Source organism: Antennarius striatus, chromosome 21 (genome assembly GCF_040054535.1).
Source record: "Antennarius striatus isolate MH-2024 chromosome 21, ASM4005453v1, whole genome shotgun sequence".
Taxonomy (NCBI): Eukaryota; Metazoa; Chordata; class Actinopteri; order Lophiiformes; family Antennariidae; genus Antennarius; species Antennarius striatus.
Genome location: NC_090796.1, coordinates 12,122,691 through 12,240,545, shown reverse-complemented (window position 1 = coordinate 12,240,545; position 117,855 = coordinate 12,122,691). Strand labels below are relative to the sequence as shown.

At 40.1% G+C, this 117,855-nt stretch overlaps 15 protein-coding genes, 1 long non-coding RNA gene and 1 pseudogene across 34 annotated transcripts; 10 read left to right on the top strand and 7 right to left on the bottom strand.

Annotated features, from left to right (window-relative positions):
• Window positions 1-5,361: 5,361 nt before the first annotated feature.
• On the bottom strand, window positions 5,362-9,350 carry ccr10 (chemokine (C-C motif) receptor 10). Its single transcript, XM_068306172.1, has 2 exons — window positions 9,318-9,350; window positions 5,362-6,446 (listed from the first exon to the last, which is right to left on the bottom strand). The coding sequence occupies exons 1-2, from the start codon at window positions 9,343-9,345 to the stop codon at window positions 5,362-5,364; spliced, it is 1,113 nt and encodes a 370-aa protein (XP_068162273.1). The 5' UTR covers window positions 9,346-9,350.
• Window positions 9,351-13,647: 4,297 nt separating this feature from the next.
• Window positions 13,648-17,399, top strand: LOC137588687 (receptor activity-modifying protein 1). 2 transcript variants are annotated; one of them, XM_068305901.1, is made up of 5 exons: window positions 13,648-13,789; window positions 13,993-14,064; window positions 14,192-14,311; window positions 14,641-14,794; window positions 16,643-17,399. In XM_068305901.1, the coding sequence occupies exons 1-5, from the start codon at window positions 13,753-13,755 to the stop codon at window positions 16,692-16,694; spliced, it is 435 nt and encodes a 144-aa protein (XP_068162002.1). In that variant the 5' UTR covers window positions 13,648-13,752; the 3' UTR covers window positions 16,695-17,399. The 2 variants fall into 2 exon arrangements, with proteins under 2 accessions (XP_068162002.1, XP_068162001.1); XM_068305900.1 differs by having other exon boundaries at window positions 13,654-13,789; window positions 16,528-17,399.
• Window positions 17,400-20,061: 2,662 nt separating this feature from the next.
• Window positions 20,062-23,019, top strand: LOC137588664 (asialoglycoprotein receptor 1-like). Of its 3 annotated transcripts, none has more exons than XM_068305859.1 (6): window positions 20,062-20,180; window positions 20,371-20,481; window positions 21,175-21,942; window positions 22,053-22,204; window positions 22,278-22,405; window positions 22,686-23,019. In XM_068305859.1, exons 1-6 carry the CDS (start codon window positions 20,099-20,101, stop codon window positions 22,852-22,854), a joined length of 1,410 nt encoding a protein of 469 aa, XP_068161960.1. In that variant the 5' UTR covers window positions 20,062-20,098; the 3' UTR covers window positions 22,855-23,019. The 3 variants fall into 3 exon arrangements, with proteins under 3 accessions (XP_068161960.1, XP_068161959.1, XP_068161961.1); XM_068305858.1 differs by having other exon boundaries at window positions 20,082-20,180; window positions 20,365-20,481; XM_068305860.1 differs by lacking the exon at window positions 20,062-20,180 and having other exon boundaries at window positions 20,389-20,558.
• Window positions 23,020-23,071: 52 nt separating this feature from the next.
• On the bottom strand, window positions 23,072-29,827 carry LOC137588385 (UDP-glucuronosyltransferase 2B15 pseudogene; annotated as a pseudogene).
• LOC137588387 (endonuclease domain-containing 1 protein-like) lies at window positions 29,765-31,874 on the top strand. Its single transcript, XM_068305442.1, has 2 exons — window positions 29,765-30,046; window positions 30,582-31,874. Exons 1-2 carry the CDS (start codon window positions 29,765-29,767, stop codon window positions 31,200-31,202), a joined length of 903 nt encoding a protein of 300 aa, XP_068161543.1. The 3' UTR covers window positions 31,203-31,874.
• Window positions 31,875-32,020: 146 nt separating this feature from the next.
• Window positions 32,021-33,166, bottom strand: LOC137588388 (conoporin-Cn1-like). Its single transcript, XM_068305443.1, has 3 exons — window positions 33,007-33,166; window positions 32,730-32,851; window positions 32,021-32,566 (listed from the first exon to the last, which is right to left on the bottom strand). The coding sequence occupies exons 2-3, from the start codon at window positions 32,831-32,833 to the stop codon at window positions 32,140-32,142; spliced, it is 531 nt and encodes a 176-aa protein (XP_068161544.1). The 5' UTR covers window positions 32,834-32,851; window positions 33,007-33,166; the 3' UTR covers window positions 32,021-32,139.
• Window positions 33,167-33,564: 398 nt separating this feature from the next.
• On the bottom strand, window positions 33,565-34,732 carry LOC137588389 (uncharacterized). Its single transcript, XM_068305444.1, has 3 exons — window positions 34,670-34,732; window positions 34,327-34,481; window positions 33,565-34,125 (listed from the first exon to the last, which is right to left on the bottom strand). Exons 2-3 carry the CDS (start codon window positions 34,428-34,430, stop codon window positions 33,705-33,707), a joined length of 525 nt encoding a protein of 174 aa, XP_068161545.1. The 5' UTR covers window positions 34,431-34,481; window positions 34,670-34,732; the 3' UTR covers window positions 33,565-33,704.
• A 2,070-nt stretch (window positions 34,733-36,802) lies between these two features.
• Window positions 36,803-44,518, bottom strand: plaub (plasminogen activator, urokinase b). Its single transcript, XM_068306130.1, has 12 exons — window positions 44,424-44,518; window positions 41,055-41,273; window positions 40,886-40,976; window positions 40,707-40,811; window positions 40,476-40,629; window positions 39,270-39,367; window positions 39,120-39,191; window positions 38,828-39,026; window positions 38,596-38,747; window positions 38,374-38,514; window positions 37,556-37,704; window positions 36,803-37,469 (listed from the first exon to the last, which is right to left on the bottom strand). The coding sequence occupies exons 2-12, from the start codon at window positions 41,154-41,156 to the stop codon at window positions 37,275-37,277; spliced, it is 1,458 nt and encodes a 485-aa protein (XP_068162231.1). The 5' UTR covers window positions 41,157-41,273; window positions 44,424-44,518; the 3' UTR covers window positions 36,803-37,274.
• On the top strand, window positions 43,311-53,807 carry LOC137588832 (protein HID1-like). Its single transcript, XM_068306126.1, has 19 exons — window positions 43,311-43,443; window positions 44,462-44,611; window positions 45,596-45,766; window positions 46,899-47,021; window positions 48,772-48,878; window positions 49,146-49,262; window positions 49,368-49,599; window positions 49,694-49,750; window positions 49,829-49,969; window positions 50,135-50,225; window positions 50,338-50,489; window positions 50,642-50,720; window positions 50,845-51,009; window positions 51,091-51,312; window positions 51,391-51,539; window positions 51,620-51,703; window positions 51,804-51,895; window positions 52,252-52,410; window positions 52,932-53,807. Exons 1-19 carry the CDS (start codon window positions 43,378-43,380, stop codon window positions 52,993-52,995), a joined length of 2,421 nt encoding a protein of 806 aa, XP_068162227.1. The 5' UTR covers window positions 43,311-43,377; the 3' UTR covers window positions 52,996-53,807.
• A 50-nt stretch (window positions 53,808-53,857) lies between these two features.
• Window positions 53,858-59,092, bottom strand: LOC137588833 (proton channel OTOP3-like). Of its 2 annotated transcripts, none has more exons than XM_068306127.1 (8): window positions 58,954-59,092; window positions 56,535-57,117; window positions 56,312-56,448; window positions 55,477-55,535; window positions 55,173-55,327; window positions 54,378-55,060; window positions 54,136-54,300; window positions 53,858-54,038 (listed from the first exon to the last, which is right to left on the bottom strand). In XM_068306127.1, the coding sequence occupies exons 2-8, from the start codon at window positions 56,914-56,916 to the stop codon at window positions 53,868-53,870; spliced, it is 1,752 nt and encodes a 583-aa protein (XP_068162228.1). In that variant the 5' UTR covers window positions 56,917-57,117; window positions 58,954-59,092; the 3' UTR covers window positions 53,858-53,867. The 2 variants fall into 2 exon arrangements, with proteins under 2 accessions (XP_068162228.1, XP_068162229.1); XM_068306128.1 differs by having other exon boundaries at window positions 56,535-57,137; window positions 58,954-59,066.
• Window positions 59,093-59,301: 209 nt separating this feature from the next.
• On the top strand, window positions 59,302-64,536 carry LOC137588739 (pre-mRNA splicing regulator USH1G-like). Its single transcript, XM_068305985.1, has 4 exons — window positions 59,302-59,538; window positions 62,038-62,485; window positions 63,070-63,893; window positions 64,415-64,536. The coding sequence occupies exons 1-3, from the start codon at window positions 59,375-59,377 to the stop codon at window positions 63,889-63,891; spliced, it is 1,434 nt and encodes a 477-aa protein (XP_068162086.1). The 5' UTR covers window positions 59,302-59,374; the 3' UTR covers window positions 63,892-63,893; window positions 64,415-64,536.
• Window positions 64,537-65,571: 1,035 nt separating this feature from the next.
• LOC137588445 (fatty acid desaturase 6-like) lies at window positions 65,572-73,109 on the top strand. The gene is made up of 6 exons (XM_068305542.1): window positions 65,572-66,231; window positions 67,767-67,933; window positions 68,976-69,156; window positions 69,301-69,488; window positions 71,123-71,302; window positions 71,781-73,109. The coding sequence occupies exons 1-6, from the start codon at window positions 65,970-65,972 to the stop codon at window positions 71,928-71,930; spliced, it is 1,128 nt and encodes a 375-aa protein (XP_068161643.1). The 5' UTR covers window positions 65,572-65,969; the 3' UTR covers window positions 71,931-73,109.
• Window positions 73,110-74,953: 1,844 nt separating this feature from the next.
• On the top strand, window positions 74,954-80,801 carry fads6 (fatty acid desaturase 6). 2 transcript variants are annotated; one of them, XM_068305967.1, is made up of 7 exons: window positions 74,954-75,438; window positions 75,879-76,045; window positions 76,993-77,173; window positions 77,380-77,567; window positions 79,163-79,342; window positions 80,191-80,325; window positions 80,664-80,801. In XM_068305967.1, the coding sequence occupies exons 1-7, from the start codon at window positions 75,264-75,266 to the stop codon at window positions 80,664-80,666; spliced, it is 1,029 nt and encodes a 342-aa protein (XP_068162068.1). In that variant the 5' UTR covers window positions 74,954-75,263; the 3' UTR covers window positions 80,667-80,801. The 2 variants fall into 2 exon arrangements, with proteins under 2 accessions (XP_068162068.1, XP_068162066.1); XM_068305965.1 differs by lacking the exon at window positions 80,664-80,801 and having other exon boundaries at window positions 74,955-75,438; window positions 80,191-80,580.
• Window positions 80,802-80,921: 120 nt separating this feature from the next.
• On the top strand, window positions 80,922-89,116 carry trim16 (tripartite motif containing 16). The gene is made up of 8 exons (XM_068305964.1): window positions 80,922-81,022; window positions 82,786-82,961; window positions 83,076-83,588; window positions 86,314-86,409; window positions 86,774-87,007; window positions 87,092-87,263; window positions 87,605-87,700; window positions 88,213-89,116. Exons 2-8 carry the CDS (start codon window positions 82,914-82,916, stop codon window positions 88,809-88,811), a joined length of 1,758 nt encoding a protein of 585 aa, XP_068162065.1. The 5' UTR covers window positions 80,922-81,022; window positions 82,786-82,913; the 3' UTR covers window positions 88,812-89,116.
• Window positions 89,117-90,072: 956 nt separating this feature from the next.
• On the top strand, window positions 90,073-93,968 carry tvp23b (trans-golgi network vesicle protein 23 homolog B (S. cerevisiae)). Its single transcript, XM_068305017.1, has 7 exons — window positions 90,073-90,157; window positions 90,853-90,929; window positions 91,577-91,721; window positions 91,827-91,916; window positions 92,121-92,246; window positions 92,598-92,726; window positions 92,815-93,968. Exons 1-7 carry the CDS (start codon window positions 90,146-90,148, stop codon window positions 92,839-92,841), a joined length of 606 nt encoding a protein of 201 aa, XP_068161118.1. The 5' UTR covers window positions 90,073-90,145; the 3' UTR covers window positions 92,842-93,968.
• Window positions 93,969-94,765: 797 nt separating this feature from the next.
• On the top strand, window positions 94,766-103,440 carry exoc7 (exocyst complex component 7). 13 transcript variants are annotated; one of them, XM_068305003.1, is made up of 21 exons: window positions 94,766-94,974; window positions 95,146-95,211; window positions 95,444-95,628; window positions 95,703-95,808; window positions 96,086-96,308; window positions 96,558-96,725; window positions 97,082-97,093; window positions 97,896-97,988; window positions 98,774-98,842; window positions 99,083-99,228; window positions 99,361-99,513; window positions 99,605-99,703; window positions 99,782-99,844; window positions 100,019-100,085; window positions 101,175-101,243; window positions 101,328-101,448; window positions 101,850-101,945; window positions 102,020-102,083; window positions 102,781-102,822; window positions 102,935-103,068; window positions 103,183-103,440. In XM_068305003.1, the coding sequence occupies exons 1-21, from the start codon at window positions 94,915-94,917 to the stop codon at window positions 103,283-103,285; spliced, it is 2,139 nt and encodes a 712-aa protein (XP_068161104.1). In that variant the 5' UTR covers window positions 94,766-94,914; the 3' UTR covers window positions 103,286-103,440. The 13 variants fall into 13 exon arrangements, with proteins under 13 accessions (XP_068161104.1, XP_068161106.1, XP_068161105.1 ...); XM_068305004.1 differs by having other exon boundaries at window positions 94,767-94,974; window positions 101,178-101,243; XM_068305005.1 differs by lacking the exon at window positions 97,082-97,093.
• On the bottom strand, window positions 101,968-105,770 carry LOC137588149 (uncharacterized). 2 transcript variants are annotated; one of them, XR_011034026.1, is made up of 4 exons: window positions 105,672-105,770; window positions 105,349-105,470; window positions 102,895-103,083; window positions 101,968-102,105 (listed from the first exon to the last, which is right to left on the bottom strand). It is a non-coding gene; the product is annotated as an uncharacterized lncRNA (long non-coding RNA). The 2 variants fall into 2 exon arrangements; XR_011034025.1 differs by having other exon boundaries at window positions 105,349-105,473; window positions 105,672-105,722.
• Window positions 105,771-117,855: the final 12,085 nt, after the last annotated feature.

Genomic DNA, 117,855 nt, shown 5'->3' with positions numbered 1-117,855 from the left:
AGCGTTCCCACAAACACAGCAGTAACATGGCTGCTAAAGAGGATCACACTTATAATCACAATCACAAGTTGAGCAGCAGCGATGACATAACTTATTTCCCAGACAGGGCCAAGGACTTTGACTAAACAAGTAGTTGGATGCATAGTGAGTGGAGTGTTACTGAAAGGTGGAGGCAGCTGTTAATAAATCATGAGTGACACACTGATACCTGCATGTCTTAACACACCTGGTCAGAAGCACATGGGGCAAAATGAAGCGTGACACCTAGTTGTTGGTTCTGTGTTGTGAGGTTTCTATCAGATACGGGAACAACATGATCACTAATGTTTTTTTGAGAACCACAAAGAGGTGTATGATTTTAAACTGATTTTAGCGTAATTTTGGCTCTTTTTTTGAGTAACCCTGGTCATGCAACTTTTGGAATGTATCAGAGGAACTGAAACGATTAGTGGATCAACAGATCACTGTTTGGCAGCTTTTCCAATAATTTAATTAAGAAAAATGCTGAATTCTATTCTCTCTGCATTTTTATCTGCTATATGATTCCAACATTCTGCTTTGAGACATTTTCTACCTCCTTTTAAGGGAAACTAAGGTGTTTCCACCAAAGGAGTGTAGGGTCTCCTTCCTGTTGGATTTGCCACAAAAAGCAGACAACCAGGAGGACAAACCAGACATCCAAATCACCTCAACTGGCTCAATTCAACATCAAAGCGTTTCCAGTACATTCTTGTTCTATGGACAGACTGGTGCACAGCGTCTTGTCCACAGGCTGCCATCTAGCAGTCAAAATATCACATTACAACGGAAGTGCTTAGCACCCATTCTGCCACTGACACTCATTTTATACCTTGGTCTCTAATTCATGGGCTAAACTGAAATGGGCTAAATGAGAGAATTATTCATGATTCTTTGCCCACACAACACTTCAACCCTGTAAACCTTCTAAACTTGTCACCATGGCATGTGTTGTGAAACGATTTGCTTATACATGGTAAAGTAAATTACATATCAAGCTGATGTTTTATTTAACATAGGGGCGGCACGGTGGCACAGTGGGTAGCGCTGTCGCACAGAAAGGCAGTTCCGGGTTCGCGTCCCACTCTGTGCAGAGTTTGCATGTTCTCCCCGTGTCTGCGTGGGTTCTCTCCGGGTTCTCCGGTTTACTCCCACCACCAAAAACATGCGCTTCAGGTCGATTGGCCAGTCCCAAATTGACAGTAGGAGTGAGTGTGTGCGTGCGTGTTTGTCTGTGTCTCTGTGTGGCTCCGCACTGCACTGGCATCCCCCGCCTCACGCCCTAAGCCAGCTGGGATAGGCTCCAGCTCCCTGTGACCCGGTATAGCAGATGAAGCGGTAACATAAAATGGATACATAGATTTTTACGCAATACTTTAAAAAATGAGGTTATAATTGAGTCGAATGAACATCTAAATACTGTAGGTTGTATAACATTACATTACAAATAATACATAAAATCATTTCATCCATCCATCCGTCCATCCATCAATCTATCCATCCATTCACTTATGTTCAATCGACATCATCTTAACTACAGCCACTTTTCCAACTTGCAGGTTATGGGTCTGCTGGAGCCTATTTCAGCCTGCTACTATTATTTCAGGTGAAGCAGGTGAGAGTACCTGCCTGTTATTCCATTCATTCATTTTCATTAACCGCTTACGCTGTTGCGGGTCGTGGGGTTGCTGGAGCCTATCCCAGTCGACTTGGGACGCGAGGCAGGGTACACTCCAGGGGCGGTGTCGGTGCACCACGGAGTCACATGAAAGACACACAAACACCTTGGCACATACACCTATGGACAATTTTCCTGATGTCTATGTTTTTGGGGGTGGGATGAAGCTAGGGAACTTGGAGAGAACCCGTGAAGACACGGGGAGAACATACAGACTTCGCACAGAAGGGGAAACTTGGAACCATCTTGCTGTACAGAGAAGTCTTAGACTTGTGATTCCTCGTGTACTTTTAACATACTCTATTTGCATTCCTGGAGAGAACCCACACAGACATGGGAAAAACATAAAAACTAAATTTACTTCAATTTTGCTTTTATCCAATTGAATTCAATCACATGTTTATATTGTATGGTGCGAGATCAGTCCAAAACGTTACTTTGTCCTTGATGATGCGTAACGTTTTCCTTGACCGTCTCTTCCGTTTGTAATTAGATCATTAAAAAATCAAGGGAAAGAGCCAAGTGGTAGGGCCAAGAAGGGACTTGGATTGATAGTTTCACCCCTGCAACCATGAGATAAGTGGCCAAATCATGACAATTTCCCAAAAGACCAAAGTAGGTGTGAGCTGATGGTCTTCTTATCATCCAACTCTTCATGTCAGCAGGGGCTCATGGTCATTGTCTTCATCCAGTCCTGAAATGAATAGTAAAAGAGACATAGTTATATTTCTGTTGTACTAATGACAAAGCTAGCAACCACAGCTAGACATTGCCTTCCAACATTGATCCATCAGAATATCACCTCTTCCAAAGAGTCTGGAAATCCTCACACGCAGAGGAGACATTAACAGATTGCTGATAAAATTACGGACCCTGAACAAATCCAACTGATTTCGACTTTGGGGACTCTGGCTTGTCTCGTCCTCAGTGAGTGGGACATATTGTGCATCATTCGCTACAATGCGCCTTCTTGCATTATGTGGGATATTTGCCCGTTCAGGTGCCTCATCCGTTTCAGACACTTGGTTGTATCTGACAGTGCTACTGTAAGACCTGTTCTTAGTCACCATCAAATGGAGGAAATCTAATAGTTTACACATGTTTACTCAAACTAGACTTCCAGTTCCAGGAAAACAAATTATTAGTTGGGATATATCTACTGTATATTATAATTGTGCTTGTCCCTCCTTAAACAAGTTAATAAGTAGAGATGTCTGTAACAAGAACCATAGATCAAAGCACAAGAATAGTAAAAAAGGATACAAAGGTCAAAGGAGAATTGATCAAAGGTCAGTACGGGTCCTGATTTTTACTACGGGTCCCAGTGAATGTAAGTGCTGTATTTCTTCTTTGCCTTTCGGCTTTGCCCTTCAGGGGTCAACACAGCGAATCATTTAAGATGCAGATGTCTTCTGCATCCTCTTCTCTCGTGCCAACTACCTTCATGTCCTCTTTCACTACATCCATAAACCTCCTCTTTGGCTTATGGATGTACTGTAACCTTACTCTTCCACTTGGGTCCCTCTCATTCACTTACATGTACTCTGTCTTACTGCGGCTAACCTTCATTCCTCTATCAACATCCACAAAGCAAATCCTGCATCTATACTACTCTTTTTTGGTATGAAACCATACTGCTGATCACAAATGTTCACTTCTGCCCTTAGTCTAGCTTCAACTACTCTTTCTGATAACTTAATTGTATGGCTGTATAGATCAGTCTCCCCCTCCATACTGTCCAACCAAGAATACAAGTCATCACAAGCCCCTTGTTTGGCCTTTGCTACCTCTACCTTCACCTTACGCTGCATTTCCCTGTACTTCTGTCTGCTCTCCTCAGTCCTCTCAGTGTCCCACTTGTTCTTAGCTAACTTCTCTGTACATACTCTTGTCCCTCCTCATTCCACCACTAAGTTTCTACTTTCCTTCCAGATGACACACCGAGTACTCTCCTACCTAAGTTTCAAATACAAACTGAAAATACACAAACATGATTAATGACTCCCACACCTTTGATGAATTCGTCTTTACTTTTATTGAACTCATCCTCCTAAATGAATTTAGTGATTTGTGTTGTTTCAAGAATTTGTATGTTGTGACATTGTGGAAGATAGTGTCTCCAATACCTGACTTGAATGGGATCTCATACCTAGGTACAACATGAAGTTTTTATACAGACACATTACTAAATACCTGTAAAAAAAACAGAAACAAAAACGATCTATTATATCTATCTGTACATATTAACCTGTACAATTGTCAAGCAGATCACACAGATTGTCAAAGTAAACCATGTGAAAACTACTCTTTGACCTTGATGGTTTTTATTTATAACTTTGAATAGACCAACTGTGATTAAGGCTTTAATATGAGTGTACTATTCCTCCTGAACATTAAGCACAACTTGCCAACCATGAGACGGTACTGAATATATTTTCAGTTCCTTGAAATGAAATCAGTGTGCTGCTGTCTTCATCATTGTGGTTAAAGTTACAAAAGTCTGTCCATTTGCTTTTTGTCATCTGATGGCTGAAAAACAACTCTGTTCTGAACAAACGAAGTGTGACCAAATATCGTGCTGGTGACTATTTTTGGTTATAATGTGACCAATGATGACAACAGTTGGTTAGAAAAACTCAAGACATAATGAGTAGTAAATGAAATGTGCAAACAGTAATAGAAATTAACAACTCGTGACAGTTCCAACAAATTTATTCTTTTATTGTCCAACTTAAACAGTTATATGAATGTAAATTTTTGGTATCTCACTTAAATAAAGCAGTGGACAAAACAGCCAGTATATAGAGAATAAGGAAAACTACAAGTAACACCAAAGTTATTCATTAAATTAAAAAAAAACTTTACCCATCCCAAATCCTGAAATTATTTCTTTCTTAAAAATTTTTAAGAAAGAAATAATTTCTTAAACAATTTTATCGTAATTGTCAGAGTACATGCGGCAAAGAAAATGAGATGATGACCTTGACATTGAGAAAACTAGGTCAAGGTCAAATTTCAACTTTTGTACACTCAGGAACTGGATAAGATTGAAAGGCGAGGGAGAAGACCAATGTGAGTAAGACCATAGATCAAAGCTACTACTTTTGATCAATGACAGTAGGTCAGAGCACTAGCTTTGATCTTTGACCTATGCAAGTAGATCAGGGTAAAAATTTTAATTCATGGATGTGCGCGGGATGTTGAAGGCTGTGACTGCCTTGTTTCTAGTTTTAAAATGTATACAATCCAACAATAGAGCAGTTTGCTGACAACTTATCATAATCTTTGCAGCATATCTTTAAATCAACATTATCAAAACTCCTCTTTCAAGATGGTAGTCTAGAAGTTATAGTGGTGACAACTTAAATTGGGCCTGTGGTCATACACATTAATGATAAATGTCATCTTGACGGCCATGAGTTAAGAAATAGCTTTTTACATTATAAAGAAATAGATGGAAAAAAAAGAAAAAATGGATCTAAACTACATTTATTTTTTACATAAGTAAGCAGCCTTTAAGCCTATACCATATATAAATTTTAATATAATGGATACTGGACGTCACAAAATAATTCCTTCTTTACTTGTTCAGCTGAGCATATTTAGATTGTAAGGATATGCAAATTTTAGCAAGCTATATAGTGGTTATTATTTCCTGATGCAACTTATCTCATTACTGAGGCTGCTGCATTTGGGGATGTTGGACTTAAGAGCACTGAGATAGCAGGTGAAGAGGGAGACATGGAGCTGACTGTCTGTGGCACCAGCTGACGCCCACATGGGCAACTTGAGTCATGGATGAGCCTCAGCACATCGTTTCGGAAGCGTACACCTACCAGGGCATACAGGATGGGATTGATGCAACAGCGGGTATATGCCAAAGTACAGGTTATGTACTCCAGGAGAAGACCACAGAACTGCCCTGCCATTTTACGTAACAGCACCACAGTGTACGGCAGCTGGAATACCATGAAAACCAGCACCAAAGCCACAATCAGTTTCAAGGTACGCTGACGACGCCACTCTTTACCTTTACGATTTACTTGCCCTTCCTGCAGCATTCTAGCAATCATAGAGTAGCATGTCACCATAACAAACAGGGATAGGCAGAAAACAGCAATGATGGCTCCATTGGCAGCCATTTTGGCACTTCCACTACCCATCATGCCACAGTATGCATCACTTCCTGACCCCGACACATTAGAAAAGAGGATTTCAGGGAGGCTGAGGAGCACCGCGATGAGCCACACTCCTGCAGCAGCTACTGTCCCACCTAGAAATATCCGACTGCGCAGCCTGAGCATTTCTTGGGCTTGTGCCACAACCAGGTAGCGGTCAACGCTGATACAGGCCAGTAACAGAAGTCCACTGTACGTGTTGATAGCATAGCATGTGCGCATGACCTTACAGAGGGGAATGGGTAGGATCCAACCGAGGTGAGTGTCGACAACCTGCAATGGGAGCGTGAGGAGCAGGAGTAGGTCAGCCAGTGCCAGGTGGAACAGGAAGATGTCTGTCATGGAGCGAAGCTGGCAGCGGCGGTAAACGGCAAAGGTGGCAATCACCAGGCAGTTTCCGAACACACCCAGCAGGAAGATCAGGCCGAAAACACAAGTCTGGAAGGTTTTGATGGTGAACTCTTCCTCACCGGCCTCACACCAGTCAGAATCATAATCGGTGGGCTCTGTGCTGTTACTCAAATTCAAATGAGGGTAGTCTGAGTAGTCGTAGTAGCTGAAATCTTCCATTGCTAGTAGGAAAAATAAAAAAATTATTAAACCAGTAATAACTTGATTGATAACAGAATGTGGTACTATACCACTACATTTTCACAGATGAAAATCAGTGTAAAAAAAAAGAGAAGAGCAAAAATATAATCAACTGGACTTGCTGTAAGTTGGTTGAAGATTTTTCACCTCTCACCCAAGAGGCTTGTTCAGTTCTGACTGACTGATAGAGAGTCCAGATACTAATATACCTGTTGGAGCAGAAAACAAATCAAGGACAGTATCCACCATGACAATGACTTTCATTGAGAGTCATTACCATTCATGAGGGGAGAGGAAAATCCTGAAATCCCCCAGAAACCAGCTCAACCATTCACACTTTGATATGATGAGAGGTGAAACGTCTTCAATCAACCTAAAGCAAGTGCAGTTTTTTGCTCTTCTTGATTTACCTCATTCTGGATGACTGAGAACCTACACAGACAGTGTCAAAACAATACAGTACATTATGAAAGGAAAATTGCTTTTGTAAATATATGTAGGAACAGGGGAAAAAAGTGTGAAATACTGCCAAAAGAAAATCTGAAGGATATTTGGCGTTTTAGTTTGCTATTAGTATTTAGCATTAGTATTTATAATATTTATTTATCTTAAAACATTTAAACAACTTTTGCAAGGCCTTTGATGACCTGGCGACTCATTTAATGTAAACCCCACCTCTCGGCCATAGCCAATTGGGCTCGGCTCAAGCATAACCTGCTAACTCGTAAGTGGCTGACAATTTCTATTGTCTCGTCCTCGAGAAGATGAATGAATGAATGAATGAATGAATGAATGAATGAATGAATGAATGAATGAATGAATGAAAAAACACCTTTTGCAAATATCATTGCGAGTGGTTAAAATTGACACATTTAAATATCTGAATTCAGTTTCCATGCAAACATCTAAAGGCAATCCAGTACAGTACATCAAAAGTATGTGACTGAAAATTAAAACTCAAATGTAATGACATTTTAACGCATTTGCTGGCCACATTTAATGAAATAATTACTAACATCCTAAATCACATCTTCTTCCAAAACATTTATATCATTATGGATATCAGACTGATTTGATTCATTGCGATATCAGTAAACTCTTCCACTCAAATTGAGAGTGAGAGACTTGCAGCTACGTCTTTTGGTTTGAGTAAGCAGCTGTAACATTTTAGTCACTCTTCACTGTGTTGCGTGCCACTGGCATCAGGTCGTTGGCACAAAGGAAATCATGGGTAACTTTGAAGTCCATAAATCAGTCAAGGTCTCAAGTCAATAACCGTTATAAGCAGTCTCTGCAATCGTCATTGTATTGTTGCTGATGGTACTTAGAGAGAAAATCTTCTCTTTTTTATCTGCTCCAGTTGATGGTGAAGTGAGACATTAACAGGTTCCTCTAAAAGGTAAGAAAAAGGTGACTGTATTTTCTAACCTGCCAGTTTGACTTAAAAAATATCCAGTTTAGCTGAATCATAATCTGTCTGGTAAAACTATTAGTTCAACCGACGAATGTGGAAACATCCTATTTTGCTGTCTCCATTTAAAGTATTTAACTAAGTCCATAATTGTATCTCGTACAACTAATTCTATCAAGTTATGGATAATAATTGCCAAGAAACATAATACGGTATTTCGGAAATATGTCACATTTTATAAAGGTAAAGTTTTCTCATATACGATTTACAATCTCATCACATTTAAATATTGGACAAAATATTTTGACACACATATAAGAAAATAGTTTCTGGCTTTTTAATATATATATATATATTTAAAATCACCAATTTTGAAAATAAAATCTTACACTTGTTCTAATGGATTCCTTTTTTTTTTTTTTTTTTCAAATTTTGTTTATCTTGAGCTTTCTGTCTCTCATGCTGGTGTGTAAGTATACACTCAGTTTTAAATATTTTTTTAATTTTTTCTTTCATTAATATTTTGGTTATGACATACATTTTGAATAATTGGTCTACATGTCAATGGCATCTTGTCTATTTGTATATTAAATTAAAAATGGTAAATTTACATTTAAAGTAATGTGCCATTAGTTTGTTCTGTTACGGCTTGAGCACTATTATAAAGAAAGTGTTCTTTCCTTTTGCCTGCCAGTGTTTAATCATTCACGTACAGACTACAGCAAATGATCTTCATCATGTCTTTTACATTAAAATGAGTGATACATCATGTTTATGCTGTAAAGGTTGCTGGTGTCAGGTTGTGGGCATGTGGGAACCCATGAGCAGCCTAAAAATCACAAACGTCACATGCCATCACCGTCAGTTTCATTTCTCCTTTTGCCGTGGCCTAAATAATTTCTTTCATGTTAAAGACTCTGCTTTTTTTACTAGTGAAAACCAAAATCTATAAATCTTGTAAGTCAAACAACAGTCGGGTTTAAATTATACTTAAATTCATGGTTGAACAACTGGACATTATAACCTGACTGTGTATATTGGATTTTTTTGTTTAAAAAGTTTTGTAAGCACAGTTTTCAGGTTAGTAATATAAATAACAACATAAAAAAATCCCATGGATGCATGTATTTGGGCTCTGAATGACAACACTGGAAAATGGTGTAGTTTCTTAAATGGCAGCTTCAAAACCACAATTTAATGATAAAATATCAGTTATTAACATCAAAAAGATTATGTGAACACATGCAAATGCATAAATTGTCTATATAATTGTAGAAATTTTTGGACGTTTTTTATGTACACAGAGAATATCATTTTTATTCTTAACTCCTCTCTCTTCTATCATTTCACATTTCTTTTCTACCAACCTAGTCATGTTTTATCATTTTAAAAATCTTATTTTCTATTTTTTTTCTGCTCATTATCTCTCAGCTGACCTTACCTGCTGTGCAGTTTGAAGTGTTAAGCATGTTGTTCTCCCTTTCCTGTGCTAAACCATAAATTTCAGATACCCACATCCTTAAATACAAGTCAGAGGCTAGCCCACCTCCAGCCAATCAAACCAGCCCTTTGTCTTTGCTGACCCTGCTGTACTCTTGCACTGTTTGTGTGTATCAGAAGGAATCACTGAAGGATGCCTTGGTGATGTTGTCACATCTCAGAGGGTAAATCAGTAGGGTATTTATGGTTTGTCACATGCATTGAATTTGAAGGAGAAATGTGTCAACTGCACCCTCACCACTACCACACAGCGTGCATATGTGACCACAAATTCTTTTCTTTTCTTTTTTTAACTTAAACTCATTATTAAGCAATTTGTTTTTAAATTTCCAATCATGTTTGATCCACTGTATATATGATAGTATTTTTTTACATCAACAAATCCAAAATATATCCCAATAAGAGGAAAGTTTTAAAATGCACATGACAGCTGCAGGTTCAACACGTGGACAGAAGTAGAAAAAAGGACAAAAACATTTGGGTGCGGCTGCTTTTATCCACTTATACTTTACTCCACTTCTTCTGGAATCAAATGCTTATGTATCGATGTAACCTTGTTGTGAACGATCAACTGAAAACTGCCCAAACTTGCCTAGAATTGAGCATTAAAACTAATATCTGGAGGTTTCTTTAGATTGAGTTTTCTTTAAGTGGAAGGAAATGCGAGAGAAGGGATTGAATAGCTGTTTATTTTGGCTGAGTAACACTGTTGAAAACTTATTTTAACCAATTACTGCTGTCATAAATTTTGTTCTTGGAGAAAAACCAAATATAAACCAGAGAATATCCAGAACATTATTTTTTATGAGATGTCATTGTTGTTAGGAGTCTTCAATGGCTGAATAAAATTACAAAGGGTTGCCGATGTATAATATTCATCTCCCTTCTGTGCATTTGCATGGTAATGGTGACAATTTCAGTTTGGGTCCAATTGATAATTAACTATCACTGCAGACATGTAACTCGATTACCTCAGAGATGTTACCATTGGTGGAAATAAAGGCGTTACATTTTGCCTCGAGTGGTGGCACCTGACCACAAGAAAAATATGTTTTGGGTTGATGCGAACAGTTTAAAGTTGAGCTAAGTTGTTGACATTCCTTGAAACACAATGTGGTTTTCTCGGGCTGAGATTTCTACCCTCCTTGCCTGTTTTGCAAACGTAGCTCTTGTGAACTGTGTGAAACTGGTGACCTAAAAATCAACCTGTGGACACAATGTTCATGTTAAATCATGATACACTCCTTTAAATGACGGTTGTGTGCTTTTTAACCTCACAGGCTCACACCATCTCTTCTTTATTCTAATAAATGATTTAGACATATGTATTAATTGGAACATTCAGGTTAGTCTGTAGCTTGAAGTTTCAGACAACTTGTGTTGACTTTTATGGCCTTCAACCAACATTACAGACTCTAATCTACTCAAACACATCATCACATCACATTAGAGAATAATGCACAATCTAATGTGTATGCTGCTTGAATCCTTAATGTATATATGTGAATCATTTTTTGGGATTTCATGTGTTCATGTGTTTTGACATTATTGAAGTATAAATTAAGTTGGACCTTTTATGACTAAAATATGTTTCTAATATTATACCCCTCATGAAAACACAGGACCATGTTAAAAAAAATTAAGATACATAAAAAGAGTGTAGTTTCTTTTTTATATATACACTCCTACAATTTGGAACTCGCTGCAATTTCATAATAAAACAGAAAACTCTCCTGATATTTGTACATTAAAAACATGTCCTTTAAATTTGGAGCTTGGTTTTTAAGTTTTTATCATTTTGCATTTCAAACTAGATGTTTATTTCATAATCATATTATGATTCATATATTTTAAAGTTTGGCCAAGTAATTTTTACTTTTACATATTTTTGTCATATTGTTTGAGGGATTTGGACTTTTTAACATTTTTTTTTACAGGTTTTGTAGATTAAATTTCATTGGAACTGAATTTGGATAAAGTCTTAAAATTGTAAAAAAATTACTTAGCATTATATAATTTTTTCAACTTGTTGCATCAAATTTCATTATATAATGCATGACATTACATAACATTGCATTTTTATTTCTTCTTTATTTCCATATTTTATTTCTGCATCATATTCAAAATTGTATAATATACCATATGAATTAAATAATTGCCTTTCGTATGAATTAATCCATTACAAGGGTGTCTTGACAGTGGTCTGGAGGTGAGCTTACACCTCCCACTGTCAGCTCACACTCTGGGTGTTTTTTGTTGTCTTGGTGCATTGGATGATCTGTTGTACCTCCCAGGCTACCACTGAGCCACTGCCACCCCCTAATTTTGCCACTATAATGCACTGTAATATACAAAAAATCACAAGATATAATTTTTCCTTAAATAGTAATGTCTTCATATTACATAATAAACATAAAGTATTTGATACTTCATGACTGCTGATGGAATTTTGTAGACTCAAAAATTTTATAAATATAGTCATTTTGCATTACTCCATTTCTTTCAGGAGCAGATATTCTTCATGACACCTGCTTCCTTAGAAAGCAGCTTCACAGTGAGTTGGATCTTCTTGTCTGAATGTGTAAATATGAAACAGTAAAAACTGAAAACGTGAACACGTCAGGGATTTGGACCGAGATGGTGAGAAAAATAAGTTTCACTCTGACATAAGTGACAACAAAATAAAAAAGATGACTTGATTCTTACCACTGGAGGGCGAATTGGAACCAACTTCCATAATCAGTTTGAACACAGCTTGAAGGAACAAACATTACAATTCTGGCGTAAATACTCTTAAATATTAAATGTGTATTGTGCAGCAGCTTTATTGTTGCTTGTTTATTTACTGCTTGTGAGCAGAGAGTTCCACAATGACCCTGGGTAGGACACATTTTCAGTTAAATTGTTGAAGAAAATGTAATTGTATATTCATTGTACATTAACTAAATATGATAAAATTTAGTTTTCAAACAAGTATACAAAAATTTATGAGAACTCCCTAAATTGACACATAGACTGACACACAGTCATTATTACTCTTGTTTGTAAGTCTATTACATGGCTGCAGCACATCTTCGATTTGCTTTTCTGAATTAAAAATTGTCCCTAATCATCAACTTGCAGCAAAGAGCAGCTTCCTTCCTCTGGAGATACGGTTACTGAAAGCTGACATCCTGCACAATAAGATACACGAATCACAGGAAGTAGTTCCATCTGTGCTTATTTTCTAGCAAAAAAAATTCAAATGGATATATATATATATACATATATATACACACACACACATATATATATACATATATATACTGTATATATAAAGAGAGAGAGAGAGAGAGAGAGAGAGAGAGAGAGAGAGAGAGAGAGAGAGAGAGAGAGAGAGAGACAGAGAGAGAGTAAGAGATTTCAGGATAGTAGGTCATAGATAAGTGTTTGCAGGGTGCAGGAGAAATTATTTGATGCACTACTCCTACCATTGCAAGCAAGTCAGAGCTTTCCTTGATCAACTAATATGCTGCTCATGTGTTTTAATAATTTTGCTTATCTTGTGTGCTTCCTGATGCTAGACGTTATTCACATTCCCTGCTGCTAAGTAAAGGAGGAAATTCCTCAAGGGTTTTTCTTTGACTTTCCGTGGAAGAGCAGGAAACTGGGTGGTACCGCCACCCTTTGCCTACATTTTCGTAAACATCCTGTCAGTCCCACAACAATTAGGAGCTGGATGTCTGTGGCATTATGCATTGTGATGTGTTCACATCATCAGAGCTCTACGTGTTTGACCATTCAACTTAACTTCTGAACAGTCATGTTGGTCTGTTGCCTAGTCTGTCCATCTGGAGCTCTTCCTCCCAGACCCCCTGGAACCAGCTGATGATGTTAATCTTTTTAGGCAAAAGAGCATTCTGCCCCCACCCTCTGGAGCGCTCTCCCATAAATATCAGAGACCATACCAATCTGTCCATCTTAAAATTTCACCCAAACAAACACTTCATGAGAGTGTGAGTGCAAATGCATGTTGGGGTTCATATGCCACGTCTCTCATGTGTACTGCAAAGACTGCCTAATACATGCAAAGCTTTCTTACAAAGAACTCAACATCTAGGGAGGCTCGCTGCGCCTGCAAAAGATAAGATGGTAGGGCTGTTTGATGTCACGTTAAAATCATTGCTGTTTCATCTCACCTTCTTCTGTCATTCATTCTGTTTGTCTGGCATTTTACAGCATCACTGGAACACACATGTTCTCACACATTCATGCACATACACAACAGTCATCAGTGCTGAGAGAGAGGGCTGGGCTTGTCCTTGAACCCTCCCGCTCTCAGATCCTAAGCTTCACACGGTGTCTCAGGTCAGCCGACGGCCTCTTAGGTCTTCATCATGATCCTGTACCTGCTCTTCCCTGGTCTTATCCTCGGTATGTATCTGACTTCACACAGATTTTAGTGGAATCACATTTACTTCCTTAGTATTTCCTGTTTTTTTTTTTGTTTGTTTTTTTTTTCATTTTTTGGCAGGAGAAAACCACTGTCTTAATAAAAGAAAGACATGTAGGCTTTTAGTATCAGCAAAAATGAGAACATGTTACAGATTATATTAATTTGTGGATCTATGTTTCAGGCGTTGTGGAATCTTTGATAGCCAATGTGACACTGGAAGAGTTGAGCCAAGCTGAGAGGAACCGAACAATCAGTGAGTCCACCACTGAAGAAAATAAGTCGCTATTTTTTATCTATTAGATACAAGAAGCAAATGGTTTTCTATGTATGCAAATCATAAAGAATGTTGCTCCATTAAGATTAGCAATTTGCACCTGCAGGTACAACTAAACCAGAAAACTTGAGTATCAGCCTGTTCAAAGATGAGAACGAGGTGCTGATGAGTCAAATTGAGGAAGAATTACAAAACAAGACGTCTGCTGTTATCACTGAAGATGATGGTGAGATTTTCCTCTGATTATACATGAGGAATCCCCTGCGTCTTATTGGCGTGTGCACATTTCCTGTAATCATTGAGATGAAACACTCATTTTAAGGTATGAGCAGTTTCACTTTCAGGCAAAAGCCACAGCGAAGAAAAGGAACATGCTCTTAAGCTTGGGAATGTGTTCACCAAACTTGCAAATCACTAAAGAGACATTTTTTTCATACTTTGTGATATGCATTTTTTCACCAAGAAATTTGGAATAAAAATATTTATTAATGAAAATCTTGTATGTGTTTCATATTTCTTTATCTGTGTCTGTTTTTGTTTTTTTGGACTTTTCAGAACGTTTTCAGAACAAGGTAATACATTTCTCAGCCAGGCGCTGTCATCAGGACTTGCTGAAGGAGTTCAGTCACAGCATCTGTGGAGCAGCTTTCCACACAGAAATGCTTTCAATCAGCAGCGACAAATGGTGTGTCCTGGAAAATATAATCGGGTAAGGCAGAACAGAATATGGAGAATATTCAGTTTCATTCACCCTTTTCAAATGTTTAATTCCCTTTGAAATGGTGCCAGATTTGTAAGGAACATGCATTTGTGGGATGAGAAAAAAATCAGTGCAGCCAGCAGCAAAACGTTCTACACAACTCCACACATTAACCCTATGGTCTACGTGCCATAGGACAACTCTGGACTCATGTCTGAGCATAACCTTCCTTCATAGTTTGCAGATGGTATTTGAGCTCCCTCCAAAGAATGTAGAAACCTGGCATCAAAGTGAAAAAATGTTTGGCATTGGCAGAGAAGATTTGGTAAATTTTTCTTGGGCACATCCCACGTACTTGGCTCTGCTGCTCATCCCACCAATATTCCCATTTGATAGGGAATTAAGAAGTCTTTAATAATAAGAAATAATCACAAAGTTTTTTTTTGTGTGTAGCTTTATACTGTTATAGGCTTTCTATTCCTTGTTTTCGTTTTCTACAAGATACTGTACTTTGATGTCTCTTATGGAATTAGGAATTTAAATGCAATTTTTACAACTAGAACCAAGGCAGTCACAGACTGCAACATCCCGCGACACCCCTGAATCCAAAATTTTACCCTGACCCACTTGCATAGGTAAAAGATCAAAGCTAGTGCTTTTCATAGATCAAACCACTAGTTTTGCTCTATGGTCTTACACTGGCCTTCTTCCTTGTCTTTGTATCTTATCCAGTTTCTGAGTGTACGATAGTTGAAATTTGACCTTAACCTAGTTTTCCCAAGATCAAGGTCATCATCTCATTGTCATCCCCTTTGCTGCCCAAGTAATGTGCTTTTTGTTTCATCTTTCCATTTGCAACGGTTGTGAAGATTTGGCGGACTAACTAACAGACGACCGGACGAACACACGAACACACAAACACTGACAATCACAATATGTCACTGCTTTGAAGCGGGATATAAAGAGTTACCTGTGTAACACCCATGTTATGTTGTATGATTAGAATAACAATTATATAATAAGAAAAAAACTACCTGGTATTTTGTTTCCAATAAGTAGCTAAAACATGTAATCAATGAGTGTATGCGACGCTTTCCATTACGGTGATCAGAAATGTATGGTTAATTTAGAGTTTAATCCCACATACACCACCATCCTGCCCTAAACACTCCACGTGTTTCAGAAAAAATAATAAAAAAACTGTTCATTTGTAGAGAATTAATGCAAAGAATTATCAGTGACCTCTGGAGCTACTAAGAGGCACTGGGAAACGTCTGTCACCAAGACTGAGCAAAGAAAACACCTACACCCTCTCCCACTTCGTAGAACACAACCCATTTATATTCTCACAGAAAATAGTGTGACCACAACAACCTAGTAGATTTGGTTGCAGGAGGATTTTGAATTCTTTTTGGTTCAAATGAGGAACTTCATTCTCATGAAACTAAATCATTTGGATTTTTTTTTCTATTTTCAAGCTTCAGTCAAGATATGCTCTGTAATAACTGTAAATATTAATTTCTAAAATATATGAGTGACACATTGACTGTTTTGGAGCAATTAATAATTATTTTCATCATTGATTAATCTGATAATTATTGTCTTGATTCGTTATTTCCCTTATAAATGAAATTTATGATATAACAATGTGAAATCAAGAGGACCAAAAAAATTGGTAATCACCTTCACAAACTATTCAGGCATGCTCACTATTAATATATTGTTGTTTCTATCTATTACAGGCCGTACAACAACATGACGTTATGCTTGGAGGAGGTTACAAATTTACTTGGCTGTTATTACCCAAACACAGACACTCAAGACTTCTTCCTGTACATCCACTCTCTGTACTTCCAGGACTGTTCCCAGGAGGAGTTCCTGCTTGTGGACGCTCCTCAGGGACTGGTGATCGTACTCACTCTCATACCAGTCAGCATCATTCCTGTTCTGGTTTATCTGGTGGTTTGGAAAAGTAAAGTCCAAAAGTGAGTTGTGTTAGACTTGCGTCAAATGATGAGAATTGTCACGTGAAAACATTCTCCATGTTGTTGTGTTTTTTTCTATATTACAGTCTGGTGGTGAATTACAACATGATTGAGTCATTAAAATGAAGACAACCATAAATCTAAAACAGAGGGAAATATTTCGTAAAAAGAAAAATTCCCTGATTATGTTTAAGCAGTATAATTTTCAGAATTATGCTTATTCACTTCCTGTCGCAGTCATGTCTGTTGGCCCCTAAGTAAAAAAAACCAGTTCGGTTAGTTTAACGCAAAGCCTCAAAACATAAATCTTGGCTCTGTCAAATAGCTAGTTGGCTAATAGGCACCTCTGAAACCCACTAATTAACATTTTATGTAGCTATGGTGTTGACTGTGTGCTAATAGTATGTTCCATTTACCTAACCTCTGGGGGGGGGGGGGGATGAGGTTTAGATTTCCAGATTAGGTATTTCAGGGTAATCTAGCTGAAATATCCACCTGCTTGAAGAAAATGTTTTTTTTAAATGTGTTTTATCTGTGGCGCTAAATAAACCAAACGCGTTACACAATCTGTGCTTTTGAAATAACAAAACATGTAACATGTTATTGCTCTCTTTGTGAGGACCGATGGACAAAACATTAAAAATAATTTTTTTTAAAAGATCTCTACTGAGCTTCGTCTGATTTTGTTTAAGAGCTATTACTTGGTTTAATGTTAAAGTTGGGATGAGTTTTATTTCTTTAAATCAGAGATAGTCATCACAAGCCTGTAAGTAGTGGATAATCTACGGTGATAAAGGCCCTGTGATGTTGGGTCATGGTAGATTGTAAAGGATGTCTGAGATAACCAGAATCATTAGCACAGAGTTGAGCTCACGTTGTCTCTGTTTGTCCTCTGTATGCACTGGCATTAGTCAGGAACACATGCAGGTCACACTTCAGTTGAGCCACAACTTCCTTCTTCACACCCACTCCTCCTCACACCACACATTCAAAGAGCCCTTCAAATTCCACTCGAGCAATATTTACAGTTCAGTGAAACACAGCTGCGCATCAAAAGAAAGTTCCATTCAATGTTCATCATTTGTCTTGATTCAGTTGTCTCATTAGTCAGTTATTACCGAACGTCCTGTCATAGAACATTGAAGAACTGATCGCACCTAATATATGTGCTGTCAGCCTCTAACATTCAATCTGACGCTGCTGATGTAAGAATTCACACTTCAGTTAATTTATCTAAGAATGATCTGCATTTCCTCTCTCACACAGTAGTAACAGCGTGTTCATTTGAACATTCTTCTATTACTCCATTCGCTCTTGATGGTATCATATTTAAAAATCACATAAACCCAATGATGAGAAATCTTTCTTGTATCTGGCAGCAGCATTGGAGCAGTTCAAATGATTTAATAAAGCATATGTATGATCGCTGAGATTGTCATGGAGTTTAAAATAATGCAGTATAAAGGGCGCTTAGTACTCCACATAGACTATCTATCTATCTATCTATCTATCTATCTATCTATCTATCTATCTATCTATCTATCTATCTATCTATCTATCTATCTATCTATCTATCTATCTATCTATCTATCTATCTATCTATCTATCTATCTATATATCTATCTATCTATCTATCTATCTATCCATCCATCCATCCATCCATCCATCCATCCTTCCATCCATCCATCCATCCATCCATCCTTCCATCCATCCATCCATCCATCCATCCATCCATCCATCCATCTATCTATCTCCATGCATCCATCCATCCATCCATCCATCCAATCAACCAACCAAACAAACAAAATATTCCTTTGGTATTAATCTGCTGCCGTAGCAGCTGCTCTGCTTTCAGTTTTTGCACTAGATTTTGAAACCTCACTGCAGGGATTTCCCCCTTTCCCCCCACACACAAAAGCATAAATGAGCTTTAACATTGGTGATGGTGACAGTGACCTTTTTTTTTTTTTTGCAAGAGTACACCATCTTGTTCAAACAGAAAAGATCTGTGACTCTTGGAAGCAAAAAAAAATTTAGTCATCTGAAAACTGTTTTTAAAAGCATCATGTTATCATTCCAAAAGGTGAATTGTAAAATTAGACATTATTTTACACATGCAAAATATTTGCATAATAAAATATCAAGATTTAACCAAAAATATGTCAGTTTACAGTCACATTAATATGTCACCTGGAACTACAGGCCAAAAGCACGTAAAGTTAGGTGGAGAAATGTGTGTACAATGACAAACTGCATTGTAGGAGTGGACACATCGCCACCTACTGGTGTACATTATGTATAAGAAAGTGAGATCTGACTTCTAATAAAATATACTTGAACTGATGCAAGTACAGGATTCTTACATTTTAAGACCTTTAATTGCCCGTTTGTCATTGTCTGGATTTATCCAACAAGTAAACAACTCTGCTTAAAAGCAAACACTGACACACAGTCATATCCTCAATGACTATTGTTAAGTAAGAGAGATAAGGCAGCATCAAACACAACTGGTCAATAAAACGGTGTCTCCGCCTCCTGGTGCAGGGGGTCAGGGGTTCCTATAAACTAGCTCAGGGTTCTGTAAGATGAGTTTGCTGCTACATCTTTCAGGACAGGCTGCACTGACACTGTGGGACATCAACTGAGGTCAGTCATGAAGATTTAAAATGTTTTACCAAACTGAGTAGAAGATTGTAATGTTTATGTCTTAGCTGTAAATGCAATAATTAATGTGGTTCTTTATCTAATAATAATTAATGCAATTTGTTTAAAATAATATTTAATTTCTATAACTAAGGTAGACGTTTCTGACTTTTACAATTGGTGGTGAATAGGAATGGAGATCTTTAAATTTATTACCACAGCATGAATTATTACAAATACGAATGATGCGTTCACTGGAGTGGATGCACAAACGTCGATCAGCAAAAAGCACAAAACCATTTGTGTGTACTATACATATCCTGCATAACACTACATTGAAGCAAAGACATCTGGTGTCACCAAATTAATATGAAATCTGTTACTGATGACACACAGGAAAAATCAAATGACTTAGATTGTGACCTTAAGCATTCAATAGATAATTTTTGTTTGTTTTCTTTTTTGTATTTGACTGTGTTTGTGAATAATGTCTAGACAAAAGAAAAATACTGTCTGTCTAGATATTTGTGGGGTGACAAAGAACAAGTATGCCATTCATTGTCTCAAATGACCTCAGGGAGGAAAACCTCCACTCCTTGTAGTCAATCATAACTTTAACACCATCTTCTTCTTTTTTTAAACACTGACAGTGTGACTCATCGCTGACACCACAAGGGCTTTTAAAATGCGGGGCAGATGGTGGCGCTTTTGGACTGACAGTCCAACATCAGGCTCAGTGACTTCAGTCAAGCAGGAACAGGAAAAATGTGAGCGATGCACTTAACAGCATTTTAAAGTAGAACTGAAGTGTTTACTGCATGGCTCATAACACACAGTGGCCACTGTATAAATGCATAAAAGCCAATTGTCAGCAAGAGAACTACCCAGTCCATCTGTAACATTCATGAATAGTCAAATTAGTAATCCAATCCATCTGTCTGTCTGTCCAAGCTTCAGATTGCCTGGGTACCAGAAAAAGTGCGAGCCGTCTCCGGATCTGTCCAGTGATTTGCCTTTCTGCACTCTCCTTGTTGCTGCTTGTGACCTGTGTGGCACTTTCTGTGTTGTGTAAGTGATGGATAGCAATCTGAAAGTGTGGAGTGGAGCAAATGAGTGACCACAAAAAAAGTTGATGATTGATTCAAGTAAGAGTTTGAGAACATTTTATTAAAGATTTTTCTTTTCTTTATTGAAAATGAAATGAGAAGTTTGAAATACTTTAATTCCCAAGTCTGTTTGCTAACAATAGAGTCAGAGAAAGGGTATGGATATCCTAGCTTAGCATTAAGACATGTAGACAGGGAACACAGGTAACACATGAGCCTTTCTGTACATTGGCAATGGAATAACTTGGTTCTTTTAGCCATTTCAGGGTCAGAATGATTTGCCTTTTAAACTGTCAGCTATAATAATTCATCTGAAATTATGTGTTTAACTGTTTAATCTTCTCATTCTCTGTTTCAAATCCTGCAGCAAAACTTGGTTCAATGTCCCACAATGTCAAGATGAGCTCTTGCTGTAGCAAACGTGTTCTCCAAGACTTTATTCAATCAATTTGTTGTTGCTAAGCTAGGCCAACATAGACTTCACGTACACAATTGATTAATATTGATATCATCCTTTCACATTCAGAGAGGAATCAGAAAAGCATATTTCCTCAACTCATAAACTGTCACAAGTCTTTGTGAAGTCATCTGTTCTGTGGTTGCATTCAGATGTTCTCCATTGGTTCAACAAAGGTTATTTTTCTTTGTCTTTCAGATAACTATCAGACAAACCAGAAAAGGCCAGAATGGAAAAGCTTCTTGTTTGACTTTCAGAATATCAGTAACAGTTACCTCGTTCTTAGCGAAGCAAACAGTGAACTGAGAAGAGAAAATTACTTATTGAAGGAGCGTCACGCCTTGCTGGAGGAGCAGATTGAACTCCTTAACAGGACTTCAATCACACTGATATCTGTTAATCACACTTTGAGTTTGGAAAGGGTCATGTTAATGGAGCAAATTGGGAATCTAACCTCCACAAACTCACAACTCACACAAGAACACAGGCATCTGGTCCATTACACATCCAAGCAGGAGGAGGAGAAGCAGAACATGTCTAAAACTATTAAGGACATGGTCAACAATAATGCTCAGAGGGAGGAAGAGGAACAACGACTTATTGAGGTGAATGGTCTCCTAGGGGATGAGTTGTTTCAAGTGAAGGAACAAAGTCAAGAACTTTTACAAACCAACAACAGGTTTCAAGAAGAAATTAACAATTTGAACCAGCAAGTCAATGCTCTGTTGAGCAAGGAGTGTGAGGATGTGTCCAAACACAGCACGGAAATCCAGGAGAGAGTAATATCGCTTCAAGAGCAAAACCAGGACCTGAGAAAAATAATGATGAAAGAGAGGCAGGAAGCTGAAGAGCGAGAAGAAAAGAGGAGAAACGAGATCAACGACATGGTAGCAGACATGCATTCAGTGAAGGATGCCTACCGCTCATTAGACCTTTACTGCCCTGTAGTTGACCAGGAGACTAGAGGTGCTTCTGTCATGATTTCAAAGTGTTAAAAGTAACAGTCATTAATTCATTAAATTCACAGCTCTTACAAAACATTACTCACATTGTGCCTTTCTCAATCCTTTCCACAGAACGACACTGCAAAACCTGTCAGGACGGCTGGAGACTGTTTGAGAAAAAGTGTTACTACTTCTCGTCTGACATGCTCACTTGGAACTCCAGCAGGGCCTGGTGCCAGACGCAGGGCGGCGACCTGGTTGTGATCAACAGTGAACTAGAGCATGTGAGTGAACTACAGCACTTTTTTTCAAAAGCTAGTTAGCTGGCTGCCATAATTTCTCTTTTTTTTCCCCCAGAGCTTTCTTTTTAAAACCACTCACACTCTGGATGAGAGCAGCACCAGGCTATGGATCGGTATGACAGACGCAAAAGCGGAGGGTGAATGGCTCTGGGTGGATGGCAGCTCAGTTGCGTCCGATGTGCAGTGAGTCAACACATGGTGCTTTGATTGGTTTGGCTTTCTACATCCAAAGAGTTTTGTTTCCAACACTAAAGCATTGTTAGATCAAGGAAAGTTTGAAACCAACCAAATCTTAGAATATGAAAACAAAACATAGAAACATTTAAATTCAACAAGGGACTTCATGTAAAAAATATATGCCCATGTGAGATTATAAAGAAGTTGGGTATATATTATCAGTGTTTACAAATGAAAAGAATTATCAGATATCACAGATTATTTAACACAGCTCTTTGGACTCCAGGTTCTGGTTGACCAGACCAGGAGAAGAGGCTGAGCCTGATGACTGGAAGCTGAACAATTCCGTCGGAGAAGACTGTGGGCACATCGACACCAGTGAAGCATTACTCATGTCCTGGATGGATGGTGCCTGCACAATATCTTATAGGTGGATCTGTGAGAAGACGTTTTAAATCACTCAAGAACATTTTCTCATTTCATCGATAACATGGAGCAGTCATTTCAAAATTTCAAAGTGTAACTTTCAATATGTTGAATATTTTAAGAATATGTCTAAACAATAGCTGCTATGTGTTGTGTTATGACATGGTGTTGTACATTCCTTCTTTCAGAATAAAAGCGTCATCATTTCATTAGTCCATTGAGGAATAAAGACAAACTCTGTCAGGCTCTTTTTTAACTTTTTATTTGTACCACCTCATTTCACTTATTACATCCCGCGTAGTGGTGACGTATTGTAATCATCAGTGTTTGTATGTTCGTCCATCCATTCGTCCAGCAAACATCTTCACAACCGTTGCAGATAGAAAGACTAAACAAAAAGCACATCACTCAGGCGGCAAAGGGGATGAAAATGAGATGATGAACTTGACCTTGAGAAAACTAGGTCATGGTCAAATTTCAACTTTTGTATACTCAGGAACCAGATAAGATAGAAAGACGAGTGAGAAGGCCAGTGTGAATGAGACCATAGATCAAAGCACTGGCTTTTTAAAATTTTTTAATATATTTTGATAAAAAAAATAGATCAAAGCACTAGCTTCGATCTATGGTCTGAGATATTTTTTATCCTGACGTATTTTAGCACATATCTTAGGGTCTGGATACGATAGAAATACAAAACAAAAGGCGTTATATTCAAGGAGGCAAGGGGATGAAAATTAAATCACCTTGAAAAACTAGGTCAAGGTCACATTTTCGCTTTTATACCTTTTTAGGTATACATCTCTAAAACCTCATGACAAATAGAATGCACCAGTTATGTGTTGGATCATGGGTCTTTTATTAAATAACCCTGAAGTATGAAAGTGTAGGTAGGTCAGGGTAAAATTTTGAATTCAGGGGTGTCGTGGATGTTGCAGTCTCTGACTGCCTTGTGTGAAATATGAGTCGCAACAAAAGCACAGACATTCATTTTGAAATGTTGATCTGTTAAAAATATTTACACAAGGCATATACATGTATGTGTGCTTTTTACTGCATACAACGCAATTTCAAATACTTCAAACTAAGTGCAGGTAGAATATATTTATCGTCAACCTTTATGGTCTTACAATGAAAGGTGTCTAATGGCAGGAATATTATTTATCTTGCATCTTTTAATATATAGGGAGTGATAAATTACTCTTGCTTGGATTTTCGTTTTTGCTTCCTGCACAGATTAAAGCAAAGAAACCGTATTGATCCCGCAACAATGGCTGTCAAAATCAACAAGACTGCTATCAAAAAGCATACAACATCTACAGAATGATAAACATACCAAGGCATCTTATAAGACTCACTGCGTAAATGTGAAGCCCCTTTGTGCCTTATAACAAATTCAATCCAGTGAATGGCTGTCTCCAGAGGATGCATTGGTACATCCTGATGGAGCGCAGAGAGATGCTTCATGTTATTTCTGTAAGAAGGATTGTGAAGAACTTCTTGTATTGTTTGCAGAAAGTTCTGGCTAGTGAGAGTGGTTGCATCCACCATCTTGGCAGCTCCTCGCACCTCCAATTTATGAATATTCTCAAACTGGTCAAACAGAAGAGGTATTCCTATGACTGGCACACCATGGTAGATGGACTCATAGATGCTATTTGTGCCACCATGGGACACAAAACCTTTCATCTTTGGGTGACCCAAAAGGTCATTCTGGGGCAACCACTTCACCAGTAGGGTGTTATTGCCTAAGTTATTTGGCCGCTCACCAACATATCTCCATATGACCTTTTGGGGAATTTGAGCAAAGGCATCAGCAATTTCAGAAGTGATTTCTCTTGGAAGGCCTTTGACCAGAGTACCAAGACTCATCAGAATGAATCCATGCTCTCCTGAGCTTTGAACAAATTCCTCCAATTCTGTTGATAAAGGCGAAGGAGGTTTACACTGAAAACCACCAATGTAGACAATGTTCGGCATGGTGGGTCTGGGGAATTCAAAGACAAAGTCTACCCTCGCAAGCCAGATGTCAACTCCTCGTACAAGTTCATACAAGTTTACATCTGGACCAAAATACTTGTCTATAATTCTGTCATAGTGAGGTGAAACAAAATATCTCTCAATCCATTTATTGAAGAAATAGTAGAATGTGTTCTTCAGCCTTTCTCTAAAGTTCATTTTATCCGATACAACATGACCATCAACTGGAACATAGGATGGTGGAGATGGAGCTGCCACATCATGGATCGCCCCACTGGTGATCCATTTCACATTATATACAACTGGAAGCTGAAGCTCATGGGCCACCAGAACTCCTCCAAGTGTTCCAGGGTCCATAAGAACCATATCAAACTGAGACTCACGAAGAGTCTCCATTAAAATCTTATTCTCAAAAATTTCTACGACAAACATGCCAGCCTGTTCGTGTATTTGAGACAGTGATTTAAGCATTTCCCAATAGAACTTTACAAAAGTCACAGGAGATGACCCCTCTCTTTGAATCTTCAGCATCTTGTCAAGGAATGTTATGAAGAAGTCCTGCCGTTCCAGGATGGTGGACTCTTGAAGGGTCACAGTGATAGAGCGGTAATGTGGTGCACTCTCTTTGATATACCAGCTGGAAGCTGTGCGAACCACAGTCACTTCGTGGCCCCTGGAATGGATGCTTTCAATCATTATATCCATGTTGACCCAGTGGCTGCCATCTACGGGGAATACCAGAATCTTTCCACCATGGACACTGGGGCATGTCAGGAGAGACACAATCATCGCCACAAGCAGAACCGAAACTCTCTGGATGATATCCATCTATGAAGACTGAGAAAAAGAACATACATATGTAGAGTGAGTGACACATTTTCCTGCACAGACTGTCAAATTAGGGTTTTTTTTCTTAGACTTGGTGGCTTATCTCTGTTGCATTCCCTCCCACTCTTATTCTTATTTATTCACCCGGAAATTCCAAACAAACCAAACGACTGAAATGGTCCCAGACCTGTAGATCCCACTAAAGTGTTTTTCAAGCACTATACTGATCCCACACACAAGGTGATAGTAGAGTGGTAGGCAGCAACATAACATCCATTGAGCAACTTGTGGGGGTCAGTGACTTGCTGATGGGCACTCCGGCAGCACTCAGGAGATGAACTGGCACCTCGCCCTACATTGTTAGTTGGTTCCAGGAGACAACGTAAGTTGAAACAAGATGTATGTTGAATTAAAATGTGTCCAGGCTAAACTAAATAATAACCAACCGCAGGTCTGTACTGTATTAATGAATGCATGTTCAATAATAAATGGTCATATGATTCTGAATATGAGAGGCGACAGCACTCACAGCAAAAATATTTATAATACAGACAAACCTCGGTTTCCGACCACAATTCGTTCTGGAAGGCTGTTTGAATACCGATTTGTTCGAATTCCAAATACATTTTTCCCATTTCAAATAATGTAAATGTTCTTAATCCGTTCCAAGACGCTTGAAATCTGCGTTTTTTCGACATAATATCCATCCATTTTCTGCCTCTGTATCTGCGTACTATATGTTATTTCATAATGTCATTTATACATCAAATTTAATGGTAATGAAACATCAAAGAAATGAAAAAGAAAGAAGAGCACTTTCTTTCTCTAACATGAGAAAGAAAGTGTGAAATACGATCCTGTGAAGCTCTTATTTTTGTGACTTCCTGTTGTACCCGGAAGTGGTTGCATGTAAATATGATACTCTTGTTCTGTTGAGTGCGACACGCGTAATGTGCCTGCGTTCAATTGAGTGTTCAGGTGAGCTGTTGTGGGCTCCGGTTCAATAAAGAAGAGGAAAAAGTTATTTTTCGTTCCACTTATCATTCACCACGCAGATTCAGGATGAGCAAGTCTGGTATCGGAACAGAAAGAAAGAAAAAAACATCGACGTAATCAGGTTAACCTAAGGTAAGAGTTACCGTCGTCTTTTGGACAGAAGTTTACGGTACCGTAACTCGTACCATAGGCAATGGAACGCAAATTAAGTGAAAAAATTATTGAATATAGTAAACTAAAATAAAAATAATATTACAGTTAAAGCAAAAGAACAATAAAGATAAGAATTTCTACCTTTGTGGTGGTGAACAGTTGGCATACTTGCATGTTGGAGAGGGAGAGGAGGAGGATGGATGTTACTGCGTTTGTTTCGCGTTCGACTTCAAAATTTTGTTCGACTTCCAAGACAAAAAATATTCAGAATTTTTTGGTCGAATTTCGATTTGTTCGATGTCCAAAGCGTTTGAAAACCAACGTTTACTTGTATAGTACACAAAACAATCTTTTTGTTGATGCTTACCATACATAGCAGATGCTTTATTTTTTGAATGAATGATAAAATGAAAGCCTTTTTAAGGTTATAAAACAAATACAGGAATTATCATTTATAAACCAAGTAAAATGCTGTAAGCTTGATTTTGTTTTTTCTGTCTATTTTTAAATTTTCCAAGAACAGAAATTGTCACTGTTTTGTATTTTGTTTGCCGTTTCATGTATTATTTTGAAGGTGCTCTACATGTAGTTTATTGTGCTCTTCACTTCTGTTTTGCTCCTCACGTTATAATGTCTGTTTTCAATTTGGTCTTTCAATCCTGAGGTACCACAGAGTTCATTTTACGTCAAGAAAGCACAACCCTGTGATGCGCTTCAAGAAAAATTTGTGCATCCCAAAAGTAATTGCAGAATATAAGGTAGAAGTGTACGCAAGGATTGACTTTTACCAATAGAATAATATAAAAACTAAAAAAACTGTTTATTTTCATGTTTTTATTAACAACATAACTGTTTAAGTAAAAGGAAAAAAAGAGTAAAATTATATATTCATTTCTTTCAAAATGTTAAAGCCTGGTAGTCATTTAAAAAAACAGTTTTAGAAATTAAGAAAGATGTAATAGTTTGTTTGGGGTTTTTTTTCACTTTTGCTTTCACTCAATAGTTCTCTTTGCTTGTACTTAATATACTATACTGTAGTGCATTCTCCTGTTGGCACTGCACCAAGCTGACAGATTGTTTTTTTATGCAAGAAAGCACTCATTGTCACTTGCGTTTTCTCCAACGTTTGAATCTTTTTCCGAGGCTTGGTGATAATCAATCAATCAATCAATCGATCAACCTTTATTTATATAGTGCTTAATCACATCAGCAGAAATTTCAAAGCGCTTTAACAGACAGATAAACCGAACAGGGCTCTCCAAGCATAAGCGGCAGCTTATGATTGCTCTATACACACACACACACACACACACACACACACACACACACACACACACACACACACACACACACACACACACACACACACACACACAATGTATGGGTCTGTGTGTGTGCAAATAATCAAAATTTATCTTGCATTTGGTGTTCTAACCAAATATTCTGCAGAATGACCCCACATGAACTTGCAATAATGTCCACCATAGCATGTAGTATAGGATCACCATAGAATTCCATTCAACATTATATTTCTTTACACATTCTATGTCCTACTTAACCCTAAACCTAACCCCAAAAATGTTTGTCCTTGTCCTGAACCTGAATTCTGGAGCAATCCTTACTCCACCCTTCATTTCTTTTCTTTGATTCTGAGCAGTGGGATTTGCAACTTAACCAGTACAGGAACCGTGGAGATCCACTTTTGCTGTACTAAAAGGGGTTAAAAGCCTCTAACATACTAAATTCAGTTAAATGCACTGATTACACTAAAACCTGGTGTTGATTTGGACTCTAATGTTATGATCTGCATTCAGAAAAGACCTTGCTTATCAGGCAAAAACAACATGCAGAAGATAAACATGACCATGTGTTTCTACAGGTGGGTAAAACTAGAAGGTGGAACCAACGGAATGCACTCTTACCTGCAAATCAACAAACTTTCTGAGATCAAAACTGGAAGAAAAAGAAATCCTTAAATCTCTAAAAAAAAGTTGAAAAACTATAGCACAGAGTGGAATCCCCACCCCCAAGAAAGTGAATCCCTACTCCTGCATGGACTGGAATCCAAAATGGCTTGTTACATCACACAAGGAAGAGATGTAGCATAGTAGGGGGAGGGGTGGTGATAAACTGTTACTGTTTACCACATAGCCACTCCTCTCTGTCCGTCCAAGGGTCACACACACACACACACACACACACACACACACACACACACACAACACTATCCTGCCTATACCTTCACAGTGAGCTCATTTTTAAAAGATAGATAGATAGATAGATACTTTATTAATCCCGGAGGATTAACCTCCCCCCCGCTCCTCTTGAGAGAGTCATTGTACCCCCTGATGGCACGTGGCACGAAGGAGGACCTCAGCTTCTCTGTGGAGGTGCTGTGTGACAGCAGTCTGCCGCTGAAGGTGCTTCTCTGCTGGGAGAAGGTGGTGTGTAGGGGGTGGTTGGTGTTGTTCATGATAGAACAACATTATTATTTATCTAAAAAGAGAGACTTCAGAAAATAATTTTTTTACTTACTATATTTACAAGTCAAAACACCAGGGTGTTAAAGATGATTGTGTGAGAGAGGTGTGCAACATGATAGTTTGAGAAATAATCTACAATGAAATAATCTTGTCTGGTTAAGCATTCTGTAGTCAATTGCATAATGATTCCTACAAAAAAAATGAACAAAAAGGCTAACTAGCTAGAAGTTACTGTACATCACTTACCAGCATTTGAATGTGTCCTCACTGAGTTTTGTGTTTCATCTACTGGTTGTGCGTCTCACCACCAGTCTCATCACCAGTCTGAACTTTATTCCTTTCTTACAGACAAACAAAACCATGTTGCTTCTGCTTTTGCTGCATCACGTGCTTAAAGGGAACAAAGTCATGGTTCATGGGTTGGCGCAACTTACATAGATCCTGTGTGAAGACATCACACATCCCAGCTTGATTTCACCATCAACCGTCGATCATCAAAATGTCACATTGCTTTATGACAACTGTGGTCATCCTGGCCTTCGTTGGACGTTGGTGCCTCTGTGAAGCTGATGTGGGGAATTTCAGCCCATGTCTGCAGTTCTTCTACAAGTCTTGGCCACCTAAAGGTTTAGCCGGGACTCCAATCTGCCAGCGATATAACAACCAGTACCGCTTTGCCACATTGTACAGCCGACAGCGTCGATCTCCGTGGTTCTCAGCCTATTTATACTCTGTACCATCGGGAAAGAGACCCTCAACATTCTGGAAGTATGAGCCACAGGTGAGGACATTAGAATACTAAGTGAAGTCTGTTTCATCAATCAGAACAGGAATTTCTATAAAGAATTAAAGAAGATGAAGAATTTGCTGTTTTATTTAAATTCATTTAATGCTCTACTTTAGATGTGTGCTATAGCTGGTTTCACTTTGTCTTACATGCAATAACCCTATTATTACTATGCATGTTTAAAAAAAAGGAGTCTTGGCTCTGATCCTGCAGGTTAGCAGTAGTTATGTAAGATGTCTTCAGCAAATCACAAGAAATGAGGAAATGAGCCCTTCAAAAAAGAACAGTTGGTTGTGTAGTCGTTGTCTGTCAACTTCACAGGGAAGAAAATATGTTGTTGCTGCAGTATATTATTAAAATTGATAACTAACAGAAAACATCAGGTTGTGGTCTGGGATAAAGTATTATTTCAAAAATCATATATTTTCTCTGCAACAGACTTATAAAATTCCATACTTCAACCCCTGATTAAAACTGTAAAAACTAATTGTTGATGTTATGTCTTTTTCCCCCACCTACCAATAAGCAGTTAGCCTACCCAGGAGCTGATGGCAACATGATTCCTTTCCCACTGGGTCCTCTGGACCGGAAGGTCGTGGAGAGCCAGGCAGTGGAGCTGGACTACATTAATTCAACCTATTCTCGTGGCCACTTGAACCCTAGTCTTCACCACCAGAGCCATGAGAATCGCTCTGCCTCTTTCACCCTCACCAATGCAGTTCCTCAAAAGGCAGGCTCAAATGATGGCCCCTGGGAAATCTGGGAGCAGCTTGTCAACAAAACCTTGGAAGCCTACTGTCTTGGAGATGCTTACATAGTGACTGGAATCATCCCTTACCTGAAAGAAGAACACTGGCTTAAGAATCACCGTGTGGCTGTGCCTGAATACATTTGGTCTGCCTACTGCTGTCCGAGGTACAACTACAGTCTCCCAAAGGAAATGGAGGAGGCATTTCCTGCTTACGCTGCAATTGGACGTAACGATCCTAACAGCACCGAGGAAATTGTACCTGTGAGTCAGACGGCAAAGAAAATGTTCAGGGGATATGATGTGAGACAAATGTCACTGGACACGCTTGAAATGTATCTGAAAGACAGATTCAATACCGTCATCAGTGTTTTTTATGAGCAGTGCTCTGGATCACATTGACCCTGCACAAATGAAACCTAACCCAAGCAGAATTGGTTGATTTTGATTAAAGTGATCACAGGACTTCTTAAACACTTTATGTAATGCATAGAAATTTTAACTAACCGTTTTAATGCTCGATTTAAAATTAATACATTATCATTATAAATTTTTTGTCTAGTCATTTATTACATTTTTAATCACTTCTATAACCATGTGAACTGAGACAGTCTTGAGTAAAACATCTCAATGAAACTTGGGTATAGAAAAATATTTCTGAATGCCAAACATATAATCTATCTCGTATTAGCGAAACAATTTTGCGCACAACATTAATAAAGGGACTTGCAGACAGTATCTGTCACTCTAACTGCAAAAGCCCAAGATCACCGGGGAAAAGGTACGCAATCTGATGCAGTCGGTCATTAGGTGGCGCCCTTGTGCAGCACAAGTAGTTGAACATCCACGCCCATTGCTGAAGTCAGCCACGCAGCCGTCTGAGCTGATGCAGGTTGTGTTTTGTGTGCACATGAGGTTTAATCTCTATAAAGATTCTTGGTAATGAAAAGTAACAGTTAAATTATCCCCAACGGCATTTAATACTTCCAATTTTATTTGAAGGTTTAAATTGAAAATGCACCTTATACTTGTAGAATTAATATTTGTGGTTCAAATCACAGTTACATAGTTTTGGGGATAGCGAACACTAATTTGCCAAAGATTTGCCATATATCTTATAACTGAAATTATCACTAAGACACAAGTTTTAGTGATAATAAATAGGTTTTAGTGACATCCTGCCCCGGAGAAGTGGTTGAAGATGGATGGATGGACACAAGTTTTAATATATCAGACTGGATTTATTACATGAGAAGGCATAACAGCACGAGTGAACACATAGTTAAACATGTCAATCACTGCACACTGCTGCGTAACACCGGATTGTTTAATAGAATTATTATGAGAAAGTCTTGTCCCACACCTCCAACTTCATAATGGCCCTACCCATGGGGGACATGGTGCACATGATATCTACCTTATTGCCCTGATAAATGAGACCACAACCGTTTGCCTTTTCTCGCTTGAAGCACGCATCCTTTTTATAGTACATGTACTCGTACAAATTTTTGTCAACCTCTTTCCCCACATCGAAGATTCCAATAGCCACCCAGTTCTCGTACAAATTGTAATCATAGGGCACAGAGAACATAATGACAAATCTCTCAAATGCTTTATGACGACCTCTCTCAAAAAGATCGTAGGTCAGCACACCCACTGAACCAGAAGATTTGCCGGAGCCCTTGCTGAAGTTGCACACCTCGGTTTTCAGTGGGCGCACCGTCGGTTGGGGTGGACTGTGGCAGTTTCCGCTTTCCAGGTACACTCTTTTTGAAAAAAACAATAAGGACGAAAATCAATAAAACCCAGGGCAACAACTAGACAATTTGTGAACACACCGCAAAACAGGACCTTTATCATTCAAAGTGCGCTGATATTTTAACATCGAGCCATCCATGCAAATGAATAAAGCAATGACTATCAACTTACTTGGGGTCGATTAGACAGAAATCGCGGGCGTAGTTGGTGATCTCTATGGTGACATTTCTCCGGCTGGACTGGTTAGCCGACAAAGCTTCTGCCGATTCACTCATGTTGTCAGTGGGAAAAGACTGTGAGAGAACAGAGTGGCAGTTGATCGAAAGCAGTTTTTCAACCGTACACTTTTAAACATCTTCATTCAAGTAAAGGTTGAACACAGAGTAGAGTAGAGAGTAGAGTATAACTTTATTTATCCCTTAAAGAGGTTCCGTCAGACGCGTCTTACGTGCGTTGGATCCTGGCTGCGCTGCTCCTTTGGTTTGACGCGGTCTTCCCTCTTTCAATCTTTTTCGTCGGGGATGTTTGACAACTAGTCCTCACCCACAGCTGTCTACATCCCCTCCACTGACCACACCCACACCCACACCCACACCCGTGTTCCAGCAGTACTGTAACGCGCACTTTCTGAGGCGTGTTTGCACTGCCAGGACAGCGGGACGCCAAAAAAAAAGCGCACGTAGGCGCACGCACACGCACGCACGCACGCACACACACACACACACACACACACACACACACACACACACACACACACACACACACACACACACACACACACATTGCTGAAAGCTGGTTAAGCCAGAAATCTGCATACCGCGCCGAACACCTTTTGTCTGTGTATCTTTTTCTTTTTCTTTCTGTGAATCTCTTTTGGATCCTGGTGTCTACATGTCAAGACAAGTTCGGTATTTACTGCAATAAAGAGCCGCAGATCTACCCTTGTTCTTATTTCATATTTTTTCACACGACACAAAGATGACACAAAACAATAAGATACATTTCTTATGTATTTATTTAAAGCACCAATGAATGATACGATTGACAGATTGCATGGCAGTTTTCAGGAATAATTGTATCAGTTGTGTGTCTGCACCTTGTTTTTCTTTTTATTCCACAACTTTACACTCATTTGATCCTAAACATTTACATCTCGTCATACAACTCCATTTTTATAATTGCCCTGCCCTCGTCGGACATGCAAGCCCTGGCTTCCAACTTTTTACGACATATTTTTATCCCCGACCCGTCGGCCTTGTGGCGCACAAAGGAGTCGTCTTTTTTGTTGTACATAAGATCAAACAGCTTGTCATCACATTCAGTGGAGCGCTCAAAAATGCCCACCCCGTACCAGTTAGAGTACAAGTTATAGTCAAACGGCACAGAGAACATAACAGCCAGAAGTCCATCGCTTCGGCGGCTTCTCATGTTGAACAGTTCGTAGGTCAGGACACCCGAAGCGCCCGATGCTGTGTGGTCATCCTTGGTGAAGGAGCACACCTCGGTCAAGTTGGTGTTCAAGGTCGGGGTCGGGGGGCTGTAGACAAAGCCGTTCTCTAGGTGGACCCTGGAGGAAAGACAAGGAGCGAAAGCGTGGAAGAAATTTACACTGAGTGTAATTGATTTTATATTTTTAAATCAAACCAGTGACGCGCAGCAGCAATGTAAAGCAGAAAAGAATGCGGCGCAGCGCAGTAATTACTTACTTTCCACTGTTGTTGTGCATGCATTAATTCACGTTTCACGACAAATATTACTCTGTTCTTACTTTGGCATGTAAAGGCAGTAGACGGAGCTGACATTGGTGAGCTCTAAGATACAGTTGCGGTTGGTGGTGAGCAAGGTAGAGTGGGACTCTGCGGTCTCAGGCATGATGTCGCTGGATGATGGTTAAATTATCAATGAGGAGAGAAATGTCTTCAACTGAAAATAGAAACGATGAACAATTGATATGAAATGAATAGGAACATAAAGCATTGAAAGAAGCAAACATTACATCACTGCAGAAAAAACCGAAGTCATAAATGTGTTTCATAAATATCTAGACAATCATTTTTAAGGAACTTCTGCTATTCCCGTGTCATTTTCAAATTGCATTTAAATGCACTTACTGCACTCTATAAGTCACACGCAGGATGACGGAGAGTCCTCTGGAAACTGACCTGAGTTTGCAATTTTGTGACGAGAAAGTCACACCCACATGTTTAAGTTTTTTGTTTTTTTTCTCAGGTGGATTCACACAAGGTGTGTCCTCTCACCTGTTTTCAAGAGACGCCTGAATACACGCCAGTTGCTATGTACCTGTATATGTTGGTGTAAACCTTTAAATTACAGCTAAGGTGAAATGCACACAATTCTTTACATTTTTTGAAGGCATAATGGAAGGGAAAATAATGACTTTGAGTAGCCAGCCCTCAGTGGATGACAGTTGCTGTGTGAAAAATCTGAATGTTGCAAAATCCTAGAGCCTCCCCCCATCACAAAGTCTGGACGTGATGCTGGTGACTCATTCTGAAAAATCCAAACCGGTTCATTTGAAAGAACACATTGTGGCCGTTAGTAATTTATATCATTTGTCAGACAGTGTTGTTGTTGGCTGAATTCTATAATCTATTTTGACTACACAATTGATGAGCAACATTTGAACAGTTTCTTGGTCCATTGAGGTTTCAGATAAGTACAGTATCAATATGGATAAATAAAGAGGGTTCATGACACAAGGGTAAAGAGAAATGCAAATGGAATTCAAATCGACATAAATGGCCATAAATAGACAAGCAAAAATGACCATTGAGAGACATAAAGTTACCGCCAAGTGATGCAAGACAAACAAAATGCGATGCAAAATGACCACAACATGAGCATTTAAAGACATGACAAAATAAAGGAACATAAAAAGAAAAGAAAGGACAGTAAAGAATGCAGAAGAGAGAAACCACTAAGTAAAACTACTTAAATCATTAGCATGTCACATGATCAGCTAATAAAAGACGAGATAAAACGATTATAAGCCTTTTTTTTTTGTAAGACTTGATTTTTTCCTCTGTCACTTGCAGCATTCAAGCCCTCAGCTTTGTCTGGTCGATTTTACACAACTTTTCAAAGGTGAAAGAGTTGTACAACCGCATTTTTGCAGAAATGTCCCAGTGTTGTAGTGGTGGGTTATGTAATGTTAGTGTTTCATAATTACTTTGACTGAGCATTTAAACTGCTGCAGAACAAAATTTCTTCTTCATGCATTTAAGATTTAAGACAACAAGAGGAAGCTACAGGTTAGTTTCTTCTCATACTTGAAGTCACACCCTAAAAGTTTCCAAGGAAAGACAACAATGTTGTGCAACTCATTTGATCCTGTCAACTCTGCAGCATTTTTGTACCATAGAATTTTTTGCAGTGTCTACAAAACAAGGTGAAATCATTTCAGACCTGTAAAAATAGATTTTATGGTGTCAAAATTGTTCAAAACAAACATCAAGTCAAATTGTGCAACAAAGTTTCTTAATATAACCTTGTAACGAATACTTCAATGAAAGATAGTACACAACTCAATTCCTGTACATTTTTCTTTTTATTGCAGCACCTAATTTTGTCTGACTTCAGTCATTGTGTGAGGTATTCCAGAGTTTGTTCAAACGGCTTCTGCCAGCATCAAAGAATACAAGCATGCATGATTTAGAAAACACTGTCTACACATTTTGAGTCACCATCCAAATGACATCCTATGGAATTATCGTGGAATGCTGTTGTCAGCTTTCTGTCATTTGAACTATTTTAGCACCATCTTGTGGTGACATCATAACAAAATAAAAGACAATTATTTAGTAACTTAAAAGATGACTCAAATCTTAATGAAGGTGAGGAAAAATTAAATGCAAGCTATAAACAGCTTACACTATTTATAGCTTGCATCTATAAGCTTACATCTTAAATTTGTGTATTCTGTGAAGGTATCTTTCCAAGAACTGTACTTAAGTCCACATGTATGCATGTTTTGTTTTGTTTTTTGGATGTTTTTTCAACTGTAACTTTTTTTTTTGCAACTTAAGGAGCCACTATTGGCTTAACTAAAGCAACTCTACTATTTACAGAAAGCAACAGATCAAGCAAACAGTGGATTAATCCATAATGTTCCACAGCAACCAGCTAAAAGGTTCATCTGCATTCAATGGTTTAGTACGCATTAGGATGAAAAGAAAAGCATTATTATTGGTAATAAAGAAATACGGTACTTATTGCAGCAATGTGGTGCATGATTGAAGAAAAAGTCATGATTCTTTATGATAAATTATTGTAATGTACGAAATAGATTTATATATATTACATCATAGGACAATTTACATGTAATATCTCCATATGAAAATAATGAAAAAAAAATCTGACTTACGATAATTATCACTTTTCCAACACAAAAATGACCGGAGTGAAACTTGGATGGCAGCTAATACTATAACCACTAACTACCAAATTTTGCCAATTTCTTAAACAAGATAACATAAGCAAATTTTAGTTAGCAGGAAGATAACGTTTACGTATTACAAAGTGTAGCTCAGTCTGATTGATCGATTCACTTACTGCCATTGGTTTAGTTAGAAACATCTCTATTTGGAGGCATTATTTCATGTCTCAATATCAGCTGATCAGTTTACTACATAGATTGTAAAGGTGGGTGTAACTGCTTTGCTTAAAAAATTTCTCTGTTGGACAAAAGACTTATTGTCATTTCTGGGGAAACATTGACCCAGCAGCGATGTGATGCAGTCCCGTCTTCTCTGCTATCCATCTGTTGTAGTTGGTCAGTCTGGTGTAAACACCAGGACGGAACTCTTTCGCACAGCCTTCGCCCCAGCTGACCACCCCAAACTGGAAGAGCCTGTCGCCGACTTCACAAACCAGAGGCCCTCCTGAGTCCCCCTGAGGCCAAGAGATGATTAATGTTGAAGGGAATGAACACAACGAACCATAGAAGCCACGATCGTGTACAAACTCGTTGTAAATACCTCACAGGCATCCTGGCTCCAGTCGGGACGACCGGCACAAAACATGTTGTCTGTTATCAAGTTCTCATAATAATCCTCACGTCGACACAATTCATCGTCAAGTAGGTTCACCTGAGCCTCTCTGAGGTACTCTGATTTGTACCACAAACCTGTGCAGAAAAGAAAGCCACACACAAACTCTTTAGATCAATGTGATTTGTACATTCCGTGCCATTGGAGGGAGCAACCATTTAACCTCATTGCTGCAGTGCAGAGAGATCCTGGTACATTTATATTTACCTTCCTCTTAGAACGATTGTTGATGGAACATTTACTCCTCACCTTAGGGAACTTTTTTTTTATTCAATGCAAATAAAAAATTTATCATCAGACCAGGTTTTTATTTATTTTGTATAGTGGGGAACGTAGGGAATTCACATTACATATTACATACTATTAATTATGTCTATTGATATGATTTTCTAATTAGCTAATCAAACCAAATTAACAGTTGGTGATTAATCAAGACCAAACCTTTTTGATTCACAGATCACTCTGAGGAAATCAAGGAATCGTGTGATCATAGTTGTGACTATGATTCTTTGCAGTGTCCTATCCGGGTATAGATTTTTCATATAGCTTTAACTTTTTGACTTTCACAGATTTCAAGTGAAATAATCTTCTATAATTTTGAATCCACATCATCTCAGCGACATATCAGATACATATTTATGTCTCTACCCCTTATCGTTTGACCCAAAACATCTTGTGTCCCTAGAAATATAATAAATTAAATCTGGATTGTGATTGAGAGTTGGCATTCAGAGGACTTTCCACACCGTATTTCTCTTTCCCATATCCAGCGATCTCACAGGTGAAACCAGGCTGGAGGTTCTGCTGAGGCGGTGGCAGGCAGACAATCTTCACTGAACGGCTCTCCTTGGCGCAATTCCCATTTTTTGCCATTAGCTTTATCAGGGCTACAAAAATAACAATCAAGGAATGACTTCATTGATTACTGCAGATCTCGAAATCTGAAGAGTCTAGAGACCTGTTCACACCGATGTCGTTGTTGAAGCTCCCCTCGCTCTCGTCAAACCCCTCGTGGTTGATGATTTTTTCAACCTTGAATTTTTGCTCCATGTTGGGGTTGCTCTCATTAAGAGCGTTTTTCCCCAGCATAACGGTGAAGCGTCGGTGTTGAGTGTGAGACCTGAAAAAGAAATTCACAAGTCAATCTGCTGTCTGCCCACCTGCTGGGGCTGCAGTCTAGTGTATGACCTTACTTCTTACCCATCAGGAAAGCAGTGGGCAGCTGTCAAGACCCAGCAGGAAGAGATCAGACTTCCACCGCAGCGAAAAACTTTATCCTTGGATTTACTGCGCCAAAATATGGCAACTACCCAAGGGTGGGCTTCCACCGTGGCGACTTTTCCACCTACAATCTTCATCAGCTTTCTTCTGCTTCTCTTGCCGCATGTCGACACAGGAGCTGGAAGATTACATCCAGTCAATCAAGGGAAGGGATTAAAAAAAAAACCCATGAAGGTGGGATGTCATGTCTTCAGGGAGGCAGTGAAGGTACCTATCTCTGGAGCAGCAGGTGAAGGTGAAGGTGAAGGTGAAGGTGAAGGTGAAGGTGAAGGCAGAGCTGGAGCTACGAGATCAGAGAAGATTTAATGACTGAAATAATGTGGTTGGGTTTTCCTTGAAAGTTTCAGGGGAATATACTTACATGCCTCTGAGCCACATTGTGGAATATCACAGTACTCCCACACCAGCTGCTGTTTTCTCCACACATAACACCATGGACGTCGTTTGAAGAAGAGATTTCTTGTGGAGGAAAACGTGTTAAATCCATCAAGCTAACGCATCAGTAATGTAACTAGATGTATATAACCACACATTGCTCTCTCTAAAACATCTCACATTTGCTGGTCCTCTGATTCACTCATTTCTGATCCTAGACAACATGGTCACTCTGAGAGAGAACCTCAACATCTTCATTTCCACCACCTCCAGCTCAGCTTCTTGTCTTCTTTTCAGCACCACTGTCTCTAATCCGTCCATCGTGGCTGGCCTCAGCACTGTCTCATAAACTTTACCCTTCATTCTTGCACACTCTTCTGTCACATCAGACACCTGACACTTCCATTCACCTGTTCCAGCCTGCTTGGATCCATTTCTTCACCTCCTTACCACACTCACTGTTGCTCTAGACCTGCCACCAACTTTCTAAATGTTCCTCCAACTGCTCCCTGCTTTCACTGCAGACCACAATATCGTCTGTGAACATCATGGCCCATGAGGATCCCAGTTTAACTTCATCTGTCAGTCTATCATGAAAAAAATCAATGAACTGCCTCCTTTGAATGGAATTAGTTATTTTTAAAAAAAATCAATCTTGGACACCTGGACTCACCAGATGTATCTAAAGCTGGGAGTCATGACACTGTCAAACAAAGGAGACATTCCAGACCTGTTCTTTCTAGAAAACGTCCTGAAATAACTTTTGTTCTGTTTTGGCATAACACAACTGCAAAAGACTTGACTTGACTTGATTTAGATAAAGGTGCATGCTGCGGATGTTTTCCTTGATTCACACATCACATGTTGATAAGTGATGAATTTTTCATACATTTCATACATTCCATAATTTATTCATACCAGAAATGGTTATTTATGTCTGTATTTGTCCTTCTTGTCTTAGATTCTTCCCTTAAGAATAAAAGTTTATTATCAGTATTAGTATTAGTTTTTTGTTGGGCAGCTGCGACTAACATACAAGGATCACCTGACTCAGGTGATGGAGTCAGATGGACACCATCACCTGAGCTGCAGCCACACACTTAATAACCGTTTATTTCAAATCCACTGACAGAAAGACCCTAAGGAAAACTCGTTATGATCTATCTATGGATCTGGAGTCAAGATGGTCTACCTGCAGAAGTTGTGCCTCCCTGAATTGATATCTGACGAGAGGTACTGCTGTCTGGTGTCCAAATTCCACTCCTCACATATTCGTCCACTTTCCGATTTAGAAACTGTGCCACTGTAGTACAGTCCCAAACCCTCGTAGCAGTGACCAATCTTTGCTATACAGGAACATAAGAGTGACTAAAAATGTGCACACACAAAAACATGTCATTAGGTTTAACGTTAAGCTTCTTACCTGTTTCACAAGTCGACCCCTCAAAGCCATCGGCACACAAACAAAACATGTGTTCACCGGTGGTCAAGGATGGGAAAGACGTACCTCCGTTGAGACAGATCCCACCTGTTGGTCAAAAGATTCACTTCAGACTCAACACACTCTGATGGTGATGCACAGTACTAGCAGAAAGTTTTCACCTGAATTGTCAAAGGACAATGAAGATGATGAGGACAAGGACAATGAAGAGATGGCAGAAAACTTTTTCCGTCTTCCATCCCTCCATAAGCCCTGAAAGTATCCAAATGATAACAATCACATGAAAATAAACACAACACATCAGCTTTAAAAAGATCAAACTGTCCTTACTGCTTCGGTTGCTGCCAGTGCTGCCAGAATATATATCAAAATGCCAAAGCTTTGTGTCGCCATCATGTTGCCACTTCGTAGAGATTGAAATCCAGTCTGCATGAATGTGCTTGCAGGGAATCAACCCTCCTAAGGCTTTATCCTGTTTTGTCTGCTGCATGCTGGGGCAGAACAAGAGTGGTGATTGGCTGAGGAGATGTCTGTGATGGACTGGCCCACCTGTGTGAAGAAATAGTTGTTTGGAGGACAATTGGATTATCATGAACTGTTAATCCGCCTCATTAAATCCCAGGAATCATACCAGGGACTTTTTTTTTTTTCATCAAATTGGATATGCACACATTTAAATTACGAATTTACCAGGTTCTGGAAATGAAATAAAATGAAGTGTAAAATTCTTTACTAAAATATATGCCCTGCTTATCTGCTAAAATGTGAAATAATGACAAGAATGCTTAATAGGACTAGATGTTACAAACTCATGAAAACCAACTCTTGAGTTCTTGAGGATGGAGATGTACAGTATATTGACTGGGGTTCAATTGGGAGATTGGAGCCGATGACACTTCATCAGTTGTGACTCAGTGGGTGTTTAGGCCTTTTCTCATAATGCACCCTCATGTGATCTGGGTTGATCACACCTGGGCAGGTGACGTGCTGAAGCCCCCACGTGGTGATCCAGCAGCCCATGTTGTCTCTTTATGCCTCAGCCACAGACAGGGACTTCTACTTTAGCTGACACTAGATCAGGTGACACTTGATGGTTTTACACTGAGCTTGCCCTCTGACACCAACCTTCTTTAGGTGCCTTCTGATGGAATAAAATACTAATGAATTCACTAGATGTCACTGTTGCTCTGTGAAAGTCAGAAGGTGTACAAACAAATAAATGATATTACAGATAAAGTGCAGACCTCCGCTAAAGCAAAACTAATTTAAAATTCCAACAAGACACACCGCATCAAATAAGTTTTGTGTGACTGATAAACATGTGGACTAAAGCCTTAAATCAGATTAGAAATTGAAAGTAGTAGTGGCTCTGTCCCCTCATGTTAATCCACTCCAAACCTGTGTGAAGTTTTCCTATGGAACATGTCCCATTTTTATATACAGATTTATGGTAATCTGTCAAGTAGATTGAAATGAAAAGGAAAATAAATGTAAAAAAAACAAAAAAACAAAAAACTGATCATGTGTGTCAGTCAGATGAATAAAATGACTACTGACTGCAATTGAAATGATGAGATGGGTCAAGGTGTGAATACAGACGTTGATGATATGACATCAGTCGTTGTATCTGCAAATATATCACAATTCAAGAAGAGCGGTTTTATCCAATAAGCGAAGTGGAGGAAAATAAATATGTACTTTAGGATCCCGGAAGTTGTTGGATCCTGCTTGGGTTGTGTTCCCTTTAAAGACCGTCGGAATTTTTTAAAGTCATGACGTGAACGCGTGTTGTATTTTCGTAGGTCATAACATAACAGCATGACGTGAACATACTTAATTACAATATTTGATTAATTTTTAAAGACTTTATGCTCCTATATCCAACACATCTTTTTTTAATCGTTGGATGTTTTAGTTAATTATTCAATTTAACCTTTCATTGATATTTGAGTGGCTGTGTCATTTGTTTCAATCTAGCTTTTAAGATGAGTAGACAAGACAGTAGACGAGTAGACAAGATTTCAACAAGACAGATCATTATATATATATATATATATATATATATATATATATATATATAGATAGATAGATAGATAGATAGATAGATAGATAGATAGATAGATAGATAGATAGATAGATAGATAGATAGATAGATAGATACTTTAATAATCCAGGAGGAAATTGCACATTTGGATAAAATGATCGCTTCTAAATTAACCCCCCATACACGCATACTTACATACATACATACATACATACATACATACATACATACATATATAAAGTACATATATGCATACATACATACATACTGTACATACTGTACATACTTACCTACATACGTACATAAAATCACCAGCCTAAACAATGACGGTTTTACATCCTTTGATTATACCAGAATTATTCATAATCGTAGTTTAGAACGCTATTTCCTCTTTTATAGTTTGACTAAAACACATCGACACGGTAAAAGTTACCAAACATTACTTTAAGTTGAATGGTCAAGTGCTAGTTTTAGAATTTCCGAGTGACCATTGAATGCAGCAAGGCGCAGAGCGGCTGTGAGCGTTGGATGAGAGAGATTATCCTCCTTCACAGCGACTCAGTGTTGAACACGGATCCCAAACAAGCAGGTGGTGGTTGAAGCGACAACATGGGAAACGCAGACAGCAAACTTCACTTCAGGAAAGCGGTGATTCAGCTCACAACTAAAACACAGGTTGGTTTCATGTGAACTTAAAACGCAGAAACGCACGTTCTTGTAAATTGTGTGTGAGCCAGAGGAGATAACGTTGGTGCCAGATGGTAGTCCGAAATGTTACTTAGATGACACAAACTGAAGAGAAAAATATTGGGATCAGTTTATATATTTGAGCTTTCTGAAGTGACTTGAAACTGATAAATTGAACTTCTCCCTCCTTGTTATTTATTTATTTATTTATTTAGTTAGTTAGTTAGTGACGCATTACCCGCATAACCTGAACTTTCAACACGTGACTTGAAGAAAACTGAATAAATTTAATAGCTGGCAGTCTTAGAGCTGTGCTTCCTCGGCAGGTGAATTTGAGGTGGAGCTCCGTGCGTACAGTCCGATTAACAGTATAGGCGCAGTTATCATCCTGTTTCAGTTTGCGCATATTGTAGCTTCAATGCTGAGTCAGCTTTCAGTTTAGTCTGTCATGACTTGGCGATCAGTCTATTTAATTTTTCTTTTTTTTAAGATAAATTACCAAACAGAAATAACCAAAACCAAAATAATATTTCAAAGGTATTTGGGACAAATCAAAAGCCATCTAAAGATGTTTAACACACATAAACATTAAAATGTCTCCTGTGAGTGATATACTTAACTGTTATTAATGTTATTACATTAAAATTGAAAAATTTTGATTCTCAAATTGGTTTTATTTAAATTGTTGTGCTTTTCTTCAATTCAGGGTCCAATTTGTCTCTTAAAATGTACTGAAATAATAATATAAAGAATCATAGACAGATAGTACAAGCACAAGTTGGGTAAAGTTGCAGGCAAGTAAACAACTTTACATAAATGTATAAAGTTTTTTGCAGCCAATGAAGAAGAATTCAAATCATGAGGTAAACAAGTTTAAAAAATAAACCAAAAATGTAAAAAAAGGGACATGGAATTTAGGGATTAACAAATTTAGGTATGTACACTCAAAACAAAAATAGTAATTTTACCTAGAAGTGTACGTGTCGATGTGTGTGCCCTCCTGCAGCCCGTAGAAGCGACAGACGATGCCTTCTGGGATCAGTTCTGGGCCCACTCCGCCACTACCGTCCAGGATGTCTTTGCTCTGGTGCCAGCAGCAGAGATCCGAGCCGTAAGAGAGGAGTCGCCCTCAAACCTGGCAACCCTCTGCTACAAGGTAATCTGCATTAAGGAGGAGGACTTGCTGTGCAGGTTGTGGTTTCTCAGATGTTGTTTGTTCTGTGGCAGAAAAAGTACTCACATTATAGAGATATGTCAAACGATTAATGAGTTGTTTTGTACTTTGCAATAATAATTTGAATTCAGAAGTGAAAAAATACCATTTAACACACGTGCCTTCAAAATGTAATGAAGCATAAAGTAACTTAAAATAGAAATGTTAAAAAAAAACAACCCAAAGTTACCCATGGTAAGGAGTATGCGTCTGTTGATTTACATCAGTTCATCCAGGATACAGTTAGAGTTGAAGGAATGCTGCTGTTTGTTGTTCCCACACATTAAACATTTCAGTATTTGCAAAGGTCAAAGGTCATGTGAGTAAAACAGATGTGGCTTAAAATAAGACTGTTCAGCAGAGAAAACAAAGAAACAGGAGGACGGTTCTTGCAGCGAGGAACAGATTTAATGTCGCCGTCAATCATTCTGTGATCAGATCAGTTCCCATAGCTTCATGTGTTCCAACATTCATCATCATCATCATCATCATCATCATCATCATCATCATCATCATCATCATCATCATCATCATCACTGTCATCGTGAGGTTTCCAAGGAACCATGAATTGTGATTTTTACACCTGGTTTCAGAGAGGTTTAAACTGAGATTTAAAGTGAGATTTGAAGTTGTTTGTATCAAACATGGATTTGTGCTGAACTGTACACACTAAAGAAAGGATACAATTTTATTTTATTGTTTACATGAAGTCAGTGTTTTATGCCTTAACATTGCATTTTCCTATTTTTTTTTCACTCTTATATCTTAAAAGTTATTAAAGCACAACCAAAGGCATAAATTAAACATTTAAAACCCAACAGCTTTCTCACAATGTTAAAAAAAAAGAAAAGCGTCAGATGAAATATATAAAATCACTTGATTTTTTTCAATTCAGTCTTTATTTCCTTTTATTGATTTGTTTCTCAGGCGGTGGAGAGGCTGGTCCAGGCTGCAGATTGTGGCTGTTCCTCAGAGAAACAGCGTCAGACTGTTATGAACTGCATCCGCTTGCTCACCCGCCTCTTGCCCTACATCTTCGAAGACGCCGACTGGAGGGGCTTCTTCTGGTCCACTGTGCCTGGAGCCGGCAGAGCGGGGGTACGACTCTGACATAAAGCCTGTTACGGGGGCAGGAACACTCTGTTGGTGGGGGTGGGGTTATATGACAGTCGAGCGTGTCATCGATTGTTCAGCAGTCAGGTGTTCCTCTGCCGAGCGTCTCCTTTCTGCTCCAGCTACATTTCTAGGTTTTATTTTCTTAATGACTTCACAGGGAAGCTGGTGAAATCATACCCACCTTAGTCGTTTTGGGCGAAAGCTGTTTGAGGAAAGGAATGCATTGAGGAAGCATTAAAACCCTGTTTCCACCAATTAAATTAGTGTGTGTGCTCATGTTACATTGGTGGTTTTTACTGTAAGACCTGAAACCTACCCCTCCTTTGGAGTCTCTGTGGAACAGTTTAAAATAAGATTTTAAATAGGTTTAAAATGAGATTCAAAACAAAGGATTTTTTTTTCTTTAAATTAATTCTAAGGTGTATAAACACCTGCTGTAGAATGCGGAATGCTATCTTCTGATTGGTTTGTCAGCGGACCTTCAGCTTCTTGGCATCAGAGGATTTCTGACTCTAAATTAAGATTATCTACACCAGTCAGAATTTACGGTCTTTTTGATTCAGGATCTGGACTGTCATGTGAGACGTTAGCCGCCGATGCTGATGTTGCTGAGATCGCTGTCCAAAAACGACATCCCTCCCACCTCTCCCTCCTCCCCCTCCTGACAGCAACGGGTTCTCTGGTTACCTGGTCGGCAGGGGACCCTCAGTCCAAACACTGCATATATTGTATCTCCCCTTCCTCCTGGCCAGTTGTTGAATTAAAGTGGGATCCAATGTCGCTTAATTAAAGTGTGGGACTGAGGTAAAGTTCAGCACAGCAGCAGGTGGATTGTGTCGAGAAATACTGTTATTGACACAATTTGACTACAAACTAATTAAATGGTGCATATTTTTACATACTGTAATATATATCAAAAACATGTTTAGCACTTATGGTTAGCACTAACAATGTGTCTACATAGCACCTTTACAATGTGAATGTGTTTTTTTTACAATGTGATTTTGTGTTGTACTTTCTGGATCAATACAAATCCCACAGATAATCAGAGTCTTGAATATTTAGAGTTGTGTTTATATAGACTATCAGAACAATTCTACTCTTTATCCGCCAGCAACTGGATGAAGATGACTTTGATAACGAAGAGCGACCGCTGGCCGAATCCTTGCTGCTGGCCATTGCCGACCTGCTCTTCTGTCCGGATTTCACAGCACAGAGCCACAAGAAAAACAACCCGGTGAGTCCACCGTCCACTGACATCCATGTGTGACATGCCTATTCCCCTTTTCTTCCAAAATGAGATGAGAATGTCATTCTCATGTCTGAATATTAACCAAAACACTATCTGGGTTAGCCTAGCCTGCCATTTAGTCTGGAACCAAAAGGAAACACAACTCTGTCCTGTATGAAAAGGTTCCAAACTTTTAATCTCTTATAAACATGTTTGTCTCCTTAATTTTTTAAAATTCAGAAAAAGAAAAATGTAGAATTAATCCTAATTTTGGATATAGTTAACCAAACTAACTGTGCCCCAGAGCCTCCGGTAGCTATGCTAAGATTGGCAAACCACATCAGAAGTAATTCTTCACAAAAAAAGTGAACAAGTATTTTTATTTCCAACTAATCCTTCAGGAATCTATTTATGGAGCTTTCTTCAACATTGTGTTTAATTTGTTTTTCTGTTATCTTATGCCTACAATCTCCTCAGGCAGTACCTTGAGTTAATGAGTTACTCCATGAAAGAGGGAGGTGGAGGAGTGGCCATGTTTGTCAGTCGGGATTAGTTGGGTGAACACTTCTTAAATGCATTGAGCAAACATCTGCTGCACTGGAGAGCATTGGAGGTGAGAGGAAATAGCTGTTATGCAGGCCTTAACTGGTCCAGGATCAGACCGCTCCTTATGTCTCACTGCTCACTTTAGGAAATGTGGAATTTAGTTGCAATTGTAGGAAATTGTGTGACATAAAGGTGGAAAATGCCCAGTGGATGTTCCCACCCATGGCCAATGAACAAGCTTTTTCTCACAGAAACAGAGAAGTTTCTGAGGCTCATCAAGGATATGAACATTGCCAGTTTTTAAAGCTCACTTCCTCCAAATTAACCAATCAACCAAAAAAAATCCATACATAAAATTTCACCTAATCTAGGTTTCATTATGTAGTTTATCCTCCGTATCAGAAAGAATTTGTTATCGGCATCATCTACATGCAAGGTAGAAAGAAATAACGTTATCAGCCAAATTCATCTTTAACTTTGTTTAATGTGTTTTTCATGGCACCTTTTGACACATTAATTGCACTAAAACTGCAAGTTTGAAAAGGTGAGGTGAGTTTGTCAACACAGCGTGATTTGACAAATGTTCCATATAAGTGTACGTATACATATAAATAAAACAGAATACAGGATCATTTTTTCCCCTTTGTTTTATATCATGTATATTACCACTAGGGTGTATAGCAACACCTTTCTAACACATCGTTCAAATCTAGACAGCAGTTTTTCCAAAGTGAATCCAGATGAATCAAATGTATTTTGAAACATTCACTTTCACAGAGAGTCACAGAATGAAAATCACATCTATGGGCTCGTATTTGTGGTGTGCTATGGTGCCCTTCCCTGTCTGTGTACTTCCATAGAATAGCGGTAGCACCTTGTCAGATCTATTCATGTGAATCTAGTTATCTGTGTTGACGTGTCGCCCTCCGATACTGTCAGCAGCGCGTTTGGCGTCGTCCACTTGTTGAGTCACATGGTAGAAGTAGGTGTGAACACAGAACTGTAACTAAAGCTTTGAGGAATAAATGAATGTGTTTTTCATGAGAGTACAAACAGCCAATATAATACAATCTCAATTTAAACAATGTTACTATTTTTCCTAAATAATGTAAATCTGTGTTTTATGTTTTTGTTTTTTGTTTTAAAAAAAAACAACAACCAAAAAACAAAACCTGTAGTGTTTTTCTTCATGTTCTTGTCCCTGCTGCAGGACACAGGGGACGACATCCGATCCATTGACAGCTGTGAATACATCTGGGAGGCCGGGGTGGGCTTCGCTCAGTCACCTACCCCAAACTATTACCATGATATCAACAGGTAATAATCGTTTGGTTTTACACACAGAACAGAACGGATGAGATCTTTTATCATGTGTTCTTCTTTGACAGCGCCACCTGCAGGCAAAATGGACGTTATTAATATTCTAATACCAATTGAGGTCATTTAGAAACCCTGACAGTTACAGGATTTGGCCACCAGAGAGCGCTGATATGTCAAATAGTCTCACGTCAAGGAGAGTGTAGTTTTAACACCCTGTGTGATCACTGGTACATTTTCAATCATGTCCACCCATCCTGTGTTCAGGACTGAGCTGCTGAAACTCCTCCTCACCTGTTTCTCTGAAGCCATGTACCTTCCTCCTTCCTCTGAAAAGAAAACACTCAATCCCTGGGTTTCTTTCTTCTGCTCCACAGAGAACAGGTAACACATACACACACACACACACACACACACACACACACGCACAGACATACACACATACACACATAAAAATGACCTTGACCTGTCTTTCACCGCTGCACCCAGACACGCCCTGCCTCTGTTCACCTCCCTACTCAATGTGGTCTGCGCCTATGACCCCGTCGGGTACGGCATCCCGTACAACCACCTGCTCGTCTCCGACCACCGGGAGCAGCTGGTGGAGCAGGCAATCCAGATCCTTATCGTCACCCTGGAGCACGAGGGGGGGTCGACTTCCCGCATCGTCCCTCAGGCCCTGGATGGCGCCACTTCACCTTCAGCTGTGGAGGAGCAAGGGGTGAGTGGGAGATGAATGAATTGATTTGTTAAACTATCACAGAGACTCTGTATTTGAATCAGAATTTAAAAAATAATGTCTTGTGTTATTTCAGCCACCTGATCCCAATAACCTGTTTGTGAATTATCTCTCTCGGATACACAGAGAAGAGGTAGGGGAAATGTTGTTTTTTAGCACACAATGGAATGATTCAGAAGGATGTAAAGTGTCTTTTTTTATTTTATATCAGGATTTAAACTTCATCCTAAAAGGTCTAGCCCGTCTACTCAACAATCCTCTCACCCAGACTTACCTGCCTCATTCCACAAAGAAGATCCAGTTCCACCAGGAGCTGCTGATCCTCTTCTGGAAATCCTGTGACATCAACAAGGTGTAGAGCCCGACCTGTGATCGGTCTTTTAAAGCAAAACAATGGAGTAACTTTGTGCATTTTATGTGTGATATCACCACTTGACTTACTTAGATTCACTTTTAATATTCTCACATTCCTCAGATGTTTGGCTTTACAAGTTTCACATTTAATTTTGTCTTTTAGAAATTCCTGTTCTTTGTGCTGAAGAGCAGCGACGTGTTGGAAATACTCGTTCCTATCCTATTTAACCTGAATGATGCCAGAACAGATCAGTGTGAGTTTCCGCCTCATGTGTGTAATACGTTGGCGCATCCCTATTAGGATTAATGGTAAATTACATGAATCCTTAAACAGCATGCATCTGTTTTGTTTGCCTGCGGCTGCAGCTCGTGTGGGCCTCATGCACATCGGCGTGTTCATCCTGCTGCTCTTAAGCGGAGAGAGGAACTTTGGCGTTCGTTTGAACAAGCCGTACACCCTCCGAGTACCCATGGACATTCCTGTTTTCACAGGAACTCATGCTGACTTGTTGGTTGTGGTAAATGTTTTTTAACCATCATTTCGCCAGTGTCTGTGTACTGCAAAATTGTTAATTCTAATTTCTTGTTGACTTCTTTTATCCAGTAATCTGAGTCTATGAATGAATAACAGCATTTTGATCATAATTGTTTTTGTTTTTTTTGTTTTCAGATCTTCCACAAAATCATCAGCAGCGGTCACCAGCGCCTCCAGCCTCTGTTCGACTGCCTGCTTACGATCATCGTGAACAGTGAGCATCACACATCAAATGGTGCCACCTAGTGGCTGAGTAGGAGTGCTGCTGCATATTTTCAACCACCCTGTTGGATTCTATGCCTCAATTTTGGCTTTTTTGTTCCATAACTCTCTCATAGTTTCGCCTTATCTGAAGAGCATGTCCATGGTGGCAGCCACCAAGCTGCTCCACCTCCTGGAAGCTTTTTCTACACACTGGTTCCTCTTCTCCTTCCCCCAGAACCATCACCTGGTATTCTTCCTGCTGGAGGTCTTCAACAATATCATCCAATATCAGTTTGATGGTGAGAAAAATAGATTTGTAGTCACAGAATGAGATTGCATCAATAAACCGGCTGCTGCCAACTTGTAAATCTCCCTGGCAGGTAACTACAACCTGGTGTACGCCATCATCCGAAAGCGCAGTGTTTTCCACCAGCTGGCCAACCTGCCGTCCGACACAGCCTCTATTCAAAAGGCCCTACAGAGGAAGAAAAGCTCTGGGATTTCTAGGAACAACTCTGTAGCTCCAGAATCATCCGGGGGCCCTAGGCCCGCTGTACCAGCTGAGGGTGGCTTACTCAAAACCAGCTTAGAGGCTACTCCAGGTATGAGGCTATATCTCTACATATTGTCACAAACATGTTCAGTGTTTTCAGAATGAAGAATCTCTAAGATCCTTTTAGGTATTGATAAGATAACGGAAAAAGCCCAGGTGAGTCAAGACGGTACCATGGTTGCTGTGCCGCATTCTGAGTCCTCACGGATAACTGCTGTCAACAGCGCTGTAGCCGGAGCTAGCAACATGGAGTCCAACTCGGACAAAGACCACGAGGTGCATAGAAGTCACTCCTGCTTTGTCTGTTTTTTTCTGCAGTTCAAGTGTTTCAGTTTTTGTTTTTATCTTTTTGTCAGGTCTATCACTCGGAGTCAGAAGAAGGAAGGAGCCGATTGTCGAGCGTGTCATCAGCAGCAGCTTGGAGCGCCACTCCGGATTGGGTCAGCGGAAGACTCTTTAGTCTATAGTTTTTAATAGTCTATCTGCAGGACACTTTGTTGAATAGTACAGTCCTTCCTCGTGACGCTGCCTGTGTCTCAGGTGCTGTCATGGAAAGCGAGGCTTCCTCTACAGACGATCATGCGGCTGTTACAAGTGCTGGTTCCTCAGGTGGAGAAGATTTGTATTGACAAGTGAGAACTTCGGTTATCCCTAATGCAGTGATACCAACACATGCCATACGTATATGAGACATGCCAAATGAGATGAATGGGGCTTTTAAAAGAAATTAGGAAATGGATTTACAGGGTGCACCAAAACTTTAAGATTGGAATCATGTATTTAATAGAGTTACTTTCGTTCCATTGGAATTTCAATATCTTTGCTTTTCCCTTCAGCCCTTTAGTTCATTAAATGCTCTGTCCTGATCAGGAATTACATCTCTACAAGATCAAAACTTTGATGACCCCCATTCATGCAACCATTCCATTCCATATAAGTATGAATTTATCTTCAATCCTCCAGTTTAAGCCTTTTTTTTCTCCCTCAGGGGTTTGACAGATGAGTCAGAAATCCTGAAGTTTCTGCAGCACGGTACACTGGTCGGCCTGCTGCCTGTCCCTCATCCCATCCTCATCAGGAAGTACCAAGCGAACGCTGGCACAACTATCTGGTTCCGCACATACATGTGGGGAGTCATTTATTTACGGTAAACAATCCAAGCAGTTATGTTTCGGATGTGAAAAGGCAGAGGTTGAACCGTGTCTTATAATAGAGTAAGCAGAGTAGGAGGGAGGTGGTCTGATAACAGTAATTTCAGACAAGACAGTGTAACATATTGCTTTTTTATACTTAATTACATAGATTGTTAAATTGGTTACAAGGCTACTGTTGAGCACAAGTGTCTTGATCCAAATTGATTGGCACCACATTACACACATTCAATACCTTGATAATAATTCATTTTTATGTCAGGTTTTATGGATTATGTCCTAAGAAAGTCTAAGAAACTGGTAAAAATGGGTATCTCTTAACCTACCGGTACATTAAAAGGGTTCTTGCTTTACCAATGCTCCACATTGTGTCTACGGCTGAAGTGACAGTGAATCATTCTGGCGGATTACCCTGTACAAACAAACTTCAAACCAGCTTGACAAGTTTTGAGTCAACTTTTGGATGTCACAGCCTGATCTTAAAGCTTTTCTCCTCCCTGACTCTCTTCTTCTGCAGTAACGTGGATCCGCCCATCTGGTACGACACGGACATAAGACTTTTTGAGATCCAGAGGATTTAGAGCCTCTGAGGATATCTGGATTTTCACGTACTCAACCAAGAGACAAAATCAGCCCTGTTTGTTGTTAAATAAATAGAATGGGATCGTCCTGACAACTGGACCAAGTTACAGCATGTCGCATATACATCCTGTACTGTTAGCAGACACAGTCAAGGCAGCACCAGGTGGTCATTCAATCTGACAGAAGAGCTGTGAAATTAGATTTGTCACTAATGTTAGAACACAGTCGTTGCTTTTCGTCCGTCTGTGTCAGGATACTCATATTTTTGTACTGACACCTTTTAGATTCTGCTGAAAGGGAACTAAACAGGATCTGATGGGGGACAAATGGCAGTACTGTATATGTGTTGTTTCAGGGTGTAAATACAATCTTTTACATGCTGAATTAAAAACTGATCAGACTGAATCAAAGGAAGTTCATGTAAAGCATTTTCATAAAAAGCACTCTGTAGAAATTGCATGCATCAGAGCATCACAGTCATATGTTATAGTTAGGTATCATGCCAACATGGTGTGCATTAATGGTTTATAAAAGCCTTATGGTTTCACACTTTCCTCCAGGTGTTAATCCTGGTTGATGAACTTTTAGTTCAAAATCTTTGTCAAACTTTCTCAATTCCAAGCTGCCAAAATCAGCTTTCATTTTGTGCAGTAGGAGATTGTTGTGATGTTGCCAGGACTACAATAATGCTGTTTAAAATTACCCTTCTCTCTGTTTTATTCATTATATCAAGTATAACCAAAGGGCCAAAACCACAATCAGCACTATCAAACCAAAAGTGTCCGGAGTTGTCCACATGGCATAAATAAACGAAATATTTTAGAAATATTGCTCATTTCTACTATAATTGTCATGCAGTCCGTGCTGCTTCTTAAGCAGAGATGAGGATCTCCATCAAAGCTGCCACAGAGTGCATCCTGTAGAAAACACAGAGTGGCTGGCCGAGGTTTACCAGAACAAACCAAGCAGAGAAACCAAAAAACTCTTTCCCGAGGCCGTTCTCAAACTGAGGGTGGACTCCGAAGGCAGGGATGATCCACAGCTGCAAGGAGAGGAAAGAGGGATGCATCACAGAAATGCAGAAACAAGAAAGGATTGTACATTCTTTTTTTACTATTTTTTTAAAAAGAAACTATTACCATGATATTAGAAAGGATGAGAAAAGCACAGATTTCTCTGATTGCTCTTTTTGTCCCAGAGTTTTTTTGATCTGGCTTTCGAGCAGCAGCTGATGCATTCCTTTCAAGTAGAGAAAGATCTGTCCTCTTCTCCTCTTGCACTGGTGCAGAAACCTTCTTCTTAGACTGTTAGACCAAACAAAACCATTTCAGTCATTATTGGAAGTCAACACAGCAGAATGCAGGATACGGGGGGAATTTACCTTGAATATGCTTTTCTTCTGCTTGGATTTCTTCTTGGCAAGGAGACTCGGGTGCCTGTGGAGGCCCTCAATGATGAAGATATTCTGAAGGATTAATTCCATTAGACTGAGGAGGGAGTAGGATAGGTCGAGGCCTCCCAGCGGCCTTTGGGTTCCTACTGCTAGGGCCGCCACCAGAGAGAAGTAAGATAGTGCTAGCTGACCCAAAGCTGCTCCAACAAGGAGGACCACATCCAGGCTACGTGTTGGGTTGTGTCCTGCCTCATCTGCCCTTCTCTCCAGCCTGTGTACCAACATCCCAGCCAGGCAGCAAAGAGACATGATAGGCATGACCACTATGTGGTAGCCGTAAAAAATCAGGAAGGCAGTGAGGCGAAGCTGCGGCTGGCTCACCCAAATCTGGTAGAGAATGAAGATGGTCGCTCCTGCTATGAGGACCAGGACGCCAAACACAATGCCGTATATAATCCCACCTTGGAAGATAATACGCACAGTCAGTTTCTCAGTAATGTGGTGTTGACTAGCAGTCATCTTGCGACCCACGTTCTTCCACATCACGTAGATCATACAGCCCGCCATCAGGTAGTACTCCATGTTGAAGGGATAAATGATTTCAATTCCTTTTCTGAAGGCGAGACAGGCAGCACTTGCACTGCACTGACAGAGTGTCTCGTTGGAGATTCCTGGAGGCATGCATGGAGGAATATACTTAAAATATATACATTTTATATATATATATTTATATATACAGTTAAAAGCAGGGGTGTATGACTAGATCCAACTTAAATTAACTACCTAATGATTCAGAGATGTTCACTTCAAATGACTTTATGTTGCTGAAAGTAAGCATGTTTTCTTTTTCGAATTCGATCTCCTCATGGATGGTTTCCTCCGTTACCGTGTTCAGCCACAGCAGCAGGTCGGCCGAGAGGATCAACATGAGGCCGGATCTACATCGAACGTAAAGGAAAAGAAATAGAAATTAAAACACATACAAGACCTTAAGTAAAGAGTCATCAGATTAATCAATAATGGAATAATGCTTGTTTGCAGTCCCAATCGTAATAATTAATGTTTAAACGGTAGTAGACCGAAGCACCTGGTGATTATCTTGTGCCTGTGAATGCAGTCTTTGGAGTGAGCCCACAGTAAATATGTCTGCAAAAGAAATATTCAAACAGAACACTTATTTATGATAAAAGGGAAAAAATGGAATTTATCAAGCCTTACTTCAAATAATCTTGTTGTAAATGCTATAGATAAATAGATTTGAGTGTTTAGTTAAAAGCATACATATTGAAATCTGTTTTGTTTTTTGCATTCAGGAGAGAAGTGAAACACAGATTTTACATTTTGTGAGTCTCATAAACTTTTATTATAAACTACCTCTTGGGTTTAACAGTAGGGATTACACCATAGATTATCCAGCTATGAAAGTATTTTAAACAAAGTGTAAGAATGTAACCAAGTTGAATTAAGATTTTTTAATACTTACATTAATTTTTTTCTTTGACTAGAGTAACAATATTCAAGAAATAACACATTTCTCACCCATTAATAGAAATTCACTGGGAATTAAATTCAACACTTATCAACACAATTGGCTCTCTGCATATCTGAGATATCGTACCTCCATTTCTATTTCCTCTTGACCTTTATTTAGTAGAACATTAACTCTGCTCATGATATGTTTTACTCCTTATATCTCAGTTTTATATATAAAATCTTCTTTTATATAAAAATATATGTATAAAAAAAATTCTAATTACTTATAATCCTACATATCACAGGATAACCTTATGAAAATCTGTAACTTCACAGCGTTCTCTATTTATACCCTTTCAGGTTGCTCAGCATATTTCGTTGTAAGAACCTGGTGTCCCTTTTAGACAACAAGGCGGTGATTTTTTACCCCGGGGATTTTAAATCATTACCTGCAGTGTGAGAAACGGTGCTTCAAAGAAGGGAGCGAGCACTTTAACAGCAGGTTTACACTCCTTCATGCTGATCAAATAACCAGTCTTGCAGATATAGAGCATCAGACTGAAAGCAGCAAAAAGCAGGAGGACCACTGAACCACAGTGAAAGAGAAGAGGAATATTTCATTACATGATCCAAAACAAATGCCTGCGTTTTTCATATTACATGGGAACTTACAAACGACAGTGATCCCCCCGGCATGGTGGTCTTTGTGTGGACATATGTCAGGTTGTTTCCTGGCCCACAGCAGGTACCACAGCATCCAAATCAAGCTGGCCCCCATCAGGAGCAGCATGAATACCAGGGGCTCTTGATGCCTTAGGCCATCAGGGTTGAAAGCCTGCCCTGCCAATAGGGCAGCTCCCAGCAGGACCACGTTAAGACCCAGCAGTCCAGATATCAGACGTCTGCCACTGGGAACCCAAACCAGCATGGGATCCAGCTCTGGCGCCTGGATCTGATGTTCTGTGCCACTGAGTGGCTCATCACTGCAAGAGTTTTCTGTTGTCCTCCAGGTGGAATCCATCTCTATCACTCCAGGATCTGAGTTCATGTTCATCTTTTTTTATTCTTCTTCTAAAAATACTTTTCTTTAAACCTCCCTTGTATTATTTTTCTCTTTTGAATCCAGTTTCCAGAGTTTTCTCCCAGGCATTCAAACTGATCTCCTGCCGTTCAACGTGTGTGGGCATGTGGCCGAAATGTGCCGCTACGCCTTCTGATCCGCCTCCAATACTGGCGTGGGTGTGGTCACAGTTCACTAGATTAATAACAACATACCTTTCATAGAAAAAGAAACAGGTATCATGTGTACTTTTCACTTGCACCTATTCTCAGGTTGTGTCACTTGAACTTTGACCCGACTAAAACAACCTGGCCAACGTCTGATGAAACAACGTCCACAGAGTCTCTGACAACCTGCAAGCTTTTTTTTTTTTCTTGAAGCCAAAGACGATATTTTACTTTGAAAGTGTTTATCAGTTGGTTGTGTACCATGTTGTGTCATTGTTTGAGTACAGTCCACACCAGGAACTGACTTATAAAATTTAATCACTCTTATCATTGTTTGTCTCAAGTAGCAGCTGGTGATACAGTCGAGTTTCAGTTTCAAATGTAAATGATAATACAGCTCATTTTGCATGTATCAGCCCATTAAGAGAACATCTATATATCACAGCTTTGCCTCTTATTTTATTTTATTTTTACATCACCTTGCTTTATTTAGCAAATCTGTCTTTTAAGATTGTGACGTAAAATCACTCTTGCCATCTGGCAGAAAGGTGAGGTGGTACTAAAATTCGAGTAATGTGGTAAATTCAAATGGATGCAAATGTCTTGGTGGTCATGCGTGTTGCTGCTGCCCACATCCACAGCAGTACATCTCTTCACATCCCACACGCTCCAAACTGTGGTTGTGGCGATCATCTCGTACTGAAGGTAATGCATTGACAACAGATGAGAACATACAACATCACATGAAAAGGTCATATCAAGAATTTTAATGCACAGCAGATGCATTTAAATTCCATGGATTCATAATGTAAGGCTGAAACATGGGAAAGATAAATTCATCCAATGGTTGACTTAAACTTTATAGTAGATGTAATCTATAATTGATCAGCTAAATGTTTATTGCTTTAGGCTGAGAACTTTCGATCCACTCTATCCATTTTCAGAAGTGCATTCATAGTGACAACATTCTAGAGGGGGTTTCAAACTGCTCCTGAGGGATCCCAACGCTGGTTGAGTTGTGCCAATTAGACATTAGGTTATAACTTCTGACAGGTGAAGTGAATAACGTGCATTATCTTGATGCGACGGAACCTCCCAGTGGATGGGTCGAGATTCCATTTACAAGCAGCCTAGATGAGCTTTATTATTTTGGTGGCTGGCCTCAGTCTTACGGATGGTTGAAATGATCTTCTGGTTAGTGCTACTCAGATATGTTTCCTGGCTCTGACATCATATTTGGTAAACAGACAAGATGAAAATGCAGGGCTTTCAAGGCCTTCTTTAAAGTTAGTGGATATATCAGATCCAAAGGTTACCTATGGGTCATACTACTGGAACAGACGTCCGGTAATGACGGTGTGTATGTCTAGATACCACAGCTGCTGACACAAGATTGATGGTAAATGGCAGTCAACTTTGCACTAGTGTGTACTGTGTACCATTTAGTCTGGCCAATACTCTCCTGTGGATTCATATGCAGACACAGCTCATCAATTTGAATTGCAGCGTATTATGTATGGTGGATTAGTGATAAATAATTCACTGCGTGGTCAAGCATGTTCTTTTCATGCATTGTCGACTATCTCAGGGAAATATTAACAGTATATGGAATTCTAGGTTGCTGCATAATAAATATGAATGTAGCCACGGTTACTGCTGAGACTGTTATCAGTATATATTTTTTTTGGAGAAAAATACAATGAAACAAAAAAAATGAAAGCTCATATTATAATGAGCTCTTGACATCATCAAACATATTCTTTATTCTTCACCTGAGTGCTGATATTCATCTACATGATGATTTACAAATATAAATATATAAAATCATTTAGGATTTATGAATAATGATGAAAACCTTACTTACTGTATAAATGTAGAGAGCATCAAGATGGACTTCGGAGTCTTTTTCCATCCTTGTCAAATAATATCAGCTTAGGGCCAGAATTTATTTAATACAGTATTATATAGTCAACAGAAGAATAAACAAGTTAGTAGTTTAAAATGTTTCACGACTACTACTGATTCTATTCTATTCTTTTTATCCTGCTACAGCGTTTATATTATCAAGGGGCGTGTCTACCGCACATAACCCCGCCCCCTCCCCCGCCCCTCCCTGACAACCAGAAAGCGTCGTGTTGGTAACCAGTCCGTGATGCCGCCCCGCGTCTCCCCAACCGCCCGCTGCTCAGTCACGCTGCGTCCAGGACGTAAAGTTGCCTGAATAACGGGGCGACCCCTCCACACCCCCCATGGGACCGGACTCAGAGTGAGCCCAAGGCGCCGCCATGAACGACCGGTACCACCGGGCGGCCCGGGACGGCTACCTGGCCGTGCTGAAGGAGGCGACACGGAAGGAGCTGAACGCACCTGATGAAGATGGGATGACACCCACCTTGTGGGCCGCCTACCATGGCAACCTGGAGGCGCTGCGACTCATCGTGGGGAGAGGGTGAGCGTCATTTCATTGAGCAATTCAATTCTTTTTTTCTTTTCTTTTTTTTCTTCAAAGTGCGTCAAGATCTGAAGAGTTTTATTTTTTTCTATTTATCTTATTTTCTGCAGAAATGACATTTGTTTCACAGGGAATGCTTTCAATGTACTTTAATCAATGAGAAGGACACTTACGCTCCACCTCATCCTGAGGGAATACTAACTGAAAATACCCCAATCTAATCAGTGCAGCAGTAGAGGTCAGTGTAGTTACACAGCGTAATTACAGAGAAAGGTCACCGACAGTGGGTTGCATGACATAAATACACACTATTACACTATAGAGAGCGACTGAGTGCTGATACATCTGAGGCAGCGTCATTTTATACTCATTCTCGCTCACAGCTCAGGCTAATCCATTACATAGAAGATGAGAGCCAATGCTGGTCTGATTAAGTTACAATACATAATCCATTTTTATACCGATCAATTACTAACAGGCCTCAATAACTTTAAACAAGTCCATCTCAAAAGCAACATTAAAACATTATAACATTAAAAATGGTTGAAGAGTAGGTTTATATTCTGGTGAGGTAAGTTAAAGCTAATGTTGCTTGAGAAGCTTTTGTTTAAGCGGAAGACAAAGAGACAATGCTGCCTTTCACAGAGTGTAACATTAAGTCACAGTTCTCTGTGGCAGCAGACATTCCAGGAGGGAGGCAATACGTCATGCTGCTGGTGACAGGTTTATACAGCAAGCTGTAAAGAAAAGACTGGCCGAGTTTGACTCTGAAGAACAACTGTACATACAGGAAAGGTCACTGTGAAGGATGGTGCATCTTCATCATAAAACAGTCCCTGAAGAATTCAATGCAGGCTGGATCTGGAGAACAAAGAACAGTGTCCATGACTAAGCTGCAGATCAAACCTCACAGCGTGTTTGATTTGAAGGACAGCATTTTAATTGTCCTTGTAACATTTCTGCTGTCTGCTACTTAGAGTGTGTATTGTACAAAGATTTACAACACTATATATATGTATATATATATATATATATATATATATATATGTGTGTGTGTGTGTGTGTGTGTATGTATACATACATACACAGTATATACAGAGTGAATTAAGATAGACACACACACACACACACACACACACACACACACACACACACACACACACACACACACACACACACACACACACACACTTGCATACTGCCCTCTCCTGGAATGCTATCTAGTGATGGCTGTCTTTCTAAGTGGGAATAACAGTTTCAGTGTTTTGACTCTTCAGGCTGCTCCACCGTGTCAGGATGATACCAGATTAGCACACTGAGCTAGCTGTGTGAAATCAGCAGCTACAGTTTGTTCCTACAAAGCATAGAAAATGCATTGCTTTAAATCATGTGAAGCATAGAAGTAAAATTGGCCAGCAGTGTTAGTATTGCTAATGACAATATAGCATTCCACTAGAACTGGGTAGTTTCTGGTATCTGGGCTAGTTCAACTCAATAGGTATGTTTTTGTAAACCACTTATGATGTTAGTTTAGTCATGAGAACTCCAGGTTTCTAAAGTCAGACTACACACCCAGTCCATTTGGCATTAAAGGGAATATTAATGTTTAATTGCTTGCCAAACATCCAGCTAGTAAACAAATGATTGAACTCAGTGAGTCAGAGCTCCTGGCAGAGCTACAAGTGGTCCAGTTACAGTTTAAAGATAGTGATTTATTGTGAGCATACTGCGGTGATACAGGTCCTTTGACAACTTCTGGGTTATGATCTCATTTAATGCAGTTTGCAGATATAAAAACAAGCTCTGATATTCTTTAGTTTTTCATTAATCGAGTTATTTGAAAGGAAGTGGCTTCACTGACGGAACCTGAAATCAGGGTGTGTTCCGATAAAGGTCACCACCTTAATGGGCATCACCTCAGCATCACCTTGCAGGGGTGTGGTAACAGTGTCCGTAGGTGTCTGCAAAAAAAGACTCATGGTGTGTGTCAGTAATAAATAATGCAAAATCACCGCTGTCATGTTTAACCTGCAGTCCTTTAATTATTGATTATGGCTCAGACATCCTGTCCATATGTGTGGAAGGACTTCACTTCAATAAAACAATTCATCCTTGTGTATATGATATGGAAAAGTCAACATGCTACATGTGTTTCACTGAACTGCAGTATAATCAAGTTGTAATGAAAAGTCAAAGTCCAATGTGTGTTGTTTGACAGGTGATTGCTGGCACATCATTACTGGTAGTACTTTACTGATATCACAGGGTTTCCATGATTTGCATCCAGGGGTGACTACCACACTTATCAAATTATTAACCCAAGCAGTAGATGCTAGCATTCAGCTAACATTATAACCACTTGAAAAAGGCAGAAAAAGACCATTTTGAATCAGAATTAATGATAAATTTTTCAATCTTTCATGGCGCTCCATATCCTGATATACTCTATGAATCCAGTATTGTTGAGATACAATATCTTATCTTCTGTGTTTTCAGGGGTGATCCAGATAAGTGTGACATCTGGGGCAACACCCCTCTTCACCTGGCAGCTGCCAACGGCCACCACAACTGCCTGTCTTTCCTGGTGGCTTTCGGTGCCAACGTGTGGTGTCTGGACAACGACTACCACACACCACTTGACATGGCAGCCACCAAGGGACACATGGACTGTGTTCGCTACCTGGACTCTATCGCTGCCAAGCAGATCACCCTCAATCCCAAACTGATTAGCAAATTCAAGGACCGGGCGTTCCGGGCAGCAGAGCGCCGGATCAAAGAGTGCGCAAAGCTTCAGAAGAAGCACCACGAACGCATGGAGAGGCGGTTCATGAAGGAGTCGGCAAGTTTGGACAACTTTGATTCTGCTAGCATCTCAAGCTACAATAGCAGCAGCACATTGAGCCGCAAGTTCAACACTGTCACCTCCAGCATGCCATACTCACAGGTGTTTGCATTTGAATTTTTGTCTTCAATGTATAGATTATACAGTGCAACTGTTCTGTTCTGAACAGTAAAGTTTCTTTCATCATTCAGCCTGGACATATAAAATGTGTTGAAAAAAGATTTTATGTACTAATTTTTTGGACACACTCGTGGACAATAGGTCAAATATTACACTCTATTTATACCAGATGCTAACATCTCAGTGCCGGCAAAACCGTCTCTGTTTTGTTTTTGAGACCCAACTGATAAATATGTGTACACAATCACAGAGTCATGGGACCAGTTCTAATCTCCAATGGATTTTGTGGTGCTCAGAGAAAATAGGACAGAGATTGAAGGTAGCACTGCAGATCTTGTCCAAACTCCATGCTGCATTTCTAAGGCCGTAATCTTTTCCATCTAAGAAAAAGAAGGAACAACCTTTGATGATTCCCTTTGGGAACTTATTTCAGTGGGAGAAAAGAAAAAGATTGTCTTTCTACAGTAGGTTCAAAGAAACCAGGATCTTTTGGAATCCGTTCTTGTCTATTTGAATTGCTCTATTGTCTGTTTTTTGTTTGATTGATTTCTATACTTTCCTGTCAGGCCACCCTGCATTCCACAGCCAAAGGCAAGACCAAAATCCAGAAGAAACTGGAGAAGAAGAAACAAGTCGATGGATCGTTCAAGATCTATGAGGATGGGAGGAAAAGTGTGCGTTCTCTGTCTGGCCTTCAACTTGGCAATGATGTCATGTTCCTGAAACAGGGCACATATACCAACCCCAAGGATCAGTCACGTCTCAACATTCGCGATATGTTCCCACATGACAATGACGACGACGTGGACACTATCTCTCATGCCATGAGCGACCCGGGCCTCCACGAGGCTGCGTACTCTGAGATCAGTGCTGACTCCGGACGTGATTCCCTGTTCACCCGACCTGGGCTGGGGACCATGGTGTTCAGGAGGAACTATACAACTGGAGGCATGTTTGATATTGGGGCCCGGGATGAAAGGAGTGTAGCGGGGAGTGAACCTGTAGGCCGGGCACCTAATGTTCGTCTACGGGGACATCTGCCTCGACGCTCTCCCAGCTTCGATGAAGACAGTATTGGTAGCGCCTTGAGCCTGCAAGAAAGGAACAATCAAGAGTTACCCTGGGAGGAGATCGATGTTGGGCTGGATCAAGACATGGAGCCAGAGAACAGTCCTCTGGTAACCTTTCTGGCCTCTCAAAGCCTCAGTGAGTTCATACAGATCTTCAAGAGGGAGAAGATTGACCTCCAGGCTTTGCTGCTTTGTTCAGATCAGGACCTGACTAGTATTCATATTCCACTGGGTCCAAGGAAAAAACTAATTGATGCCTGCAAAAGACGGCTGGAAACCCTCGAAGAACCAGAGGCCATTGAAGACACTGAGCTATAAAGGTATGGAGTCACACAGAACTATTTTTAACAAAATAATGTCACATCAGTGAAATACTTTTACTTGCACCTCATCAATGAGCAAAACATTGTTCAATTTAATATAAGATGCTTATTTTATACACCATGCACCTGTGTGCTCGTGTGACATCGCTTAATATTGAACAACTGAAGACTCACAAGAACGTTATTCAACTGTCTATGTAGCACCACCTAGTGGCAACATAAGAAAAAAGTCCCACTTTGGAGCTTTATAGACTTTTGAGCCATTTCCATTATATATACATACTGTATATATACAGCGTACATACTGTATATATACATACTGTATATATATATGTATATATATATATACACGTATATATACGTGTATGTATGTGTGTGTGTATATGTGTGTGTGTGTGTCTATATATATATATATATATATATATATATATATATATATATATATATATATATATAGACACACACACACACACATATATATGAATATTTTATCAGTGATACATTATGGTATTTTACAGGACTCGCAAAGGAGATATGAGATGGAGGCTCCTCCCCTTTACAGACTGCTGAGAGAACATGAAGTCTATAGGCACCTGATTGAAAGTGAATAAAAGCAATATACATTTTAATGGAAGACTTTGCCACATGTACACATAGATACGAGCATATCTCCTGATATCTTCGCATAAGGTATTAACAGAAGGATCAGTGGCTGATTTTGTTTTCAATTGAATGTAATTCTTTCACCATGTTTATAAAGTCCTCTTTGTATAGTTTTCTTACCTCAAACATGTGATTTTTCTCTCCATGCCATATAAATACTATTTATATATGTGATTATTCATAAATAAAAATGTACCCTGACTGGCTGCTGCTCTGCAAACACTTTTGCAATTGCACTAGTGGGCAGATTCTGTGGGGTTATGAGAGTGTGAGCTAGATAACGCTGTTATCTCAGGTTGCTCTGGGGTGGATTTGGTTTCCATGAAGGGCCATCCATCTGCGCACTGGAGAGTACCTTTGTATGTAAATGGTGGAGAAAGTCTGTTTTTGTACATGAACAAATACATACAACCATATAATATAAAATAAAATGAAGGATAAAGTTTTGTGTCTGGATGTATCCTTACAAAACCAACCAGTGTTTGCCTAACATCAGCACCTCCTCCCCTATCCTCAGGTATTATTCTCATGGTCTGTCTGTACAAAATGAAGGGTGATTGGAGTCCATTTGAATAAGAACAACAGGAAAACTGTGAGAGGTTGTAAGAAGAGCTGCCAGACAGTCTGCCCCCCAACCCCCCCTCAGCAGTACCTGATGTCCTGTGGAGGATAAAATAAACACACTCCACCTTCTGAAGTGCATACCGCAGTCAGCATTAAATGAAACCCAGAACACTGGCCTGTGTCCAGATGAAATGCAGTGCAGACATTTGATATGTGCATGTAGATATATATACTCCCATGTGCCAACAGACTCACATCCCAAATCTCAGGGTACATTCTTGCATGCCGGCGTCTCCTCCTTTTCTCACGTGACGAGACAACTGAACAGCCCCCCTTCCTCCCTCTCCTTTCCCAGGACATTTGCCAAGGTTACAGAGATGGGAGGGGAAAGGAGGCAGAGAGAAAAAAAACACGAAGGGGTGAGCGACATGCACAATGTATGAGACACCAGAGAAGAGAGAGCGTTGCTTGGTGGTTGCCTGTGTGAGGGTTTTAGGGTCTATCACATAACAGGGCAGTCTTACACATTTGGGCAGCAGGACAATAAATTCCTCTGCTTCTGGATTGCATAAGGAGTCAGCTGACGGAAAAGAAAGAGAGGGAACAGTGCAAGAGACATGAGAAGGAGGTAGGAAAGGAGGCTCCATGAGGATCTTGAATCAGCAGGAAGGGGGCTGGGCCTCTTTGACAATGCTTCTCCCCAACGAGGACTTTCGCAATGCTAACCTTGAACTGTGGACTTTATGTTCAGAATATAGTGTGTCTGCTGGGCATATCGCTGGCTGCTCACAATAGGACACAAACCACATGGTGACTTTGGAATGAGCTGCAGCACAGGAGTTTGACATGAAGAATGTTCCAGAGGATGAAGAAGACAGGAGGATGGGGGGAATGTTAGTCAAGAGGAAAGTGGTGTCAGAGTGCAGCGAAGAAATGAAGGGGTACAGGAAGGAGAACGAGTGGGCAGGTGGAGATGAAGCGGAGAAGGAGTCGCTGATGATGGAGCTCACAAGACTGGTGCAGATGGTGGTGAAAGAGAGCAGCTGGTGGGAGAAGAGAGGCATCGATTGCAGCATCCTGGCGGCGGCGTTCCTGTGTCTGCCGCCTGGTAAGACTTCACACTGGAATCTTCATCAGCTGTCCTCATGGTGCAAATCATTCTGATGATGATGTAGGAATACAATTGACATTTGTTGTTTGTTACCTTGAAATATTGTCAGTTATCTCTACTATGCAGAATGTGTGCTGCAGGAAAACATGAAATAGACTATAAAATTGAGGGGCTTTAATCCATGATTAGTTTTACTGTTTGACCTTTCACATAGTTCTTCAATAGCATTATGAAGAAGACAAAATAAACCCTGACCCATTATATACAAACATATTTAACTTTTTCCAAAATAGTCCTATTAATCCTACTTAGCAGTCCTAAGTTACCAAAAGTGTTCAGTTTTATGTCAAAGTAGACAAGAAAACTAAACATATCCACATCTGAGAGTCTGAAACTAGTCAAATGTAATCCCACACCAACCTTGAAAATTACTGCCTTTGTTTGTTGAATAAAGTTTAACACTGATCTATAATTTCAGCTGTAACTATCTCACAAATTTTCATGTGTGATTTGCAGTTGATCACATTCCATCTTGAGTGTTTACACATTCAAATACTGTTCTGTCGATCTAGCAGCGCCGTCATTCTGGTGTGTACTTTCACAGTATCCCATGGTCCCCCTTTATCTGGGTCACTAGTGGTCAGCTACATAACCTCAATTAGAAGAGGGACTATTGTTGCCAGTGAGCCCCAGCAACACCATGGGATCAAGTTTAATGTATAATCCATACTTTTAGATGTGCCTGAATTATTCTAGGCTAATTGTTTTTGCAGTTGTGACGTTTCCCTCAAGCACAGACTAAATATGCTTTATAGAATGAGGAAGGGGAGATGCAAATCTCTTCCATGCAGCTATTATACATAGCCAAAGAAGCCTCGCTGTTTGCTTTTGCTGGCGCATTATTGATAAAAGAGACCAGTCATCAAACTGTATGTCGAGACAGGAAGTTGACAGTGATAACGTCATGTTCGTGAATAATAAACTGAATTATCAGGGTTGAAATATAGACACAGCAACCAAGATGATAAGAAATTCAACGTCATGTAAAAAATAAAGCAGGACTATAAGTACAAACAAAACAAAGTGACTTGATCATGACACACATCCAGTGTGTGACGGCATGACTTCACACACACAGAGCATCGTCTTGTCTATATTTGAGTGTGTGTGTAACTGCTGGATGGATTAATATCCATTCATTGCCCCCTGAAAATGAAACTTTGTAAAGTAGAGTGGAATGGAAGAATTCTGCCTAACAAAGGTATTCAAAATCCAGCTAAAGTAGTCTGAGGTAAAATGCCTTTATTTGAGTGAGCTCTGGTCTTCACTGTGTAATCATCATTGGAGCATCGTGGGGCCACTAGCATGATGTTCATTTTGGTGGACTGTGGGAAGAGCGGTAGAAACAAATCTAGAAAAGAAAGATGGTCAAGAAAAGGATTGGAAAATGACTGGTGATCTGTTGCGAGTTGTGTATGAGTATTTGATGTCTATACTAGTGTGTGTCTGTCCTCTCCTGTCCTCTCTCACAGCCTTCCTGCTGCTAGGATCCTCTCAGACCCTGTGTTTTTCAGCCGGCATGCTGCTGATGGGCGTGGCCCACGCTGTCATCACCACCAAAGGGACACATCTGGCCAGCCATGGGGCGCTGAGCGAGTCGAAGACACTGGGGAAGCTCTGGGCCATTTTCTTTATCGAGGTGAGATGCTCAGAAATAAACTGGATGCTAACATGGAGCACCAGCTTGTTTTGCTTTAGTTGTCACTTGTAGTCCTGAAGCAGTGCTTTAAAAAATCCAGCTGCTGAAAGTAAACATGATCAGTCAGAGTACTTAAAGCAAAACTTTGGTTTCAGAGGGGAAATTTGATTTGTTTTCTTGCTGACATTGGAAGATCGATAAAGCTTTTATGTCTGCAGGATAAACGTGAAGCGAGAGTTTGTTGCCAGTTAAGGAAGTAGAAAGACTAGAAACCGTGGGAGACAGCTATTCTGGGCTAAAAGGGTAAAACTAAACCTACAAGTTCTCTTCAAGCTAAATAATTCATACAGACATTATGTGTTTATAAGATGTAAATTGGACAGGCCTAAATCCTGGTAATGCTGCAGCTGCAGTTTAGTGAATGTAAACAATTTCCTCTCCTAATTCCTGCCAATACAAAAATATCTGTATTATTGTTTCAAGTGCCATCAGTGAAGCCTCAGTTTACTGCTGCACAGGGGCAAGAGAACAGGGTGAGATTCATGCTCGAACAACAGACCCTATGTAAATAAAGGTGAAATGCCAACCTGTGCTCGACTCCAGAAACATTAATATTGACAAGAGTGAATGATTACCGTTGTAGTTCTGCTGGGAATCACGTTACTGAAGCTGTGTTGAATAATATTGTCTGGGCTGGAAAAGTTGAGTGAACTCATGAACCGGGAATGTGTCTATTTACTAAATGTCCAGGAACTCTTTAAGTAATCCAAACATCATCATAACATTTACTGTTTTTCCCCGTGGTCTAATGCTCCAAGAATCAAACTGAGTAGAAAAGAAAGTAATACAACTAACAAGTATGGATTTCCCTGCCTGATTTTTTAAAATATTTACTGACTTGTCTGTCAGGGAGAGTTTAAGGACATTAGCCAGCATGAAAAATTATGACTGTTTCAGATGAAGCAGATAACTCTTTCAGCATGTTGCTTTCGTGTCATTTTTCTTTTGATGGGGGCTCATAAGCTTGTGTTCATCCATTCAGATCTGCAGCTCCTTCTCAGCTCGAGCCGGCGTTCAGGGTCACATTAAGATGCATCACGCTCACACTAACGTCATTGGACTGGGAGACTCCAGCGTATGGAAGGTCCCCTTCCTGCCTCGCACCATCTACTTGTTCATAGCACCCCTGGCCGTGCCGATCATCACTCCACTTGTTGCACTCGGTGAGAGGCGCCACAGGACTGAGGGAGAACCGACAGTTTATGAGTTTGCTCAAATATTTGTACATGAAATGTGAATATCAGCATAAGCTTGTGTGTGACTTTATTCTCGCACATGTGATGGCTTCTGATTCTCTGGTTTTGCAGCTCACCTCAAAGAACACTCTTTGGGCCACATGGGTAGGACCATCCTGATGATGATGCTGGGCCTGTATTCACAGTATTGGCTGCTGATCCATGTGTCTGGCTTCCTGTCTCCTCTCAGCGCTTTGCTCTGCATGCTAGTTTGCAGAGCAATGTTCTCGGTTCCATACATCCATGTCAACATTTTCCAGGTGAGAAATACCTCCAGCAGGCCAGCAGGGCTGAATGCTCTCAGTATTATGAGTCTTCAATGCTAATTTTAAAATCTTTTATGACAGCAAACTGAATATTTTTGACCACATTAAAGTTGTTACAGTCCTTTTTGGAATCAGACTGTAACTTAAATGTTCCCATATTATACTCCTCTCAATCAATTTCACACAGGTGTCAGATGTCCAACTACACTGTATTTGAAATTTATTGACCTGAATTGATCTGTGGTCCTGAATTTCAGCTGTGTAAAAGTTGTTGGACGGACACTCAGCTGTTTCTGGCCTGCACCATTAAATGATAATGAGCTCTGTCTGTCAATGCCTGCCTTGTCTGTCACACACCTCTCTCTTGGAGAGGATGTGGCTAACGGCACTATGGGCTGATGTTTAAAATGTAAAAAGTACAAATTAAAATGCAACCATGGTCTATTTAGTTATTATTTGTTTGGGGAAGAATATTAGCAGTTACAGTATGTTGATTTTTACAACCAATAACTGAGAAACTTGTGTGTCTAGCTGTGAGCGACAACATTGCACCACACTGCTACTTTACCGCTGGACACACCTCAGGGATGAACACTCCCTGATAAGAGGAAAGGGAGGGATCTTGCGGAGATGGGGCTGGGATATGTTAATCAGTCCTGTCATTACATCACAAAAGGAGCTAATTGTGATCAGTGTGTTTGATTGTGGGCTGCACAGTCTGTCCAGGACCCCTTTGTTTTCTTCATTCTAGGAGTTGGTAGGGGTTTGGGAGGACTACTTAATATGTAGAGACCAGAAAAAAATGTGTTTTACATTTGAGCCCTTTTAAGAAAACCTCAATCCAGTCCTCACTGAATTACATCCATCTGCTGATTAAAATCATGTGATTCAATCAAAAGCTCAGGATCAGCCACTAACTGGACTCTGACTACCCTAACATTGTATTCATACAATGTACTAGAGCCGGTTCACCATGCCAAATGGTTATGAGGGCACCTTTTGTTCCAAAGACATCTGAGAAACTTTTTCTCCAGTGCAGCTTTGTATGTTATCGGGGCAGTCAGGGAACTAACAGGATAAAAAGAAACAATTCATGCATGGTCTCTCCAGATCACACAGGTCATTGTGTATTGTTCCGATCACAGTGTGTGAAGGTGGATTAAAAAATACAGGTTCTTGATGTGAAATCCTGGGAATATTTTTCTTCTTGGTGTGGGATCTGGCTGGAAACCATATCTTCTCTTGGTCTCCTTTTGCTGTTGTTGGAAAGTGTCATTGTGTATGAGACTTTCTGGGGGGTGTCAAAGTGACACCCCCCCAGAAATCAGCACTTCCGTGAGGATGACTTTAGGTGGAGTGGACTCCATTAGCTTGTCTGAGAACAATAAACTCTTCTTATGATGTATTGAAGGTAACTTTGATCAGTTAGAGGAATTAACGCAACAGGGGGAAAATTTGCTGTCCTTGATAGTAAAGACAGTAGAGCTATTTAATGTTGTTAATCTTGAGTAATCTTGAGTAATTTAATGAATTACTCAAGACCGCAGATAAAATAGAAATGATGCTTTCTGCATATTTTATGTGTGATTTCCTCAACTTCCAACAAATCCAGTCTGTGTAATCTGCAGCACATTGGCCTCGACATGTTCTCACCCACCAGTCGACCCAAGAGGATCTACCAAATGACCCACGGGGTCCTGAACCTACCACGAAACGTCTTGCTGGACTGGATGTTTGGACACTCGCTCATCAACTGCCACGTGGAGCACCATCTCTTTCCTTTCCTCTCAGATCACATGTGTTTAAAGGTAGGAAATTATATTATGTCATTATACAGTATCTTATCTGTTTGGATGGATTTATTTATTGTGCGATAATTTAGTTCATGAGTTCAGAGATGTGAACAAACAAAAAATTCCTTGAGGTACTTGATAATACCGACTGAAGTTTCTTCATTAAAGGGTCACAACCAAATTACTGGTAAAAGTATTGTATTTAGTTTAATTGCCTATTTTTATAATAATCATAATTATATTGTTGTCACTTCAGATTTTTACCAGGAAATCTTTTTGAAGTACAATTAAAAGTAGAATTAAAATCCATATTTAATTCGAAAGCGGCTGTCAAACACAGCGTAATCAGTGCATACAGGCTTTGAAAAGACAGAGGATATTAATGCAGGAAAAGGCCAAGATTAAAAATAAACTTAAGTGTTATCAGCAGTCATGACAAAATCATTTTGATGCAAATATATAGGTGTCGTTAAAATTTGCCCTGTGTTTTCAGGTCAAACCTCTCGTGTCCAAGTATCTGACTGAAAAGAAGCTTCCATACCAGGAGGACAGCTACCTTTCCCGTCTGCGCCTCTTCTTCCACAAATACAAGGAGCTGATGGTGTTCGCCCCACCCATCACAGAGCTGGTGGGAGTGCAGTGAAGGACTGATACCACTCAGATCGAAAACAGCTGCTGCTCATGAGCACAAGCTACAGCATTTAGACTCTGAAATATAAAATGTGTTTAAATCAGTAGCACATTGTCACAAGATGTTAGAAGTTAAGTGAACATGAAATCTCTATTGTAGTTTTTTTGAATTATTAGATTATGTATGCAGATTGAAATAGTTTGATAGATAGTACTTATAAATACTCAACCAAAAGATGTCTTGATTGACTTTAATTTGTGTGACTTTATAAGTCACCTGTGAAGGTTAAACACAGCTTTTGACCTACAAACCAAATAACTTAAATCAGCGAGCTGCACTTTGACCTGCCGGTCCAGAATAATGATGGCTACCAAACACCTCCTGTAACTTTAACATGCAACATCAGCAGCGTCAAATGTTATAAGAGATGTCAAAGAACTTGTTCATAATGAAATATTTGTTCTCTATATCAATTAACATTTACAAAAACTGAACATGAATAGAAAACTTGTTTGTGGCATCTTGGCCTTTAACGCACTTTATCCAATATATTGTGTTGGATAAATCCAATGCAATATATTGGATTTATCATTTATAAGTTCGTTTTTAATTTAGCTAAAATCAGTTATTAGCGGCCATCATGACATGCAAGTAGAAATATTTCAACTGTAAATGGTTAGTTAAGACATTTAGATATTAAATACAGTATAGATACATTTTATCCAATTTTAGTCTCTTCTCTTGGTCTTCATGATAATCTGGGATAATGGGTTCCTGCCTGCAGCACCATAATCTACTTAATGGTCAGACACACAGCATTTCCAAGATGTTCAGGTATTCCTTTAACTTTTTGATTATCACAAGTCTAATACAGACAAAATAATTGTCTTTTTCCCATTTATTGTCTTTTTCCCATTTATGCTGAACTAACCTGAGATAAGCTAGTGAAACAAATCTGCTACTGGTAAACATAACCAATGGTCCTTGGAGAAAAGAGCTCCTGTTTGCACGGTGACACATGTTGTTGCTGTTGTTATCAATGCAAATTCTCTGTGTCGTCTATGGCACATCCTTAACTGCACTGTAATTACACTAAGGAGAGGTGTTGGTAGTGTGTTTTTTCTCATTTTAAATGCATTTTTAAAAAGCACTGTTTTGATGCCTTTTAATAAATAAAAAAATATTCTGGTATCTAATGGTCTGTGCTTCTTATGTTGAATTTCTTTCCACTCTGATTAAATTACGTCTCTTGCTTTTATACACATCCATCCATCCATCCATCCATCCATCCATCAATCCATCTATCCACCCATCCATCCATCCATCCATTCATCAATCCATCCATCCATCTTTTTCTGGTCAACAACCATGGCCATGGTGCTGATCCTCCTCCCATTCTCTTCACTATTAGCTGCAACCCTCCCCAATCCAACCCAAAGCCAATCCAGAGGTACTGTCCCAACCGCCGTGTTACAGAGACACATCAGCCAAGACAATCCCTGCATATTCATAAACTTGAGGTACTCAGGGTTAATCTTATCCATCCCCGGTGCCCTGCCATCAAGGAGCTTGGCAACCACCTTGGTGGCTAAAGCTTGGGTGTCCCTGACCAAAGCCCCATTCAAAGCATTGTTCAATGTCCCTCCCAGGGACTGTAAGAAGACCCGGTATTTCAAGCTGCAATTCCCCCACCATGATAAGGTAGCAGTTCAAGGGGAAGGCATTAATTTAAATCATAATGTGTATATATTCAAATATGTAGGTGGGGGATCCTTTCTAATTCTTAAAAATATTTGGTCAAGTGTAAAGCATATGATATACTGTGCATATGACGAGCTATATATTGTAACCACTTGAGGGCAGCAGAGTAAACCGAAAACACACTTGTCTCATAAAGTTATAACATGAGCAAACTGTTGTCTGTTTACTTTAATTCATTTAACGCTTAGATGCACATGTGGGGTCAGGCATGACCCATTGGCTTGTTTTTCTTCAATATTTTCAAAATATAAGCTTGTGATACATTCATATTGCAAGTATTCTTCATAAATTGTGTTTGTGATGTGAGGCCATTTTCATTTTTAAAACATTATAAATTATTTTCAAGAAATTGCAGACCTTGTATCACTATCACACTCTTCCACGAGTGGGGTCAGATACACCAAATACTTTTTATGTGATTTTGTATGATCCTTTACTTTTTAGCCACTTTTACTGTCCCACTTACACATCTGTTGTCCATTATCCACTTCTGCTGAAACTTTCCAATCACCACATCTGGTGTCAGCAAGCTCACCACCCAGGAGCTCACTGCTATAGAGCAACACACTTGTAAGTCATTACCCTATTTATTAACTTAATTTTTTTAGTGATACATGTTGTTCTGCTATAACATGATTGACATCACATCTCTGAATGCCTATACACTTTTCAGGGTTCAGCACACTGCAGTTTACACAGGCATCACCCATGGACGACAAACACTTCCTAATAACGCTTGTGCCACCTCACATTAAAAGTCTTCTGGAAGGTATCCCGGACCTACCAGCCTACATCACAGCAGCAATGGAAAGGGTTGGAGAGACAAAGACTGCTGCCACCTGGCCACAGGGAACAGACACACGTCGCCAGCAGAAGAGGTGCAGGTTGTGTCCTAGAAAGAAGGACCGCAAACGTTTTTCTCCTGATATCAGACTGAATTGTCATCTTCTCACTGTCATCTTTAACTCCGAGTTGAGTGGATGAAATCAAATGTCAGAAAGCAGCCAGCAACTTTCTATTATGTCTGCACTGCAGTATTTCAGATGGCTGGAAACTATTTGTTGACAATTTACATTTGTCAAAGCCTGCATGAACGATCTTTCAGTCTCATGTGGACATTTCAATCACATTGTAACAGAGCTACAGAGCAGTTAATGATACGTTTATCAGTGTGTACAAAGGGTCATGTTCAAACACAATGCATGTGGGAATTGCAACTCTATACTTCCTAGTTTGCATCGTTGGCTCCACCCTGTGGTTTCTTCTTTCTTCTGGAAAGGGGTGGGCCATGGTTGGAGGCATTTTAGGGCTTTTTTTCCTCCGTTTTTGTTTATGCTGGTCTGCTTGCTTGCATTTAAATGCTTCAGGAGTGGATAAGAGTTTAAACTAAAACTGTTTTATATTTATTGGACTGACATCCTCTAGGTGTGGTTTTATAGGCTCTTCATTGTGATTCAGGAACTACTACTTGACATAAGTGGCTGAGCCTGTTATTTTCAAACGGCACAAGAAAGAGGAGGTGAAACAAAGCTGACAGACAGAAACTGAAGACATGGAATATTGGTGTCAAAGTGCAGTGAAGAGATGAAGGGGTGCGAGAAATGGAACAAATGGACCGGTGGAGAGGAGACGGAGAAGGAGTCGCTGATGATGGAGCTCACAAGACTGGTGCAGATGGTGGTGAAAGAGAGCAGCTGGTGGGAGAAGAGAGGCTTCGATTGCAGCATCCTGGCGGCGGCGTTCCTGTGTCTGCCGCCTGGTAAGACTTCACACTGGAATCTTCATCAGCTGTATTCCCCAGCAGCTCGAGTGTCACACATTTTCGTCATAATGGTGCTAATCATTCTGATGATGATGTAGGAATATGATTGACATGTGCTCTGTTTGTTACCTTGAAATGTTGTTAGTTATCGCTACAATGCAGACTGTATGGAAATGTGAAAAGCCTATAAAATTGTTAGGCTTTAATTAATTAATCAATTATTATTATTATTATTATTATTATTATTGTTGTTGTTGTTGTTGTTGTTGTTATTTCAACAGTTTGACTTTTGACAGTTTTTCAATAGCATTTTGAAGAACACAGAGCATCTGACCAATTCTATATATGATTTTTTTTTAAACTTTTTTTTCAAGTTGTGTATGAGTATTTGATGTCTATACTAGTGTGTGTCTGTCCTCTCCTGTCCTCTCTCACAGCCTTCCTGCTGCTAGGATCCTCTCAGACCCTGTGTTTTTCAGCCGGCATGCTGCTGATGGGCGTGGCCCACGCTGTCATCACCACCAAAGGGACACATCTGGCCAGCCATGGGGCGCTGAGCGAGTCGAAGACACTGGGGAAGCTCTGGGCCATTTTCTTTATCGAGGTGAGGTGCTCAGAAATCAACTGGATGCTAACATGGAGCACCAGCTTGTTTTGCTTTAGTTGTCACTTGTAGTCCTGAAGCAGTGCTTTAAAAAATCCAGCTGCTGAAAGTAAACATGATCAGTTAGAGCACTTAAAGCAAAACTTTGGTTTCAGAGGGGAAATTTGATTTGTTTTCTTGCTGACAATGGAAGATCGATAAAGCTTTTATGTCTGCAGGATAAACGTGAAGCGAACGTTTGTTGCCAGTTAAGGAAGTAGAAAGACTAGAAACCGTGGGAGACAGCTATTCTGGGCTAAAAGGGTAAAACTAAACCTACCAGTTCTTTTAAAGTGTTAAGATGGCCTACTTTCTTTTCCTGCTGCAGTTGTAGTCAGGTAAATGGAAGCAATCCTCTCATATTGATTCGAGTGGCATCAGTGAAGCCTCAGTTTACTGCTGCACAGGGGCAAGAGAACAGGGTGAGGTTCATGCTCGAACAACAGACCCTATGTAAATAAAGGTGAAATGTCAAGCTATGCTTGACTCTTGAAACATTAATATTGACAAGAGTGAATGATTACCCTCATGACTGTGGTTAACGCTAGGAATCAGGTTACTGAAACTGTAAAACTATAACAGGCCAATAAAATACTGAGGCTCATGATCTTCCTCTACAGTGCACTGGATTCAGTTTCACATCAGTTTCACATCACATTAAAACAAATATTTTTAGGGTGACTAAATATATTGGGTCACTATAATAGAGCCACAGAGATCTGTGGTTACATGGTGCTGCCATGATATGAAGCAGATACAGGGTGATGTCTTCTTTCAGAGGCTGGCTGATAAAGAGCTGAAACAAGTTACGTGTCGTCACATCCTCGAGACATGTTTCCATTCGGCATGTTGCTTTCGTGTCATTTTTCTTTTGATGAGGGCTCATAAGCTTGTGTTCATCCATTCAGATCTGCGGCTCCTTCTCAGCCCGAGCTGCCATTCAGGGTCACATTAAGATGCATCACGCTCACACTAACGTCATTGGACTGGGAGACTCCAGCGTATGGAAGGTCCCCTTCCTGCCTCGCACCATCTACTTGTTCATAGCACCCCTGGCCGTGCCGATCATCACTCCACTTGTTGCACTCGGTAAGAGGCGGCACAGGACTGAGGGAGAACCGGCAGTTTATGAGTTTGCTCAAATACTTGAACATGAAATGTGAATATCAGCATAAGCTTGAGATAGATATCTTAGCTTCTGATATTGTTCAAGGTCTTGTGTTACCTCGCCTCTCTCAGTTGAGTGTGAGTTTATTCTCAAGCATGTGATGGCTTCTGATTCTCTGGTTTCGCAGCTCACCTCAAAGAACACTCTTGGGGCCACATGGGTAGGACCATCCCGTTGATGACGCTGGGCCTGTATTCACAGTATTGGCTGCTGATCCATGTGTCTGGCTTCCTGTCTCCTCTCAGCGCTTTGCTCTGTATGCTAGTTTGCAGAGCAATGTTCTCGGTGCCATACGTTCATGTCAACATTTTCCAGGTGAGAAATACCTCCATCTTCCAAACCACTTTATCCGCCATAGTGGGTCACGGGAAGCTGGAGCCTGTCTCAGCTGTCTTAGGCCATGAAGAGAGACAAACTCCGGGCGCAACGCCAGTGCGCCGCAGAGCCACAAAGACAGACAACACACGCTCACACACACTTCGGGCAATTTGAAACGGCCAGGTAACCTGAAGCGCATGGTGTTTTTTAGAGGTGGGTGGAAGCTGGAGAACCCAGAGAGAACCCACGCAGACACGGGGAAAACCTGCAAACTCCGCACAGAGCGGGACTCGAACCTAGAACCGCCTTGCTGTGCGGCAACAGCGCTACCTACTCCGCCACCGTGCTGCCCTTGTAATATGAATCTCAAGTGTTAATATATTATCTTGTTTTTAATATTTTATGACAGCAAACTGAATATTTCTGGACCACATTTTGGATTCGTGGTGCACTGCGTCGCGCCCGGAGTTTCCCCGCCTCACACCCTTAGTCAACTGGGATAGGCTCCAGCTCTCCGCAACCGGCACCAACTGAAAAGTGTATCGGAAAATGAATGAATGAATGAATTTTAAATCAAAAGTTGACTTCTTACTGTGTCTCTTTGGAAACAGACTATAATTTAAAGGTCCCATATTATGCTCTGTTCCATTTTTCTGGTACTGTTCATGGGGCTACGCCAAATGTGGAGGTGAGCCGCATTCGGCCCGCGGAACTTAGTTTGGGGACCACTGATCTCCAATGTTTTCTAAGTATTTCACCCCAAACTGATATGTGATCCTAAATTTCAGCTGCATAAAATTCCCTCAAATGATTTCTACTGAGAACAGTTCTGTTCTAATGAGCTCCATCTGTCAACGGCTGTTACACGCCCCTCTCTTGGAGAGGATGTGGCTAATGGTACCATGGGCTAACATTTACAAGCAAAGTACTGTAGGCAGAATGTTGATATTAAAAATAAAACGTAACCACTGTGTCGTCCATTCTTCTTTGGCTAGGACAGAATATTAGCAGATGTGTTGACTTGTACAACCAACAACTGAGCAACTTGCTTGTCAAGCTCTGAGTGACAACATTGCAACACACCTTACCACTGGACACACCTCAGGGAAGAACACCCCCTTATTTTGGAAGACAGGAGCGTCCTTGTACAGATGGGGCCAGACTGATCCCATCACTCCTGTCATTATATCACGGAAGGAGCTGATTCTGATCAGTGTGTTTGAGCACCGTTTCACAAGTTTGTGGGCTGTACAGTTGATGCAGGACCCCTTTGTTTTCCTCATTCTAGGAGTTGGTAGGCTTACGGAGGATCACTCTATATGTCGAGATCAGAAAAAAAACCAAAACTATTTTCATAATATAACCCCTGTAAGAAAACCTCACTCCAGTCCTCACTGCATCACATCCATCTGCTGATTAAAATGATGTGATTCAATCAAAGCTCCAGATCAGCCACTAACTTGACTCTGAGTACCCTAACATTGAATCATACACATATGGCTGGTTCACATAAAATGGAAATGATATTTTCTGCATATTTTATGTGTGATTTCCGCGGCCAATTCAACCAATTCAATCTGTGTAATCTGCAGCACATTGGCCTCAACATGTTCTCAACCACTAGTCGACCCAAGAGGATCTACCAAATGACCCACGGGGTCCTGAACCTACCACGAAACGCCCTGATGGACTTGTTGTTTGGACACTCGCTCATCAACTGCCATGTGGAGCACCATCTCTTTCCCTTCCTCTCAGATCACATGTGTTTGAAGGCAGGAAATGATATTATGTCATTATACAGTATCATTATACAGTATTTTGTATTTGTTTATTTATTTGTTGTGCATTAGTTTAGTTCATTAGTTCAGAGATGTGAACAAACAGGAAATTCCATGAGGTAAGTGACAATAAAGATTGAGGCTTCCTTATTAAAGGGTCACAACCAAATTACTGGTAAAAGTGATTGTATTTGGTTTTATTGCCTAATTTATAATAGCCATATTGTTGTAACTTCAGATGTTTACCAGGAAATATTATATAGCTAAGTAAGCAGCTTGAAAGACCTCAGCATTTAGTAGAACTAGGCCTAAAAAGTTGCAATGTGGGAAATAATGATTTTAATTTAAATGGCAGGCTTCAGACAGAAGTGACACATGGAACCCAAAATCCATATTTCATTCAAAAGCAGCTTTCAGGTACCAGGTAACAGGAAAACAAATCCCACAAGGATCAGGTTTAGGCAGAGCCTGGGGATAAAGCATAACAAGTAAACAAATCCAATAAGGGGCAGACAGTAGGCAGAATCTGTACTGGGTAATCAGGAATAATGAAAAGTAGGATGAACACCAACAATCTGGTAGGGGACTGAGGGATGAAAAGACTATATGTAGAATGAAGACTGCTTGAAAGATGGGTTACAGGTCACTGAGGCAACCCAGGTGAAGGAAATGAATTTGATTGAGTGCAAGGAATGCAAGGCTCTGAAAATACAGATCGTGTTAATGCAGAAAAACACCAAGATTAAAGGTTAAGATTAAAATAAATTTAACTGTTATTAGAAGTCATGACAAAATAATTTATTGCAAATAAAGGTGTCATTTAACTGGTCCTGTGTCTTCAGGTCAAACCTCTCGTGTCCAAGTATCTGACTGAAAAGAAGCTTCCATACCAGGAGGACAGCTACCTTTCCCGTCTGCGCCTCTTCTTCCACAAATACAAGGAGCTGATGGTGTTCGCCCCACCCATCACAGAGCTGGTGGGAGTGCAGTGAAGGACTGATACCACTCAGATCAAACGGCTGTTGCTCACAAGCTACAATGTTTCGACTCCTAAATACAAAATATGTTTTTAATCAAATAAACTGATAAGATAGGGAAAACAATCACATGTTGTTGCTGTTGTTATCGATGCATTTTCTCTATGTTGTCGATTGCACATGTTTAACTGCACTGTAATTACACTAAAAAGCACTGTTTTTTGTTGCCTTAAAATAAATATAAATTGTTTTGTATTCCAGTATCTACTGGTCTGTGCATCTTATGTTAAATTGCTTTTCACTCATTCATTAATTTTTTACCGCATCATCCGCTGCAGTGAGTCGCGGGGAGCTGGAGCCTATCCCAGCTGACCGGTGGCATGAGGTTGGGGAAACTCCAGGCACGACGCCAGTGCTCCGCGGAGCCACACAGAGATGCAGACAAACACACACACACACACACACACACACACACCTACCGGTAATTTGGGACCGATCAATTAACATGAAGCTCATGTTTTTTGGAGGTGGGAGGAAGCCGGAGAACCCAGAGAACCCCACGCAGACACGGGGAGAACATGCAAACCCCGAACAGAGAAGGATGCAAACCCGGACCCACCTTGCTGTGCGGCGACATCTTACCCACTGCGCCACTGTGCTGCCTAAATTGCTTTTCAACCTGATTAAATTAATTCTTGTGTGTATATACAATCATTTTAATTATATACATTTGTTGGAAAGTTATATTGAGAAATGACTTAACTGATCATGTAATGTAAAATAAAAAATATAATCCTCATAATCCTTAAAATACTTGCTCTAATGTACAGTATATGATATACTGTACATATAATGATCTATATAATACAATTTCTTCCGGGATTAATAAAGTATCTATCTATCTATCTATCTATCTATCTATCTATCTATCTATCTATCTATCTATCTATCTATCTATCTATCTATCTATCTATCTATCTATCTATCTATCTATCTATCTATCTATCTATCTATCTATCTATCTATCTATCTATCTATCTATCTATCTATCTATCTATTGTCACCAATTGAGGGCAGCAGAGCAAACTGAAACCCCACTGTTCCCTCATAATGTTATAACATTAGCAAACTGTTGTCTGTTTACTTTGATTCCTTCAATGAACAGCTGAAATGAGATAATTACAGAACCAGAAACCATGAACCAACACCAGCTTTTAACTGTAAATTATTTATTCCCAAATGAAGTCCAAACATCCTGGTGAGCTGGAAAGTTTGGTCATTATTCTCCCCGGGGTTATTATAATAAGTGATTACACTATGTCATTTGATGCACCGATAAGATGAAGTTATTGATTAGTGCAGCCTGCTTTGCTCAGAGAACTCTGCTGCGGTGGTTGATGCTGTCCAGAGACCAGTGCAAAGTGCTTCAAATGTGATTATCCAAGCTGTAATTGCTATGCTATTTTCTCTAAAATATTATCTATTTTTCAGAACAGTCAAGTCTATGTGATTATAACTTTTGGAAATACATTAATTTATTATTTTCTGTCTTATCCAGTAGCATCAGACATTATTCTCCTGATATTAGGCTGAACTGTCATCTCCTCATTTTCATCTTTAACTCTGAGTTGAGTGGATGAAATCAAATGTCAGAAATCAGCCAGCAACTTTCTATTATTTCTGAACTGCATTATTTCATATGGCTGGAAACTGATGGTTGACAATTTCACTAGCAAATTGGTTTAAAACATAAATAAAAATAACATTTAAGAAGTTCAGAACCTAACTAAATAATAATTTTTAAAAAACCTCTTCGGACTGTGCAGAAAGAAGAACAATCTACACCTCTGATTGGCTTTACACACCTGTGAGTGATCACATGACCATGTGAGAAACGCTCTATGCTCTTCACATGTCACTGTCAGTAAATGTCTCATTCTAAGAGATAACTTTAATTGAGTCATTCTCTGATTAGTGTCGGCCGTGGTCATATGGCGGTACGAGTGAACCTGCCCTGATTCTTGTTTGTGATTCTGCTGATTCACTCAGTATATTTACATTTTCTTACGATTTGTTTCAAGGTGGAGCACATGACAAAAGCCTGCGTGAATGATCTTTCAGTCTCATGTGGTTGTTTTAATCAAGTTGTAACAGAGCTACAGAGCAGTTGATGATAAGTTTATCAGTGCGTAAAAAGGAACCATCTGCAAACAGTGAAATTCGACAGTTTTGGTTCATGTTCAAACACAATGCATGTGGGGACTGCAACTCTATACTTCCTAGTTTGCACTGTTGGCTCCACCCTGTGGTTTCTTTTTTTTCCTCAGGAAAGGGGTGGGCGATGGTTGGAGGCGTGTTAGGGTTTTTTTGCCGGCCCGCCAGCTTGTATGTAAATGCATCAGGAGTGGATAAGAGTTTAAGCTGAAACTACTGTATGTTTCTTGGACTGACATCCTCTAGGTGTGGCTTTCTAGGCTCTTCATTGTGATTCAGGAACTACTGGCTGACAAAAGTGGCTGAGCCAGTTATTTTCAGACAGCACAGGAGAGAGGAGGTGAAACCACGCTGACAGACAAGAGACTAAAGACATGGCAGATACAGCAGCTGAAGAAGAGGTTCCCACCTCCCCCAAGCAGGTATGTGGCATTTGCTCAGGTGTGCTGGGTGGAGGTAAGCCAGCAGCCTGTGGTCACTCTGTTTGAGGCTCCTGCTTAGAGGACAAAAGTAAAGAATGTCCCAAATTTTTGCAGAGCCCCGACAAGTCCGAGCATGCTGAAGTTCCCGAACAGAATGGAACAGAAGTTGATGCTCCTGTCATCCAGAGTGAGGATCAAAACCCCGAATCAAAGACAGAGGAGACCAAGATCCAGAAGGATCTGAAGGAATCCGAGGTCCCCAAAACACCGGAAGAGAAGAAGGTTGAGGAAAAAGAAGAGGAAGTGAAGGATGAACCTTTGGGTCCCGATGATGTGGTGTGTGACTCGTGTATTGAGAACCCCTGCCGGGCCCTCAAATCCTGCCTCACCTGCCTGGTGTCCTACTGTCAAGCCCACCTCCGCCCTCACTTGGAGAACCCAAAGTTTCAGAACCACCGGCTGGTGGACCCGCTCCGGGACATCGAGAGGCGGACCTGCGAGAGCCACAAGTGGCCCCTGGAGCTGTTCTGCTGCGCCGACGCCTGCTGCATCTGTCAGGACTGTGTGACGGAGGACCACAGGGGTCACAACACCGTACCTGTGGTGGAGGCTCGCAGTCGCATAGAGGTATGCGATACTTTTCTCACATTGTGGGCCATTTTTTCTGGGTCAGAACCCAACTCTACAGGTCAAAGTACGTCTCCACCTCATCTTTGTTCTATGCACAACCTTCTTCTCCGTCACTTCAGTAAGCAGTTTCTAACCTTTACGACTTGTGACCCTCATCACAGGTTTTATAGCTCAGTGGGCAAACTGAGCAGCTCAATAAAGACCTTCTTCAGACTTCTGTGAAGAAGGTCTTGATGTGAAATACTGTGAAGTATCCAATATTTCACATCAAGTCAAAAAATAACAGATTCCTAACATTCACAGGTTTCAGGTATCTTTTATATAATCATTCATTTCTCTTCCTTGAGCTTTCAGCATGTCCACAAGACGGGTGACTTACGGAGGTCGCCCATGAAATTGCTCTTAGATAAAATATTAATTAGGCCATAATCACTTGTGGGTTGCAGTTCCAACATTCTCAAATTACATCCAACCTCCAGTTTCTTTTCTTTTGCTATGTTTCAAACTGTGTGGAAAAGGACACACCTCATTTTTAGCTAAAACACTGAGGACTGAAATGAATTACACTGAGCAACAAAAAAAAGGAAAAAAATATGACATTATCCTTCATCTGCATTTGGAGCCTCAAAATAATCTTTCAGATCCACTCTGCTGCTCTCTGAGCAGCTTTATGGATGGAGCTCTCATCCACAGTCGTGAGGGGATGAAGTGTATCTGCCAAACACACAGGTGTTCTCACATGTCCTTCAGTGCAGCTTTAAATGCAATTAAGACACTAATTCTGCTTCAATGTCCACTCCAAAGCTCCTCAAATCATAGTCTGGTCTATGTGATTAAGGAGGACGTTTGTCAGTCTGGTAACTCAATACACAGACCTATTTAGCTCCTCTGACGCAAAGGTGAAGCTGAAGTGTCATTCGTCTCATTGTGACATCCTGCGACCCCCAGGTTTGGCATTCCCTGCTGACATTCCTGCGGAGATCTATATCTTTTAGCCACCACCTGTGTATTATGGCAAAGCTTCAAAGTGCTTCATTAGAGCTGCAAAGCAAACACCTCTGGGCGGCCTGCAGTGTCAATAAAGAATAAAACAAAAGAAAAGAAAAATATTACCATGTTATCGCTTTAATTTGAAGTCATATGTATCAATTTTGTGAGTGGAAAAACAAGTGCATGCAGGGAAAAATTTTCTTCCTGGAAGCCTTACTATCAACTAAATTTGTTTACACTGTACAGTTATCAGCAGAAAAACATGGTCTTGGACTAGTTCCTGGTAAGGCCTCATGTTCCACACTGGCACTGTATAAATCCTCTTTTTTAAGAACCCATCACTCATTACTTGATCCTACTGTCCACTGCTACTTCAGTGTCATCTAACCCCAGACAATGCCTCTCATATAATAGCATTGCATTCCAATCTCACAGAGAGGAAAGTCTAAAACTGTTTGAAATGTCACTCACCTTTGTTCTCAGGATATTTGTAGTGTCCATCTGTATAAACAAATTCCCTTCCTCTGTACATTGTTTGAATTTGGTTGTGACTATTTCCTTTCCATGTAGTAGGAAATTACCTATTTCCTTGCTCTTTCTGTAAAACACAAAGTTTAGGTGATATTGAGGTGATACTATTATCTTTTAGGATTCTGTAAATACTTTCAGAGCTGCATTTTAGAAACTTAAACTAAGATTAAAACAGAAATGGTGAATAGATTTGTTTTTCAGCTGTATATCACAAATTCCCTCTGAGAACACATGTTGAGTAGCTTATGATTGCTTATAGTCACTGACAGATGTGTCACTGTGCCAGACAGTGGATTTGCTCGACCTGTTCAGAATTGTATGAGTTGTGCTGACACATGCCAACACGATGCTTTGGTTTCATGTGTCACTTGGAATTATTCTGAGCTTGAATTGGTGAGTGGACCAACATGTCAAATCAGCTAGAGTCTCTATCCCAGGCTGGCATTGGCCGAGAGCCGGGCTTTTCACCCTGGGGAGAACACTTGAACTCCATACAGAAAGAGGCTCAGGACCACAAGTGGATTTAAAGCCAGAATGCTACAGTGCTATCAGATACACCACCATTTGGCCTCGTAGCTAGGTTACGGTACAGATGATTTCTCATTTCAGATCATCAACATGATTGTTTTTTGTATTTTTTCAACATTGGGAAGGGATGAACTTTGATTCTCTGCGGTTTGAGTAAATATAAACTGCAAATGACCATGAGAGCTGGGTAATTGATTTAGCATGGCAAAATAAAAGCGCTTCACTCTTCTGACTAAATATTTCCGATGTGTTGATGCAAAGGGGAAAGAGGAGTAACCACATCCTTGTCTGGTTCTCCTCCTCAAATGGAACCTTTCAGATTATACTGTATAATTTAGATGTAAGGTAGATCTGTCATAACTTGACATCCCTGTCAAACTAGCTCAAGCAAAGGAAATGCTGCCCTTTAGGGCCTAAACATCACGTTCAAGAATTTCACTCACGTGCCAACATCAGTGCCGCAGTTGCTTGGACCTGCCTGAGGAATTCAGACATGAATCTGCAAAGAAGTTACCCATACGATAAAGACATCACAGTTCACATGAAGAAGCAGTCTTACAGTTTACAGCTGCCAAATAGATTTACCGGCCATCTCTTAGCAACCAACATATTTTCTGCTTGACAGCATGGCTGTGGATTCAGCTAAACCAATGTCTTTTTTTTGCGCTCACAGAAGGAACTCAGGGAGAAGCAGACTGAGATGGTGAAGACGGTGACAGCGGCGGAGAATGCCATCAACAAACTCCAAGTCAACACGGTCTCTATTGAGGTAAGCACACCTCATGACGAATCTGACATGGAGCCACTGGCTGCATTTCATGTGACTGTTGTAACATTTGATGGACTGTCAGTTGGCGGTAGCTATTTCTGACATGAGAAACCACCTGAAGCATTGGACCATTGAAAATACACACAGAGACTCTGTGGTGTGGGAGGTAATCCATGTTTTTGTATTGTTGAGAATGGAGATGAGGACAGACGACATTCCCCAAATTAGTATGGAGTTATGCAATGCGTCCAGGTGCATTCCCTGCCGGTGACCCATTAGGGTCATTGAACGCATCACTACCCTCAGAATTCAGAGAATCTCACATCCAAGCCAGATTATTTGAAAATTAGTCTCTGCTCAACAGAATTCGGTGACAGAGGTGCGGGACGTGATCGAGGCCCAGTTTCAGGAGCTGCAAACGGTGGTGGAGAGGGCGAAGCGGGAAGTGGAAGAGATTCTGGAGGCTGAGGAGAAACAGGCCCTGAAACAGGCAGAAGGCATCCGGGTCCACCTGGAGCAGAGGTGTACAGAGCTGAAGAAGACGCAGGGGCAAGTGGAGAAGCTGTCAAAAAATAAAAACGATGTGGATTTCTTGCAGGTAAAAGCTCATTTCACACGGACGAAGCCAAAGGTTGTGACAATCCTGCTCTCAGTCCTGAATGGTCCTGTGTTTGTTTGAAAGGCGTATTCAGAATGGAAGAAAGAAGCCACGGATATCTCTTTACCCGGCATCTACATTGGCCTGACGGACCGTCTGAATTCCTTCAGCCGTGTGATTACTGACTCCACGGAGGAGCTATGCGCCATGCTTGTGTCTTCATACATAGAAAAAGTTAAAGAGACGTGCAAGAACGGTAAGAAAAAAAGCATTGCATGAATGATACTTTCCGGGGAAATCCTGCCTCGACCCAGATCTGCAGATAGTTGTCTGCCTGGGCGTGCTCACACATGTAAAAGAATGTTCAGCCTGTGTGTCATCGCATTACAATTCAGGTGCACTCTAAAGCCATGAGTGGGACTCACATGAGATCCTTTACGCCCACTGCACGCCTCCCGATTCACCTGTTTTGTATGTTGTCATAGAGTTTGTATGTTGTAAGACAACACATACTCGTTTTCCCCCATGATGCATTTTTCTTTTAGCCCAATTTTATGCAGTTCGATTGAGATTCAACTTCTTTTCCTTCGATTGCAGACAAAATGGGAATAAAGACGACAGTTAAAGCAATTGTTGCAACAAAACAAAACATGGAGATGCCAGATCCGAAGAAGCACGATGACTTCATCAAGTGTACGTATTTGATATCTTTGAATAAGGGTCGTTTAGCTGAAATCCTGCACTAATGATTGTAGCCATGATTTTACAAAGACTGACATCACATCAGAAGAAAGAGCTGACTGTGGTATATAATTTGTGTATTTTTAATGTGATGCTTAAGTATTAGACTAAAGATTTTTTTAAAAATCCCTAAATAAATACAGGTCTGTCCCCTCCAAAGGGTCTCAAGATAAATCTGAACTGTATTTCACACTTCTCTCTCATCTGTGATCTATTTTGAAATATTTGTTCATTGTTGATTATTTCAACTTTGGTTGTTTGGGAGAGAAGTTCAAATGCCTCTTTTGCTTAACTGCAAATGAGAGGACTTGTTTTGCAGCTTAAGGTTTGAAATGAAATGTGTTGACGCCTGTCAGGGTTCATGTTGTTGACTGTAATATACAGTATTATTAGGGACTCAGTGACAATTCTGATATTTGCTGTTACAACATGAGTAAACCAACATTTTCACAATCTTTGACCAGATGCTGCCCACATGAGTTTTGACGCTGACACAGCTCACAAGTTCCTGCGGCTGACAGAGGAAAACAGGAAGGTGACTAATACCACGCCCTGGCAGCATCCTTATCCTGATGTACCTGAGCGATTTGAAAACTGGCGCCAGGTTCTGGTGACAGAAAGCTTTTACTTGGGACGTCATTACTTTGAGGCAGACATCAGCGGAGAGGGCACACATGTCGGTCTGACCTACAAGAGTATTGACCGCAAGGGAAACGAGAGCAACAGCTGCATTACAGGAAACAACTTCTCCTGGTGTCTTCAGTGGAATGGTCGCACCTTCTCTGCCTGGCACAGCGATGTAGAAACTCCTCTTAATGTGGACAAGTTCACCCGTATCGGGGTTTATGTGGACTACACAAAAGGTCTCCTGGCTTTCTACGGCGTGCATGACACCATGACACTCATCCACGAGTACCAGGCAGAGTTCCTGGAACCTCTTTACCCTGCTTTCTGGTTGTCTAAGAAGGAGAACATTGTTGCCTTGGTGGCACCAGGGGAGCCGTTAAGGCTTAAAAGCCCCTCTCCACCCACCTCACCTACAAATAAAACTCTTGTTTCATGAGTGGCAACTTAGAAATAAAGCGGGTGAAAATCAATTTCTAGATGATCGTAATATAATACTAATATTTTTCAAAATGTTTGTCTGCCATCAACAGGCTTATAAACAAAACATTAAGAAAATATATGGAAACTCTTGCCTTATTGTTTTGTCAGCTAATACGATACATTGTGGATGTTTAACTGATGTGAATTTGGGGTAAAGTTGTATTTATACTTCTCTGTATGTTTAGGACTATTTCATTTCACCATACTGTGAATTCAGAGGTGTTCTTTATTTTCTGTATTCAAATAAACATGTCTTCATTTACCAAAAAAGAGTTTTTGATCACCATTCAATCCATATCAAATTAGCAGGTTCACTTTAATCTTGTATGTTGGACCATTTTGATTTCTATTATTGATGATTTCTTTGGGAATGTGCAATGGATACATGGAAATATGACACTCCCTCCAAATTGGATTGTGTAGATATTTTTGGGGGCTTTTGAACTACACTGGGTGCATCCGGCAGTAATAAAGTGATAATCAAAGACGGTTAAAATATAAAAGATGACTCAGATGATGACATTTAAAAGATACGTTAATACTAGGAAAACAGTCTAAAACAGTTTAATGATGGTAAGATTTATTATGAATAAATAGATTTTATTTTTTAAAAGCCCAGGTGATACAATGGTGACAATTTGCATTATTATACAAAAAATCATTGCTATGCAGTATTATAGGTATGCAATGTAAACTCTCCTTAAGCAGATAAACATGTAAACAGGACAATAAAACAAGCCTCTACTGTTTCAATGATGAACCACGTTACAAAACATCTGGATTATTCCATGGGTTGTAGGATACTCGATGAAGTGGGGATTTATTTTTCAAATAAACTTTGTTTAGAACAAAAAGTATTTTTTATTTTTAGATTTTATGGTGTGACCACTTTTTTATATCTTGAATGGTGTTGGGTACTTCTCTTGTATGCTTTTTGTGTGCTTGCTGTACCGTGTGTCGTGTAACGGAGATGATAATTTCCCTGGTGGAACCTCCTTAATAAGGGGGATTCATAAAATTACCTACATACCTTCATAACTAACTAAATAGATAAGCAAATAGAATACACAAATGAAAATGGAACATCCGTACCATTTAAGTAATGGAAATAAAAACGGGATCTTTACAGTGAAAAATATTTTAGAATTTAAACTCTTTATTTCAGGAAAATATACTCCTTTTTTTGCCAATAACGAAACCGTGACGTAGTAGCCTACGTGGAACATTTTGGTCACATGACCATCCAACTTGGCATGTAAGCGTAGCGTCGACAGTAGCCTTAAAATCAACATGTTAGCAGGCGTAAGTAAAAAATTTTAATATGTATTTTTTAAGAGAAAATCTGTGAATGTGACAAACAGATGAAGTAGAGCCTTTAACCAGCAGATTAAAATAAATAATCAAGCACAAAACATTTCACAGTTGTGATGCTAATGTTGCAAGGTATTGAGTTAGCATGCTAGCTAAAAGCACACAACAAAATGCTTCTAAACCAGTGTTATCTTTAATCTAACGCATTCAAAAACACCCAGCAGGATAGTTTTGTTCTGTTAAATATCTGCAATGTTTTTGTTTTCAACGTGTCCACTTTGTCACCGAGAGCAAGGTAATGGAGTACAGTAGTAATGTTTATGTTCAGCTAGCATTAAGTTAGCGTCGATGTGTCAGCGTTCGTGAAACAGGAGTTATAACACGCAAATAAACCACTGACATTCCGGTCAGTAATGTTACTTGTTAAATGTAGTGTGCCCATGTTTAAATTATGAAAACAAATGTAGGAAAATTACTTAGCAATGAACAGTCGGCAGTCTAACAGAACAGCTGTCAAGTTGATCCGATCGCATGAAATGTCGTTTCTGAACACAGGCAAACATTTTATTTTACCGATTACAAATAATTGCTTGTACGAACATTTTGTAGATTTTTTTAAGCTCTTCTGACCCATGACGACTGAATTAATCCCTAAGGATTTAGCCTTTTCCTTATTCATCCCTCAGGATACTAATGATGAAGACGTTGCTCTGTTTGATTCGGAGGAAGATGCTGGTCAAAGGTCGAGGAAGACGAATATTAAGTAAGTTCACAGATGACCAGTGTCTTTAAAAGTCTCTGCAGTCACAGCAGTGCTGCTACAGTGATTATTTGAGTCTTAAGTTGTTGTTTTTTTAGAGAAATGATGCTTTTATCCAAGGAATATGAACACTTGTGAAACTAACCCATTCTTATGAATATACACTGGAGAGAAAATGATTCCTTCAAGAATCACACGGCTCGTGTAAAATGACTAGGATGGTGTCGCTCAGATGGTGGTGGGAGAAAATAGTCACCATTCTACAGTAGAAAGTCCATGCCAGTATTATGTACTCAGACGAACACCAACAGATGGCCCATTCCCTGGTACATCATGTGTAATGATCCGGAATCAGGATCAACATATGAGCTGCATCTCAGAAACAGGTTTAGACTGGTTACTGTTATCATCAATAGAAGATTACTGCTGGTGGAGGAGACACTCATTCCTGGTTGTCTAAAATACTGTCTTGTTTTTGTTAGTCAAACACTTACAATCATTATATGTTAATAACAAAAAAGGTTGTAGTTTTCGTAGAACAGAAACACACTATGCAAATGAATTGAAATACATGGATTGTATGCAGCACAGTATTGTCTTTTTTCCATTGCTCAACAGTATATTAATCACATTTAAAATTTCGTTACCAGACATCCCGTGGCCTCCTTCTTCCACCTTTTCTTCAGAGTAACTGCCATCCTTGTGTACCTGTTTTGTGAGACTTTCAGTAATAGATTTATTGCCTGCATGGTGACGATAATTCTTCTCCTGTCTTGTGACTTCTGGACGGTAAAGGTGTGGCTTTTTATTTTATTTTTTGTGCACATCACATTTTCTGTGGGAATTCATGACACCATGTTGATTTTAATCGAACTCACTTAATTTGATTTGTCTGTACAGAACATCTCTGGGAGATTAATGGTTGGTCTTAGGTGGTGGAATCAGGTGGATGATGATGGACGCAGCCACTGGGTGTTTGAGTCGAAGAAGGTTAGATGCATGTCAGCTTGTTTCATGCTACTTTCTCTGCTTTTTGTTACAGTAATTGTTCTGCCCCACATGTGGGACATAACCTAAGAAAAACAAGGCTGACCTCTTGTACTGTGTAGCCTCGATAAATCAGCTTGTTTACTGTAAGCAGCCCTTACAGTATTTGCAGCTGTCCTAAGTGTGAGAATATCCTGTTGTCTTCAGAACACTGGGAAGCAACAAGGATCAGAGTCTGAATCCAGAATCTTCTGGCTTGGATTGATTGTTTGTCCAATTCTCTGGATCGTCTTTGCTTTCAGCACCCTCTTTTCCTTCAAGATCAAGTGGGTGGTAAGTTTTTAGTTTTAAAAGGTAACATTATGTTGAATTATAATATTCTTATTAAAATTAATTAAAAAAATACACTGAAATTGTTATTGCATTTTAACAGTCTAAAAAGTTTCCTCCGTGTGCCTTTGTTGGAGGGTATTTTCAGCAGTGTATGAAAAACATAAGTATTTGTGGCATCAAGAAAATGTATGTTGGTCAGTTTAGTCCAAATTGCAGCGTGTGTTTTTGTGGTTGTAAAGAAAGTTAATTGTAGTAGATATATGCTTGTTTTGGCCAACAGGATGTTTTAAAATAAGAAACCTATGACATCATCAGGCTTTTAACTTTTTGATAATGATCTCCTCCTTGCAGCCAGTGGTGATCATGGGAGTGGTATTGCAAGGGGCCAATCTCTATGGTTACGTGCGATGTAAAGTGGGAGGCAAGACCAGTTTAAAGAACATGGCTACAAATTATTTTGGACGACAGTTCCTCAAACAGGTGACAAAGACTTTTATTAAAATACACTGAACTCTGACAGTTTTTTTGTTTCCCAAAATCTCATGTGTGTCATGTTTTTCATCCACAGACGCTGTCCAAAGAAGAGGAATCGTAAAGTGTGACTTTGCAAATTTGATCATTTTTGCATTATTCATGAAGGCATCATCCTTTTTGAAAAGAGAGAAATCTTTTTGCTACATGAATTCTTAAGGTTTTCCGTCTTTTAATTTAAGGTTTGAGTGGAAGTAGATTGCAAAGATGGCTCTTTGTGGTTTTCGACAGAGGTGTCTGAGGTCTGATTTTTATTTTCAATAACTGAAATGGAGCAATAAACCTTCATCCTTTTAACTCCTATTTTATAATAAATGCATGACTGAAAAGGGTGGAGGTGCGTGAAATGTGGAACTGTTTGATGTGTCCTATCCCAGCTCCAAAAAATATCTCCATTTGTTTGTGTTTTCATTTCTTTTTAATTTTAGTCTTTGTCAAATTAAAAACACTTGTTGTTTGTCAGAGGTTGTTTCCTGTGCAAACATTTTGTTTGTATTATAAACAAGGTTGTAAACTAGAGTGTAAATTATTCCAGGAGACTTGTAAATATGTAAGTAATGAAACTACAACATCTTTTATGCTAATACATCTTTAACAAGTTTCTGTTCTGTGGTGTCCTTTTTAAGATTTTTATAGCTATTGTTCACAGTAAAAACGAAGTACAAATGAAATTTGATTATATTAGTTTTCAGATTTTTTTTTTGTAGATAAGTTAAGGATTTTTGGGGACTTTTCATTTAGCAGAAGTGAGACATGAAATGAAATATAAACTAAATATAAAATGTATGAGTTGAGTACAGCTGAGTTGTATTTATACCAGGCCTGTCTAATTCCGCCAGCATTATTTTAAATTTGATTTTTCTGAAATGATATACTACAGCATTAAACTTGTTTTCTTTCATCACTTCCAAATAACACAGTCATTGTCATTCAAGACAAACTGGTCAGATCCAGTTGTAGAATTGGTTATTGGTTATTTTTGGCCTGACAGACTATTTTTTTATTTATTCAGTTCATTTTTCATCTTTCCAAACAATTTATTAAAACATATTTCACTTTCATCAGCAACATCCGAAAAGAAAAAAAAGGTTTAACAGGTAGAAGCCATTGGCTTGTAAGATTCCCGTCCCCTAAATTATCAACAAAACATCTCTGTCATTAGAATATGTAATCAACAAACTCAGACATTAAAAGTCTTCAACCAGCTCATACATTGAATTTTGACAGATGTTCATACCCTTATAAATAGCCAAAGCGATCTCTTCTATTAATGAAACTACTGGTACTGTATTTATTTATGAAAGAAAATAAATCCTGGTTTGAACATTAATAGTATCTACAATACAGTGTTAGAGTGAAATTACATCTCTAAAAAACAAACAGAAAAACCCTTAATTATCCTCTCAGAGGGTATTCTATGTTGAATCATTTATGGATGGGTTCTTCAGAGGACAGCAGCGGCCTCTAGCGACATGTTTATGTTATTGCAGTTTCTCAGCTGTCTGAGAGCTTCGGTTATCTTGGTATGAAAGATGTCACAGTATTTAATGTAAAGTAATTTATATAAGGATTACCATGTTTCTGCAATTCAAAATGGTAAAACATTGTTTATCAACTACAATAAATATTGCGTCAGTGTTCAAGCGAAAGACGCGGAAGTTGTCAAATATGCATTCATACATACCGGAACTCAAGGATAGTTCTGTCAGAATAAGACGATTCAAAGTAATCGACACGCATTACGTTTGGAGATTCATTTGGTTAAGACAACGCATTAATGATTTATTCTCTGAAGTACACAAATATTTCAAAGGCTTGAACGTGTTTGTCAGTGTGTGACTGGTATTTTTGTGCTCTAAAAACATTTGTCCAGGGATAGACTGGTGAACTGATGGATTATTTGTCTTTTTCTTTTGGTTATTTAATAACCGAGATTCATCGCCCATCTGCTTTTATTCTGAAAAGCACACAGGAAATTACTCTGCTCGTTAACCTGTCTGACTTAACATCGCTACGTTTAGCTATCCATCCAACATTAGCTTGTTCCATTGTTGTTGTCATTCCAAAGTGCTATATTCGACCCGTTAATCTCTTCTAATCAACTGGTGGCCGTCCTTTGACGGGAATTACCTCCAAAATGATTCCTACCGAGGACGCGTCCGCCAGGAAGCGGGAGATAGAAGAGAAACTGAAGCAGGTCAGACATGTCTGGAGAGGAAGGAAGCATCACAAAGTAGCATGTTAGAGAAATGCGTATGAAATTGACGTCATGTTCTGTGTAAATTATACATTTTTTAACGTATAAATGGTCATTTCACGCTGACAGTATGAGAGAAGTGAGTCGTTGTGTTTTTGCGTGATGTTACAGGAACAGGAGACGCTGTCATTCATAAGGGAAAACCTGGAGAAGAGCGATCAGCTGACCAAGGGCATGGTACCGTATGATGGAGACAGCAAAATACAAAACCTTAAATAAGCCACAAATAAAGCACATCAAGTCAAATACAGTCTCTAATCCGAAATACTGTTGAACTATTAAGTTAAAAAAAAAAGTCAACTATCCTCTTTTTCCCCAGAAGACATGCTTTCTAATTCATAAACCGTCTGTTAGTTTTGTTTTTTTTCTGCATCTCTGCAGGAGACTGATGTCTGTCTCTCCCTGAAAGGTCTCCATCCTGTCTTCGTTTGAGAGTCGGCTGATGCAGCTGGAGAACTCCATCATCCCGGTCCACAAACAGACCGAGAATCTGCAGCGTCTGCAGGAGAATGTGGACAAAACTCTGTCGTGCATGGATCACGTCATCAGTTACTACCACGTGGCCAAAGACACAGATAGGATCATCAGAGAGGGGTGAGTTTTTGTCCTTTCATTCTCTAAATGTATAAAAAAGTTCATGTGTCATTATTTTGTTCCATCTCCCTCAGGCCGACCGGCAGGCTGGATGAATATTTGGCTTGTATTGCAAAGATTCAGAAAGCTGTGGAATATTTTCAAGATAATAATCCTGATAGCCCTGAGCTCAACACAGTGGTATGGAATTAATTCTCTCTTTATCTTTTAACATTTTTTTTCTGGATGATGTTTACTTGCCTTTTTGAAAGTTTCATGACAAGACCAAGTAAAATTTAATGAGTCAGTCAAAAGCTTCCTTGACTCCCTGAGAAATAATCTGGCATATAACTACATGTAAAAGCCCAAATATTGCTTGTACATGAGGTTTTTGTGCAGATTAAACAAATAGGCTTTAATATTTCAGGTTGTTTAGAGGCGAAGGTAGTTGCTACATGATGTTTTTGCCTTGCTGCAGAAAGCACGCTTTGAGAAGGGCAAAGAGCTGCTGGAAGCTGAGTTCCGCAGCCTCCTGACTCGCTACAGCAAACCTGTTCCCCCCATCCTCATCTTGGATGTCATCACTGTTGACGAAGAGCTCGAGGTCCAGGAGGAGGTGGTCCTCGAACACCTGCCTGAATCCGTGCTTCAAGACATCATCTGCATCGCCGGCTGGCTGGTGGAATATGGACGTAACCAGGGTGTGACCTCTTTCTTTTGTTGACTTCACTTCCTTTTTACGACTCCTTCTTTCCATTCCTCCTCTAAATTTCCTGTTTCCTGCATCTCACAGAGACAGATTGTCCCGAACTAGAGGGAACTGTTTTCAAATGTGATGCTGTGTCTATAATTTAAATTGTAAATTTAAAAAATGCAATAGTTGACTATGCCTTTAATCCATGCTCATTGTCGCAATATAATAATAATTCCTCTCATCTGCTCTCCTGCAGATTTCATGAATGTCTACTTCCAGATCAGGTCTAACCAGCTGGATCGCTCCATCAAAGGCCTGAAGGACCACTTCCGCAAGAACAGTGCCTCCTCTGGGATCCTTTACTCGCCTGCTGTCCAGACCAAACGCAAGGACACCCCCACCAAAAAGGCTCCCAAGAGACCAGGTCAGCAATGACTACGCCTCCTTGAAACAAATCCATTATCCCTGCACTTCAGCAGTCTCTCTGTAATCACATTCCAGTAAACAAGCCCTCTAACAAAGCAGCACGGGTTGAGATAATGTTGGTTATGAAATGATTGCAGCAACTTTCAAAACACTGAAATCCATTCACCACAATAATTAGATGATCATCCAGCCACATTCTGCTTCAAGTATCCTCCACGATCTCTCTTAATTATAACCTCCTTACTGGACTGTACTCAACTACCACTCTACACTGTGTTACCCTGTGATTTAACAGTCAGCTCCATCTAATCCTTCATCCTGTCCTCTTTTATAATCCCTGTATTGTTATCACAGTCTACATCCCAGGTAAACAGAAAGCTCTGGTGTGTGCCTCGTCTTCGCTTCTGTTCGTCTGATGACACTTTTCATGGCAATTGAGCGTCAGCATGTGAAGTACGGCCGTTAGCTAGCGGACCCCTGAAAGGATTTGTTCTCTGGAGAAGACGTGTGGGGCTCTACCTTCATTGTACTGCTAGAGTCAATGGTAGAGACCGAATCCAAGCTCAAATTGTAGTGAATATTGGATTTAATGGGATGCCGATTTTGCTTTGTGTCTGCTGCAAATGAACATGGGCAAATTCACTCCGTTAGCTGTCAGCACGGCGCTAATGATCCAGTGTTTTTCAGCTTGTTGAAACAAGAGTAGCTTTAAATGTGCCACAAGCTTGCTAACGCTCTAACCTCGCTCACACGCCATGGTTTAATCCTGAGAAAATGAATGAATTGTAGATTTGTGTCTAAACCATGTAACAAAAATGTCATAGTGTTGTTGATACTGGATATGTTAATTGTTATAATTGTGATGGCTGTTTATTAATCTGTTTATTCTGTTCTTACATGACCCTGTTTGAGCATGTGTCCCGCTGTGTTTTCATGATGTAGCTGTAGTCGCTCTGTCTCTCACCTGGTCAATCCTGTGGTGTAGCTGTGGCGCTAGGCTATGCCCCCCCCTAAATACACAAACGTCTGCTGCCTGTCTCGGTGGTGGTGTCTGTGTTTCAGTTCCTAGCTCTCTTTTTCTCTTCTTTTTTTCTTCCTTACACTGTTTCTTGGCTGTCTGGACTTCGCTTCCCCCCCCTGGACTCTGTCTCTGTGTTTATGGGACCAGGGACCATTCGCAAGGCTCAGAACCTTCTGAAACAGTACTCACAGCATGGGCTGGATGGGAAAAAGGGGGGTTCTAACCTCACTCCTTTGGAAGGTAAAGCACTTCAGTTTTCCCTCCGGTGTCTGTGTACCCCCCCCTTTGCTGACAGTATACCGGTGAAATGTTGTGCTTCTGTTTTATGTCTCATTCAGAAAAACAGGTGCATTGAAATCTCACCACAGCTTTAAGATCATTCAGATGTCCAGGAAAGTAAAAATCATGTTTAATAAATGCAGGAAGGATTCAGCATAACAGCACTTATTAGAGTTTTATTTCTTTAAATACTACTACTACTAATAATAATAATCCTTTATTGTCCCACAGTGGGGAAATTTGAAATTTGTTAAAGATAGATGATACAAAAAGATGTCTATGAAGTACACTGTAGGTGTTGTGAAAGGCATTCTGGGAAATGAAGGAAAGGAGATTTGGACAGTCTGTCCACAGAAGTCGACCTTTGTTGGGCCCTGAATAAAAAGCTGTTGTGATGTTTTACTGGAGCCTGATTTCTCTCATGTATCTGAAACACACCCTGTCTAACATTGGTAGAAGTCTCACACACACACACACACACACACGCACACACACAGCAAAACCTCTTTGGACACTTTTTCGCTCCCCTCCCCTCACTTTACTTAAGCGGGTGTCTCCTGCTTCCTCCCCCCTTGCTGGATGCTTGGTGAAGGTGGTTGGTGCAGATGTTTCAGGTTCAGGTTTACCCTGCTCCCCCCTTCCCCTTCCCCTTCCCCTTCCCCCTTGGCTTAGTCACAACCCTTGTGGTCTGACTAGGCCTGTGTTCCTGCTGCCCCCCCCACCACCACCCCCACCTCACCCACCAGGTTACGATCATGACCTGCGGGTCAAACACCTCTCTGACGCCCTGACCGAGAAGCACGGGGCCGCCTCAGGTGAGTGACAGGAACACGTGGGAAACGGAAGGAACAAAACAGGCTGATAGAACACCGCACCCACTGCAGATTCTATGATGTCATTTTCTTAAGTACAGTCACAGCCTGTAGCCTCAAAACCATTTGAAAACATACAGCTACTCAGTAGCTTCTTTATATCGACCAGCCAGAGCCCATGTCTTTATGTGAACTTTTGCTTTTTGTTTCACGGCTGACTGGATCTTTGCTCATGTATCTCAGGAAAGGATGATGTGCTGGACATCGAGATTGACTCCTACATCCACTGCATCAGCGCCTTTGTCAAGCTGGCCCAGAGCGAGTACGCCCTCCTGACAGAAATCATCCCTGAACACCACCAGAAGAAGACGTTCGACTCTCTCATTCAGGTCAGAACCTACCTCAGTGACTTCTTATCGGAGGTTGCACCAAGAAGTAGATGTTGCATCCTCCTCCTTTTCTTATGGTGGTGTGGTGTCTCCATTATGTAGTCTACTTCCTGTATCCTCTGTGGTCCACAGGAGGCTTTGGACAACCTGATGCTGGAGGGAGACAACATCGTGTCTGCAGCTCGCAGAGCCATAATGCGCCACGACTACTCGGCCGTCCTCACCATCTTCCCCATTCTCAGACATCTGAAAATGTATAAGTCTGAGTTCGACTCAACACTGCAGGTCTTAACGACTTCAGTCTTGGCTTTTGTACTGCATGAACATGCTGCGTAGAAAATCCTTTAAGCTACGAACTGTTTGACTTTGTCTGCAGGGAACAGCAGCGAGCACCAAGAACAAGCTACCGACACTCATCACCTCTATGGAGACTATCGGCGCCAAAGCTCTGGAGGAGTTTGCAGACAGCATCAAGGCAACATGTTCACATTTTTCATCTCTGTCTATGATCATTTCTTCATTAGCTGGCTAAATTTTCTCTCTCTTACCACAGAATGATCCTGATAAAGAGTACAACATGCCCAAAGATGGGACAGTCCATGAACTCACCAGCAACGTAAGCTAATGCTCACACATCTCCGTTGCATAAAGGCTGTCTGCACTTCAAGGTTAACACCTTCCCAGGACCTAGTTTTTTTTCTGATCTTCATGGAAACAGCTGGCAATGTCAGGTGGAGCACCTTTTGTTTAATCAATGAGTGTAAATGAAGCTTGCCTTCATCTCCTGCAGGCCATCCTCTTCTTGCAGCAGCTGCTAGACTTTCATGAGACGGCCGGAGCCATGCTGGCCTCACAAGGTAGAGCCACACCAACACCCGCCTGTCGTTCGTCCTTTTTTTAGACTTCTTGCTGCCTTGCTAGCATGCTAAGATGCTGCTTCCTGTAGTGGAGCAGCGGTCCTATGAATTTAACTTAATGTCTTAATGTCTAAAACTATCTAGATGGATAGAAAGCCCTGCAGGTAAGAAGATAAATACGTGTTTTTGATGTCGAAGGAAGTGTTTGATTTTGAATTGATTCGACGAGGGAATGTGTCACTGCAGAGACATTCAGACTGAATACTGTGTTTGTGCATGACGTGACCTTATCAGAGGGTTACTGATTCTGAAGCATGAGGCAGACACATGGTCTTTTAACAGCAATACGTGATCAGACAGATCCCCCCTCAGTTGTATTCTCGAGCTGTATTTCCCAGCAGCACTGATCCAACACTCCCAGGTTTCCTCCTGCCTCTCATTCTCTTTCTATGCACCTTTATTCCTTCTTCCTTTCCTTGTTCTTGCCTCTTGCAACATTATTTGTCTCTTCTAAAAGGGAGCCTCTGTGTTGATATTTAAGGTAAATTTTAATCCAACCCTCAGTCATTTGAGGTTGTCTGTGGGTCTCTGGCTCCGTCCTGTCCCATTAATCGCAGCTTTGCTTTCCCTCTTTTTCATTCCCCGGCTCTTTTCCCTCAACCCCTTCCTGCCTTGGCTGATGACTGTTTGCTTACTCTGCACTAACAGATCTTTTCTAACCTTTTTGCACTTGTGCCTCTTTTTTCCCCTCTTTTCTCTGTCTTGCCTTGGCTCGGCCATTTTAGTACTGGGGGACACTTACAATATACCTTTAGACCCCCGAGGTAAGCAAAAAAGACCATGTGGAGGTCCCTGATGTGCAGAGGTAGAAGTACTGTGATCTTTATTGTTCAAGTAAATGCAGCGGTACTTTAGTGAAAAGTACTCTGATACAAGTAAAACCCCTTCATTCAAAGTCTTACACTAGTAAAAATACACAACCATAAGCAGTAACTTAAATTAAAATACCCATGTTCAGAATGGATCTATTCAAGGTGTTGCAAATGATTTATCTGTCTATTTTGGCGCTGAAACATTTTGCATTTTCAGCAGAGGTGAGTTCATCAGCGAGCAGCTACACCTCCGAGTTCAACAAAAGGCTCCTCAGTACTTATATATGTAAGTATCGAGGAAAGAGCCCTTCGGAGTGAAATGACCCGTTTTTATTTTGGAAACTGATGCACAAGTCTTTTCCCCACTCAGGTAAGGTCCTAGGGAACCTGCAGCTGAACCTGCTCAGCAAGTCCAAAGTGTACGAGGATCCGGCCCTGAGCGCCATCTTTCTGCACAACAACTACAACTACATCCTCAAGTCGCTGGAGAAGTGAGTGGTTTTTCTTTTCGGAGGTTGTAGTACCGTGAGTACGAGAGTAATTTGTTCCGTTGAGCTTGTAAATCAAACAACTTGCAACTCAAACAAATGTTCCCCATTTTAAAATTACTAAAATTATTTTGCTTCCAGCCTCGTGAAAAATCCCCAAACCCCTCTAAATTATTACCTTTTTAATTTTATTTTGTATGTTTGAAGGGAAATCAAGAGCACACTAGTTATTCGTCAATCAAACACATGCATTTATTAGTGTGTACAGGCCTCTGTAACACACACACACACACACACACACACACACACACACACACACACCGCTGGAGTGTGATCTACAGGAAGTGGACATGACAGAAGTTTAGAAGAGCCTTTATGTGAAATGTTTTCTGAAATGTGTCCAGGTCTGAGTTGATCCAGCTGGTGACGGTGACCCAGAAGAAGGCTGAAGGTTTGTACAGAGAGCTGATAGAGCAGCAGATCCACATGTACGAGAGCAGGTAAATGCATTTGAAGCAGTTACATCGTGTCGTTCACCGCTCGTTCTGACCTGATGTATGGAAACCTGTTGCAGCTGGCAGAAAGTCACAGAGCACCTGACAGACAGGAACATGCCCGTCTTCCAACCTGGCACCAAGGTCAGAACTTTTTTTTACCTGTCTGGGAAAAGCAAAGGGTTTGATCACAAGTGTCAACTTTAACATACCCATATAAACTTTGTGGCACTGGAGAAAAGATGATACTGTGTCGGCCCAGCCCAGTGAGCCCAGTTAGTCTCCTGTTAATTAATTCATTTAAAGATAAATAGTATCATCAAGGAATTAATTGTTTGATGCTTCAATGGGAAATAAAAACCACAGATTAAACTCTAAATGATATTCCCAAGTGCAGAAGAAAAGTATTTCTACATATATAATCTAAAAATAAGAATACAATAAATAATAAGAACAAATCCACTTGGACATTAAGTTTAAAAAGACAAAAAGATTTATTCCAAAATTAAATTATTGTATTAATATTTCTGTCAATCTCATTGGTTAGAGACCTGCACAAAGACTTTGTTACATTCAGTTTATTGAATTATACACTCACTATTTCATTCTGTTTTTGGATTAATTTTCATGACTCCTTTTTAATTCCTGTTATTTCCAATTGAAATATAGAATGATAAATTAGATAGTGCTGACTATTTACACCCAATTGAATACATTAACTTGTAACCAATATGTATTAATGCCAATTTTTATTGCACATAAAAATATACATAGCAGTCATTTATTATCATTTAAGATAATCTTATGAATTCAAATCCATTTTGTTACTGCATTTCTACAGCTGAAAGACAAAGAGCGACAAGTGATTAAAGACAAGTTCAAGGTGAGGTCAGACATCACCAATGTACCAAATCCTGTGAAAAATTCACACCCCCAGTGAACGAAAAGAACAAACCGTGGGTTCCTGTTGCTGATCTGAACTCCTTTCCTCTCAGGGTTTTAACGACGGCTTGGAAGAGTTGTGTAAGATCCAGAAGGGTTGGGCCATCCCTGACAAAGAGCAGCGAGACTTCATCCGTCAGGCTCAGAAGAAAGTGGTGTCCGACGCTTACAGGGCTTTTTTGCAGAGGTTAGAGAAACACAACTGGAAAAAAAGAAAGAAATCCTTCCGTCAGGAGTTTGAACATCACGTTCCTATTGTGGGTCTGACTTGTTTTCCATTTATCTCTCCTCTTTGGCTCAGATGTGCCAACATCTCCTTCACCAAGAACCCCGAAAAGTATCATAAGTACAGACCGGAGGAAGTAGAGGAGATGATCGAGAGGCTGTTCGACACGTCCGCCTGAGCTGCGGCTCAAGCAGAGACACACACAAGCTCCCGTCTACACTACCGTCACCCTCTGTGTGTCCGATGAATGTTTTGTACAAAGATATCAACCTGATGTATTTATACAATTTAGCTGTTCCAGGTTAACATTTCCAACAAATAAAGGGAACTCCAACTTGATGCTGTGTGTAATTAGTTTTGTCAATGACACAACAGAACAGCAAGTGATTATATAGATGGCTGCCTAATGTGAAGGGTACCAAAAAGTTCTTACTATAATTTCTGCTGTTTAACATTGTTGTTGTTGGTACTGTGGATTTGGACGTGTAGGAGAAGGTTGTACCAGCAAAGGATTACACATCGCATTACAGATTAATTTTAAATTCTGTGACACTGTGAGTCAAATACAATCAGCAAAATTACGCTGCGGTTTTCAGTGATGACCACTTATCACACAGCAGGTTTTCAGAAGTTAAAATGACCACAGACAGTATTTAGGCTTCTTGAGGTATCTATATGATTAATTTGTTAAACTAACAAACCTACTGATGATAAAATACATTCCTCCAAATGGAGGAACCAGAGTCAAGACATTCCAGCTTTTTTCATGTTGATGTCTCCAGACTGCTGACTGTTCAAAGCCTGGATATCGTGCGCATCGTTGACCTCCTTCCTCTTCCACCTCTGCAAGCAGCTAGAGACATTCTTGAATCCTTCACGGAAGTACTTGGGGACTAGGGTGTTGACTATGGGGTAGAGGCAGGGGTTGGAGTAAACCACCAGGTGGGAAAGGATGAGGAGGACAAAGGTCACGTGATTTAGGGAAAAGCGCCTAAACCACACCCGTAGCATGATCCGGAGATGGGGCCTGGATTCGGACGCGTCCTCAACGGGATCCACCTTGATCCAGAGGTAGCGGACGGCGAGGGTGTGGTTGAGGCCGAGCACCAGAACGCAGACGCGATAGCTGAAGATAAAGGTGCACAAGCCCATTATTACGCACAGCTGAGAATCCCAGGTAAGCCATGTCCATCTGTGCGTAATAGCCAAGATACGGTCCAGAGAAAACGAGCGCCAATACCCAAATTAGGCAGATAAAGGTGAGTGTGTTTTTTGGAGCGGAGTGGGTACCAAATGGCTAAATACCTGTAAGATGATAAAGTGCAAAATTTTGCACACTGCAGGTCCGAACACCCATTCATCCATAGCGTAGATAGCTTGAAAGGGCGCGCAGAAGACGATGAATACATTCGTTTTCGTGTTCATCTGTCCGTTGCGCAGCAGAGCCGCCAGGACCAGAGAGTTTCCCACGGTGCCGACGAGAAAAAGGACCGAAAAATCGACAGAAACTACAACGGATTCTCTCCAAGAGGCCGAGTTCACAGAGGATGGATACACATTTCTTTCTGTACCCGAATGGCTCGTGGAGACGCGCGATTCTTGTGCGCACAGCATCCATTCCGAGACAAATGTGGGTTTCTGTATTCCGATTATACCCCCGACCCCCCCCCCCCCCATATGATAAGGAAAATTGCTGTTTTTGAAGAGTCAGCGGGACCTGCTCCACTTCCTCAGTATATAGCTTTAGTGATAAGGAATTTTTATCATACGCTTTTAAAAAAGGTAATTTTGCTCCTATCAGTGGATCCACTCCAATATTTGACGGGAACCTCCTTAAGACACACACACACACACACACACAAACACACACACACACACACACACACACACACACACACACACACACACACACACACACACACACACACACACACACACCTTCCGTGCTCTAAATATAACAGGTTGCTTATTTCATCCATCAGGATGTGGACGCTTCAGTCCTTCTGTTTCCTCCTCTGGGAATCTAAATCACTCTGCAATCAAACATCCTGCAAACCCGAGAAAGTTCAACGAGTCTAAAGACGGTTCATAGTCTGACTTCTTTACAGCACGCCATGAACCTGACACGGCTCCTGTCCACCAGTAGAGGACAGCAGAAGCCCGATGAATGACTTGACTGAAACCACCGTCTGACTTTATGCTGTGACCCAAAACACAAAGAGAATTCATCTGGGATGTTACCTCTGATGTTGCGAAGATTTCAGTTCATGTTTACATGTTTTCCATATATCTGTCCTGCTGGAGTTGGAGTACAGTAACGACTGACTTACGACAACCTCCCATTTGGAAATGGTTTTTTGAAGCTGCTGAAAAGTAAGAAATGACACAAAATTAAAATTACGACCAGCTTGCAGGTGCTGAAGCATTGCAGGCATTAACCAGTAATTCAACAATATATATTTTTAGGCACCTGGAAACACCAGAAGTCAATTTGAGATGGAATTCATGACTCTCCTGGTTCATACACACAAGGTAATGCTTAAAGTTATCAGATCAAGACTAACCTGAGTCATGTTTCAGATACCGTCTGCTGCTCTGGCCACCATAAGGAAAAGAACGGGAGCCCCTCGAGCAGGAAATGACATCATCCGTGTGTGTGTGTGTGTGTGTGATCATTGACTGGGCAGAGCAGGAATGCTGAAGGCAGTCTGCAGGGTGAGAGTGGTAAGCACACGCCAGACGGCTGGTGACCAAACGTGGGACTATTTCATCTTGATTTAGAAGAAATCATTAGTTCGCTTGCACCTGGCAGGTGAGGCCAAAGAGCTCCGGGAACAAAATGAACAACATGGGTGCGTTTCATGCACCGTTATCTGCAATGGGACGGCTGCAGCGGATGCATAATTACAGAAGCAACCTAAAGTATCACATGGAAGTTGAAATGTCACCACAGAGCACAAATATTAAAAGGAGAAGTTGGATTGATTGGATGCTGGGAACCAAAGGGTACAATTATAGCTAATCATTTGGTGCTTGAAGATATGAATGGCTGTGGCGCTCATTCTGTGTTTCCTATGGGCCACAACCCACACATCATGATTCCCTCATTAAGTATGACTCCAACCCACAAGTGTCAACACTTGCAGCGAGGCGGATCGGGAAGCAGTGACCTCAAAACATCTGCTCTTTACAACGACATGTCGTACTGTTCATCTGCTCATACAACCAAAAAAACAAAACAACAACAACAACAAAATCTTGACAAAACTCCACAGTGTAAACAGCAGATAAATCTCCTGTTAACGGACATATTGGAGCACTTCCTCACACACACACACACACACACACACACACACACACACACACACATACAAAGCCCTTCTAATCCTCTCAACTCCCTGCTGCCATGCCTCACTGATAGTCCCACACTTTATAAATAGCGTACATTTTTAATATGCGCCTGTGTCCAGTGGATAACGTCAGCGCTTTGGGAGAACGGCTCAAGGAGTGTTTCATTATAAACCTGTACCATTAAAATTTGCTGGCTTGGTCTGGATTTTGGCTCTCACGTCCCCTCTCAAACTTTTTATGAGGCCAGTTATGATCCTAAATCGATGAAGGAAACTGAGGTGGAGGAATTGGGTAAGGTAAGCCTGCCATGATCTCACGGTCAGGGGTAGTGGTGTTGGTTGGCACTCTCATCTACACATTATTCAGCTTCACAGGTTGATGCTTCATCCACAGGTACACTGCATCTGTTAATCACACAGATAGTGTGATTAACAGGTTTTGTTATTTGCTTGAGGCAAGTAGTCATTTTACACTTTACCATGTGAAAAAGTAAATTAAAAAGTGCTGCATAAGCATTGTGAGTAAATATATTTAAAGTATTGTATGTGGGTATTACACACTACATTGCCTAAAAAATCCATTTACGTGATTATTTTTTGTACATAAAACATCATTAAACAACACATTGGGAGAATTTTATGTTAAATAATGCATGATAGGATTTGTATGATCTTCATTTGTAAAGGAAATCATAACTTGCAGCTGTCAAATATATATAGGCTGTTACAAATAAAGCACACATTTCTTGAATTGTAAAATTGTTCTCAAGCTGCCCACAAGAGCTTGCAGTCCATACCACTACTCCAGTAAACATGTTTTCCACCAACGATGAAGTTACTGATGACGATCGCCTTGAATTTGAGGTCGTTCTCCGGTTATGCCAAGTCGGGACACACGTTTGCAGGTGGAATTAGTTACACGGGGAATTAATTATGAACAAACGTTTACGTAATAGTTTAACCTTTAAGGATTAACACGACCTGAACAATGAAAATCTACGCCAACAAGTCCAACACTGAACAAACAGAGAAACCCTGAAAGTCTAGAGACATCTTTTAAATCCTTGCTGTCCTAAAACTTGCAGTCAAAACCGAACCCTTAATGTGATGTAACAAGGAAACACATGTGCAGTCTGATCAGGGTCAAAGGTCACAAAGGTCAAGCGTCGAGGCATGCAGGTGGCTCGGAGAGCTGTGAGAGGAAGTGAAAAGGGAAAAGCAAAGACAGAGAAAACTGTGAGAGAACCACAATCACGCAAACTGTGTGGTTTGCTGCTTCTTGCCAAGACCTCTCACTCTCTGCGTCCCAGACTTTCTCTCTGAGTTATCCAATCCCCCTGTCATCTCCACTGGCTGCCCTCCCTTTTCCCACTCTCAACCCTTACACAAGTGGTTTGAATAAGAAGTCTGCATGACTGGGCTGGGGCTACAGATGAAATCCTGAGGAGTGATAGTTTACTTAGCCTAAATACCCTCGATTAGACAAATTGAAACATTGTTGTTATGCGGTGGAAACTCAAGGACCTATTGGCCCAGTCTGTTCAACCCGTTCCGGAAAAGGCAGCGCTCGCGGACTTTCGTCATGCGAAAACCGCAAGAACCGGTCAAGTGGAAAAAAACAAAACCGAAAAGCTAGAACAATATAAGCTAAAATTCTCCACCAAAACAGACCTTGTAAAATAGAAAATGAATATTGTCACATAGAGACGATTCACAAAGGAGGCAGGCACACGCGACTCGGGCTTCTGTAACTTCTGAAAAACACGTCCGACCACAAACCTTCTGTCTTGACTTATGGTATGCCTCATGATGTCACATTTTCCTCTCATTTTGATCGTCTCCAGGATGAGAAACAGAGGCCACATCAGCGTGCTACTCTAAAATGATCGCAACCTACTCCCCTCTAGGAAATAGAGTAGAAATCAATCATAGCGCCAAATCGAGTTTAAGAATGGCTCCACTTCCGATTCCCACAGTGTTTAAAGCACAACCAACTTTTTAAAAGCTACCTCCCATTAAAAAGCTGTCATTTGTAAGGCCGTGGAGACCTCTTTATTCCAGCTACCTAAATGTTACAGCACACACATGTACTCCACATGCATACGGTTAATAGCATTGCACCAAAGCTATTCTACCAGACTGGAGCTAGACAGCAGTGGGGACTTGTAAAAACGGGTGGTAGCATGCTTGACCTGTCGGTGCTGGATTGTGCAGACTAGTGTCAGCAGTCCCCGGCTGGACTGGGAAAAAATGATTTAGCAACTGGGACGTTTTGCATCTGTCTGACCCCAAACATCATCAATATTGGAAGTGCTAACAAGTACAAGCCAAATCTTTTACCATGGCATCGTTTTGGGAGTTACTGCGTGTCACACGCAAACAGGTTTATATGATGGGTGGAGTTAACTATTATACCAAAACGCCACAATCATATTGAAATGTCTTACAGGATAAGAAAGGAGGAAGATTATTCTGAAAAGTTTGTTTAAACATGTAATTTTTTTGACTTACACCACGTTATTAAGATGCAGGTCTTTTAATGAACTTGAGAGCAATTAAAAATAAAAAGGCCACTGAACTTGTGTTGTTCTCTTTGGTTTTGTAGCAATCATTAGAGCAGAATGCATAGTAATCATTAATTCTGTGGGCCCCCTCTTAATTTTTTTCACACGGGCAACAATTTCCCTTGCAGAACAAAGGAAAGAGACTCATATCCACATTCATTACACCAGTTTTCTTCACCTCAGGGTGGTTTTGGATCGGCCTGGAATTATATGGCTTTCATTTTTGTGCAATTAGATCATTAGGTCCTTTTTGACCACCTCCTCTTGGAGTGCGTCTGTTGCAAATGGGGTCATTCACAATTTGAAAAAGATTGGAGGACGCTGAGGAATAACCTAAAAGCAGCCTGTCGTGCAAGTGAGCATTTCCAGCTCTTGATGACGTGAGCACAGGTGTGTTTTCACAGTTACAGAAATTAGACGAGATGCATATGCGGCCTTATCTATGCAGATAATAAATGTGATCAGATCAAACTAGAGTTGTCCGACTGAACTCATAAATGCACAATAACTATTTCAGCCCTCATATTTTTTCCTGGTAATAGCGTAACTGCATTTGTCAGCCAGAGAAATTTATTCGAACTCCACCTTGGGTTTTCCTTTCATCCAGCCAGTCACAGCCCTTACATTTTCAAAGCATCTGGCATTGAGACAAAGCTCTTCCTATGTGTGTGTGATCAGTATTGAGAAAGTTCAGTGCAGTAACACAGAGGGCAGCCAGAACTAAAGGAGCAGAAGAGTTTTTGAGAGAGGATTTCGTGTGGACTCTGCAACATCTTTTTCAAGCGCCGAAACCACAAGACCTGGAGAGAACAGGCTCTGTTTTCTCTTGACGTCAGAGTAGCATGCAGTAAACCTCATATCACCGTGGTGGACCGATCAGTCTCTCATCTCATTATTACCCTCCAAGAGTTTATGATACACTGGAGCTTGATGATGTGCTATCAAGTGTTTGCTTGCATGCATGTATTATTTGTGCCCATTCAGCTCCAGATTCTAGTGGCAGGGAAAGGACTGACCTGAATGAACCTCACGTTTCCTGTTTTACCCATGAAATTATTTTCCAGCCTATGAATACATTTTGGTTTCAAAATGAAAACTAAAGCCAAGTTATTTCATTGAGCTCACACACACTGAAATAACTTGAGTCTCCTCCCTACAAGAAAGACTCTTATATTACTACATATTACTACACATTTTAGGTTTTGGTCTGGTAAAGGTAAGTAGGTCCTGCAGCTCTTGTTGTACTTTGAAATCAAAGGTGGGTTTCATGAAATGCGTTTTTAGTCGAAAACTATCTCATATGTCAGTTGCATTAAAATGATCCCTCTCTGGTCTCTGGTTAAGAATATAGAGTCAAACAATGCCGCTGCAAGGGCCAATGTTTTCATTTACTCCACCAAATTACTAATGTGTCACTAATGGCCCCGCTGGATGCTTAATATTTGTAATGCAGAGGCTGGTAATGTATTGATCCAACTTCCAAAGCAAATTTTTCTGGTTGCTAATAATGTCATCACTAAAGCTCCGCAAGGACGTGTAAACTCAGTGAACTCTGAGTTCAAAGCCAGAGCAAGCTTGCAAACCCGATATGTAGCAGCTGACTTAACACTGGCATTGTCCACTACCTGAATTTGCCGCCTATAAGAGCTTTATAATCCTCTGCAGATGCTTGTCTGATCAGCCTCCCAGTTTGTCCCATTCCAGAGGCCGAAAGAAGTAAAGAGGCGCTCTACCACGAGAGGCAGGCAGATTTTCCACTCATTTAATGAGAATCACAGACAGTAGAGGAAATGTGCAGAGTATTTATAGAAAAACGGAAGGAACGCAAGCCCCTTAATTGTGCTTAGTCTATTTCTCTCCTACAGAACCTACTCACCACTGCTATTCCTGAGTTTCTCCATGGACTTAAAACATGTGGTGTGAAAAGAAAGGAAATGGGACAGTAAGGGAGAAAACACCAGATTTTTTGTTTTTTTTCCCTGTGAGTTATTCATGAATGGAGTTGAGGGATGTTTTATTCATTTCTTGAGGACAGAAGAAACTTTCAACAGTAGATTCTCATTTTTTCATCCCTTGTATGTCTAAATAAAAATTCTAAATATATTTTCCCTTTTAGTAAATATAAATAACAACAATGGTCCATTGCTTTAGCTATTTACTCAATTCCAACAGCATTTTTTTCCCTGCTGGAAATGCGCTAATGCTAACAGCCAGGTCAACCTGCATACTTGCAGGCTGGTTACCTGCATATGTTTAATGACTGTTACATATAGAATTTCCTTTTTTCATTGTTTACAATACTTTAAACCAGTTTTGAATTCATGCACATAGGTATTGTGTCAATGCAATACCAACGGCTCTCGAGGACATTGATATTGTGTTATCGATTTATTACCAAAAAGACTGGGAAGCAATATTTTGTTTGAAAAGTTGCTGTGGTTACAGCTGGACTATTTTTTTGTTCATTTTCTATCAACCCCTGATGCTCATCTGTAAGCTTGCCTAAATTTTTAGACAGAATTCCTTTCTTTTCTGACATTTTTCCTTTAATGTACTGTACCACAATCAGACTTCTGCATAGAGATTTATTTTTCTCAATACGTGCAAGTGTCAGGGGCTAGCTACAACAACACCTAAATTAAATTAAGAAAGAGCTTTCAGCAGAAAACAACATTCCAAATGCATCCACCACAAATGGCAACTCAATCAAAAATGTCCTTTAAGTTAAATCCAAACACGTTTATTCAGTGGATGACTTCATGAGAACATATATTTTTATTTCCATTGCAAGAGTTTTCCATGTTTCCTTTTTTTCCTCTCAGGAGGTAATCACTTTGACGTGGAGGTCAGGTAAAAACAGCCTTGTTTTCCAATCCAGAAGCTTAGGGTTGCTATGTCTTAAATGCAGTACATTGTACATGTCTACACAAATCACATCCTGTGAGGGTTAACCTCAAAGCAAACTCCCAATGGAGATTAATTCACCATCCTAACCCAAATCCACACACGACCCCTTTTCTTTCTCTGATTTTAGGAAAAACTAAGAAGCGTGATGAGCAAATAGCCTTAATGAAATGCACACTCTTTCCTTGGTGCAGTAAATCACTTGCAGCGTGACTCTGTGTTTATGTCATGTTTGTCCTTTGTTGTCACTAAAACACTGTCCCCACCACCGGCACTGTTTTTGCAAGGTGCACTCAGGAAAGAGGCTTTTCCACTTCAAAGTAGATTCTTAGCAAAAACTAACCAAGAAGAGTCACAAAGTGGAACCTGACTTATCTAAATTCAGCGATTAAATACACAAAACAAGGCTTCATAATAAGTTGAATTAGGTGGATAATACATCACAGGGATGAGCAGCATGGAAAATAAGTGTAATCTACTTCAGTGAAAAACACTCCCAAACACACGAGCGTAACACAAGAGCATGTGCTGTCAACGTTATGTCATTTTGCATGCAACCAGATGCTCAAAGCGCACACATCTGTGAGTCTAGGTTTGGTGGTGTAAAAACACCCAAACATCGTCTACACGACTGTTTGGATTTCTCCGTAATGAGGTATGATGATAGATTGAGCTAGCGAGGACTGACTAAAGGATATTTAATATTGACCAATGAGAACTCTATTTTTGGATTGTCATTACAAAAGTCCTGTTCCAGCGGGCAAAAGTGTTCTGTCATTTCTTTATTTATTCTGCAGGGCCACATGGTGGTATTTACCCTCAAACAGACAGGGGAATGAGAAGGAAGAGAGATAGGATCTTACTATTTACTAAACAGGGGCAATAATACACCTGTTTCTGCCCTTAATCTTCCCCGACCTCTTGCCGTCCTTTGGTCTTCCTGTCCACATTTCCTTGTTATTTAAAGTGAGGTGGTCAGTTTTCCCCTCCTTAAAGATGTAATCTCTAGAGTAAAAAAAATGAATAAGTGAGCAGAGATATTTGAAGTCTCCAGCTCCAGCTGTAAGTTTGTAGATTGTCGATGAATGATGCCTTTAACTGCTCCAGGGCATTCTGTTTCTGCTGTCTGACCTGAAAGCGTGATGTCTGCTGCTGCTGAGTCCAGTGCTGGCAGGTTATAAAAGCCCCAAATTGAATAAAAAAAGGAAAACTGACGTGAGTAGCACGCGCGCCTTTAGTCTCCCTCAGAAGATTAGTCTCTCTCACAGCTCTGCTGTGATTGTTCCCATGTTATTTTGATCAAGATAATTAAAAACAGACTCTTTTTTTTTCTAACGGTAGAGGAGAGGACACTTATTTTATTTTATTACTGCTAGATATCCTACAGAGCGGATGCATTTCTACACAAACATAACAAAAATGATTTCACATTCATCCTCATCCAGACAACAGTTTTAAATTGGGATGCTGTGGTACTTTTAGAATTAGTTCACTCTCTTGAATGCCTTTTAGATCTGTATTCTATTTATTTAATTATCCACTTGTCTCGATCAGCTCAGGTCAACCATGTTAAAAGTTTACCTCAGTGGAACTCATGCAGTTTTTGGGGGCTGTATGAGTGAGCTTCCAACAGTTCACATAACAACGTGAATAAGCCATAAAGTTTATGTTATCATCTGACTATTCACTATATTCCAATTTACCATACTGCAAAAGTCATAATAGTATTTGTAAAGGCTGTTTCCATGGGTGCATGGAACTAGTGCCAACTCCGCAGTTACATTATTCACCCCAGGCCTCTTTTCTAGTAATTTAACTGTACTAATATGCCCCCGCCCCCACAAAAAAAAAAAAAAAAAATTGTTGGAGAAACTTAGTGGTTTGACCTGTTACTTAAAACACAGTAGACTCACAGCAGTTTTTACAGTTTGGTTTCCTGTCTTAAAAATGCTCACCAACCCACGTCATAATTCAAAAAGCCACCCAAGAAGCCTAAAATAGAGTAGATGTGAAAAAGAAAGTTGGATAAAAGGAGCCTGAAATTCATCAGACAAGTGTTTTCTCCAATGTGACACCTCAACAGACAAATGTGAAAACAGGTGTTTTATGGTCGATGATCCAGAACCTCATTAAAAATCAAAATGAAGTTTATTGTACGGTCGCATTTCTTTCACTGACATGAAAGTTAAAATACACAAAGACTTACTTCAGTTATAACCTTTGTCTGATTAGTATAATCAGAAAATTCTATTTCCATGACTTGCTTCTTCACCATGTTGTCTAAATTAAGTTATTAATAATGAAAATATCACCGTCTGTGTAAATGTTTTGTCTGTGACAGCTGCCAGAAAGGCTTGATTTTTGCCTGAGTTTTTTCTTTGTCTAGGACAGGATATGGGAAATCATAAAAAAATAAGCAGAGAATAGGATAGGTCTCACTCTAACAATGAGATGATAAAAAAAAGAAAAAAAAATTGGATCTAAGGGAGAAAGTCTGGCCTGCACTGGTACCTTATTCAACACGTTTCCTCCTGATCTCACAGCTGTGCAGGTCATTATCAAACAGTTGCACGGGAACCATAGGCTCTGCCAAAAACCTCCGCTGCAACTCCCGCTGTACATCCTGGGGTCACGGCAGGCCTCTGGGCACAGATCCACTGGAGGTTGTAGGCTCAAATGATAGACTCCCCAACATTGGAGATGCTGATGACGCTACTGCTGATGACAGTTCGACAGAAGCTGGAGAGGATCATGGAGGTCTATTGGTGGAAAAAAATACATGAACAATAGGAAAACAATCACACACCATGGCTAAGATCAGGACCAACTTACCATGAACGAAGCTTGACCTGTGACCAAGTGGTTGTGCAAAGTTTAGACTTTCTTTAGACTTTCTTTTGATAAAATCTACATCCAGTGCGCATAGAAGGTTGGGCAGGAAGTCAGACAGGAAAACAGTCTGAGAGGAATGGTATGAAGCATCCAGTCAAATTTTATAGTTACTGTGAATCTATTAGACTACTTATGCACGATCAAAGGAAAGTGATTCTGCTTCCACTGGAGCATGGAGCAAGTACCAAGTGGGTGTAAGTTTTAACATGGACTTCAAAATTCCACAAAACTAATGTTCATGTTCCCCAAGAAACACCTCGGTGATATCTGTGCTATTTGAGACAACTAAGCCAAGATGTGTTCAATGCACAATGTTTGATAGTGTGAGTGTGCTTTTAGAATCTATTACATCTATCTATTACCCTGCATGCATACAGTAGAAAGTCATCATCTGAGAGTTTCCAAAATATATCTGAAGTGGAAGAAAAGAATTGCTGCACGTCAACTTGTGTGTTGCCATAACACGAGTCGAATATCATTTCATTTCCGTTGTGTTTACGCACAAAGGCCAACACGACACCATCTATTTTACTGGGTTCTTTTGAGCATATAGAGCTTATAAAAGAAACAGAAACTCCCATTGATGTTGTGTAAACCATATTGATGCGGGGTTGTTAACAAATTACTATGTTATCCATACGAGCGGCTGATTTATTTTGTTCCTGGCAAATCTTTTTGTTAAACAGCCATTAACCAGCTACTGTATATCAACTCTGGACAATCAAGGTGGAGGTCTTTGATCTCTGTGGTCTATTAGTCATTTACAGTAATTGGTTTGATATATCACTCAGAATAAACATGTGGCACATTTACACATGTATTGGTTAATATCCATCCATCCATCCATCCATCCATCCATCCATCCATCCGTTAATCCGCTCATCTGTAGTCAAGCCACTGGGGCAGCAGCTTCAACAGGGAACCCCAAACTTCCTTTTCCCTAGCTACATCAACGAGCTCTGACTGGGGGATCTGGAGGATATTGGTTAATAGGACAAATATTTTGTCTATATCAATAAAGAAATGATTGAAACATTTTTACTCGGGATCCCAACAGTGAAGCACAGTAATCCCTAGCATATTTGCGCATCAACACACGCGACTTCACCTCATTGCAGATTTTTAGTAGGTAGTCAACATGATACCGTACACGCATTCTATTGGCTGACAGGGGAACACAGATAGGAGGTGGTTTAATATCAGTATGGGGAGGGTTCAGAAACTTTTACCATAAATAATAAAATAAATAGTTTGTCACTATATCGTGGAATTTTGTTTTTGCGAGTGGTTCTTGGAACACATTAACCACAAGTAAAGAGGGATTATTGTATATCTATCCTTACATTCTCTTGCAGACGAGACAATTGCAATCCTTCTGTCTACAGCTGCTTATCTGCCTTGCAGGTCATGGGTCTGCTTGAGCCTATCCTAGCTGGCTATGGGAGAAAGGTGGGGTACACCCCAGACAACACACATGCGCATCACAGAGAGTAGAATATGTATATAATAATATTAAAAATATTGTATGTTTGGTCATTAAAGTGAGAGCAAAGTTAATTTTAAGTGACATATATGTTATTCATCATTATGAAAAATAGAAGAAAAAATAAAGCTTTTTTGACCAAAGGGATGATGCTACACATATAAAATTTGATGAATAACATATATGTCACTTAAAATTAACTTATTGTCCCTTTAATATTAAATACTGCTGAAACAAATGAACTGATTGATAGTCATAATGAAGTAGTAAAGTACTTTATTATGATTTTACACATTAAATGTCAAGCCCACTTTTTGAGTGTATATAATTTTTTAATATTTAATTGCTTTCCTATTACTCTCATCTCATTCGCACACCATTTTCTCCATTGTGAATCGTCTCCAAAAGTCAGGGTCTATAGCAACACCTTATTCGCAAGTATACTCCATACACCTGATACCAGTATACCCCATAGAACAGATACCAGTATACTCCATATACTAGATACCAGTGTACTCCATACACCTAATGCAAATCTACTCCATAGACCACAGGTGTATCACAGTTTAATACTGCCTGATTTGAAGCATTCTTTCAAGCCCATTATGAACTCCAATGGCAGCCCCCAAAAGCTGCCCCTGGCGATAGTTATTCAGCGTCTGCTGTTTTTCTCTGTGTTTGCGGGTTGTGCACAGTCGGCTTTGGTGACCGTTCAGAGGGGTCTGGGTGAATGAAACCGCACGAAGCCCCGGGTTGTGTTGATACAGTTGCCTACCCCAAGGCTTGATAACAGCCCCTGAAGAGAGGGGCCAGAGAAACGGATTAGGGCCCGAACACTAACCTTCTCCCCCAGCCAGACCGAAGAGGTCACAAACCTCACAGCTGAGTTCCAAGTCTTGTCCCCGTCCTGCTGGCTATATCCTACTGGTCTGTATCCTCCAAACGGACATTGATTATTTACCTGCTGCACAGGCGCCCATGTGATCGGACGCCCCTGATTTTCTTCCTGGAACCGACCTAGATAGATGACAAAATCAAATCGCATCAGTCAGAGAAAGATCACCTGAAAAATACAGAATGTTTACATTGTTTCTGATGACCACATTTTACATGATGTGGGAATAATAGGAATATTTCCAACTATATCCGGCCAAAGGACACAGAAAATTGTTGCCAATCAATTACAATTGAACAACACACAAGACCACCCTTCTGCAGAGGACGTATTGTTGATCTCTCACACATGAAGGAAAATCTGAGTCATTGCTTACTTCCAATAAATGTGTTTAAAACAGGTCTGAGCTCATGCCCATGACCACTGTTATTCTTAGCAATTTAACACAATGTCACAAGGGAAGGTACTTTTCAAACATTACCTGCTCTGTGGCTGGGTTTGAAACTGACTCCTGTTCTAAAGAGGGATTAAGTAGACTGGTCAAAGACGCTGATGACACAACAGCAAAAGAATTTACCAAATTCTAATTGAAAATATCTCTAAACCTGTTCAATGGCTGCTTTGACTAAAAATCACTGACGAAAAACTACGTACATTCCA

Excerpts from the sequence above, each read along its gene's own strand:
- ccr10 (XM_068306172.1), bottom strand. The coding sequence starts at position 9,345 with ATGCTTAACACTTCAAACTGCACAGCAG. Across the intron at positions 6,447-9,317 it reads CACTTCAAACTGCACAGCAG|CAATGGAAGATTTCAGCTAC; the intron begins GTAAGGTCAGCT and ends TTTTCCTACTAG.
- LOC137588687 (XM_068305900.1), top strand. The coding sequence starts at position 13,753 with ATGATCCTGTACCTGCTCTTCCCTGGTCTTATCCTCG. Across the intron at positions 13,790-13,992 it reads CTTCCCTGGTCTTATCCTCG|GCGTTGTGGAATCTTTGATA; the intron begins GTATGTATCTGA and ends TCTATGTTTCAG. Across the intron at positions 14,795-16,527 it reads GTCCTGGAAAATATAATCGG|GCCGTACAACAACATGACGT; the intron begins GTAAGGCAGAAC and ends TATCTATTACAG.
- LOC137588664 (XM_068305858.1), top strand. The coding sequence starts at position 20,099 with ATGCGGGGCAGATGGTGGCGCTTTTGGACTGACAGTCCAACATCAGGC. Across the intron at positions 20,482-21,174 it reads TGTGGCACTTTCTGTGTTGT|ATAACTATCAGACAAACCAG; the intron begins GTAAGTGATGGA and ends TTTGTCTTTCAG. Across the intron at positions 22,406-22,685 it reads TCAGTTGCGTCCGATGTGCA|GTTCTGGTTGACCAGACCAG; the intron begins GTGAGTCAACAC and ends TTTGGACTCCAG.
- LOC137588387 (XM_068305442.1), top strand. The coding sequence starts at position 29,765 with ATGTCACATTGCTTTATGACAACTGTGGTCATCCTGGCCTTCGTTGGA. Across the intron at positions 30,047-30,581 it reads TCTGGAAGTATGAGCCACAG|TTAGCCTACCCAGGAGCTGA; the intron begins GTGAGGACATTA and ends ACCAATAAGCAG.
- LOC137588388 (XM_068305443.1), bottom strand. The coding sequence starts at position 32,833 with ATGAGTGAATCGGCAGAAGCTTTGTCGGCTAACCAGTCCAGCCGGAGA. Across the intron at positions 32,567-32,729 it reads TTCTGTCTAATCGACCCCAA|AGTGTACCTGGAAAGCGGAA; the intron begins GTAAGTTGATAG and ends TTTTTCAAAAAG.
- LOC137588389 (XM_068305444.1), bottom strand. The coding sequence starts at position 34,430 with ATGCCTGAGACCGCAGAGTCCCACTCTACCTTGCTCACCACCAACCGC. Across the intron at positions 34,126-34,326 it reads TACTGCCTTTACATGCCAAA|GGTCCACCTAGAGAACGGCT; the intron begins GTAAGAACAGAG and ends TCTTTCCTCCAG.
- plaub (XM_068306130.1), bottom strand. The coding sequence starts at position 41,156 with ATGCAGACTGGATTTCAATCTCTACGAAGTGGCAACATGATGGCGACA. Across the intron at positions 39,027-39,119 it reads ACCTGCTGCTCCAGAGATAG|CTCCTGTGTCGACATGCGGC; the intron begins GTACCTTCACTG and ends GTAATCTTCCAG. Across the intron at positions 37,470-37,555 it reads GGAGCCAGGATGCCTGTGAG|GGGGACTCAGGAGGGCCTCT; the intron begins GTATTTACAACG and ends TCTTGGCCTCAG.
- LOC137588832 (XM_068306126.1), top strand. The coding sequence starts at position 43,378 with ATGGGAAACGCAGACAGCAAACTTCACTTCAGGAAAGCGGTGATTCAG. Across the intron at positions 49,263-49,367 it reads TTCTGCTCCACAGAGAACAG|ACACGCCCTGCCTCTGTTCA; the intron begins GTAACACATACA and ends CGCTGCACCCAG. Across the intron at positions 49,751-49,828 it reads CTCGGATACACAGAGAAGAG|GATTTAAACTTCATCCTAAA; the intron begins GTAGGGGAAATG and ends ATTTTATATCAG.
- LOC137588833 (XM_068306127.1), bottom strand. The coding sequence starts at position 56,916 with ATGAACATGAACTCAGATCCTGGAGTGATAGAGATGGATTCCACCTGG. Across the intron at positions 55,061-55,172 it reads GAACATCTCTGAATCATTAG|GAATCTCCAACGAGACACTC; the intron begins GTAGTTAATTTA and ends GCATGCCTCCAG. Across the intron at positions 54,301-54,377 it reads AGAAGAAAAGCATATTCAAG|TCTAAGAAGAAGGTTTCTGC; the intron begins GTAAATTCCCCC and ends TTGGTCTAACAG.
- LOC137588739 (XM_068305985.1), top strand. The coding sequence starts at position 59,375 with ATGAACGACCGGTACCACCGGGCGGCCCGGGACGGCTACCTGGCCGTG. Across the intron at positions 59,539-62,037 it reads CGACTCATCGTGGGGAGAGG|GGGTGATCCAGATAAGTGTG; the intron begins GTGAGCGTCATT and ends CTGTGTTTTCAG. Across the intron at positions 62,486-63,069 it reads CCAGCATGCCATACTCACAG|GCCACCCTGCATTCCACAGC; the intron begins GTGTTTGCATTT and ends CTTTCCTGTCAG.
- LOC137588445 (XM_068305542.1), top strand. The coding sequence starts at position 65,970 with ATGAAGAATGTTCCAGAGGATGAAGAAGACAGGAGGATGGGGGGAATG. Across the intron at positions 66,232-67,766 it reads GTTCCTGTGTCTGCCGCCTG|CCTTCCTGCTGCTAGGATCC; the intron begins GTAAGACTTCAC and ends CCTCTCTCACAG. Across the intron at positions 69,157-69,300 it reads CACTCCACTTGTTGCACTCG|CTCACCTCAAAGAACACTCT; the intron begins GTGAGAGGCGCC and ends CTGGTTTTGCAG.
- fads6 (XM_068305965.1), top strand. The coding sequence starts at position 75,264 with ATGAAGGGGTGCGAGAAATGGAACAAATGGACCGGTGGAGAGGAGACG. Across the intron at positions 77,174-77,379 it reads CACTCCACTTGTTGCACTCG|CTCACCTCAAAGAACACTCT; the intron begins GTAAGAGGCGGC and ends CTGGTTTCGCAG. Across the intron at positions 77,568-79,162 it reads TTCATGTCAACATTTTCCAG|CACATTGGCCTCAACATGTT; the intron begins GTGAGAAATACC and ends TGTAATCTGCAG.
- trim16 (XM_068305964.1), top strand. The coding sequence starts at position 82,914 with ATGGCAGATACAGCAGCTGAAGAAGAGGTTCCCACCTCCCCCAAGCAG. Across the intron at positions 82,962-83,075 it reads TTCCCACCTCCCCCAAGCAG|AGCCCCGACAAGTCCGAGCA; the intron begins GTATGTGGCATT and ends AAATTTTTGCAG. Across the intron at positions 86,410-86,773 it reads TCAACACGGTCTCTATTGAG|AATTCGGTGACAGAGGTGCG; the intron begins GTAAGCACACCT and ends TCTGCTCAACAG.
- tvp23b (XM_068305017.1), top strand. Across the intron at positions 91,722-91,826 it reads GTGACTTCTGGACGGTAAAG|AACATCTCTGGGAGATTAAT; the intron begins GTGTGGCTTTTT and ends TTGTCTGTACAG. Across the intron at positions 91,917-92,120 it reads GGGTGTTTGAGTCGAAGAAG|AACACTGGGAAGCAACAAGG; the intron begins GTTAGATGCATG and ends TGTTGTCTTCAG.
- exoc7 (XM_068305003.1), top strand. The coding sequence starts at position 94,915 with ATGATTCCTACCGAGGACGCGTCCGCCAGGAAGCGGGAGATAGAAGAG. Across the intron at positions 94,975-95,145 it reads TAGAAGAGAAACTGAAGCAG|GAACAGGAGACGCTGTCATT; the intron begins GTCAGACATGTC and ends GTGATGTTACAG. Across the intron at positions 103,069-103,182 it reads TACAGGGCTTTTTTGCAGAG|ATGTGCCAACATCTCCTTCA; the intron begins GTTAGAGAAACA and ends TCTTTGGCTCAG.